The sequence below is a fragment of the Pinus tabuliformis genome, chromosome 4_2 (assembly GCF_031772625.1).
Source record: "Pinus tabuliformis cultivar Carrire ecotype Pingquan chromosome 4_2, CPIR1, whole genome shotgun sequence".
In the NCBI taxonomy this organism is placed as follows: Eukaryota; Viridiplantae; Streptophyta; class Pinopsida; order Pinales; family Pinaceae; genus Pinus; species Pinus tabuliformis.
In genome coordinates this window covers 905,739,439-905,883,617 of record NC_142304.1, presented here as the reverse complement: position 1 = coordinate 905,883,617, position 144,179 = coordinate 905,739,439, and the positions used below count along the sequence as shown (strand labels likewise).

The 144,179-nt window shown below is 41.0% G+C and overlaps 1 protein-coding gene across 1 annotated transcript; it reads right to left on the bottom strand.

Annotated features, from left to right (window-relative positions):
- Window positions 1-122,758: 122,758 nt before the first annotated feature.
- LOC149172616 (uncharacterized) lies at window positions 122,759-123,775 on the bottom strand. Its single transcript, XM_089427750.1, has 3 exons — window positions 123,562-123,775; window positions 123,376-123,468; window positions 122,759-123,203 (listed from the first exon to the last, which is right to left on the bottom strand). Exons 1-3 carry the CDS (start codon window positions 123,688-123,690, stop codon window positions 123,006-123,008), a joined length of 420 nt encoding a protein of 139 aa, XP_089283876.1. The 5' UTR covers window positions 123,691-123,775; the 3' UTR covers window positions 122,759-123,005.
- Between the last annotated feature and the right edge of the window lie 20,404 nt (window positions 123,776-144,179).

Below are 144,179 nucleotides of genomic sequence, written 5' to 3'. Positions count from 1 at the left end.
CTTAGTTTATACTCAGTCGGGTACGTTACACGAAAAGATCCCAGATCTTCCAAAGTCAAATCAAATCGTTGCTGCTCCTTCAGGATCTCATGCTACTGATGGCATGATTGGTACGGTGAATACTAAAAGCAAGAAGAAGTCTTCAACAAATTCCTCACCCATTATAACCTTACCAGACTCCCCGACAGGAGAATCTTTTGCTGAAGTTTCCGCTGATATTCACGTTGTAGAGTCATCTACGGCTAAATCAAAAAACGATGGGAAAAAGAAAGGCAAGAAGAAGAATAAAGCAGACAAAACTCCAAAGGAGAAAACAGAAAAGTCGGAAACCAATGACGAAAAGCGCAAGCCCCGTTATCCTTGTCTTATTTGCGAAGAAGATCATTTTACAAGAGATTGCCCTCATCAGGACGAGGTTGCAAAAATCGTCAAGGGTTCCCAAATTCCTGCTGTCTTGAAGGACCCATTTCCGAAAGATAGCAAAATAATAGGTTCTTCCTTGAGTGCTGCTGAAGAACCCATATTGATGATGTCTCATGTAAGGATTGTGACTCGGTCACACGATTATGGTAGTAAAAGTCCTGTTGATGGATCGAAAGAAGCAGAATCTTCTCAGTCAAATCCATCAACCTCAGCTCCCGGTTCTGATCCACTACAGATGGAGAAACCTAACCCTGACTTAGTAATTAAACCGCCTGCCAAGGGTGTACTTCGAAGGTTTGTTTTCAATCCACATGCGAGAGCAGCCCAGAATTACAATATTGTTGAGGATTTAGCTGTTTCACCCTCAGCAATGTCGGCTTTAGAAGTGCTGCAATCATGCCCCGCACAACGAAAATTACTTTTGTCGGCTATAGGAGTTGTTGATGTTCAGGACCCAAACCTAATAATCTTTGATCTAGAAAATAGTACACCGTGTTTACCTCATCACATGGCTTTCCAGATCCCAGTGATAGTAAAAAACAGGCCTATTCATCGGACTGTAATTGATGAGGGAGCTTCCACGTGTATTATGTCGATATAGTGTTGGAGATCTCTTGGTTCTCCTTCACTAAATCAATCCCCGACAATTCTTAAGGCCTTTTATGGCTGTGGGTTCCATCCGTTTTGCATTCTACAAGATTTTCCTATAAGGGTTGAAGGAAAAACCGTTAGTCTGGATGTGGAGGTGGTTGATGCCCCTCTAGACTACAACCTTCTCTTGGGTCGAAGTTGGTCTTACGCTATGACAGCGGTCGTCTCATCGGTCTTCAGAGTAATAAAATTTCCACATAATGGCAAGATCATGACCATAGACCAGCTGGCTTACTTTTCATCCGACCCAGCCTCTTCAGAGAGTATCCAGCATGTCGGTAAAACGACTATCCCTTATAAGGATGTTGGTGTAGGATTAGTTAAAGATGCCGGTTTACTGGGAACTTTTCCTTTTCCTCCAATCAACGCCGCGTCTTCGTTCGCATCCATTCATATGATTACATCAGATACCATTGTTTACGACGATCCTTGGATCGTTCCTTCTGAATCTGATATAGGCTCATTTGGTGATACTATGCCTTTGAGTCCATATGAAATTGCTTACGAAGCCGTGCAGTCTTTTACCGACCTGCGTTCAACCAAAATCGATCAAATGAATGTGGTCTGTGAGGAATCACTTTTCACTTCAACCTCGGAGTTAATAGCATTTCCCGAAGTTGTGTCATCTGACGAACAACTTTGTGAAGTCCTGTGTGTAGATGATTTACCATGGGAAGATCTCCATCATAGATCTTCATTTTTACCTGAGGATGATCGCTTTGAAAACGATTTCTCATCAGTTTTTACAGCTGAATATGTCAAGGAAGCTCAGAGTCCAATGAAACATCCTGATTGAGAGCTGAATTTGGGAAACATCTCTCGCACTGTTCCCATTGACATTTCAGTCAAGCCCGGAATTGTTGAGCACATTCATATAGGTGCCTTGTGTTCAAATGACGAAATTCAGATATACAAGGCTTTTATTTCAAGAATTCCGCGACGTGTTTGCCTGGTCCTATGAGGAAATGCCAGGAATTGATCCCGCAATTTTTGTCCATGAGATTAAGACTTACCCGGACGCTAAACCCGTCCGGCAACGTTTGCGTCAGATTCACCCACGAAAAGCGGCTGCAATTAAAGCAGAAGTTGGGAAGCTGTTGAAAGCAGGTTTCATTTATCCGATCCCGTTAACGGATTGGGTATCGAATATTGTTCCGGTTAACAAAAAACAGGGAACAATAAGAATATGTATCGACTATAGGGATACCAATCGTGCTTGTCCCAAGGACAACTATCCAACACCCTATATCGATCAAATAATTGATGATTGTGCCGGCAGTGAAATATTTTCCTTCATGGACGGTTTTTCCGGTCACAATCAAATCAATATTCTACCTACCGATCAACCAAAAATGGCTTTCATTTGTCCATGGGGGACATTTGCTTATTGCAAATTACCTTTTGGCCTTAAGAATTCTGGAGCCACTTTTCAAAGGGCGATGCCTTATGCGTTTCATGACATCAAACACATTGTGCAACCGTATCTCGATGATTTTGCTGCTCATTCATTACATCGAGCTGATCACCTTGTCCATTTATGAGCAATCTTTATGAGGTGTAGACATTATCATATACGGTTGAACCCACACAAATGTGTCTTCTGTATAGAAGTGGGACGATTGCTGGGATTTGTAGTTTCAAAAGCCGGCATTCGCGTCGATCAAGGTAGAAGCTATCATCAAATTGCCTCCTCCTTCGAGTCTTCGCCAACTCCAAAGTTTGCAGGGGAAAGCAAACTTTTTACGCTGATTCATTCCTAACTACGCCGAGGTTACAAAAGGTTTCACACGGTTGTTGAAACAGAACGCTCAATTATCTTGGGATGAGATAGCTCAGCAATCTTTTGATGCACTTAAACACACATTGACCCATGCACTGTTGTTGCATCCTCCCAACTATATCCAAGATTACTTTTTGTACCTCGCCGCCTCTCATTCCACTATTGGAATGGTGTTATTTGAGGAAGACGAATTCGCAATGGAACATGTGATATATTATCTTAGTAGGACATTAAATCCCACTGAGCTCAAATATTCGCATGTGGAGAAATTGGCCCTGGAAGCCGTTCAGGCTGTCCAACGTTTTCGTCATTACATTCTTCTCCATAAAACTACAGTCATTTCGGATTGCAACCCTATTATCTACATTTTGACTAAACAATTGCTAGGGGGCAAGTATTCTAAATGGATCGTTATCCTACAAGAGTTTGACTTGGAATTTGAAAAATCTAAGTCTAAGAAATCTTTAGTTTTTGCAGAGTTGATGTGTGATTTCCCGCGTGCTGACACGAAAACTGTGGCAGAGGAACCCATTGCGGATGAATCTTTGTTTCTCATCAGCACTTTAGATCCGTGGTATGGGGATATAATCATCTATCTCCAAACCTAATCATTTCGGGCCGAAGCTTCAAAGTCAGAACGTCGGAAAATTCGATTCCAGTCCCAACAGTTCAAAATTATTGGAGATACTCTTTATCGCCGTGGGGCAGACTTGGTTTTCCGACGTTGCTTAACTCACGAAGAGGCAGAAATGGTTTTGAATGACTATCACTCTGGGGCGTGTGGTGCTCATATGTCTGGGTATGCCACAGCTCACAAGGTGTTGCATGCTGGCTACTTCTGGCCGTCCATGTTTAAAGACTGTATTATTGCGGTCCAAAAATGCCACAATTGTCAAGTGTTTGATCATAAGATGCGCGCACCACCTGCTCCTCTCCTCCCTATAATTGTCGTTGGTCCTTTTTCCAAATGGGGTATCGACTTTATTACATGTAACCCTCACTCGGCCGGGGGGCATGCGTATATCATCCTTGTGGTTGATTATTTTACTAGTCGGCCGAGGTGATGCCTACATTTGAGGCAGATGGCAAGACAGCTGCGATTTTCGTATTCAATCACATTATTGCTAGGTTTGGTGTCCCAAAAGCGATAATCACTGACCATGGGTGCCATTTTCGAAACATTATGATGACAGAACTTACAGGCCAGCTTGGTTTGCGTCACGATAGCTCAACTCCTTATTATCCACAAGCCAATGGTCTGGTTGAGTCCATCAACAAAGTTTTAGTTATCATGATCCGACGAATCATTGGGATTCATCGGTCGAATTGGCACAACATGTTATTTTCCACGCTTTGGGCATATCGAACTTCAGTGAAAACATCAACAGGGTTCACTCCTTTCCAACTAGTTTATGGTTTGGAAGCTATGCTGCCCATTGAATGTGAAATCCCGTCACATCAAATGGCTGTCGAATTACTTCCAGCTAATTCCGAAGAGGAGAAGCGTTTATTATAGTTAGCTCAATTAGATGAGACTCGACGCGATGCTGCACTGGCAATCGAGACTCATGCAAAATGAATGAAAGCTCAGTATGATCGAAATGTGACCCCTCGAAATTTTTCGGAAGGAGACCTAGTGCTATTGTATGATCAAGCTAACGATAAATTAGGTGCTGGAAAATTCGTTCCTATGTGGCATGGGCCCTACATTGTTAAGTGAAAGCTAGCAAAAGGGGCCTATGAGCTGGTTGACTTTGACGGGGACTCTTTGGGTAAACCCAGAAATGGGCTTTACGTAAAGAGGTATTATGCTTAAATGATGGGTGTGGAGATTTTAGTTAGGTTATTTAGGTTAATTTTTCTTTCTAGCTAGTGTGTTTGTTAGTTTAGACAGTGTGCTTAGCTTAGAAAGTGTGTTTTTCGTCGTTCTTCTGCTTATCTTGGTTTTACCCTTGATGTTTGCAAATGTCGATGCCTCTCCAAACGTACATTGGACTCGCTGATGGTGCTTGTCATAATACACGGAATATCTCTTCCGCAGATTCGGTTATTTATTCGCCCTCTGACGAGTTAGTTTCTATGCATGGGGTGAGCCTCAGTCAAACAACAAACAACATTGCAGAATACAGTGCAGTGATTGAGTTATTGTCTGAATCTATTTCATTTGGGATTCGTAGTTTGATAGTGAGGTTAGATTCTGAACTCGTTGTATTACAGCTTAATAGAGTTTATGCCATTAGAAATCCAGTGTTATTAAGGTTATTTTTGAGAGTGCGTCTCTTGGAACGTGAGTTTGATTACATTGAATATCAACATATTCCAAGGTCTTTAAATACATTAGCAGATGCAATTGCTTCTCGAATGTTAGACAGACATTTGCGATAATCATACATGTAAATTTAAAAACATTTAATCACACATGTTTAACAAGATAAGCCGGTAATAATGATATATATAGATAGGAGTGTGTCAAAAATACATCGTCTTCGATCATAGGTTGCAAAACACCTTATGATCGACAAAAATGATAAGTACAAAAAACCAAAATGTCACATGTGTCTACAAAAATGATCATCCAATCACTGGTGATGATCTCTATACGACACCACTGCACGGGCTACCCTGCACAAGAACCTCCTAAAAGGTCCTGGAACTCCGACTACGTAGCTCTGAAGCCTGATAGGAATATCATCTATAGTAGTCTCTGGTATATCTGCCGTCAGACGCTCTAGGTCTTGTTCCAACTCAGCTAAGGTCTCTGTAGCCTCGTTCTGTGGGACCGGTGCCGGTGCAACTGGTTGTCTCCTCTCGAAGGGCCGGAGATTGGCTGGACGCCGTGGACCTACATCTGCATTTTGAAAATTGTCACTGTCAGTTTTGAGACGATATAAAAACAAAAAAAGTAGATAAGTTAAAAAACTTGTGAAAAATAAAGTACCTGTGTCATCCCACTGTTCTCCCGGAGGAAGAATCATGTCCGGATCGCCACGAAAATCGACTCCGGCATAAGGAAAATCCTGTATCGAGAAGACCTGGTCCTCCAACCAGTGAAATTACTCCGGTCTAAATTGGACAACCTTAGTGCCCTCGTCAGGATGACGGGCCATCACCGCAACCCATCGCATCAACTTAGGCTCTCGGGGAAGCCCAGCCTCAACAGTGAGCTGCTGCGGGATCAACATCGGAACCCTCTCTAGAGCAAAACTCGCAACTAAAGGATCATAACCAAAAGTCTTCACTTGCCCGTTTTTTGCCCTAGTCAGTTGGCCCTTTAAATTGGCCAACACAGCATCGCACCAGTTGAAAATGGTGCCCTGATAGCAGTCAATCGCCATCCGCATTTGGGACCCGGTGGCAATGTGCAAAGCGGCAGCGTCGCAAAGTCTAGTAACTGTAAAGGCAATTACCATAAGTTTAGGTCAGGATATCTTTTTAATTTCTATCCCCCTCTCCTGGTTTTGATTATTGCACCACTCTAGATGGAGACTAGCGATGGACTGGCCACCCGGCCTAGTCCCAGACAGAGTCAATTGTTCGCCCCTCTTGGGAAAAGCAGTGAGAAAGTAAATGTCTGAGGGCTCTATCTTGAACTGGTGCCCTCCAATGTAAAAGCACTGATCCTGGATGTTCCACCTTTCGACCAGCCACTCTATAAATCTTACCTGGGCCCTCATGCCAGGTATGGCCCAGTATTTGTAAAGACCACATTCCTTTAAAGCATCAATGGAAGGTTGATGATTAATCGCGGCCAAATCAACATCTTCGTGTTCTCTTTCGTGCCAATCAAGCATGGTGGGCAATCTACACACCATAAAACATCTGTTAGAGTCCATAAAATTGAAAGTTTTTGGTTCATTTTGGAGAAATTGGAGTTTAAAAACCCACTCCGCGGTGTACGCAGCCCGCCTTTAGAGACAGAGCGTGTGTACGCAGGCTCTCTTAAGGCAAGCTGTGTACGCCCGGCATTTTCCCAACTGAGAAAATGTCGGGGTACGCAGGTCACCTTTGGAGCACCTGCGTACCCCGAAAAGCGGCCTTTGAAACCCCAAGGCCTCCAAAAAATGAAACTAAAACTTAAAAACAAATTCTAAATGGATGGAAATGCAAGGGAGGATGTTGTAGAATACCTGATGAGACGGCGTTCGGTTTCGACGGTCGGATTCTCCGCAACGACCACGGGAAGTTTCTTGCCAAAAGCCCTTTTTCTCTCCTCAACAGTAAAATGGTAAAAATGAAATGGTAAAACCCCTTTTTATAGGTTTTTTGAGTAAATGAATGTTAAATTTGTTTATTTTCCACCATGAAAAGGTATTTTTCAAAGTATTTTTATCTATATTAAACAGGTATGAGTAATGTGTTGGTTTTTGTGCAGGATAAAGGATTTTCAGGGAAATTATCATTTTTCGCAAACAAAAACATCAGAGTCATATTTTAAGCCCTTTTCTAACTCCTAAAAACATGAAAAGATCGCCGAGCGTTTCTTTTACACTCGTTAAAACGGAATTAAAAGATGGTCCTCTTATAGCCCTTTTCTGACCATAAAAACAGGAAAAGATTGCTGGGTTTTTGTCGTTTCAAACTCGATACTGGAAATAAAATGACGTGTCCTTGATTGCTTTTTACTTTTCAGGTCAAAGACACTAACTATGAAAGTACTCCTTAGTCGTAAAAAACCAAGCGGTTCTCCCAAGTATTATTTTATACTTTTTCGGGCTTGGGAGACACAAATTTACGAAAAAGTTCAACCCTGGAGTCTTCTTAAGTTTTTCAGACTTTCTAAAATTGAAAAACGCCGAGTTTTTCCTATACTGGACTCGTTAAAATTTCACAGTAAAGGACCTGTTCGATTACAAACAGGAACGGACCACTCCTTCTTAGGGTTCGAATCTAAACTAAGTTGGACTCATCCGAAGGATGAGCTTATAGTCAAGCATATGTTATCCTCCTCAAGCTTGTAAAAAATAAAGAGGTACTTGCCAGAAATGGTGGGGGAAAAGAGAGAAAAATGAGCCTATTTGTTATCCTTTGTCTCAGAAGAAACCTTATCACCACTCTTGAACACGACACTTTTCATTCACCTGGGTTGGGAAATCCTTTGCCTCACAGTTGATTGAACCACATTGAAAGTCTTCAGCCGGGTATTAAATTTGGGTCAAATATTACCAAGCCATCTGTTGTGTCGTTATGTGTTCAAGAGGTCGCTGCAAATAATCCATTCATCTACAAAATACCTGTCATCCATCTTGACCATCCCTGAGTCAGTCCTTACAGCTACATTTCTTCAACTTGATTTATGATTTCGTGTTGTGGGCTTGCCTATGACGGATCACTTTCTATCGACATCAGCACATTATCTAGAAAAATGATCTAGAAATCGTCAGTACCTTAAGATCTGCATGCATCAATGGCAGATTTCTCGCCTTCGATGACAGTTTACATCATTGACTTTTGATCGAAGGATTTCGTGACATGTTCGACATCAACACATTCATTCACATCTCATGGATTGTACTGGGTACTTTGAGAACCATTGACATCACTGGTGGTTTCTCTCATGCTTGTTAACAGTTTACATCATTGACTGGTAATCAAGTGGTTTCTACCATGCTCAACATCGACTCATTTATTCGCATGGATAGAATCGTACTATTTCGGGAAGTAGAAATGAAGACCCTGGATCTAGTTTCCACAATCCAGGCTGTGAGGAGTTTTGTATTCATTGTATAAGTAGACTAACTATAAACAGATGGTTGCGTCCATACTGTGTCTACATGAGTCTATGATTATGGCGTACTGCGAAATCATTCCTGTATCAGAGCAGTGGTTAGTTTGCTAGTTAAAGTTTTTGATCTGAGTATGGGAATGCCTACCTCAGCGATGATATGATCTCATACATGTATTTTGTGTTGAGTACTTGTAGGTTCCAACCGGGCTCTCCACAAGATAATCCTTGAAATGATAAATTACTTCACCCTTCCTAGATGATATGAAACCCTAAATCTACTACAGGCTTTGCACTTTAGGGGGAAATCTGTTACACTAAAATTTGTCACCATGACTATCTACTGTTAGTATGGCTCTATCAACTATCATATTATCCTCCTTGGCATACCTCTGCTCCTCATGTCAAACTCCAAGAAAGAGAGAAAGTCCTTTAAAAGTCAATTAACTCTGGTTACGCAGTTTCTCTTAGCCTTACCTGCGTGTACGCACTTCCAGTTCATAAAACCTGCGTACATGTACGCTCCGTATGTAAAGGGCTGGGTCCGTACTCCTGTAAAGGTCAAAAGGCGCAAGTTTCACTTCAAAAAAGTTACTTGTGGTCATTTCTAGAGCATTCTAGAAGATGGTTTGACATGGATTGAGCGCCTCCAGATGGTTCATGCATCCCAATGGAAGAGGAACTTATCCCATGAAGAGGGGAGCTATCCCATTGAAAGAGGGGCTTATCCCATTCATGGTGGACCCGATTAACTTCCTCCAAAACACTATAAATACAGGCATTGGGCCAGAGGGAGGGGACGATGAAAGCTGAACATTCCTAAGGGTAGATGCTGCTGAGATTAGGACTCCCTTATAGAGCTTGAGAGGAGAGATTCCCATCCTTTCTTAGCTTCATTTGGAAGTGGGTGAGCTGATCAAAGTAAAGGAAAACTCTTGCTGGACCCTGGGAGGGACCTGCACAACACCAAGGCTCAAGTTGTAATGGTTTCTTTTGTTTCCACTTAATGCAAATAAACTCATTTTTCTCAACAAGTTGTTATACATGATTTGTTTCATATACTCCTTGGTCTGTATGATGAATATGTGTTATTTTATAAGTTATTCAGGTGCTATGTAATCTTTTGGCTTGTTAGTGAATGCAGGTTTCGAAGAGAAGGAGGAGCTCATCCAGATCGGTGAGGTTGGACTACTACAAAGTGTTGGACTAAAGGTATGTTATAAACACCTGATTACTTGTATTCTAAATGCATATTTAGAGAAAGGTAGTGTTTACTTGTCTTGTTTGTCACTAGAAAGCCTTAGCTTCTAGAGAGGTCAGTTTTGCCCGCAAAATTGACTCTTTCCGTATGACAAAATGGCGACTCCACTGGGGATCTCCATTGATGTGAATGATTTTTCCTTTGTCTGAAACTTTGATTTGAGATAAGTCGTTTTCTTTCTGGTTTTTGGTTGTCTGACTGTGTATTTTGGTGGCTTAGCTTAGGGTTAAATTAGATTTTAGTTTTTCTTGGTTTTGCTAGAAGTACGCAGCCTCTGCGTTAAGCACAGTGCGTACTTGTACGCACTGCATCTTTGTGCACAGAGCGTACACGCACCTGTGTAAACAGGTTGCCTGCGTACCCTGTCAAAATTGAGAAAATTTCAATTTTCTCCTTTTTGCCTCTTAGATTTTGTTTCTAAGTTGTTTTTACCACCCAAATCCACTGGTTACCTGCCAGAGATCTTCATCTGAACTTGTTTCATCAATATCAAGAGTTTTAGTGTAATTCATAGAGGTTCTAGCCTCAGGGTTTGATTTTTGCATTGGTCCTGTAGTGACTTTGGCTTTAGAAGTCGTAAAACCTTGGATATCCCTGGTCTTTGCAATCTTCTTAGGATTCAGACCTTTCATAGAATCCACCCTTGTGAGACACCTACCTTTGTTTTGTCTCTTTTCTAAATCTCGAAAAAGTTTGTTGATTGAACTGTGAATTTCATTTTAAGAAAAAGAACAAAAGATTTTGATGTTTGTTTTTGGCTAGTTTTTGATTCTGCATTAACTAGTCCTTAGTTAAATCATGACAGAGTAAAACATCCTGGGATCATACTTTGTAGGTTTTGGCCTCATTAGATTTGCTTATTAGGTGAATTTCTTTTTGATTTGCTTTTGAGTAGCTTTGATTTGATTTTCACAGGTTTTTTAAAGATTTGATTTTTGATTTTTTAAATGCTTTGCTAAGTAGGAAAAAATCCAAAAATCTCTTTTGAAGGAAAGTTTGCTTTAGGTGGCATTTGAGTCTTTGAACAGAAAATGAATTTTCGTAGAGTAATTAGTGGTCATGTGTTGTATGCTTTGTAAAAGATAAAGAAATTGTTTCTTTGATTTTCATTGCCAAGAAAGTTGTCTTTATATCAATTTTGCATTCTCCAACTCTCTTAGCTAGGGAATTCATTGAAAAAGAAAATTAGTATAAATCATCCTAAGTGCATCTTTTTAGTGGATTTGAGTCGAGTCTACACACCATCAGTTTCATCTCCGCTACCTTTTTGTCTTAAAGAAAAGCCATAAAAATTAACGCTTAAAGTAAAATCAACTTAGTAACTTTTATTTACTAGGGCTCTGAAACACCAATATAGATCAGGCTAGTGTCTTGGAGTAGGAGAGTAATTAACTCTCAAAGACAGTAAAACCAAACAAGTAGCTTATCTTGTGGTAGGATAAATCCAACTGTTTCATTTGTACTTTGGGAAAGCTCCTCTTAAAGGAGAAGCACGAGACAGTGTCTGAACCAGTGAGGGGATCAATCCTCCTTCATTGGGAAAGTCGCTAGATACGCACGTACTACAAACGGTAAACCTCGGATTATTGTCGAGGAGCTTGGGGTCACTTGTCGGTAAACCTTGGATTATTGTCAAGGAGCTGGCAAGGGGATTGAGCTTATTACTCTGCCCTTGCGTGATATCGGGTCGTAGACTGTTCCCCCAGGTATATTTGTGCTGTTGGTAACCTTAGTGACCATTATCTTTAGGATTCTACTCGAGGTGACGGTGGAGGGAAGATCCCACTGTACCTGGAGCAGACGTCGGCTAGACTCACTTGGATTTTCCGGGGGGTTCACTTCACTCGAGACGGTTAAAGTGGAGGAACTTGTGCCAGTCTATTCATTAAGTAGGTTGCCGGGGTAACTGGTCCACCCACCACTTCTGTACTGAATTCGGCGATGTTGGGCTTCATCACCAACTAGTGTTTTCGGTCCGGAAGGCTACTGTTTGTGCATGGTTTGACACCCTAGATTCTTTAGGCGTGTGATTCGAATTTGTTTGGTTCTTTAGAGACTTTAGGCGGTTGGCTTTGAGATTTTACTTTGTTTACGTGTGCAGTAGTTAAAAGTTTTAACTGTGGCGGAATTACCGAGATAGTCCCGTAGACTTCGGGGCCAGTCTCCTGAGATTTTTACCGTGGCCGATTTGTTGAGGAAGTCCCGTAGACTTCGGGGCGAACCTCCTGAAGATGTCCCGGGTCATTACGAAGGTTTGAAAGTCCTTGTAACTCCTCCTAGTGGCAGTAAAGTAGGTTCACCTGAAGAAGGAGAGTCTTCGTTGGTAGTCCATCCCGATTACCAAATTCTAGAAACAGGTTATAATCCTGAAGCTGTTGCAGTTTCGAAGCTTGCTGGTAGTTTTTCATCTACTAGTGATATAGGTGAAGAACCTGAAATATCTGAACCTGTTACTCCAACTTCTAGTGTTCCCTATTCACCTAGGGTAGAAAGTGCCATCACCGAAAATCTTCCTTTTGGTTTGATAGCTATTGAAGAACTTGCTCCAGAAGGAGAAGTAGGCGTCCCTATCCCTGAAGATCAACCTACCATTGATCTAAGGGAGCGTGAATCCACTTTTTATAGTCCACCTAGAAGTACCACTTGGTATCTTTCGTTAACTAATTACTTAGACAACTCAGGGATAAGTTTTTCTCCACCTCGTACCCCTTATCCACCCGGAGGTATTTATACTCCTGTAAATATGTCTAGTCAGTCGTCCGTGTTTACTCAATCTCCTGAATCTTTCTTGTACGGTGGTCCTTTTGTTCCTGCTGGGTATCAGTCACTTTCTGCTACTTTTGCAGGAGCATCTCCTCAACCCATTGGACATGGGTCATTAACTGGAAATGATGGTAATAAACCGTTGGGCGTAGGAGACATTTACATGATGTCAGGTTCAATTCCCAGTTCTCAACCTCAAGGTGGCCAGTTACAGCCTGGGGGGCAGCCTCAATTAACGCCTGGGGGGCAACCTCAAGGTACACAACTTGCGTCTGGGGGGCAACCTCAAGGACAGTATGTACCCATGGTACAGTACATTCCTCAAGGTCAACCCCAGCCTCAATATGTACCCCAGGGTCAACCTCAGTATCAATTTATGCCTCAAGGTCAACCCCAATATCAGTACTTACCTCAAGGGTATCTACCCCAAGGTCAGTACTCGAGTCAAGGTTATCAACCACCCTGTTGGAGAGGTAAATCCCCTCTACGGATAGAGGCGATCCCTACTAGCCCAGAATGGGTCTAGCAACAATCAGTCAATGCTACTATGCAAGTTCCTAATTGCAATTAATAGGTAGGTAATGAACACCTACTTGGATTCCAACGCTATTGTTTGATGAAGAGATGCCGCTCTCGCTCCTTCGCTCTAGCCGGTCATGATCCTCCATGATCTCCACGAATAGATACCTGCACACACGAAGAGAAAGACAAACACAAGCGTGAAATCTAATAAAAGCAATTATACATCAGTCAGAAAGGATGTAATTCACATTAACCATTACAGAGACAAATGAGAATGCAACAATAATAGTAGTCATCTATTATTAATCAATAACAGAGAAGAGTACAACCAAATGTTCTGACGTCGATATCCTTCTCAAGAGGGTCCAGCCAGCAAGTCTCTCAAGCATTCACCCTTAGAGATAGATCTCCCAAGACAAGAGCTCTCTCTCTCACACAAGCAACACTCCACAACCTCCCTTAAGCTATCTAGCAATTCCACACTTATCACACCAACTACCTACAGTAGCAGCAATCTGAGCACTATAAACTCCACACAATCAAAAACTAGCTGCTCATGGCAATGGTAGAGGTTTAAATAGGAGAAGGAGTCTCCTTGAATGGTGGAAGGATGAGCTTATCTTCAAGGGAGGTGGTTTCAAATGACGAACAGACATGCCATAGAAGGGAGGCGATACTCACAAGGCCAACAACCAAGTCTGGAGTTATCTGGAAGGCTGGCTGTTGGAACAAATTCGCCCAAACTGGATCAGCGCGGGTGCATAACTGGACTGGAGCGCTGACATCGCAAAGTAATAATAGACAGGGCCATGTCAGCACGACTTAATACAAACAGAGACTGCGCTGGTCATGAAATTCGACCAGCGTGGAAAAGTCGTGTGCTTCCGCGCTGGCAGCGCATGTGGTCTGTTATGAAGCGCCAGTCAGCGCGGTTATTTTAATAACAGTCGCGCTGATGATGAAAACTTTGGAAAAGTGGGTTATTTGGCCAGTTCAGAGAGCATGAACTTGATTATTGTGAATTCCTGACACAGTAGGGTGAGTGACAGGGAGACAGTGAGAAATTACTGTGTAACAGATGCCCCCTAAAGCATGAAGACCGAGAGAGTGGGAGGGGTGAAATGCATTACAAAACTCGCCGAACTGGAACACCACCAGGAAGGACCGAATATCTCTGATAATCAAGTACATGCAGTCTAGGCATGGGCGCAGCCATCCAAAAGACATGCGAAGAAGGTCTGTGGAATGGACGCAGCCACCCAGTGAAAGAGACCATAGTAATGATAAGGTATGGTCGTAGCCATCCATGAAGATTCAGGTATGGGCGTAGCCATCCATCAATGAGTCATGTAATGATCATCCACAATATCGCAGCCTGGATCATAACAAACAGAGATCCAGGGTCTTGCGCTCCGTCCCGACTCGAGCAAAGTACAAGTCCAAGCATGTGAATGCATAAGCTGAAGTCGAACATGCGTGAACATCGTCTGATTACCAGTCAATGATGAAAACTGTTAACAGACACGAGAGGTACCACCAATAATGACAATGGTCCTCAAGGTACTATAGGTACAATCCGCGGCGTGTGAATCAATGAGCTGGTGTCGAACACCCGCAGAATCATTCGATCGGAGGCCAATGATGAAAACCTCACGTCGAACACGAAGAACCTGCCATTGAGGCATGCAGGCTCCAAGGCACCTGAAGGGAGTCTCTAAGTCACCTTCCTGGATAATGAGCTGAAGTCGACAGGAAGTGACCTTGACCGAAGGTGGGCCATAATGTTTCCCACATCATCGACATGAGACAGAGGTAAAATTTTTTGTGTGAGACATCAGAGGAGGTTGCACTGTTGCAGAGGTCAACTTCTCTTGAACATATCGGCGGCACGACAGTGGATTTGGCAGTATCTGACATCAAATGGACAGAGGGCATGATGACAAGGCCATGAGCAAATAAGAGGTCAAATAGGATAACCCGAACCCACGGAGGCTAGTGTGAAACAAGATGAGAAATCCCCACCCGACACGAATGCAGACCAGTGCCATGTTCAAGAGCAACATACTGCCGACACGACAATTATTACAGTTCCATTTTCCCCACCATTTCTGGCAGGTACCCCGATTATTTTTGGATGACAAGCTTGACGGGGATAGCATATGCTTGGAGAGTGTCATTTCGACAATGCCCGATGTCATGAAGTTTTAACGAGCCTGACAAAGGAAAAACTCGGCGTCTTTTCTTGTTTAGAGAGCTTGAAAAGACAGCGGAAAAGAAAACTCCAGGGGGCTCCTTTTTCGTAGAGTTGTGTCTCTCGAGCCCGAAAAAGTATAAAACCATACTCGAAAGAACCGCCCGATCAATATGATCGAGGAGTACTTTTCATAAATAGTAACTTCGACCCGAAAAAGTAAAAAGCGGTCGGAAGCACGTCGTTTTGGGGCCAGTAACGAGTGCGAAATGACAAACACCCGGCAATCTTTTTAAGTTAAACGGTCAAAGAAAGAGCTTTAAAAGCGACCGCCCCTCATTCGTTTTAACGAGTCGAGAGGGAACCCGGCAATATTTTCTTGATTTATGTCGGAAAAGAGCATGAAGACGACATTGCGAGATCAAGTGTGAACAGGGCTATTATAACTCCACCGAGACGGAAATCTGCACAAGAACACTACCCACGTAAAACCTGTTCGACATGTTAAAAATATCGTAAAACATGTAGAAAATCATAGTACAGCGACATAAGCATGAAATATATGGCAAAAATTGAACAAAAACCCACATTTATGAGTTACCATAGTCAAATATAGATTTTTTACCATAAATAGGGGGTAAATGAACTATTTTTACCATTGTTACCATTTGAGCTGTGGAGAACGTTGAGAAGCTGCAAAGTTGACGGAGCAAATTCCATCCCGTTCGGGCACCGTTCATCCTGCAACTTGTTCCAGGTAGGTTCCCCTCTCCCTACGCTCCATTTTGATTCCTTTCTTCAGCATTTTAACGATGGGATTTGGCCATTTGGGCGAATTTTTGGAGCGTTGGTGTGCTCTCGGTCAGCGCGGAAATCCCTATCGGGTCCGCGTTGATCGATAAATTATTACACAGACCACCTCCGGGTCAGCGCGGAAAACACGTGTGCTTCCACGCTGACCTCGTGGAAAAAACACAGGTTCACCATGGTCAGTGCGACTGTTTTAAAAACAGTCGCGTTGATGCCGCAAAGAATTATTTTTTCAATTTTGAACGTATGAATTTTTGTAGGCAAGCTTCTAATGTTTTTTAATGGCCATGCAGGACAAAATGGCGTTTGTGTGGCAAGAGAGAGCCCACGATAACGAGGATATTGCCGCGTATGCCGATGCTGGGAGCCGCAATGCCATGCGGGCATGCAGATTTCTCAAATTCTTCCTGACTCTGTGTCTACGGGTGCAACCTGATCTTCTGGAGTTCCTAATTAGAGCCTAGAACCTAGTTGATGGCAAGTTCACAATCCAAGGCCGTGATATCGAGTTCGATTCCACAGACATTTACTTCTTGACTGGATTATCCCGCCGGGGTGAGATGCCCATTCTGGAGGGGCAGCGACCTAGCGGTGAGACCTTGGATCTATTGATGGCTCGGGTGTGCCCACGGGCACGCAAGACACGGAGTGGAAAGGTGTCCATTCCGTCAGTGGACGACATCATCCTACGGAGCATACTGTTCATGGTGACCCGGGCAGCGGGCTCTTTGGCCAATCATGAGGCCTCAAAGACCCATCTACTACTGGCTCTCGAGTGTCTGCAACCCACCATATTCAACTGGGCGGCAGCGGTAACCGCGAGCATGAAGAGACAATTGAGCAACTGCCGATGCGGGGAGTCGAAGCAGTTTGGTTATGGGTCCATTCTAGTCCCGCTCATGCTGGAGCGGGTGCCAGCGTTACAGCTGCATGACATGGCCCTTGATCCACCCAGGGGTCCCCGAGAGACGAGGGCCAGTCGGTGGGGACACATCATGCCGCGAGGAGGTGGCGGCCGCCCAGTGGCATGGGGGCATTATTTTCGAGAGTGGCTGGATCGCCAGGTGATTTTTGTAGAGGACTGGTCATATGCCAGGATTGATTTCAGAGGTGACCCAGACATGCCACTACCTATGGGGGAACAGTGGGACGATGGTGGTAAGCCACTCGATCTCTTTTTAATTTTTTATGTTTTGTAATGTTTTTTTTTATTTTTCATGTACATGCCTTGACAATAAATGCTATGATATGCAGATGTAGGACCAGTGAGACCCCTTGGTTTGGCTCCAGAGACGAGGAGAGAGGCACAGGGCGATGGAGTCTTGGCCCTGGCTCCTCCAGGAGTCAACACGCCCGAGATCATAGTGCAGAACCTCAAGGGCTTACTGGAGGGAGTCCCAGATTACCAGGGGATCGAAGAGGTCCCCATAGCATCCCAAATTCACACAGTGGGAGTAGAGCCCAGGATGCACCGCCTTTTGGTGGTAGTATGCTATAGGGAGCATAACCTACCACAGTAGTCACCTAGGATTTATTTCCACTGCTGTTTTTGAGAGACTCGTGTCTCAGATGTACTGAGGACATCGGCCTTATTTTTGACATATACACTTATTTTTGAGCGCCTTAGTGCGCCACACGATATTTATATATACATACCGATTTTGGATGGATCTTGTTACATATGATGATGTTTTTTATATGCTATGCAAATGTTCAATACAAATGTAATCTTATGTATCAGTTGCATAACACACGACCCACATATTTTAATTTTTTAAATGCAAGCTTAAAAGCACACACAACACGCATGCAAACTATGCTTGGAAAAATATTTTATTTACATATGCTTTACTCTATGGTCTTATTATGCTTTCTATGTCTTCTTGTATGATGTTTATCTATTTCGCAAATGCCTGTCCAACACATGATTTTCCAATGCATCAGTCAACGTGTTTAATCGTCTCGGAATATGTTGATATGTGATATAATCAAAATTTCTTTCTAACAATCTGACACGTAGATACAACCTTAGAATGCATTGGTCCCTGACGGAATATCGCCCATTGAGTTGATGGACGACGAGCTGAGAGTCCAGGTTTACCACCATTGCACGAATGCCGAGATCAACTGCTTCAGCTAGTAACTCAATTACGGCACTGTATTCGGCAACATTGTTAGTGGTACGACCAAGGCAGACTCCTTGAAGGTCTAGCAACTCTCCGTGAGGATCATAGATTGCCCATGCCGCAGAAGACAAATTGCAAGTACTACGGCAGGCGCCATCAGCGAAACCAACATAAGGTGCACTAGACATCTGCACAAGAAGCAGAGAACACAATAAGAGGCAAACACACCTTCACACCAAAGCAAAACGTGAAATCATGCACACATAACACACTAAAACACGCGTATGTACAAGCTAGGTGCACGAAATCATGCATAATATTTCTTCAAATAAAGCCCGTTGCGGGGCTTGTCAAGAGGATTTCCTTCATAGTCAATCAGCTCATATGCCCCTTTCTGTAAAACTGTCTTCACGATATAGGGGCCTAGCCACATGGATTCGAGTTTTCCTGCCCCCAGCTTATCCTTAGCTTGATCATAGAGCAGTACTAGATCTCCCTCAACGAAGGAACGAGGTTGAATATTATGGTCAAAGTGAGCCTTAACTCTCTTCTTTTGCACTTCGATAGCCAGAGAGGCTAAACGACGGGTCTTGTCTAACCATTCTAGGTAAAGAAGTCGTTCCTCCACCGGAGTGGTGTTGGGAAGCAACTCGACAGCTAATTTCAACGAAGGAATCTCACACTCAACAGGAAGGGTGGCCTCTAGTCCATAAACCAACTGAAAGGGAGTGAAACTGGTGGCGTCCTTCACAGAGGTCCGGTTGGCCCACAAGGCAGGGAACAACATCAGATGCTAGTTAGACTTGTGTGTATTGACGGTACGTTGAAGGATGGTGATCAAAACTTTGTTCACAGCCTCAACTTGACCGTTGGATTGGGGATAGTACGGTGTCGAACTATCTTGACGCAAGCCTAGTTGGGTCGTTAGTTCTGTCTTCATGTGATTACGGAAATGTTTTCCGTGATCCGTGACGATCGCCTGAGGGACTCCGAAATGAGTAATGACATGATTAAACAAAAACTGTGCCGCTATGTAACCGTCTTCGTTCAGTGTAGGCATCGCTTCGGCCCACTTGGTGAAATAATCCACGGCAACGATGATATACCCATGCCCCCCGGCCGAACGAGGGTTACAGGACGTATAATCGATGCCCCATTTGGCAAATGGACCTACGGTAACAACATTGTGCAGTGGTGCAGGAGGTGCACACATTTTCCGGTGGTAGACCTGGCATTCATGGCATGCACGAACGGCAAGAATGCAATCTTTGAAGATAGAAGGCCAGAAGTAACCAGCATGGAGAATTTTCTGGGCGGTAGCATATCCGGCATGTGGCCGCCACAAGCACTGAAGTGGCAGTCATTCAACATCCGCTCAGCCTCCTCGAGAGTCAAACATCGGCGGAGAACAGAATCAACGCCGAGGCGGTATAGGGTATCGCCAAGAATGCGATAGGGTTGAGATTGGTGACGAATTCGCCATCGAGCATCTTTCGACACATCGGGATGGAAGGAAGACATCTGCAAATATACTATAATGTCCCCATACCATGGGTCGAGGGTGCTGATGAGAAACAATGTCTCATCCGGGATATGCTCCTCCGAACAAGAGGGTGCAGAATGAGAGGGCAAGGAACAGAGCAGTTCAGCAAAGACCAGAGACTTCTTAGACTTGGCCACAGTAAATTCCAAGTCAAACTATTGAAGGATTACGATCCATTTCGAGTATTTTCCCCCCAGCAGTTGACGCGACAAAATGTAGGTCATGGGGTTGCAGTCAGAAATCACGGTCGTGGTGCGCAACAGGATATAATGCCGGAATCGTTGGATGGTGCAGATAGCTGCCAATGCCAACTTCTTGACATATGCATAGCGAGTTTCCGTATCCAGAGGGTTGTGACTAAGGTAATAGATAACGTGCTCGGTGCCGTCATCATCATCCTGCACTAGAACCATGCCGATGGTGGTGTCAGTGGCAGCTAGATAGAGAGTATAATCACGGTGGTAGTTCGGAGGTCTTAAGAGCGGAGCCGAGACAAGCAGGTCTTTGAGTCACTCGAAAGATTCCTAGGCGATCGCATCCCACCGAAAGGGTGTGTCTCGCTTTAATAACTGTGTGAAACCCTTAGCCACCTTGGCATAATTCGGAATGAATCGTCTAAGGAAATTAGCTTTGCCTTGCAAGCTCTACAATTGCTGCAAAGAGGCAGGGGGAGGAAGGTTCAAGATGGCCTCGACTTTGAGGGGATCCAGACGGATGCCTTCTCGGGAGACGATGAACCCGAGTAGTCGGCCAGATTCTACGCAGAAGACACACTTGTACGGATTGAGCCGAATACAGTAGTGTTGACAGCGGAGAAAAATTTCGCGAAGATGAGAGGGATGGTCTTGACGCTTAGCTGAATGAGCTGGCAGGTCATCCAGGTAAGGCTGTACGATGTGTCGAATATCATGAAAAGCATATGACATCGCACGCTGGAAGGTGGCACCGGCATTTTTGAGACCGAAAGGGAGCTTCTTATAGGCAAAGGTGCCCCAAGGACAAATGAAAGCTGTCTTATGCTGGTCTGCAGGAGCTATGTTGATCTGGTTATAGCCAAAGAAGCCATCCATAAACGAATAAATCTCACTTCCTGCGCAGTCATCAATAAGCTGATCGATGAAAGGCGTAGGAAAGTTATCTTTCGGACAGGCATGATTGATATCGCAGTAGTCAACACAGACCCGGATAGTGCCCTACTTTTTATTCACAGGGACTATATTAGACACCCAATCCGTAAGGGGAATGGCGTAAATTAAACCAGCTCTAAGAAGCTTTTCGACTTCGGCCTTGATGGTTGCAGCCTTTCGAGGGTGCACTGGGCATAAGCGCTGACGAACAGGCTTAGCACCTGGATATGTAGGTATTTTGTGCACCACGATACTAGGGTCGATGCTGGGCATTTCCTCGTAGGACCATGCGAAGACATCACGGAATTCGCGAAATAAGGTAGTATAGAGTTGAACCTCCTCAGGAGTACACGTGACTCCAATGTAAATGTTCTCGACGACTCCTGGTTTGACAGAGATGTCGATGGGTTGGGTTTGCGTGATGTTGCCCATATTGCCCTCAGAAGACACTTGATACAGCTGAACAGGTGTTTGGAGGGGCGGGGATGGGACACATGAAGCAAACCGCTCGAGACATGTGGCCATTTCCGAATGTGGAGGGAGAAACGAAGAGCGATGGTGGTGATCTGACCAAGGGAGCTCTTCGAGAGACATGGTCTCTATGATGGCCTCATTGGAGGGAAATGTTTCCTTCAGTGGATCCAAAGTGGCCTCATCACCCAGCCAAGGGAAATGATCATATGAATCAGGAACACTGCTTGGAAAAGCAGGTTCAGAAGGGGGAGCCGATGCAGCGACAATCTCGACGTAGTTGAGCTCGGCAGGACTCAACGGCATCATATCACCCCAAGAGTCTTCCTGATTCGGGGGAGGAAGAACCCATGGATCAGAACGTACTGAGATCATGTTGATAAGGGCGAGATTCGGAGGTGGGAGGGGAAAGACTCCCATTAAAGCGGGATCTTTGAAAAGTCTGGCACCCACGCTCACTAATGACTTGGAGGTATGCTCCACAAATGGCACATTACCCTCAGAAGAAGAAGAGAAAAAGGAGAGTTGGTCCACCGTGACAATTTTCCCTTGGTGAGGGAAACGAACGACACGGAACAGGGAGGAAGCCATGGCTTGCATGGCGTATGTCCAGCTCCGTCCAAGGAGGAGGTTGTAGGTGAGATTACTGTCAACAACTTCGACCTCCACCTCTACGGTCTTCCCTTCTAAAGAAATGGGCAACCGTTGGAGGATACCATAGGGGTGAGATTCTCTTCCATCGAAGGCTTCCAGGGTCGTAGGAGACTGGCTCAAAGTAGGAGAACCAATAGCCTTCCAGCAAGCAACAGACATGATGCAAGTTGAGGCACCTTCATCAATAACTGTACGGTGGATCGTTTTGCCATCCTGTATAAGGAAGGCCACTTGGTGAGGTAGTCTCTGTGTAAAACCCTCGAGATCAAAAGAAATCAAATCTAAATCTGCCGGGTCGATGCCACCAATAGCTGATAGCAAGGACTTCCTCTGGGAGGGGCAGCTCTGGAGGAATTTTAACGTGGACATAGCAGACGGAGCCTGAGCTAAGTCCTCAACAATGCTATAATGCTGGGCAACACGAGCATTAGGGTTATAAGATGACTTCTTGAGTACACCTTTGGGAGGGGGTCGGAGGATCGTCTCAGTGCTGGGCCATTCGATGTGAAGGGGACCAGAACTGGACGGAGGAGCGCTGGAGGGAGCCTCTGGCTCTTTCCCGGCATGAGATGGATAATCTTTTGCTCGAGTTGAAACATGGATGGGAATCGTCCCAGCCATGAACACTTGAGGACCGAACGAGGAAGAGGATTGAGACGGGTCAGCCACCATTTGAGTCTGCTGGGAAGGGAAAGGCTCTTTAAGCAGAGCAGGAGGCCTAGGAGCACCTTTCAAAAGTCGACTAACTTCGGACCGCCTTGGGCAGTCCTTAGTGTAGTGATCCTCATCGCAGATGAGACAAGGATACTTAGGTTTTCGTTTTTCTCCTTCCTCGGAGGGAGGCTTAGGGGGATCCTGCTTGGGCTGTCCAGACTTATCTTTAGCTTTCCCTTTCTTTTTCCCTTTTGAGGGTTTATCCGCCGCGGTGGACTGAACGACGTTTACCTCGGAGGTACTCCCAGAATTAGATTGGCCCTGAGAATCATTTTCGTTAGAAGCGTTCTGTTTCTGCTTCCCAGGGTTCGCGGCCGATTTCTTTGATGACGAGTTTACAGAGCCAATGACTCCATCAACAGATGGTTTCGACGGAGCCTTGGACTGTCCAGGCCTCGGGGCATCTGGCAAATAATCATATAAAGTACCCGACTGAGAGTACACTAAGTCGAGGTACTGAGCACACGCGATCGCTTGCTCTTTAGTTAAACAAGCTCCCATTGCGATGTCTTTTGCAATTTTAGGGACAAAGGAAGTCGTGAACCAATCGGTCAGGAGTTGATCAGGAATCCAAAATTTGATCAAGCGACGACGCCTTCTCCATTCATGTATATGATCAGATATGTGCGTAGCCGTATCCTGTTTGAGAGACGTGAGGAGATGTGTCCCTGTCTCGTACCGAATGGGTAACTGAAAATGAGTCAAGAACGCCATACCCAACGAGTTGAAATATTGAAACATGCTGCGATTCCGCTCAATATACCACTTAGCGGCTGAACCAGTGAGAGTTCTCTGAAAGAGGCGGAGCCGGATAGAGTCATCAAGCCATGAGTTCGATGAACACGAAAGGTGATAGGTCATGACATGGGCGTGAGGATCTTCACCAGCTTTGCCATCAAATTTTGGACAATCACCTGGTATTTTGGTTGGAACTGGTGGCCAATACGGATTATGCAAAATAGGATCATTTGTCAACTTGGACACATCAGGAAGTTCCAACGTCGCTAAGAACGGCAACTGAGGGTTAAAGGACATTTGTGGCTGCGGATTCGAGGCAGTATTAGGGTTCCAACCAGATGGTGGTTGCCCCCACGGGCTTTGTCCAGATGGACCCGGCCCAAAAGGACCTGGTGCATAGGGACCTTGCCCATAGGAGTTCTGTCCATACGGATTCTGGCCATATGCGGACAGTTGTCCCTGAGTCTGCCCCCCAGCTCCCCATGTATTAGCAACTTGCCCTGCAGGTGCAGCATACTGATAATTTTGGTAAGGAGTGACCTGCATCTGTTCATAATTTTGATAAGGACTAAACTGAGTTTGCCCCTGGGGTTGATGGTAGCCATACATTTGCTGGGCTCCATACTGAGCCTGATAAGGAGACTTCGTTTGGTAGGAAGGTTGAGGCTGTGGCCCACCTTGCATTTGATAACCCATTTGAGTTTGGGGCCCAGAATAATGTCCTTGAACCGGTTGGGCTTGGATCATCTGGCTGGATGGTTGACTTGGTTGGGTTTGGGATGGACCTACCTGCCTAGAAGGACGAATTTGCTGGGTGCCAGGTTGTCCGTGAACCACCAAGGGTTGCCCTTGCGGAACAGATGGCTGAGCCGGCTGGACGGCTGGTTGACCCTGAGGTTGGCCAGCCTATCCAGATGGATGATTAGGGCGGACAGCGGGTTGACCTTGCTGTATAGAAGGTTGGCCTACCTGCCCGGAGGGGTGCACAGGCTGAGCAGTGGGTTGGCCTTGCTGTATAGAAGGCTACCCCCCTTGCCCAGGAGGATGCATGGATTGAGCAGTGGGTTGGCCCTGCTGTACGTAGGGTTGCCCCCCTTGCCCAGAAAGATGACTAGACTGAGCAGTAGGTTGGCCATGCTGTATGTAGGGTTGCCCCCCCTGCCCAAGAGGATACCCCTACTGGACTGCTGGTTGACCTTGAGGAGTATAAGCTTGCCCAACTTGTCCAGATGGGTAACCCTGCTGGAGACCAGGTTGGCCTTGTTGGATGTAAGGCTGCCCTAGTTGTCCAGTTGGGTAACCTTGTTGGGTACCAGGTTGCCCTGGGTAACCAGAAGGTTGACTCTGATAAGAAAACGACGAACCACCAACGGCCGAAGGTTGTCCCGGGTAGGGTTGTCCTTGCGGGCCCCTAGATTGTCCTGGGTAAGGCGGGCCATAAAGTGGTTGCCCTTGAGGGGTTTGCACATAAGGTGGCTGGCCTTGATTTGGCGGTCCTTGAGGCTGCCCAGGGATTACCTGGCGCCCACGAAAAGTATGAGTACTGGCATCGTAAGAGATGGATAACGGTACCGAGACTTCAACGAAATGTTGAAGAGGCGCGGATTGAGCAAACTGGAGGTACTGACCAGTAGAGTCATAATAAAAGAGGGGACCTTGGTAATTCGGGTCCACAATGGGTTGCCCCTGGGCATCATACGACCCCCCTCCTGGAGCAGGACCAGAAGAGGGTTGAGCACTTTGTGCGGGATCAACAACTCCAGATGAAAGTTCCAGCTAGCCATTGCTCACCTGACTGTGAGAAGGACCAGCACCATTGTTCGTAGATGAGGACGCTGTCACGGCACTAACGACCGGAGTCGAGTGTGCTACACAAACAGTTGGATTGGTAGGAACCGAGGTAACAGGCGTATTAAGGGGTTGTGAAACAAAGGGTCCTGTGGTGGCAATAAGACTAGGATCCCATATAGTCGTAGAAGGAGTCCTAGCAGCTATCCTATCCCTCATCGATTGATATCGTGGAGGGAGTGGAGAAGTAGCTGGAATGGGAGTTTCAATATTTGACACCACGGGTGTCTCACCTGTGCTGGGAGATGTCTCATCCATGTGGGAAGTGGACATCGGAGACGACATACCGGGAGGGGTAAGAGGAATATCGTCTTCGTCAGGCTCCCAGATAGGATTCCAATCTTCTTCGTAATCCTCGTCGCCCGGGGCACGTACGTTGATAGGCTGGATACTTGGGATAACAGGAAGAGTATCACTTACAACTGGTACCTCAGGAGCAACAGAAGATGGAGAACCTTGATCACTTGGACCGGGAGTTGACGGGTCAGCCAGGATGACAAGACCCCACAGAAAACCTAAAGGAAACTAACGATAAAGACCCTACTCAAACTAGCGCACACAAAATCTAACCAGGTAATGTTATCGTGGCCGAATAAATTTTTAAGACACAGGAACCAAACTTGACCATTTCATGTTTCAAGAGTCGAGAAAAGGACGAAAAGATGACTCCAGACTCCTTCGAATGTTTAATGAGCACGAAGTGACAAGACGCTCACTGGCACCTTTTCTTTTAGGGAGTCTGAAAAGGATCAAAAGTGACTACTCTGGAGACTCTATGTAAAGGGTTTACCAAGCAATCCGTAAAACTGCTTATACACCTTGGCAATTGTATGAGAACCAAGGACTTTCCGTACTGCAGTCAATCTTCCCGAATGCTGTGTTCGGTGCGTTACGGTTCACAAGGCGGCAGACTCGGCTTCCTATGGATCAAGGATAAAAGCCTAGTGGGGTCTCCCTATATACGCGACGGTACGTGGGAGCACAGTCCGTGTTAGACCACTATCGAGTCACAGAAGGAGGAATCACCCAACCGTAATGTGAAACAATAGTGACTATGTTTAAAGACGCCGGAACATGTCTCTAACCTAGACCTCTAGATGTTTGCGTTAAGTTCCAATGCGTTTTTAGGTTTATTCAGTTTATTTTATGGTTGATCTTGAATTTAAGTTTCGGTTTCAGGCCTTATCGTGTGATCTCTCACAATTACCTAGATGCAAGCTATATGCCAAAGAACACCATTTCGTTCGATGAATTCTAACTATGAGAGGGTTAAGAGTTTTCAATCAAACAAAACGAACTCAAACAATCAAACCATCTAATGCAGCTAATGGCGAAGAAATGAGACTTTTCTTTTGAGAATGCAAATCAATAAAATGCTCTTCTTTTCATTAACTATTGAATGAAAAAGATATTAGTTCGCTTTCTTTTTCAATGGCACAATGCACTTACAATGAATTTTGAGAGACAACAACACCGAGTAAAGGGAAACAAAATCACTCAATGAAAAACACAACAAGCGTGAAAAGAGCTGGTTGAACCCAAGCAATTGTGATCTATGTCTGGGTGGCGAGAAGTAATCGAAACAACCGAAGGACTGGTTCGAGGAAAATCACCTAAACAACCAAGCTAAGAAAGAAAAAGAGGAAGGTTTTCGCAAAAGAAAAGGCAAGTAGCAATGAATCTTTGTGAACGAGTGATAAAACAAAATCAATCCAGCGAAAACGGGACGATAAGACTAGGTCACCAGACACAAAACAAAATCCGCCCGACAAGACTTCGCAAGAAAGTGTCTCACAATTCAAACAATGAAAAAAAAGTCATAAACCAAGTGGAAAGAGTAAGGGACAGTCAAACCAATAGGCTCAGGAGGCAAATTTGAAACAAATTGAATTTTACAGGATCAGCGCGGGTAGAACTCAGCAACAATGCGCTGACCAGAGGTCACGCGTAGCAACAATGCGCTGTCAGCGCGGAAGGACACGGGTTATCCACGCTAGTTCGATTTCAGAACCGTCGCGACTGTTCAATGAGAAAGCGCGATGACCGCGAGACTCAAGAAACATGCAAGCGATGTCAGCGCGCCTGTTTCAATTAAAAACGCGTTGAGGCAAAAAAACAAGCAGAACCAAACAAAAAGCTCCCAAACCAAGGCAAGGGTTCTTCAAACAATTAAAGCACTTCCCAGACTGAACCAGGAAATCCAAAAGTAAAAGACTAACCCCTAATCTTCAAAGAGAGAGCAATCAAGCAAACTCAAAACAAGAATGAATGAAAAGGGACGAAGGCCAGTTCCCCAGCGGAGTCGCCAAATTGTTGGAGAGGTAAATCCTCTCTACGGATAGAGGCGATCCCTACTAGCCCAGAATTGGTCTAGCAATAATCAGTCAATGCTACTATGCAAGTTCCTAATTGCAATTAAAAGGTAGGCAATGAACACCTACTTGGATTCCAACGCTATTGTTTGATGAAGAGATGCCGCTCTCACTCCTTCGCTCTGGCCGGTCACGATCCTCCACGATCTCCACGAATAGATACCTGCACACACGAAGAGAAAGACAAACACAAGCATGAAATCTAATAAAAGAAATTATACATCAGTTAGAAAGGATGTAATTCACATTAACCATTACAGAGACAAACGAGAATGGAACAATAATAGTAGTCATCTATTATTAATCAATAACAGAGAAGAGTACAACCAAATGTTTTGACGTCGATACCCTTCTCAAGAGGGTCCAGCCAGCAAGTCTCTCAAGCATTCACCCTTAGAGATAGATCTCCCAAGACAAGAGCTCTCTCTCTCACACAAGCAACACAACCTCCCTTAAGCTATCTAGCAATTCCACACTTATCACACCAACTACCTATAGTAGCAGCAATCTGAGCACTATAAACTCCACACAATCAAAAACTAGCTGCTCATGGCAATGGTAGAGGTTTAAATAGGAGAAGGAGTCTCCTTGAATGGTGGAAGGATGAGCTTATCTTCAAGGGAGGTGGTTTCAAATGACGAACAGACATGCCATAGAAGGGAGGCGATACTCACAAGGCCAACAACCAAGTCTGGAGTTATCTGGAAGGCTGGCTGTTGGAACAAATTCGCCCAAACTGGATCAGCGCGGGTGCATAACTGGACTGGAGCGCTGACATCGCAAAGTAATAATAGACAGGGCCATGTCAGCGCGACTTAATACAAACAGAGACTGCGCTGGTCATGAAATTCGACCAGCGCGGAAAAGTCGTGTGCTTCCGTGCTGGCAGCGCATGTGGTCTGTTATGAAGCGCCAGTGAGCGCGGTTATTTTAATAACAGTCGCGCTGATGATGAAAAATTTGGAAAAGTGGGTTATTTGGCCAGTTCAGAGAGCATGAACTTGATTATTGTGAATTCCTGACACAGTAGGGTGACTGACAGGGAGACAGTGAGAAATTACTGTGTAACACACCCCAAGGTCAATCTTATGTTCAATGTATGGGAAATGTACCTTTCAATTATCAATCCTACCCTCAATCCGGTTATGGATCTCAATATCCTCAACCTGTCATGGGTCAATACCCTGGAATGAACATAGTGTGGGATCCATCGCAAGTTCAACAAGTGTTGCAGCCAAGCGTACAGTTGTCATCTCAAACTGGACAACCTGTGGTTTCTGGTCCACCCCAGCAATCAGTCCAGTCTACTGTTCAAACTTCTGTACCTTCGGTAGTTACTCAGTCGCCCATTGCACCTAATACTCCATATAAAACGACTGCTGCAACTCCCGTAACATCTGTTCCATCCACCACACTTACTTCTGGAGTATCGACAGCTCCAATTTCTACTGTCTCTGCCACTACTCTGCAGACATCTTTACCATTGTCTGGATCCATGATTCAAACTACTGTTCAGATGCCTGTGGGGCAGCCTGGTTTAAGTACGGTTGTCACTACTCAACCACAATTTGTTTATCAACCATACCAGGGACAGTACCAATACGGGCCTGCTGTCCAACAATCGGTTTACCAGTATCAACTATATCCTGGGTACACTTATCAACAACCACAGCAACCCCAGTATGGTCCGGTTAATCCTGGTTTTCCGGGAGGATACAATATCCCAAATGTGATTCCTATTCCAAGTTATCCTGGATATCCTCCTCCTGGGACTGGTCTTGTGACCCAGATTTTTAGGGATCCTAATCGGCAATTCTCGTTTATCGCAACTTTGGATTTACCAGACTTGACGCGCCTAACGAACGATCCAATAAATTATCTTCCGTTCTGTCCGCCAATGCCAAATAAGTTGCCCAGTGACATACCCAAGTTCGAAGGTAAGTCTGGAGAGGATCCGTCAAATCATGTGATGACTTACCACCTCTGGTGTGCCTCAAATTCCATCTCGGATGATTCGATCCATTTACGTCTTTTTCAGCGTACGCTCATTGGTCTCGCGGCCAAGTGGTACATTGAGTTACCACGGGCCTATTTTTATAATTTTAGATAGTTAGCTACCTCGTTCTTAACACATTTTCAGTTGCCGGTCAGATATGATAATGGCACCAAGTTACTAACTTCATTAAAACAGTTGACATCTACTTATATTTCCGACCATATTCATGAATGGAGACGTCGAAGGCGATTAGTGAAAGTTTTTATCCCGGACCAAATCCTAGCTGAATGGTTTGTTAAATCATTATTACCGAAGATTACTGAAGACGTAGCTAAGGCCGGAGTAGTTACTGAGGAGCAAGTGATTGCTCAAGCGCAGTACCTTGTCTTATTTTATACTCAGTCGGGTACGTTACACGAAAAGATCCCAGATCTTCCAAAGTCAAATCAAATCGCTGCTGCACCTTCAGGATCTCATGCTGCTGATGGCATGATTGGTATAGTGAATACTAAAAGCAAGAAGAAGTCTTCAACGAATTCCTCGCCCATTATAACCTTACCAGACTCCCCGACAGGAGAATCTTCTGCTGAAGTTTCCGCTGATATTCATACTGTAGAGTCATCTACGGCTAAATCAAAAAACAGTGGGAAAAAGAAAGGCAAGAAGAAGAATAAAGCAGACAAAACTCCAAAGGAGAAAACAGAAAAGTTGGAAACCAATGACGAAAAGCGCAAGCCCCGTTATCCTTGTCTTATTTGCGAAGAAGATCATTTTACAAGAGATTGCCCTCATCGGGACGAGGTTGCGAAAATCGTCAAGGGTTCTCAAATTCCTGTTGTCTTGAAGGACCCATTTCCGAAAGATAGCAAAATGATAGGTTCTTCCTCAAGTGCCACTGAAGAACCCATATTGATGATGTCTCATGTAAGGATTGCGACTCGGTCACACGATTATGGTAGTAAAAGTCCTGTTGATGGATCGAAAGAAGCAGAATCTTCTCAGTCAAATCCATCAACCTCAGCTCCCGGTTCTGATCCACTACAGATCGAGAAACCTAACCCTGACTTAGTAATTAAACCGCCCGCCAAGGGTGTACTTCGAAGGTCTGCTTTCAATCCACATGCGAGAGCGGCCCAGAATTACAATATTGTTGAGGATTTAGCTGTTTCACCCTCAGCAATGTCGACTTTAGAAGTGCTGCAATCATGCCCCGCACAACGAAAATTACTTTTGTTGGCTATAGGAGTTGTTGATGTTCAGGACCCAAACCTAATAATATTTGATCTAGAAAATAGTACACCACGTTTACCTCAACAGATGGCTTTCCAGATCCCAGTGATAGTCAAAAACATGCCTATTCATCGAACTGTAATTGATGAGGGAGCTTCCACGTGTATTATGTCGATACAGTGTTGGAGATTGCTTGGTTCTCCTTCACTAAATCAATCCCCGACAATTCTTAAGGCCTTTGATGGCCGTGGGTTCCATCCATTTGGCATTCTACAGGATTTTCCTATAGGGGTTGAAGGAAAAACCGTTAGTCTGGATGTGGAGGTGGTTGATGCCCCTCTAGACTATAACCTTCTCTTGGGTCGAAGTTGGTCTTACGCTATGACAGCGTTCATCTCATCGGTCTTCAGAGTAATAAAATTTCCACATAATGGCAAGATCATGACCATAGACCAGCTGGCTTACTTTTCATCTGACCCAGCCTCTTCAAAGAGTATCCAGCATGTCGGTAAAACGACTATCCCTTATAAGGATGTTGGTGTAGGATTAGTTAAAGATGCCGGTTTACTGGGAACTTTTCCTTTTCCTCCAATCAACGCCGCGTCTTCGTTCGCATCCATTCATATGATTACATCAGATACCATTTTTTACGACGATCCTTGGATTGTTCCTTCTGAATCTGATATAGGCTCATTTGGTGATACTATGCCTTTGAGTCCATATGAAATTGCTTACGAAGTCGTGCAGTCTTTTACCAACCTGCGTTCAACCAAAATCGACCAAATGAATGTGGTCCATGAGGAATCACCTTTCACTTCAACCTCGGAGTTAATAGCGTTTCCCAAAGTTGTGTCATTTGACGAACAACTTTGTGAAGTCTTGTGTGTAGACGATTTACCATGGGAAGATCTCCATCATAGATCTTCGTTTTTACCTGAGGATGATCGCTTTGAAAAAGATTTCTCATCAGTTTTTACAACTGAATATGTCAAGGAAGCTCAGAGTCCAATGAAACATCTTGATTCAAAGCTGAATTTGGGAAACATCTCTCACACTGTTCCCATTGACATTTCAGTCAAGCCCAGAATTGTTGAGCACATTCATATAGGTGCCTCGTGTTCAAATGATGAAATTCAGATATACAAGGCCCTATTTCAAGAATTCCGCAACGTGTTTGCCTGGTCCTATGAGGAAATGCCAGGAATTGATCCCGCAATTGTTGTCCATGAGATTAAGACTTACCCAGACGCTAAACCCGTCCGACAACGTTTGCGTCAGATTCACCCACGAAAAGAGGCTGCAATTAAAGCAGAAGTTGAGAAGCTGTTGAAAGCAGGTTTCATTTATCTGATCCCGTTAACGGATTGGGTATTGAATATTGTTCCGGTTAACAAAAAACAGGGAACAATAAGAATATGTATCGACTATAGGGATATCAATCATGCTTGTCCCGATGACAACTATCCAACACCCTATATCGATCAAATAATTGATGATTGTGCCGGCAGTGAAATATTTTCCTTCATGGACGGTTTTTCATGTTACAATCAAATCAATATTCTAGCTGCCGATCAACCAAAATCGGCTTTCATTTGTCCATGGGGGACATTTGCTTATTGCAAATTACCTTTTGGCCTTAAGAATGCTGGAGCCACTTTTCAAAGGGCGATGTCTTATGCATTTCATGACATCAAACACATTGTGTAACCGTATCTCGATGATTTGCCCGCTCATTCATTACATCGAGCTGATCACCTTGTCCATTTACGAGCAATCTTTATGAGGTGTAGGCATTATCGTATACGGTTGAACCCACACAAATGTGTCTCTTTATAGAATTGGGACGATTGCTGGGATTTGTAGTTTCAAAAGCCGACATTCGCGTCGATCCCTCGAAGGTAGAAGCTATCATCAAATTGCCTCCTCCTTCGAGTCTTCGCCAACTCCAAAGTTTGCAGGGGAAAGAAAAAATTTTACGCCGATTCATTCCTAACTATGCCGAGGTTACAAAAGGTTTCACACGGTTGTTGAAACAGAACGCTCAATTCTCCTGGGATGAGATAGCTCAGCGATATTTTGATGCACTTAAACACTCGTTGACCCATGCACCGTTGTTGCATCCTCCCAACTATAACCAAGATTACTTTTTGTACCTCGCCTCCTCTCATTCCACTATTGGAATGGTGTTAGTTCAGGAAGACAAATTCGCAACGGAACATGTGATATATTATCTTAGTAGGACGTTAAATCCTACTGAGCTCAAATATTCGCATGTGGAGAAATTGGCCCTGGCAGCCGTTCAGGTTGTCCAACGTTTTCGTCATTACATTCTTCTCCGTAAAACTACAGTCATTTCGGATTGCAACGCTATGATCTACATTTTGACTAAACAATTTCTAGGGGGCAAGTACTCTAAATGGATCGTTATCCTGCAAGAGTTCGACTTGGAATTTGAAAAATATAAGTCTAAGAAATCTTTAGTTTTTGCAGAGTTGATGTGTGATTTCCCGCGTGCTGACATGGAAACTGTGGCAGAGGAACCCATTGTGGATGAATCTTTGTTTCTCATCAGCACTTTAGATCCGTGGTATGGGGATATAATCATCTATCTCCAAACCCAATCCTTTCAGCCCGAAGCTTCAAAGTCGGAACGTCGGAAAATTCGAATCCAATCCCAACAGTACAAAATTATTTGAGATACTCTTTATCGCTGTGGGGCAGACTTGGTTTTCCGACATTGCTTAACTCACGAAGAGGTAGAAAGGGTTTTGAATGACTGTCACTCTGAGGCGTGTGGTGGTCATATGTCTGGGTATGCCACAGCTCAGAAGGTGTTGCGTGCTGGCTACTTCTGGCCGTCCATGTTTAAAGACTGTATTATTGCGGTCCGAAAATGCCACAATTGTCAAGTGTTTGATTGTAAGATGAGCGCACCACCTGCTCCTCTCCACCCTATAATTTCCGTTGGTCCTTTTGCCAAATGGGGTATCGACTTTATTACATGTAACCCTCACTCGGCCGGGGGGCATGCGTATATCATCCTTGCAGTTGATTATTTTACTAGTGGGCCGAGGCGATGCCTACATTCGTGGCAGACAGCAAGACAGCTGCGATTTTCGTATTCAATCACATTATTGCTAGGTTTGGTGTCCCACAAGCAATAATCACTAACCATGGGCGCCATTTGCGAAACATTATGATGACAGAACTTACAGGCGAGCTTGGTTTGCATCACGATAGCTCAACTCCTTATTATCCACAAGCCAACGGTCTGGTTGAGTCCATCAACAAAGTTTTAGTTATCATGATCCGAAAAATCATTGGGATTCATTGGTCGAATTGGCACAACATGTTATTTTCCGCGCTTTGGGCATACCGAACTTCAGTGAAAACATCAACAGGGTTCACTCCTTTCCAACTAGTTTATGGTTTGGAAGCTATGCTGCCCATTGAATGCGAAATCCCATCACTTCAAATGGCTGTCGAATTACTTCCAGCTACTTCCGAAGAGGAGAAGCATTTATTATACTCAGCTCAATTAGATGAGACTCAACGCAATGCTGCATTGGCAATCGAGACTCATGCAAAACGAATGAAAGCTCAGTACGATCGAAATGTGACCCCTCGAAATTTTCGGAAGGAGAACTAGTGCTATTGTATGATCAAGCTAACGATAAATTAGGTGCTGGAAAATTCGTTCCTATGTGGCATAGGCCCTACATTGTTAAGCGAAAGCTAGCAAATAGGGCCTATGAGCTGGTTGACTTTGACGGGGACTCTTTGGGTAAACCCAGAAATGGGCTTTACCTAAAGAGGTATTATGCTTAAATGATGGGTGTGGAGATTTTAGTTAGGTTAGTTAGGTTAATTTTTCTTTCTAGATAGTGTGTTTATTAGTTTAGACAGTGTGCTTAGCTTAGAAAGTGTGTTTTTCGTCGTTATTCTGCTTATCTTGGTTTTACCCTTGATGTTTGCAGATGTCGATGCCTCTCCAAACGTACATTGGATTCGCTGATGGTGCTTGTCATAATACACGGAATATCTCTTCCACAGCTTGGGTTATTTATTCGCCCTCTGACGAGTTAGTTTCTATGCATGGGGTGAGCCTCGGTCAAACAACAAACAACATTGCAGAATACAGTGCAGTGATTGAGTTATTGTCTGAATCTATTTCATTTGGGATTCAGAGTTTGATAGTGAGGTTAGATTTTGAACTCGTTGTATTACAGCTTAATAGAGTTTATGCCATTAGAAATCCAGTGTTATTAAGGTTATTTTTGAGAGTGCGTCTCTTGGAACGTGAGTTTGATTACATTGAATATCAACATATTCCAAGGTCTTTAAATACATTAGCAGATGCAATTACTTCTCGAATGTTAGACAGACATTTGCGATAATCATACGTGTAAATTTAAAAACATTTAATCACACATGTTTAACAAGATAAGCCGGTAATAATGATATATATAGATAGGAGTGTGTCAAAAATACATCGTCTTCGATCATAGGTTGCAAAACACCTTATGATCGGCAAAAATGATAAGTACAACAAACCAAAATGTCACATGTGTCTACAAAAACGATCATCCAATCACTGGTGATGATCTCTATACGACACCACTGCACGGGCTACCCTGCACAAGAACCTCCTAAAAGGTCCTGGAACTCCGACTACATAGCGCTGAAGACTGATAGGAATATCATCTATAGTAGTCTCTGGTATATCTGCCGTCAGACGCTCTAGGTCTTGTTCCAACTCAGCTAAGGTCTCTGTAGCCTCGTTCTGTGGGACCGGTGCCGGTGCAACTGGTTGTCTCCTCTCGAAAGGCCGTAGATTGGCTGGACATCGTGGGCCTACATCTGCATTTTGAAAATTGTCACTGTCAGTTTTGAGACGATATAAAAACAAAAAAAGTAGATAAGTTAAAAAACTTGTGAAAAATAAAGTACCTGTGTCATTCCACTGTTCTCCCGGAGGAAGAATCATGTCCGGATCGCCACGAAAATCGACTCCGGCATAAGGAAAATCCTTTATCGAGAAGACCTGGTCCTCCAACCAGTGAAAGTACTTCGGTCTAAATCGGACAACCTCCGTGCCCTCGTCAGGATGACAGGCCATCACCGCAACCCATCGCATCAACTTAGGCTCTCGAGGAAGCCCAACCTCAACAGTGAGCTGCTACGGGATCAACATCGGAACCCTCTCTAGAGCAAAAATCACAACTAAAGGCCCATAACCAAAAGTCTTCAGTTGCCCGTTTTTTGCCCTAGTCAGTTGGCCCTTTAAATTGGCCAACACAGCATCGCACCAGTTGAAAATGGTGCCCTGATAGCAGTCAATCGCCATCTGCATTTGGGACCCGGTGGCAATGTGCAAAGCGGCAGCACCACAAAGTCTGGTAACTGTAAAGGCAATTACCATAAGTTCAGGTTGGGATATCTTTTTAATTTCTATCCCCCTCTCCTAGTTTTGATTATTGCACCACTCTAGACGGAGACTAGTGATGGACTGGCCACCCGGCCTAGTCCCGGACAGAGTCAATTGTTCGCCCCTCTTGGGCAAACCAGTGAGAAAGTAAATGTCTGAGGGCTCTATCTCGAGCTGGTGCCCTCCAATGTAAAAGTACTGATCCTGGACGTTCCACCTTTCGACCAGCCACTCTAGAAATCTTACCTGGGCCCTCATGCCAGGTATGGCCCAGTATTTGTAAAGACCGCATGCCTTTAAAGCATCAATGGAAGGTTGATGATTAATCGCGGCCAAATCAACATCTTCGTGTTCTCTTTCGCACCAATCAAGCATGGTGGGCAATCTACACACCATAAAACATCTGTTAGAGTACATAAAATTGAAAGTTTTTGGTTCATTTTGGAGAAATTGGAGTTTAAAAACCCACTCCGCAGTGTACGCAGCCCGCCTTTAGAGACAGAGCGTGTGTACGCAGGCTCTCTTAAGGCAAGCTGCATACGCCCGACATTTTCCCAACTCAGAAAATGTCAGGGTACGCAGGTCACCTTTGGAGCACCTGCGTACCTCGAAAAGCGGCCTTTGAAACCCCAAGGCCTCCAAAAAATGAAACTAAAACTTAAAAACAAATTCTAAACGGATGGAAATGAAAGGGAGGATGTTGTAGAATACCTGATGAGACGGCATTCGGTTTCGACGGTCGGATTCTCCGCAACGACCACGGGAAGTTTCTTGCCAAAAGCCCTTTTTCTCTCCTCAACAGTAAAATGGTAAAAATGAAATGGTAAAACCCCTTTTTATAGGTTTTTTGAGTAAATGAATGTTAAATTTGTTTATTTTCCACCATGAAAAGGTATTTTTCAAAGTATTTTTATCTATATTAAACATGTATGAGTAATGTGTTGGTTTTTGTGCAGGATAAAGGATTTTCAGGGAAATTGTCATTTTTCGCAAACAAAAACATCAGTGTCATCTTTTAAGCCCTTTTCTGACTCCTAAAAACATGAAAAGATCGCCGAACATTTCTTTTACACTCGTTAAAATGGAATTAAAAGACGGTCCTCTTATAGCCCTTTTCTGACCGTAAAAACAAGAAAATATTGCCAGGTTTTTGTCGTTTCAAACTCGATACTGGAAATAAAACGACGTGTCCTTGATCGCTTTTTACTTTTCAGGTCAAAGACGCTAACTATGAAAGTACTCATTGGTCGTAAAAAACCAAGCGGTTCTCCCAAGTATTATTTTATACTTTTTCGGGCTTGGGAGACACAAATTTACGAAAAAGTTCAACCCTGGAGTCTTCTTAAGTTTTTCAGACTCTCTAAAATTGAAAAACGCTGAGTTTCTCCTATACTGGACTCGTTAAAATTTCACAGTAAAGGACCTATTCGATTACAAATAGGAACGGACCACTCCTTCTTAGGGTTCGAATCTAAACTAAGTTGGACTCATCCGAAGGATGAGCTTATAGTCAAGCATATGTTATCCTCCTCAAGCTTGTAAAAAATAAAGAGGTACTTGCCAGAAATGGTGGGGGAAAAGAGAGAAAAATGAGCCTATTTGTTATCCTTTGTCTCAGAAGAAACCTTATCACCACTCTTGAACACGACACTTTTCATTCACCTGGGTTTGGAAATCCTTTGCCTCAAAGTTGATTGAACCACATTGAAAGTCTTCAGCCAGGTATTAACTTTGGGACAAATATTACCAAGCCATCTGTTGTGTCATTATGTGTTCAAGAGGTCGCTGCAAATAAGCCATTCATCTACAAAATACCTGTCATCCATCTTGACCATCCCTGAGTCAGTCCTTACAGCTACATTTCTTCAACTTGATTTATGATTTCGTGTTGTGGGCTTGCCTACGATGGATCGCTTTCTATCGACATCAGCACATTATCTAGAAAGATGATCTAGAAATCGTCAGTACCTTGAGATCCACATGCATCGATGGCAGATTTCTTGCCTTTGACGACAGTTTACATCATTGACTTTCGATCGAAGGATTCCGTGACATGTTCGACATCAACACATTCATTCACATCTCATGGATTGTACTGGGTACTTTGAGAACCATTGAAATCACTGGTGGTTTCTCTCACGCTTGTTAACAGTTTACATCATTGACTGGTAATCAAGTGGTTTCTACCATGCTCGACATCGACTCATTTATTTGCATGGATAGAATCGTACTATTTCGGGAAGTAGAAATGAAGACCCTAGATCTAGTTTCCACCATCCAGGCTGCGAGGAGTTTTGTATTCATTGTATAAGTAGACTAACTATAAACAGATGGTTGCGTCCATACTGTGTCTACATGAGTCTATGATTATGATGTACTGCAAAATCATACCTGTATCAGAGCAGTGGTTAGTTTGATAGTTAAAGTTTTTGATCTGAGTATGGGAATGCCTACATCAGCGATGATATGATCTCATACATGTATTTTGTGTTGAGTACTTGCAGGTTCCAACCAGGCTCTCCACAAGATAATCCTTGAAATGATAAAGTACTTCACCCTTCCTAGATGATATGAAACCCTAAATCTACTACAGGCTTCGCACTTTAGGGGGCAATCTGTTACACTAAAATTTGTCACCATGACTATCTACAGTTAGTATGGCTCTATCAACTGTCATATTATCCTCCTTGGCAAGTCTCATATCTCTTCTCTTCATGTCAAACTCCAAGAAAGAGAGAAATTCCTTTAAAAGTCAATTAACTCTGGCTACGCAGTTTCTCTTAGCCTTACCTGCGTGTATGCACTTCCAGTTCATAAAATCTGCATACATGTACGCTCTGTATGTAAGGGGCTGGGTGTGTACTCCTGTAAAGGTCAAAAGGCGCAAGTTTCACTTCAAAAAAGTTACTTGTGGTCATTTCTAGAGCATTCTAGAAGATGGTTTGACGTGGATTGAGCGCCTCCAGATGGTTCATGCTTCCCAATGAAAGAGGAACTTATCCCATGAAGAGGGGAGCTATCCCATTGAAAGAGGGGCTTATCCCATTCATGGTGGACCTGATTAACTTCCTCCAAAGCACTATAAATACAGGAATTGGGCCAGAGGGAGGGGAGGTTGAAAGCTAAACATTCCTAAGGGTAGATGCTGCTGAGATTAGGACTCCCTTGTAGAGCCTGAGAGGAGAGATTCCCATCCTTTCTTAGCTTCATTTGGAAGTGGGTGAGCTGATGAAAGTAAAGGAAAACTCTTGCTGGACCCTGGGAGGGACTTGCACAACACCAAGGCTCAGGTTGTAATGGTTTCTTTTGTTTCCACTTAATGCAAATAAACTCATTTTTCTCAACAAGTTGTTATACATGATTTGTTTCATATACTCCTTGGTCTGTATGATGAATATGTGTTATTTTATAAGTTATTCAGGTGCTATGTAATCTTTTGGCTTGTTAGTGAATGCAGGTTTCGAAGAGAAGGAGAAGCTCATCCGGATCGGTGAGGCTGGACTACTACAAAGCGTTGGACTAAAGGTATGTTATAAACACCTGATTACTTGTACTCTAAATGCATATTTAGAGAAAGGTAGTGTTTACTTGTCTTGTTTGTCACTAGAAAGCCTTAGCTTCTAGGGAGGTCGGTTTTGTCCGAAAAATTGACTCTTTCCGCATGACACACAGCTAATCCAACACAAGCGTTTCTAACCTTACAACCTAGGGATCTGATACCAATTGATCTGGTATTCACCCTATGAGTGACATCAGTTAAGATTTTTTAAACAAAAGGTATTACAGACTCATGTGCTGGTGTGTGTTCTGTGTTACTGAAACAACGGATCGATCAGATTGCCAAAACATAGAAAGTAAGTGGAAAGACAACAGAGAAATACATTAAGCAACACAAAGACACAAACAGTTTTAATAAGGAGTTCACCCTAATCTCCAGGGCTACATCTCCTGTCCAGCTTTAGTGGTGGCCTTGTTTTATTGTGTCTTCAAGCAGAGAAATTACAAGACATGGACTCAATATAAGTTCTCCTGAAGCAGGTTTTCTTGGTAAGGTGGTCCTTGGATTCCCCAAGCCACTCAGAGTACACAGACTCTTGTTCTTCCTACCAGCTCTGTGACCCTCAGTCTACAGTGGAAAGAGCCAACTGTGATGCTCAATCTGGACAGATTCCTCTATGCGAAGGCTTGAATCTTCAAGCTCTCTGGTGCTCGATGCTGCCTATGGTCAACTCAGCCCTCTGTCACCTCTGCTTGGCTTTACTGCTCTCTGTGCTCAATCCTCCTCTCAGGGTTCACTGTTCACTGTATTTTTCTGTCTCTTCTATTCTCCTCCTCCCTGTTCAATTGTCCCTGTTCATGGCTTTAGCCATTCGATCTCCATGCCTATTCGGTTCCTCTCCTTCCTGCGTCGATTCTCCTCCCACCTGTGTGCTTCGAGTTCCTTGTTTAGTGTCAGCATAAATGCTTGAGAAGTAGCCACGCGTCCCCATCAGAATAGTGCCAGCCTGTTTGTCGATTCGTTTCTTTCTCCACTGTGGTGGTCAATGGATTCCAAATCCCCTTTAATTGCGGCTTAATTCCCTGTCAATTCCACTCTGTCTATCGGACATAATCTCAGTCGTCTGATCTGGGCTCCTCCAGATCCAACGTCATACGGACGTCAAGCGCGGTTGACTTGCTCGACCGATAACGCACGATCATGGCAGTTTTTTCTCTCACCTCCGTTGCCACGCGTTGATGGCTGAGTGTGATCGCTCTGCTTTCTCCAAAACCACTTACCGGTCAAGGGCACCCCGATCAAACCACCGGTTTCTAGCTTATGGGTCCCACCTTCATATGATGGCGCTTTTTGTTTCTCCGCCCATGGTCCTCTGGCTCCAACGTGACTGAGTGCTTAAGGCTCTACCATTTCAGCCCTGTTTGCCTAGCGATGCGCATTAGCACTAAGCGCTAACGCGCAATTGAAATCACCCCATTTTCCCATTCTGGGCCTCCCAGGTGCTACATCGACCTCCTGCATAGTCTCCATGGGCCTCGGTCAGTGCACTTTGACTGAGGTCCTCATCGTTCCATGCCAGCTACCATGGCCACTGTTCAGGGTGTTTTCGATTGTTGTTTTGGATCCTTCAAGGATTTGTTTCATCCCAATATAGTCATGGTTCTATGACAGTCGTTTATGGATCCGATTTGGATCAGAAAGACTGCTTTCATGACCCCTTGGGGAACCTTCATGTACACATGCATTCTGTTCAAGTTAATAAATGAAGGGGCCACATTTAAGCTACAAATGGACATAACATTCATGGGCAACCAAGATAAACTTCTAGTAATCTACTTAGACGACATCACAATATTTTCTAAGAATGATGAAGAGCACATCCTCCATTTAAAACTCACTTCTGAGAAGTGCATAAGGTATGGACTCTCTCTAAATCTAAGGAAATCTTAGTTCGCCTTGATTTACGGGAAGCTACTTGGACACATAGTATAGCAGGAATGATTAAAGATTGATCTTGAACAAGTCAAAGAGATCAACCTTATTCCCCTGCCTGGAGACAAGAAAGAAGTCCAAGCCTTTTTTGGGAGCATAAATTTCTTAAGGTGATTCATACCCAACTATGCTGAGATAGTTAAAGGTATCACATATATGCTTAAGAAGGAAATTGAAGTTAAGTGGAGCTCCAAACAACATGATTCTTTCACAAGGATCAAAGAAGCTTTGGCTCAGGCCCTAGTCCTAGTCAGCCCTAATTATTTAGTTCCCTTCTCCATATTTTCTCCCACCTCTCCACATACCATTGTTTTTGTGCTATTACAAAAAAATAAATAAGGTTACGAGCAACCCATTGCCTTTCTTAGCCAAGTCATAAGGGACATTGAGATGAAGTACAATATATTGGAGAAAGAGGCTTATGCACTTGACAAGGGGTTGAAGCCATTCCATATGTGTGTACTGCAATTGGAAATCACAATGTTTTTCACAACAACTGTAGTCAAAGACATTCCGGTTCAGCGATACAGCGAAGGAAATAGGGGCAGATGTATACCTAAAATACAACAATATGAGGTGGAAATCAAGCCTACCAAGCTCATGAAAGGCTAGGGGTTGGCAAAGATTTTTTCTGAATCCAACTGCCAAGCTCTATGGATAAGGTTGATCATAGAGGAGGGCAGTCGAGAGGATGAATAGAGCAGAATTAAAATGGTTGAACAGAGCATCTATGCCAACTATGAGGGATCACCTAGGTATAAGAACATTGTTCATTACCTTTTGTTTCTAAGATTCCTATTGGGACTAGATATATCAAAATACCATTGTTTGAGATTACAGGAATATAAATACATTATATCCAATAGAGTTCTCTATAGGAAGGATCCAATGAGGGTATTACTATTGTGTTTGGTTAAGGGAGAAACCCATGAAGTGATGGAGTATTTCCATGGGGGAGTCTGTCAAGGACACTACAGTGGGAAGGAAACATCACACAAAATCCTCAAGGCATGATTTTATTGGCCCATGGTGTTTGGAGATGTTTCTTCTGAGGACAAGTAATGCCAAAGATACTAGCTGTTTTCTGAAAGACAAAAGTTTGCTCCTCTCTCCCTGATTCCTGTGCATGTACAAGAGCCCTTTAGGCAGCGGGGATTGGAATTCATCGGAAAGATCCACCCACCTTCTAGTGGCCAACATAAATAGATTTTAACAACCACTGACTATTTCAACAACTGGGTAGAGGCTATCCCATATATGAATGCCACTGATTCAGTGGTGATAAAATTGATGGAGAAGAACATATTGTCCTGCTTTGGCGATCCTTTTAAAATCATTACTGATAATGCACAAGTCTTCAAATCTGCCAATTTCACCAACTTCTGCCACAAATTCAACATCATCGTTGGACACTCCACTACATACTACGCTCAAGGTAATGTCTTGGCTGAGTCTTCTAATAAAACTTTGGTGAGAGTTCTAAAGAAGACCATCACTGAAAATCAAAGGAACTGGGGCTCTCAACTAAAGTTTTTTTTGTGGGATAATCATGTAACACCCAAAAGATCTGCTGAAAAATCTCCTTTTGAGCTAGTATATGGCAATTCTATTGTCTTTGCTGTCCAATTAGCAATTCTAGTATCTAAGTTGATGCAAGGAGCCGAGGAAGAGTCTAGCGCCTTGACTAGAAGAATAAATAAATTGGTGGAGCTTAACATGAATAGAGAGTAGATGGGGACCAAACTATTAAACTACCAACAAAGGATGTAATCTTTTTTTGATAAGAAGGCTAAGAAGAGACCTCTTCAGTTAGGAGATTTAGTTCTCAAGTGGGATGCCAAATGAGAAAAAAAGGAAAACATGGGAAGTTTGATCTGCTATGGTTCGACCCTTTCAAGATTACAAAAGAGAGGGGAAACACCACTTACATGCTTGAAAAATTGGATGGTGAACTGATGGAACTGCCTGTAAATGGTCAGTTTCTAAAATTTCATTTTAAAAATTAGAGATATCTATCTCTTGCTCATTGTAAATATCCAATGTGTATGTTGAAATTGTTATTCAAATTTTTCAGTTTATTTTGAGAAAAGTCCTTTTGACATAATTATATTTTGTTTAAGAATAACTACATGCCCAATGGTAGCACATACTACTAGTCTATAGGTCCTCAGCACCTTGCCAACAAGGTGCTATCCCAAGTTGAAGCCAATGTTGTCACTCATGCAATTGTGGGTTTCAAATGGTCAAAGTTTCCCAAGACTAGTGAAGTTTGGAGCCAATTTTCTAGGGCACAGTAGATCTTAGACCTAAATCAGATCATCCCCATTGCATAGCTCTCAGATAGAGCTTTCCAACAATATATGGAAGTCCAAAAATGGACTCCTGGAGCAGAAGATAAAGCATTTTGAAGTTCTACCTTGGAAAATCCCACCAAACCCAAAATGGGTAAGTATAGAGGGAAAATAAAAATCGGCGATCCACTATCGGCAGATTCTCGGGGCTCACACTTAATGATTATCGGTGTTTCTTGGTGCTAAGGGTCGATATTGTAATCCTACAAATTGGTTGTCAGAGCAAGGACGTAGTCACTACATACGCGAAGAACTTGCGTGGGACGATCTACAATATAATGTTGTATTGTTGGGGAAGGACTAAAACCATTTAACACAGGAGAGGAAGACAAAATAGCGATGGGAAACACCATTTTTGTCTCCTATACATGGCATTGGCGATTGATGGATCAGCAGGGATTCAACTTAAAAAGACTTTCAAACCGTCGATATCGCGATAAAGTGGTACATCGACGAGGAGCCGAGAAAACCAAATACAAAGGAAAAGTATGAAAAAAGAGGCCCAAGCAAGCCTTTTTCTCTCTCCTCCAGGGGGCCACGTGGTGACCTTTGATTGGTCCTCAGAGAAGACATGGCATTTGATGTTACCAATGACGTGGGAATACGAATGACAAGTGGAAGTATAGAGGAAATGTTCAATACGGATGATCACGTCGATGGTGGACACGTGCCACTGGGTATCGGTGTTTTCAGGGGGCCTATGAGGCCATTTCCTGGTGACATGTGTCACCACTAACAAGGTGAGATGTGTCAAATATGAAGTTGTCCCATGTATCAGTGATCATAAATTCTTAGCATAAAAACTTAAGGGAAAGTGTATTCAGCGTCGGATGAAGGTTTGGGATTCGGATAAGAAAAAGTGGCCCCTAGATGCGATGTTCCATAGGTTGTGTTTCAGATTTCGGCCAATGTGGTGTAACTGGTTATTAAAGGTCTTTCAAGTAACAAAGGAAGAGGCCCTTGTGCGACAATTGAAAGCCTTAGCACCAAAAGGACTAGGTGCTCGTTTCAATCCCTCGATCACATAAAAGGAGAAGAGGAAGGGGGTTGCATTCTGAATGGCGTAAAGGGTAGTCAGGCTTGCCAGTTTCATGGTGTTCGTGTGTTAAAAGGCCAACATTTGAAAGGCTCCTGGGTACTCCATGAAACACAACATGTGACTTTTCAGGGGACCGATATTATCTAACAAAAAGTTGAAAATGCATGTGAGTTGGCAGTTGTTTCAAAGGTTGTTAAAGACTGAGAGTGACCCAGAACTGGCCGAGAGAGGCTTAACCAAGACTTAGCAGGAACATGCCAGGACCGAAGGCTAACAAAGAAGAATGGCATAAATATATTTCCATAAATCATCATTGCAATTGTGATGGATTTATTTCGTTTTGTTGTTTTGATCACTGTATTTTTATTCTGTTTTTATTTCAAGAAAGGAATCTCTCTATTGTAATAGTTAGAGGATTTACGCTGAGATGACAACTCATATAGACAGCTGTAAATTTCCACCAGAAGATATTTCTGTAACTAATTTTCTTACCCACCCTCTCATTATAAAAGGAGGAAGAAACATTGAAGAAAGGTTTTGAATTATAGGAAAATTTTTGTGTGCTTGTCAAGTAGTATGGATTCCAGATCTACATATTTCCTAATATGAATGAAAAGGTGGTGATTTCCATGATCGATTATTACAATATGTTGTTTGTTGTTAAACTTTCAATATGTCTGTACTTCCTCTCTGATTTCAAGAAATTGTAGTTGCCAGAAATATCTCTTATATTCTTACAGATTCATTAGTGTTAACTAGTTAATACATATACTTGTATGCAAGTATGAGATTATGTATTTAAATGTGCACTTCCTAAAATCATAGCATTCACTCTTATTACATCCACCTATCTATCTTAAGCTCAAATAAGTATAGAACTCTTGATGTTTCAAGATCTATGTGATGAGTTATTATTTTGTTTCTCTTCTTTCATTATTCTGAAAATTCTGATTAAATTGTAAGTCCTTGATTACTTGGTATCCATTTGTTTTTGCCTTATTCTTCTAAGTTGTATATGTGAAAGGATACCAAGAATACATGGCTTATATCCCTAAATGAAGGAATCAACCCATGTTGTTATGTGTATATTTGTATATTTGTAATTACTATGTCTAGAGGATGCATACGATGCCTTCGGTTTCTTGAGGATTATATGAGATACATAGAATTTAGATTTTCGCAGGCATTGTTCTTGCAAGCAATCCAAGGCTAACTCTAGGAGATACAATAGATAGGAAGAGTACATGTGGATATTATTTTAGTCTTGGATCTACCATAATATCTTGGATGAGAAAGAAATAAAAGTTTGTAGTATTCAGTACCACTGACGCAGATTATATTGTCGCTGGCATGGATAGCTATGAAGAAATTTGGTTGACAAAGTTCTTTGGAGTGTTATTTGAGGAGGTCCTAGAAAATACGTTGATATATTACAAAAACAAAAGTCGAATATGCATGGTAGAAAATATTGTATTTCATGACGAGTGTAAGCACATATAAATCCCATATCACTTCATTCAATACATCATGCAAAGAGGAGCCCTTAGACTCCATCACATATAGACAAATCAGGAAAAAGCAAATATTATCCCCAAGGCTTTACTGAAATGTAAGTTATTAGTCTTCAGAGAATAGCTTGGACTGATGGATGTGACCCCTCCTCATAAGGGGTATCACTGATCAAGGACATTGAGCTAGCTCTTCGCCCTATTGAGCTCCCAAGGTGAGGAATTGAGATAGAGGGCTCATGGGATTGAGGGATCTCTGGACAATAGGGTATTAAGCATATCTATTAACCATGGGGTTGGATATGTTGCTCCCCTATATTCCCATAGGGTGTGAGATGCTTCTCCCCTATCTAGTTTATGTAGGGTATACCCTAGTTGGCATCTTACCAAGAATTAAAACCTGTCAAGAATACCACTCCCTGTTTGGCCAATGGGTTGAGAGTGTACTTGGGGTGTACAAAACAAGTTTATTATGATGTAGGTGTTCTAACTTATGACTCTTAATGCTTATTGATAGGAATATTGAAAAAAAATAGGATTGGGTTGAGATTTTGTCCCCTTTATGGTTCCTAGTTGAGAATGAGCTCCCCGATGTGGTTCTAGGGTTGATATTTTCTCCCCTATGTGTTTAGATATCCTATATCTCTATATGGGGTTGAGATATGTGACTCCCCCATGAGATAGAGAGTGGAAGCTAATTCTCCCAGATTCTTTTTCTTTTAGATTCGACGATGTTTTAACATATAGAGTTGATTAGAGATGGACATGTCACAATGATAGCATGACAGGATGATATTATGATAAATGAACATATATTGGTAGGTGGAATTCTTCCTAGTTGAGAGGGGGTAATTTATAAATTTATGGTAAAACTCCACCTTGGACAACTCATATGATGGAGATGATGATTGCAATGAATTCCTATTTTCTATAGGACCAAAATAGACCTAAATATCACATCATTTGGACAAGCAGAAGTTGGAATTTGAATTTATGTACCCACACATGTACATTTGGACAGGTTGACCTCAACATCAAATGAACCCCAATGGAAGACTATAGATACAAAAAATCTTAATCTCATTTGGACATCATAATCAATCAGCTTCTTCTCTTCTTCTATTGTTCGGTTTGCACAAGCCTAATGGAGGAAGCTCATGCAACATCCAAAGTTATAGGTATAAGGCTTACACGTGTTTGGGGTTTTTGTTTTTTGGTCGCACACTTGTTGCAAGTTAGATTTGACCGTAACCACATGCTTTTAGTGCTTTAGAAAGTGACTAGAAAGCCACAGTCACTCACATAACAACTTGAAGGGTGTAACTGATGCTATGAGATAGTTGAAGGCACATCTGAGAATAGTCACTCGCTTAGAGTGCTTCAGGGAGCTACCAATGTCATAGTCACTTGCTCACAGTGCTTCAGGATGTCACAGTCACTCGCAAGATACCTTGATGAGTGTGACTGAGGTTCTGAGCTAGAGTATGACTCTTGACTATAGTTGAATGATGTTTACTAAATACTTGAAGCTTTGTCTGTCTTGTAGAGTGATTCTAGAAGTCTCTTTTTTATTTGTATTTGATAAATATTTACTGGATGATTATCTACTTGGCTCATTTTACTCTTTTCTTAAGAATTTTATGACAATCTAGTAAGAAAAATATTTTAGAGGGCTTTTCTGCCTAGTGTGGTTTTTTCCCTAGTCTTTGACCAATCTTCTATCTCTTGTGGTTGTGTTATTTTCTACCTGTCATTGCATGAATTGTTTTATCTTCAATTATTGTTTATGATTAGAAAATTTTTTAATAATTGGAAGCATTTATAATTGACGAATTTAATTGGGCTAAAGTAATTGAAATAAAATAGAACAATCTAAAAATTAATGTCTCATGCATTTTAAATATTACATTAAAATAATTTACAAAGTTAAGTATCAAAACATATATAACTACTTAACTATCTGTGACTAAAAAATCTGAGAAATCTAATCACTAGTGGAACATTAATTTTGAGGATTGGTGCCTTCTTCTGCCATTTGAAATTCTCTTTCAATATGAGTAATCAACCTTCCACACTTCCTCCAAATTTCTTCATCTAGGACCTTATACTAGATTGTTTTCTAGAATGCAAAATTTAAATTTGAAAGCATTGTATAACTTGGTTTTGCAACAAAAGTTGTCTTCATCAATGGAGGAAGTTGGAAGTCCCCCTTGAAATAATTCATTATAGTACTTTCCTTTATAATTTCAATCTTTTCATGTGCTATATCTATGAAACTTTTAATATCCACTAGTTCCTTTGGACATATTTCCTATGAAAGTTGTTTTCCTTGGTTATCCCAACAACTAGGTAGACCATATCTAGTACTCTAGTTAAACTTGGAATTAAATAAAGATATTGAATTATGGGTCTCCTTTAATCTGTTCTCAGCATGAATATGAAGTATGTTTTTCTCATTCATTTTAATAATTTCGATAATTACTCCAGCTTTGTCTCTGATACCTAATGTCCTTTGTTCAGTTGAGGATTTCCCATTTAAATATTTGATCATAATTTTAGCATTCAATGGTTCATTCTGTACATTACTCTTGCATGCATCAATCATTAAATCAGTCTCGTTCATCAAAATATTCTGTTGAGAAATTATATGAATACATTCCCATTTAGAATGGATCTCCTGAATGAAATCATCCCAAACAATTTTCCTAGCTTCATTAGAGAGATATTTCCCTTCAATTTGTTTTTTAACTCCTTTATCTCATCTCGTGGTACCTTTTTCTTGGTGGTCAATTGATCATTGTTTTCTTTTGTTGTATTTAGCTACCTCTACTTGATATCAAGTCATTCCTTTACTTGAGTTAGGTTGTCTCGAATTTTCTTTACTTTGACCTCTGAAATTTTGATTTCTTCCATAACATTTGTAAGCTTCTCTAAGGGGTCATTTGACTCATCCAAGTCCATAATAGTGTAAACATGGATGTTGATTTATTTTTGTAAGCACTACAATTGTTTCTGCAAACTCGATTTTTTTCTATCCACTAATAGTCTCATCAAATCTTCCCTCTCTTTCTCAACCTCAGATAGTTGAATTGTTTGAGAATGGTTAGTCCCAAGGATTTCCAATTTCTTCCTTAATGACTAGATCTCAGATTATGCATTTTGCAATAGGTTTTTGATAACTTCCCTGTCTTTTGGATCTATTCCTAATTTGAAAAATAACTTCTTATAGTCCTCATTTTAAATATGGAGTTCTCTAGAATTTCTGTTTCCTTGCTTGAGCTAATTTGAAACTTTCTCCAAAATATTTTTTCTTTAGTTACTATCAAAGAGATTTTACTTAGGTTAATATAGAGTATTTCCTATACTTATCTATGCAAATTGATCTTGTCAGGAAGTGGGACGTAATCTATATTTTTGGATAGATCTAATGTTTTAAAATCAGTTCGTGAAGAAGAGACTAAACAACTAGATGCATGATTGACAATTTTAATTGGTTACTTTCTAAATCCATAGTAGAGACTAGTTACGTTTGATAAGTTGGAGTTGTTTGCATTGCTAGCTATGTTGCCATGCTGCTTCTCACCTTCTGAATTATTTCTTAAATTTGTTCATAATTTCTTTGTAACACTTCTATGGTGGAGGTAGTTTCTTCAATTAGGAATATTGTGAAATGTTGGAAACTAGATCATTACTGAGAGGAGAGTGGGTGAATGAGTAGTGATTCCCTTTATGTCAATTTTAACTTTTTACCAAATTATTAATTTTCCAAAAACATCTGCAATATTATCTTATCAAAATATTAAAACAAAAAAAAACTAAAACCATAATAACCATGGAAAACATCATTATAAGGATGCACACATAAGAACACAAGTATTTATAGTGGAAACCATTTTGCGAGAAAGCTACCCTATTGTTGTGCTGCTCAATTCTTCTGTTAAGCTATTAAACAAGATTTTAAATCAATTGTCTTACACCAATAATTTGAAAGAGATGGCTTCTATTACTGTATGATGACACCTATCAATTAGGAATATTGTTTCTCTCATAGATCTATGAAAATCTATTTGTTGGAAGCACCCACGACCAACAACCCTCGCTCAAAACCCATTGGACTAACCAACACCGATTGGACGGAGAAATATGTTCTTTTTACTGAATATGTCAAATCAATATTTAATATAAATCCTCCATGCCTTCACTTCTTCAATGTGAACTATGTTTCATAAATATTTCATACTAATCTCTCAATCTACTCAACATGAGCAACCCAACAACACCATTGTTTTGCAATATAAAATTTGAATTACAAACATGACCCAAAGGGGGTAAATATCACATAAAATGTATGCACAGTAATAAACCATGATCTTCCAGTCCTTATCCATTTTGAATACTTGCATATGCAACACCAAAACTCTGAAATTATCCTCATATCATTCTCTAAATTATGCATAAACAATTCCGATAAAACATTGCAAAAATATGTGAACATATCTTGCAATCTATACTCACTTTCAATGCCCTCATATTGGCATACTCTCACACTCTCAAAAAGTGCAACCATCAAACAACACTATTTTTTTTACTTTATTTTTACATAAGTAAAAGCCAAATTATCCTCAACAATTCCCGAAATGAATACCATAGGAAAATACCATGGTTATGCCAATACACTGGAGACCTATACCATGGTAATCTCTAAACCAATACAACAAGAAAACACCTTCATTATTTCAATACCAAAGACACATGTACCATGATATTATCCAAACCAATACCATGGGAAAATACCGTGGTTATGTCAATACCAAGGGTAATTGTACCATGGTAATCTCTAAACCAATACCATAGGAATATACCTTGGTTATGTCAATACCAAGGACACTTATACCACGGTAATCTCAAAACCAATACCACAATAAAATACCATAGTTATGTCAATACCAAGAACTCTTGTACCATGGTAATATCCAAAACAACACCGCGATAAAATACCATGGTTATGTCAATACTAAGGACTTATGTACCATGGTAATATCCAAAAATATACCACATACAAATACAAATTTTATGTCAATACCAAGACTATCTACACCAAGGTAATATCACATGCCAACCTACTCCACACACACATACCAATACCATGGTAATGCCAATAAAGGGAATACTCATACCATGGTAATAATATACTCATGAAATATGAAAGATGCACAACTAAACCAATGAGAAATCACCAAAATAGAGTAACTCTCTTCCATACACAACTAATCATCATGCGAGGTACAACATACCACTATCCAACTCTATGAAACAATATGATCACTATTTTACCACGGAAGACAACCTCTGGCTGAAAAGGCTTTAGTGCCCAAGACATTTATCCAAGGCCATGAAATTACCAATTTGTTGTCTTGTTTTTCAAAACCCGAGAAACATTTATTTTATAGAAAATGATTCTAAATATTCTTTAGGAGAAAAACTCTTTCAGAGTGTCCTTCTGATGTTGAATTTAATTTTATGTTGTAGTATAATGAGTAAAATATTTTGGAGAAATCTTCAAACAACAGGCTACTTGAAGCAAAATCTGGTGTCTTAAACTTTAGCAGAAGTATGGAAGTAAGATGAAATGGAATACATAAAGGAGGAGATTATATTAAGTTTTGGTTTATTGGGGCTTGACCCAGGTTCAGAGGTGATTTAGGCAAACAAATCCCAGTACTACTAGCCCTTTCGGTAATAGTCTGTGGAGTGCGGACTAAGGTCTCACCCGAAGTAGTATGGGAGGGTGCTAAAACCAGGTTTCTGCACCCTGGAGATGTCTAATGAGTTCAAGTGGTCCGTGGTTCGACCCTGTGCACACGTCACTACACGCACTTTCTTGTACCTCGCAGCCTGAGATGTTGCCTTCATGCAGCCCTACTCGGGGGCCGAACAATGTTATTACCCAAGTCCTACGAGTATTCCACTTCTTAGGTTATCTTCGCTTATTTGTATGCATTCCGTTATATTCAACAATACAAATCATTCATACATGTGTGCACAGTAAATAGATAGTACATTTGAAATTCATATCAAACATGTAATAACCCAAGAATAGATACACAGAATTATGATAAAACTTCTCTTTATTATCTTCTTCCTCGGTTATAGACTCGACTCCACCCTGCGCACTTAGCTGTAGGGGTTTGCGCACTCAGCTATGGACTACTAGGCCTCTGTGCACTCAGCTGCAAAGCCTTCTCCTACTCTACGACCCATGACACACTTCGCACTTCGACTTAACCACTTAGACTCTTCATGCCCAATTCCTATCCTATTAGATTCCATTCAATGTCACTTTACAACTTAGAGCTGTTAGCACCTAAATCTGCCTTAGGCTAAAGGAAGGAAAAAATTAGGGTAACCACAAACCACGCTCAGTCTGGTAGCTAGCCCTACTAGAGCAGGAGAGGGCTCTCTCCGAGTCACGCTCAGTAAATGGATAGGAAAAATGGTCTGAGATGACTTACAATGCAATATTTACCTTAGGCTAGTAAGTGAAAAGGGATTTCAGAAAAGATTTTATGAAGTGACCAAGCTTCTAGGATGTATATGGGACTGGTGCTCAGCAAAGAATAGAGAATCGAATATGAAATCACAGATTATTCTGTGAGGCAAGGTAGGTGGCAAGTGCCACAATTTTGGCTTAAGGTAATGCGGAATGGAAAGATTGTTGAAGAGAGTGAAAAGGGCATGGTCGCATGATTCCGTTTCAACAGAAGAGTAACATTGCACATGGAATTTTCCCACAGGCAGAGCAGTATAAATTGAATTCTACCTAATCTCACTTAGAAAATTTCACTGAAATGAAGCATGAAATGAAATATTAAAGATAAAAAGATACATATGGAACGTAAGAACACATTTTCTACACTCACAACCACAAGAATCTCATGAAATAGAGTCGCTACCTTTCGTTAACTCTCTGTCAAAAATACACAGTGCAGAAACATAGTTTCTTTCCCACAGTCTCCCAGAAGTTACAAGCCAGTCAACCCTTTGCAAATAACTTGCTTACAATTTATAGAATTTGTGGAGATGAGATAGAATGCCCAGGGGTTGGTAAGTTACTCAAATCATTACGAAAAGGAGATGGAGAGCCAACCATCAGCTACAGGTGTAGCTCTCTCAGGCATGACATTTGGTTGGGGTGACCCTTTGCATTCTTTTGCCACTTGAATAGATGCCCATCTGGAGAGAAAAATATTTAAATGCCACCTTTGGTGCTAGAAAACCGAAGTGTAGATGACCAGGCCCACTTGGAGAAGTCGCGACCCGAAATTTCGCGAAACGGGAGCAAATTGGCGGTTTTTTCCCCTGTGCGCCGCGCCAAATTCTCTATGCATCGCGCCACTTTGGAGCCTATTTTGGGGCACTTGCGAGTGTCCAAAATGTTCCCAAGTGAGTTTTCTAGAAAGTCTATCCTATCTACTTTCTAACCCCACTGGAATTTCTCAATTTGGTTCTCATTTGCCCCTCTAAATCTTCATTCTCCCAAGACTGCTTTCTGTGTGTCAAAAAAGTGGCAGAGAGGCCATTTTTGGGTGTTTTTTGACCTTTAGGAGACCCAGATCTTGTCAAAATTTCTTACCCGGACACCAGCGGACGTAGTTTTTTATGTTGAATCCAAATATGCAAGTGGTTTCTCCATTGGAGCCCTATAATTTTAGCGTCGTGCCAGTGGCGCGGCGCACAGGGAGAAATTTCCTGTTTTTTGTCCAAAAAATCAAAATTTGACCAAAACTTCCCCAAATTTGCCGAAATTTGGGCTAGAGGTTCCTTATGGGGTGCCATGCTGAGTGAAGGAAGCCTCAGCCAAGATTCTAAGTCTATCTTACTCCTTCTCCCATTTTTCCCTTTTGGATGCCTTCCTTAGGTTTTCCTTCAAATTCCTTATTCGTGCCTTATAGTGGTTTTTCATGTTCCTGAGCATGTCCCTGTCCTTGTATGCTTTCATCGATAGCTTCTCTAAGTGGATGTGGATCCTCTCGAGCCAAATCTCTCAACCAGCTTCTATCTCTTGCGGGATAGGTGTCTTCTCATTTAGGCTTCTTTGGGCAGCCTGCTGGTCTTCACGGATGTTTTGTAGCTCCACGACCTCATGCTAGTCCTCAGGCTGCTTGTTTCTCTGCTCCAAATACTTGATGATCCATTTGGCCCTCTCACATCTACATCATCATCCTGAATGAGGATGAAATCGGCCTCCTGTTCACCTGATGGTCCCTCATCATGCATAGGTTTCTTGTCCTTGTCCTGTATTGCTCTGAGGGGAGCATCAGCAAGCAAATCCAACTTAACCTTCTCTTTTTTCCTGATTAGGGTTTCCTGGAGTATTTTCTTCAACTGCTTGATTTTGATTTTGGAGACCTGATTTCTTGTGTAGCAATGAGTAGCCATGCGTCTTTGAAATTTGTTATCTCTTTTGGCCTTCTTAAGAAGATTGTTTAAATGGAAATTTACTTTGTCAAGCCAAAACTCCCTATTTTCATTGACTTCTCATGTGGGCCTGTTCTCCTGAAACTGTGTCACTATGGGTCTCCTCCTCATATTTTGATGAAACCTCGGATGCCATGACTGCTGTTTTAAAAGTTGAATTTGGGCTGCCCTTTGATTTAAATGAAGCTAGAAGTTTCTTTGACAATCTACCACCAAGGGGACAATTTAATAGGGAGCATTAGGATGGGGATAATATAATGGGAATAGGGGTTTATAGGAGAATTTTTTTTAGGGATATACAGGGGTTTTTGGGGTATTTTGATAGGGTAGGGTTTGGGTTTTTAGCGAGGTAGGTTTTTAGGGTTTGTAAGGTAGGGTTTGTGTTTATTGAGCAATAGGAGGAGGGGAAAGGGAGTATGATCTTGGTAATGTTAGGGTAATGATTATGGGGACAATGGCATAGGGGAATAAGGAGCAGGGGTAGGGTAGGAAGAATAACCTTGGTAGAAACAACATTGTAGCAAAAAACCTAGCAGAACAGTCTTTCTTTGATGTCTTCTTGTGTTTGCTTTATGAAACTTTTTGCATTCAATCACAGGCAATAAACCATCATATCTCTATCAAATTTGATGCACAAGTGAGTTTATGGAGCCTATATTGCAATTTGATGGGCTTCAAAAGAAATTTGAGGCAATTTGTCACAATTTCAAACCCTTTTTCCCTGTGCACCGCGCTCTCTGTGTGCGTCGCGCCAGTGTAAATTTTACACTGGAAAATCTATCCCAGTGCCCCGCGCTCCCTCTGTGCGTCGCACTCTTTTCCAGGTGACGTTTGGAGGCCTTCCTGGTGTCCAAATTGGGCACAAGATAGCTTGTTGGAAAGTTCTTTGAGTCTACTTTCCAACTCAACCAGGAGTTTGCAAGTTAGAGTTCATTTTCCCTACCAAAAATCAAATCTTCCAAGACTGGTAAAAATGTGCCCAGTGAGGCTGCCTCAAGGCAGAGTGCTGTTACAGTCAACTTTTGAATGCCTTCCGCAACTCCAAATTGAGCTCATGATAGCTCATTGGAAATATCTTTGTCTATAGTTATCATTTGACTCATAAAGCAAGTCATTTTGCCAACTTAGCTAGGAGAAAACTTGATTTTCCCAAGGTCACTTCAGAGGTGCACCAATTCTCCTGAGGCAATTATATTTTTGACATTTATCTAAAACCATGACACCTGTGTAAAAAGTGAAGGAGATTTTTCTTCCTTGGCTTGTTTTGGACGAAAAAATCTCTCAATTTTCATAAATTCATCTTTTATTGCTCATAAACAGCATTTGAGTGAAACCTACCCCGATGTGTGGAACAAATGATTTTTCGAAATGAAGCAAAATGAAGGGGATAGGGAGCTTCTAAATTCTTCAGGAAATTTTGGGAAGTAGGGAGGGATGTTAGGAAGTAGGGGAAAGTGGAATCTCTAAAATTGAGTGAGGGGAAGGGGTCCAAAAAGGCAAAACACAGGTCCAACCTAGAAAATTGCCAGGTTGTAGCAAGAAACTAGGGTTTGTGCGAAAATGAGGAATTTGGGGGATCTTAGTGATGGGAAGTGTTTGATAAGGTACTTTAAGGATAGGGGAAGGTGTATGAACATCCAGATACAAGTTTTGCCGATGATTTGGCTGTCCAAGAGAAATTGCCTTCAAAACCCTAGGAGAGGGAAATGACCTTACCTAGGCGCAACTGAAGCATGAACAAGGTGTAAAATGACCCAGTGGGACTTGACATGATAATGAAACCTCTATGAATGATGGTACACTTAGCTGAACTATGACATGGACCGACATTTGGACAACTTTGACAAGGGTAAAATCAAACCCTAGACCCAATGCCTAGTGACCAAATTTTGCTTGAAGACTCACTAAAATGACAAAATTTGACCTTGACACCTTAAAATCACTTTGTAAGAGCATGTTTGATCACTGGAGGAAGGTTGCAAAGATTGACACTAACAAGAGCCTCGCTCTATTTATACAATCCCATGGTCCGAGACCATGGGTAGGCCGACATTACATTCAAAACTAAGCTGGAAAACCCTATGACTCTGACATACATTTCACGCCCTCAATTCACGGAGTTTTACAATAATATCAAATAAAAACTTGGGCTGAGCCCCAAAACATGTCATGGGGGCATTCCATGCCCAACAGGCCCCCAACAAAAACATCGTGACTCGTCCTCGAGTCACTCTGTTGGCACGACAATGTTGGCATGGAGTCCCTCCAACTATTCTTGAATGGTAGTGATGTTCGCAGTGCATTGAGCTGCTGCTTGCTAAAACTACTACATCCACTCTTCTGAGACCTCTGTGTCTGGCATGCTTCCCTACATTTACACATGCATCCCCTATATGTGCGCGAGCTTTCCTTCGATATTCACCGTGATTGCGAAGGCCTCATCAATCCATGGCTGAATGCATGCTTTGAGAAGTGCCTCCTCATGTTGCACCACATCCACTTGCTCCTTTAGTGCCTTAGCTTGCTACATCCTCACAAGCCCCTGAGTGAGGACTACTACTTGTGCAGTTCCTCGGACACTGTCATATTGTTGCTGGAGTTTTCGCACCTCTGTTTCTAGGCGTTGAATGTTGGGGTCCTCCTATAAAGTCGTGACGACCTTAAGTGCTTGTTCTAACATGCTGGTAGAGTCTTGCACTACAGTGCCAATTTCTTCCAATCCTCCTGCGATAGCGCTAGTGCACTGTTCTCTGATGTATGGGGCAGTGGAAGGCTACATCTTTAACTGTAGCTCGGCAATATGAAGATTTCGCTCTAGCTAAAGCTTTGTCATTTCTTCCCTGGCCTCGCAGACTCTGGTTACCAATATGTGGATCCGCACCTCTACCAATAGATTTGTTGGGATGGCGAGCTTTGGGAGGCATCATCTACAACTTGTGATTTTGTGACACCAATTCATCGTACTGCAAGGTGAGTTGTTCCATGTTTATCTTCTGTTCACTAAGAACTTGGATCCCATCGCTCTCCCTATCACGTAACTCTGTCATTATCACATCCTATAGTAGATATAGTGTCTCTCGCGGAAGGGCAGCCAAATTAAGGCCAAGGCCTTTCATCATGCTAACCAAAAATCTATCGGTGACAATCGATGCGACTAGGGCCCCTTTTGGCAACACTATCATGCTTTCCATCTGTGCACGCAACATTTGCTCTACTTCCAAAGATCCTGTTGCGAGGTGGGTTGAAAGGGTAACCACCTGAGGGAATGCACTTGTAACTCCTGCAACTGTGCCATGAGGGCCCCCAACACAGTCTGGTGCTCCTGCATAAAATCTGGAAGCGATTCATTTGTGACATCGGGGACCGTCTCGCCAATGTCATGGAAATCTCCTTCAGTTAAGGTGATTGGGTAAATGGGAAACTTCGAGGCCTTGACCTTCTTCCTTGGTCCTCCTTAGTCTATGATGTGTGGGCGCTTCAACTGTGTGGACACAATCCCTGGGTCCACGCTCCCTTTTGTTGTTTCTGTTTCCTCTAATTGTTTCCCTTCCAAGGATGTTGCTTGGCCCTCATCTGCCTTCACGGTTGCTGCCCTTGTCACCTGTGTTGTTGCTGTTGAATCTGCAGCCTTCTTCTGCTCATCATCTTTCTGTGCTGCTTCTCACGCTACCATTACCTCAACTACTGTTGTTTCCTTCTGTATTTTCTTTACCAATTGAGTGATGTGCAACTTGGCATCGTCCTTCTTCTTCTGCACTACCACCTTCTCAAGGTCTGCCAAATCTGGGGCGCACCATTCTGGAGGCCATGTCTCCAAGACAGTAAAAATTGCATCATGAGTGGCTACAAATAGTAGCTTCATCCACTGCTTTTCCGAATCGTTACACGCCCTGATAAAGTTGTTGTGCATATCCGCTTTAAAGTATGCAAAACACTACAGACTGTTGTACACCGTGGGAAATAGGCACGAATTCCAGTTGATCCACATTGGGATCTTCATTTCTAGGAGAACTGAGAAGATTTTGGTGTTGCAAATCCATTTCGCATCCTTTGTGGCCCAGAGCGAAGGGTACTTTGTAGCCTCCAGTAATTCTCTATCAATGCTAGGGAATTGACTATCCTTCGGTAGCTCTCCCGCTATGAGAAATATGGATAGCAACAACCACGCATAGTGGAAGGTCTTACCCTGGTCCTAGGCTTCACGACAATTTTTCAAAAATTCCTCATAGAGGAATTCACACTAATTGAACTGGATCCCCTCCACGCACTGCTTGGCCAGTGCGATCACTAGCATCAGTACATCATCGGCGTGACACTTCCTCATAACATTTCCGACCAAGATTTGGGTTGCTATGCGTACTCCTTTATCGTTGATGCTAGAGATGGCATAGCCCCTCTTTTTCCTCTCTAGCTTTTATTTCTTCTTCACGGCTTCTGCAAGGGACAAATCACTCCCCTTTCCCTCGGTTATGGTTGCAGGGTCCTTTCGTTTATAGGGGAGCTGAGAAATGTGGTGAATTAGGTCTGTTGTGATGGGGATAGGCTCCTCCAGCCATAGATACCCATCATGCACCAGGCAGAGAAGCTTCTTGATGATGAAAATGGTAATTGGCGCACGGTGGAAATGCGGCACCCATAATAAGTTTAGCAACCTGACCTTTTCCACACCACGCAGCCACTTCTGCGGCTCTAGCATTGTCACTACCCCCACAGTATTCTGCTTCATGAGATTCCTGGTCTCTAGATGAGGGAACTTCAGGTGCTTAGATAGGTCCCAATCTTTGAACTTCATGCTAGGCACATGGCCCAGGTGCGTGCCTTCAAACATGATGTCATTTGGGAGGAGCCGGGTCTAGATTAGACTCTTGGTTTTGTTCAAATCCTTCGACACTTTAGTTTTCCCTTTCCACGTAGGGACATATGTGAGTAGTTTTTTTGCAGAGTGTATAGGTCCTCCATGTCTTCTTTTTCTTCCTCTACGATGATCAGGGCCTGCAAATCTTCTTCCTCCTCCTCTGTTTCTATCGTGACAGCTTTCCCCTTTTCTGCGATTGATAGTTTGCTGTGAAGTGTATGCCTAGGGGAAAGGCATACGGGGGCCATTGCTTGTTTATCCTTCTTAGGCCTTGGCATATGCGGTGATTTTGGGATATCTGCTACCACCCCGGAACCTTCGAGAGCATGCTGCATAGCGAGGGCCTACGCGGCCTCGCCGATGGTTACCTCTTCAATTTCTAGACCATCCTTAGTTGTTATCATAAAGTCTCAATTGTAATCTATCACTCGCAAAATTGAGGGTCTCAATTATCGCTTGGCTCTTGTTACAGGGAAAAGTGTCTACTAAGAACTGCTTATCCCACTAAGGTGTGATAGCTACCTTAGAAACAAACAGAGTAAAGCTACTTTCGTTTTTCCTTTATAAAGTATAGATAGAGAGGAACAAAGAAGACCAACCTCTGTCTTGCGCTAATCTCCTGGTTTGATTCCTCTCTTCCTTTATAGTCTTTCGCTACTTGTTCCCTTGCATGCCCAACTTCACAGAGTACCTGTAAGACCACAGTAGCATAGCACTATACAAAGACATGGATCTATAATCATAAACAATTTAGGATCAGATGTAAATTGACCATACAAATGCAGCAAACATAAATGACACAAGAGTATGGAGGAAAACTTGAATAGCTTTTATTGATAAACAAGAAAAAGCCAAGAGGAGTTACAACTAGTTGTTCTGACCCAGCATCAACCTCTCAGCAAGGAATCCCCTCTTCACCTCATACAAATCTTAGATCACCCAACAATCTGATGTTTGTCTCAAGAAACCAACAACCATTCCTTACAATATGCAAAATTCTAGCCTCTGGATCTTTGGGATGGGGGATCCATATGTAGATATCTGTAAGGGAGATGAGTCAACTTGTGATTTGATTAACGTCTTCCCTCTGATAGTTCTTGCTTCTACTTGGAGATTGATGATCTCTTACTCACCCTTGGTCGAATTCAGAGAGACATGTGTCACAGGAGTAGTTTCTAGAAGCTTCCATTGCCTCTCCACCTCGTGGAATGACACTGCCATTTGTCATTTCTCATCCATCGCACCCCATAGAAGGGATTTTTGAAATGCAACGCACCCACACAGTGTACTTAGGTGAGATGCAACGCACTTGGCTTGTGGAGCAGCTGAAATGATCCTATTTTGACCAATTCTGAGCCGTTTTTCATGGAGAACATCTGGGAGAAGCTGTAATCAGTTGACCTTGTTCCTTTAGGGGTTAGAACAACACTTTTAGGGACTTAGGAGCCCTTGGTTTATGGACATTTCATGCTTGGGGTTGCAGTGCCCAAAAATGTCTATAACAGTTGCCCCCTAAAGCATGAGGTCATTAATCTTTTGATGTCGAGTGAAATGCTTTATTATGAGGATCCGAAGTTCTTTCAAGCTGGGAGGATACCTGTAATAAGATACAATACAATACATTATCTTCATAATATTTTCATGATCTAGCTAAGGCAGGCATTCCCATGCTCAGCTTTATAAATTGATTTTCATGTACATAAGACAGACAATCGTCTGAGTGTAGACTGATGATTCTGATAGAGCCATCATCCCTTTGATTGGATGATTATCTATGTAACAATGATGTACATTTGATGTCTTTATTTTCCTGAATATATATCGCAGCTCGGATGGATGAAACTGGATCTGGGGTCTTCAACCTCATTCGATCTTCACTCGAAGTACAAGTCTATCAATGTGAGAGATGTTCTGGAGTCGAACATGGAAAGACATCGCTTGATTACCAGCCAATGATATAAGTTGTTAACAAGTGCGAGAGGAATCACCAATAATGATAATGACCCTCAAGGTACTGCAGTACAATTCACGTGGTGTGAATAAAGGACTTGGCATCAAACACCACGCAAAATCTTTCGGTCGAAGGTCATTGATGTAAACCTGTCGCCGGAAGTGAGAAACTTGCCATTGAGGCATGCAAGCTTCAAAGTACTGAATGGGGTGTTCCTAGATCAACTTCTTGGATAATGAGCTGATGTCGACAAGAAGTGATCCGTCACAGGAGGGCCTTAATGAATCCCACATCAATGACACGGAATGGAGCAAATGATTTTAATGGAGGTGAAAATGATCTGGTGATATAAGGTTCAGGGTGGCGGTCATGAAAGAATGGAGTATAAATGTATTTTAGTGGGTGAGACACAGGTGAATTCTCTGAATGACTTCTCTTGAACATATTGGCGACACTGATGTGATGGATTGGTAGCATTAACCCTAAATGTGGATGGTATGATGGGACCATGGTGATGTGACCGGTGAATGAAACAATCCAACCCAACTTGGATGCGGAGTGAAAGTGTCATGTTCAAGAGTGACTTGCTACCAACAAAGTTTCTTCAAGTTTTCTTCCCAATTTTTCCCCAGTCATTGCTCACCAGTACCTCTTTATTTTTATCAAGCTTGAGGAGGATAACATATGCTTTTTCTATAATTTTCCCTTCGGGCAAACCCATCATTATGTTTTAACGAGCCTAGCGATAGTGAAACTTGTTCTCGTCTATAGACAAGTTTGTTGATATTAAAATTTTAACGAGTTTAACGACAAAGATAACTCGGTCCTTTTCAATTTTAGAGAGTCTGAAAATGAACGTAAAGGAAACTCCAAAATTCCTTTTTCATCATCTAATCCCTTAAGTCTGAAAAAGTATAAAACAATACAGAAGGGATGAATTTTCGATACTTTTAACGAGCCGAACAAAACAAGCGCTTGATCGTCTTGTGTAATAATCCCTCAGGTCCAAAAACATTAAAATTTAGAGGAGGGATAGCACTTCCGATCCCTTTAACGAGCTAGAGAGGCCAATGGCTCGGCAATCATTTCATATTTTACGAGTCAATTGAAAAGAGCTTAAAGGAGACTCGTCTTTTGAGGAACGAGTGATAAAATGGGTAGCAACTGATTCCAGGTAAGGTTTGGAATTTTTCAATCACGGCAGTGTTACAAGGATGGCTAACATGATCACTCTTCACAGCTATTCCTCAAAATGGGTAAACAATCAAATGGAGGTGAATGATCGGCCAATGCAAAAGTGGAAGTGACGGTGAAAACATGAACAAGGCTTTAAAGGCTGAAGTATTACATTCACGATGTTTATTTACCGGAAATTGGTTCATTTTTTAATGAGCTTAAACTATCGAGGAACATGTGCTCATTTCTTATGTTTATTTTTAACGAGCATGAAGTCCGCGCTAAAACTGCTCGATTAAATGGTCTCTTTTTTACTTTACCATAAATAGCTTTGTTCTTTCAAAGATTGTACTCTATTTTCAATTACTTCATCAAACTAGTCAGAAATGAACAATTTATGCTTGAAAAATGAGTTAGAACACTAATATTTTACTTTGAACTACGTAAAAAGTAATGAAAAAGTGCTTTTACCTCTCATTTTACCATTTCATTTGAACTTTGGTTTGTTGGAGCTTTGGAGGTGCTTTCCCCCTTTGATTTTCATCAGCTGATTTCGGGAGATTTTGTGGACGATTCTCGGCGCCTTCTGGACCAGGTAGGAGCTAAACTTGAGCTCTTTGATTTCATGCTTTCCATTTTGCATTCTGAGCTTGATTCCTAGTTTTTCTGAGCCTCTGGGGTTTGAAAAATTTGCTCTGCCTCCAGTGCACCCTCTGTGTATTGAAAAATGCATTGGATGTTGGCCTGTCTATTGGCCATTTGACATGCAACGCACCCAGAGCACTACTGTAGGTGCGATGGGCGCAAAGAAGGAGTTTTTATGCAGTCTAATGATGCTCGTGATAGCAGGTCACAGCCTGTGCGATCATGCGTAAGAGTCGAGTCCATCGTCTTGGCACACCAGTAGTATGCCGCTGCAACCTCAAGGGTAGCTCATCAGTCCTCACATCTGGAATACCAAGAGTGAGGCCCTCAACTTGCTCCTGTAATGCTGTAAGAGTCTCGGCCACATCGAGGTAGCGATGGATAGCCCTTCCAACAGCCTCTCCTGCTGGGGCAGCAGCTGGCACTCTCAAGCGTACTACTGGACGAACGAGACCAACATCTGCATGAAAACATAAGTTTGATTAAGTCTTGACATAATAAAGCACAAGGACATTATAAATGAAAAATGATAAACGAAGATATGGTAAAAGAATTTACCAATGGCGCCCCACTGTTTGCCATCCGACAGTACTAAATCTGGATCACCCCAGAAGTCCATGCCAGAATATGGATACTCTGAATAAACCATCTCCTGACAATCAAAACACCTGAAAAAGGTATCAGAAAATGAAATCTGAGACTGACCAGCATGCCTAGACATATGGTCGACCCATCTCTGCATACGTGGTTCAGTCGGTGAAGGTAAATCGAGTGCAATATACTGCAGCTGCATCAGTGGTATCTTTTCCAAGGAAAAGGCGGGCAAAATAGAACCATACCCAAAGTTCTTCAGCCTCCCACTCTTTACCTTGGTCAACTGTTCTTTCATCACAATAAGTACTGCGTCACACCAGTTGAACACCTTCGGTTGGAGGCATTCCAAGGCATACTACATATAAGATCGATTGGCTACATGAAGAGCCGCACCACCAGCCATCCTAACAAAAGTAAACAGAATAGTCATGAGGGACCTATCAGTGACATCATGGATGATGATCTTTCTGTCTTTACTCGGCTGAGATCCCTCTCTACAATACCGACGAACATAATCTCTCACAGATTCACCTTCTCGGGCTAAACCTAATAAAGAGACGGGGGCACCCTGCCTCAACAAGCCAATCAAGAAATAGATGTCCACTACAGTCAAGGGGATGGATTTTCCCCTGATCTGGAACACCTGGTTGGTAGGATCCCAAGCATTGAGCAAATACTGCAGTAAGTTGATCTGTTGTCTCATGCTAGAGATGCGGAAAAACTTCAGCAAGTCATAGTTTCGCAGTGCGTTTACTGTAATCGGATCATGTAGGGCAAGCATGTCCTCTTCTTCATGCTCACGATCTCGCCATGTAATAGTCATCTTAGTCCAAAGATCTCCGAAAAACAAACAAGAGAAGAGTTAGACCCTGATTTTGGTAAGAAACAGGAAAAATTTCCATAAAAAACTGTGCATAAAAATTCCTTCTTTGCGCCCATCGGACCTACAGTAGTGCTCTGGGTGCGTTGCATGTCAAATGGCCAATAGACAGGCCAACATCCAACGCACTTTTCGATACATAGAGGGTGCGTTGGAGGCAAAGCGAGTTTTTCAAACCCCAGAGGCTCAGAAAAACCAGGAATCAAGCTCAGAATGCAAAATGAAAGCATGAAATGAAAGAGCTCAAGTTTAGCTCCTACCTGGTCCAGACGGCACCAAGAATCGTCCACAGAATCTCTTGAAATCAGTTGATGAAAATCAAAGGGGGAAAGAACCTCCAAAGCTCCAACAAACCGAAGTTCAAATGAAATGGTAAAATGAGAGGTAAAAGCACTTTTTCATTACTTTTTACGTAGTTCAAAGTAAAATATTAGTGTTCTAACTCATTTTTCAAGCATATATTGTTCATTTCTAACTAGTTTGATGAAGCCTTTTGGGCTTACTAAACATTGGTAAGGAATGCAACCAGGTTTACACCTTTCCAATTAGTATATGGCCTTGAAGCAGTCTTACCAATCCAGTGCGAAATCTCGTCCCTCAAACTTGCAATTGATCTCTTATCTGGAACTTCAGAAGAAGAAGCTCGTTTCTTGGAACTAATCCAATTGGATGAAACCCGTTGTGATGCCACTTCGGCTAACGAAGCCCATAAGAAATGAGTCAAAGCACAATTCGACAAAAATGTAAAACCCCGTGTCTTCTAAGAAGGTGACTTGGTCTTGCTTTATGACCAAGAATCCGATAAATTGGGAACAGATACATTGAAGTATTTATGGATGGGCCCCTATATTGTTAAACAAGTGTTAGCAAAAGGAGCCTACAAGTTAATGGATTATGACAGAATTCCACTGGCGCAACCTCGTAACGGGTTGTACCTCAAGCGTTACTATGCGTAATTCAGTATGGTAATCAGTATGATTTTGTTACGTTTTTGTTTTCGCTAAAGTGTTTATTTCGATCAAGTAATCCACTTTTTACATTTATTGTAGATGTCAAACCTATTGGAGTCATGTGTTGGATATGCCGACGGAGCGAGTCGTAGTTCGCGGAACCTATCTTCCATGGCCTGGGCCATTTTTGATCCAAGTGATGAGTTGTGAGTCTAGCCTGACAATCCGTCGGCGTATACCATGTGTGATGGCATCAGAGAGAAGTTCTATCAACGCGCTATATTTAGTGATGTTATTCGTTGATCGACCAATACATACCCCTCTGAAATTTACTAACTCGCCGCTTGGATAAAAAATGGCCTAAGCCGTGGAAGATAGGTTCCGCGAACTACGACTCGCTCCGTCGGCATATCCAACACATGACTCCAATAGGTTTGACATATACAATAAATGTAAAAAGTGGATTACTTGACCAAAATAAACACTTTAGCGAAAACAAAAACATAACAAAAGCATACCGGTTACCATACTGAATTACGCATAGTAACGCTTGAGGTACAACCCATTACGAGGTTGCGCCAGTGGAATTCCGTCATAATCCATTAACTCATAGGCTCCTTTTGCTAACACTCGTTTAACAATATAGGGGCCCATCCATAAAGACTTAAATTTACCTGCTCCCAATTTATCGGATTCTTGGTCATAAAGCAAGACCAAGTCACCTTCTGAGAAGACACGAGGTTTTACATTTTTGTCGAACTGTGCTTTGACTCATTTCTTATGGGCTTCGTTAGCCAAAGCGACATCACGACGGGTTTCATCCAATTGGATTAGTTCCAAGAAACGAGCTTCTTCTTCTCAAGTTCCGAGGAAGAGATTGTTACACTAAAATTTGTCGCCATGACTATTTGCAGTCAGTATGGCTCCATCAATAGTCATACTGTCCTCCTTGGCAAGTCTTATACCTCTGCTCCTCATGTCAAACTCCAAAAAAGAGAGAAAGTCTTTATAAGTCAATATAACTCTAGTTACGCAGTTTCTCTTACCCTTACCTGCGTGTACGCACCTCAAGTTCATAACACCTGCGTACTTGTACGCTTTGTCTGTAAAGGGGTGGGTGCGTACTCCTGTAAAGGTCAAAAGGCACAAATTTTACTTCAAAAAACTTACTTGTGGTCAATTCTAGAGCATTCTAGAAGATGGCTTGACGTGGATTGAGCACCTCCAGATGGTTCATGCATCCCAATGAAAGAGGAACTTATCCCATGAAGAGGGGAGCTATCCCTTTGAAGGAGGAGCTTATCCCTTTGATGGTGGACCTACTAACTTCCTCCAGAGCACTATAAATATAGGCATTGGACCAGAGGCAAAGGAGGTTGAAAGCTGAACATTCCTAAGGGTAGATGTTGCTGAAATTAGGACTCCCTTATAGAGCTTGAGAGGATAGATTCCATTCCTTTCTTAGCTTCATTTGAAAGTGGGTGAGCTGATCAAAGTAAAGGAGAACTCTTGCTGAACCCTCGGAGGGACCTGCACAACACCAAGGCACTGGTTGTAATGGTTTCATTTGTTTCCAATTAATACAATTAAGTTCATTTTTCTCAACAAGTTGTTATATATAATTTGTTTCATAAACTCCTTGGTCTTTATGATGAATATGTTCTATTATATGAGTTATTCAGGTGCTATGTAATCGTTTGCTTGTTAGTGAATGTAGGCTTCAAGGAGAAGGAGCTCATCTGGATCAAAGAGGCTTGGCTGCTGCAAACAAGCGTTGGACCAGAGGTAAGCCTTAAACACCTGGTTGCTTTTATTTTAATGCATATTTAGGGAAAGATAGTGCTTGATTGTTTTGTTTGTCACTAGTAAAGCCTTGCTTTCTAGGGAGGTCGGTTTTGTCCGCAAAATTGACTCTTTCCGCATGACAAAATGGCGACTCCACTGGGGAATCCATGGATTTGATTGATTTCTCTTTTGATTGATACTTTGATTTGAGAAAAGCTGATTTCTTTCTAGTTTTTTACTGATTGACTGTGAATTTGGGTGGAATAGCTTAGGGTTGAGTTAGTTTTTATTTTTCTTGGTTTTGAGAGTAGTACGCACCCTCTGCGTTAAGCACAGTGCGTACCTGTACACACTTTTGCTTTGTGCACAGAGCGTGGCCGCACCTGTGCAAACAGGCTGCTGCGTACCCTGTCAAAAGATTAGAAAATTTCAATTTTTTCCTTTTTTACCTTTTAGATTTTGTTTATAGCTTGTTTTTTCTGCCCAGATCCACTGGTTACCTGTCAAAAGTTTTCATCTAAGCTTGTTTCATTAGCATCAAGGGTTTTAGTGAAGTTCATAGAGATTCTAGCCCTAGGTTTGATTTTTGCATTGATCCTGTAGTGACTTTGGCTTTAGAAGTTGTAAAAACCTTGGATCTCCCTGGTCTTTTCAGTCTTCTTGGGAGTCGGACCTTTCGTAAAATCCACCTTTGTGAGAAACCTACCTTTGTGTTGTCTCTTTGCGGAATTTCGAGAAGGCTTGTTGGTTAAGCTGTGAATTTCATTCTTAAGAAAAAGAACATAAACTTTTTGCTTTTTTGTTTTTGACTAGTTTATGATTCTGCATGAATTAGTCCTTGGTTGAATTGTAACTGAGTAAAACATCCTGGAATTATATTTTGTAGGCTTTTACCTCATTAGATTTGCTTTTAGGTAAATTCCTCTTAGATTTACTTTAGGGTAAATTTCTCTTAGATTTGCTTTTAGATAAATTTCTCTTAGATTTTCATAGACCTTAAAATTGATTTTTTGATAAGTAGTTTTACATGCTTTGTTAAATAGGAAAATACAAAATCTCTTTTGAGGAAAGTTTGTTTTAGTAGCATTTGAAGTCTTTGAAAAGAGAAAGGAAGTTTTCGTGAAATAATTAGTGGTCATGTGTTGTGTGCTTTGGAAAAGATAAAGAGATTGTTTCTTTGATTTTCATTGCCAAGAAAGTTGTCTTTATAAATTTTTCATTCTCCAACTCTCTTAGCTAGGGAATTCATTGAAAGGGAAAGATTGTTTTGTTTCATCCTAGGTGCATCTTTTTAGTGGATTTGAGTCGAGTCTACACGCCATCAGTTTCATCTCCGCTACCTTTTGTCCTAAAGAAAAGCCATAAAAATTAACGCTTAAAGTAAAATTCACTTAGTAACTTTTTATTTACTAGGGCTCTGAAACACCAACATAGATCAGGCTAGTGTCTTGGAGTAGGAGAGTAATTAACTCTCCAAGACAGTTAAACCAAACAAGTAGCTTATCTTGTGGTAGGATAAATCCAACTATTACATTTATGCTCTGGGAAAGCTCCTCTTAAAGGAGAAGCACAAGATCGTGTCCGAACCAGTGAGGGAATCAATCCTCCTTCATTGAGAACGACGCCAGATATGCATGTACTACAAACGGTAAACCTTGAATTAACCATTGTCGAAGAGCCTGGGGTCACTTATTGGTAAACCTTGGATCATTGTCAAGGAGCCAGCAAGGGGATTGAGCTTGTTACTCTGCCCTTGCGTGCTATCGGATCGTAGACTGTTCCCCCAGGTATATTTGTTGCTGTTGGTGACCTTAGTGACTATTATCTCTAGGATTCTTCCTAAGGTGACGGTGGAGGGAAGATCCCATTGTACCTGGAGCAGACGTCGGCTAGACTCACTTGGATTTTCTGGGGGGTTCACTTCACTCGAGATGGTTAAAGTGGAGGAACTTGGTCCAGTCTATTCATTAAGCAGGTTGCCGGGGTAACTGTTCCACCCGCCACTTCTATACTGAATTCGGTGATGTTGGATTTCATCACCAACTAGTGTTTTCGGTCCAGAAGGTTACTGTTTGTGTATGGTTTGATGCCTTAGATTCTTTAGGCATGTGATTCGAATTTTTTTGGTTCTTTAGAGACTTTAGGTGGTTTGCTTTGAGATTTTACTTTATTTGCGTGTGCAGCAGTTAAATTTTTTTAGCTATGGCTGAATTACCAAGACAGTCCCGTAGACTTCGGGGCCAGTCTCCTGAGGTTGTAACCGTGGCTGATTTGTTGAGTAAGTCCCGTAGACTTCGGGGCCAACCTCCTGAGGAAGTCCCGATCCATTACGAAGGTTTGAAAGTCCTCGTAACTCCTAGTGGCAGTAAAGTAGGGTCACCTGAAGAAGGAGAGTCTTCGTTGGTTGTTCATCCGGATTACCAAACTCTAGAAACAGGTTATAATCCTGAAGCTGTTTCAGTTTCTGAACTTGCTGGTAGCTTTTCATCTACTAGTGATATAGGTGAAGAACCCGAGATATCTAAACCTGTTACTCCAACATCGAGGTTAGTCTCTCCAACTTCTAGTGCTCTTGATTCACCTAGGGTAGAAAAAGTAATCACCGAAAATCTTCCTTTTGGTTTGATAGCTATTGAAGAACTTGCTCCAGAAGAGTAAATAGGCATCCCTATCCCTGAAAATCAACCTACTATTGATCTAAGGGAGCGTGAATCAATTTTTTACAGTCCACCAAGGAGTACTACTTGGTATCTTTCTTTAACAAATTATTTGGACAACTCAGGGTTACGTTTTTCACCACCTCGTGTTTATTATCCACCTAGGAGTATTTATACTCCCGTAAATATGTCAGGTCATTCGTCCATGTTTACTCAATTGCCTGAATCTTTTTTGTACGGCGGTCCTTCTGTTCCCTCTGGGTATCAGTCACTTTCTGGTACTTTTTTGGGAGCATCTCCTCAACCCATTGAACAAGGGTTATTCACTGGAAGCAATGGTGCAAAGCCGTTGAACGTAGAAGACGTTCTTATGATGTCAGGTTCTATTCCTGCTTCTCAACCTCAAGGTGGCCAGTTAGCGCCTGGGGGGCAGCCTCAATTAACGCGTGGGGGGCAACCTCAAGGTACACAATTTGCATTTGGGGGGCAACCTCAAGGACAGTATGTGCCTACGGTACATTACGTTCCTCAGGGTCAACCTCAGACTCAATATGTACCCCAAGGTCAACCCCAGTATCAATTTATACCTCAAGGTCAACCCTAGTATCAGTACATGCCTCAAGAGTATCCACCCCAAGGTTAGTACTCGAGTCAAGGTTTCCAACCACCCCAAGGTCAATCTTATGTTCAAAGTACGGGAAATGTGCCTTTCAATTATCAATCCTACCCTCAACCCGGTTTTGGATCTCAATATCCTCAACCTATTATGGGTCAATACCCCGGAATGAATATAGTGTGGGATCCATCGCAAGTTCAACAGGTGTTGCAGCCAAATGTACAGTTGTCATCTCAAACTGGACAACCCTTAGTTTCTGGTTCACCCCAGCAACCAGTCCAGTCTAATATTCAAACTTCTGTACCTTCAGTAGTTTCTCAGTCTTGGCCTATTTCGCCTCATACTCCATCTCAAACGACTGCTGCAACTGCCGCAACATCTGTTCAATCTACCCCACTTACTTCTGGAGTATCAACAGCTCCGGTTTGTACTATTCCTGTATCTACTCCTCAGACATCTTTACCACCATCTAGATCCACGATTCAAACTACGGTTCAAATACTTGTAGGACAACCTGGTTTAAGTACAGTTGTCACAAGTCAACCACAATTCACTTATCAACCGTACCAGGGACAGTTCCAATTCAGTCCTACTGTCCAACAGCCAGTTTACCAGTATCAACCGTATCCTGGGTACACTTATCAACAACCACAAAAACCCCAGTACGGTCCGGTTAATCCTGGTTTTCCAAGAGGATACAATATCCCGAACGCGATTCCTATTCCTAGTTATCCTAGATATCCTCCTCCTGGGGCTGGTCTCATGACCCAGAGTTTTAGGGATCCTAATCGGTAGCTCCCGTTTATCGCAACTTTGGACTTTCCAGACTTATTGCGCCTAACAAATGATCTGATTAATTATCTTCCGTTTTGGCTGCCAATGCCGCATAAGTTGCCCAGTGACATTCCCAAGTTCGAGGGTAAGTCTGGAGAGGACCCGTCGAATCATGTGATGACTTACCACCTCTGGTGTGCCTCTAATTCCATCTCGGATGATTCGATCTGCTTACGTCTTTTCCAGCGCACTCTCATTGGTCTTGCGGCCAAGTGGTATATTGAGTTACCACGGGCCTCTTTTTATAATTTTAGCCAGTTAGCTACCTCGTTTTTAACTCATTTTCAGTTGCTGGTTAGATATGATAATGGCACAGAGTTACTAACTTCGCTAAAGCAATCGATGTCCACTTATATTTCTGATCATATTCATGAATGGAGACGTCAAAGGCAGTTAGTAAAAGTTTTTATCCTGAACCAAATCTTAGCTGAATGGTTTGTTAAATCATTGTTACCAAAGATCACTGAAGACGTAGCTAAGTCCGGAGTAGTTACTGAGGAGCAAGTGATTGCTCAAGCATAGTACCTTGACTTAGTTTATACTCAGTCAGGTACGTTACATGAAAAGATCCCAGATCTTCCTAAGTCAAATCAAATCGCTGCAGCTCCTTCGGGATCTCATGCAGCTGATGGCATGATTGGTATGGTGAACACTAAAAGCAAGAAGAAGTCTTCCAAGAATTCTTCTCCTATTATAACCTTACCAGATTCCCCAACAGGAGATTCTTCCGCTAAACTCTCCGCCGATGTTCATGTTGTAGAGTCATCTACAGCTAAATCAAAATCCGGTGGGAAGAAGAAAGGGAAGAAGAAGAATAAAGCAGACAAAACTCCAAAGAAGAAAACTAAAAAGGTGGAATCCAATGATGAAAAACACAAGCCTCGTTATCCGTGTCTCATTTGTGAAGAGGAACACTTTACAAGAGACTGCCCCCATCGAGCAGAGGGTGTGAAAATCGTCAAAGGTTCCCAAATTCCTGCTGTCTTGAAGGATCCATTTCTGAAAGATAGCAAAATGATAGGTTCTTCCTCGAGTGCCAATGAAGAACCCATTTTGATGATGTCCCATGTAAGGATTGTGACTCGATCGCAAGATTATGGTAGTAAAAGTCTTGTTGATGGCAAAGAAGCAGAATCTTATCATTCTAATCCATCAACCTCAGCTCTTGGTTCCGATCCACTACAGATCGAGAAACCTAACCCAGACTTAGTAATCAAGCCGCTCGCCAAGGGTGTACTTCGAAGGTTTGCTTTCAATCCACATGCGAGAGCGGCCCAGAATTATAACATTGTTGAGGACATAGCTGTTTCACCCTCAGCAATGTCAGCTTTGGAAGTGCTGCAATCGTGCCCAACACAACGCAAATTACTTTTGTTGGCTATAGGAGCTGTTGATTTTCAGGACCCGAACCTAATAATCTTTGATCTAGAAAATAGTACACCGCGTTTACCTCATCAAATGGCTTTCCAGATCCCAGTGATAATCAAAAATAGACCTATTCATCGGACTGTAATTGATGAGGGAGCTTCCAAGTGTATTATGTCGATACAGTGTTGGATATCGCTTGGTTCTCCTTCACTAAATCAATCCTCGACAATTCTTAAGGCCTTTGATGGCCGTGGGTTTCATCCTTTTGGCATTCTACAGGATCTGCCTATAGGGGTTGAAGCAAAAACCATTAGTCTAGATGTGGAGGTGGTTGATGCCCCTCTAGACTACAACCTTCTCTTGGGTCGAAGTTGGACTTACGCTATGACAGCGGTCGTTTCATCGGTCTTCCGAGTAATAAAGTTTCCACATAATGGAAAGATCGTAACTATAGACCAGCTGGCTTACTTTTCATCCGACCCAGCCTCTTCAGAGAATATTCAGCATGTCAGTAAAACGACTATCCCATATAAGGATGTTGGCGTAGGATTAGTTAAAGATGCTGGTTTACTGGGAAATTTTTCTTTTCCTCCACCCAACGCATCATCTTCGTTCGCAACCATTCATATGATTACATCAGACACTATTTATTATGACGATCCTTGGATCGTTCCTTCTGAATCTGAAATAGACTCATTTGGTAATTCTATGCCGTTGAGTCCATATGAAATTGCTTATGAAGCCGTGCAGTCTTTTACCGACCCGTGTTCAACCAAAATCGACCAAATGAATGTGGTCCATGAGGAATCACTTTTCACATCAACCTCAGAGATAATAGTGTTTCCCGAAGTTGTGTCATCTGACGAGCAACTTCGTGAAGTCCTATGTGTAGACGTGTTGTTGGGAAAAGTATCCAATTCGGAATGCCCCTATCCCACTCTAAGGTGTGATAGTGCCTTAGCAACAAACAAGGAAAACTATCTGAGTATTATTCTTTATAAGATGTAAATAGAGAAAGAAGGATGTAACTAACCGGTGTCTTTCGCTAGTTTGTCGATCCAATCACTCTCTCTTTTGTTCGCTTCCCGCTGCCTGCTCTTTCACTGGTCCAGCTTCACCTAGTTCCTGCAAGATCACAAGAGAGGAAAACTACACAAAAGACATAGATTCACATTCATAACTAGTTTAGGATCAGATATAAACTAAATATGCAAATATAACAAAACATCATTGGTATACAAGCATATAGGAGAAACTCAAAGAGCTTTATTGATACGATAATAAAGTTCAAGAGGAGATACAACCAAGTGAGTCCCGATCCAGCATCTACCTCCCAGCAAAGGAATCCCTTCCTCTCCTCCAACAAAGCATAAATCACCCAATGTACTAATCTCAATCTCAAACCAACAACAATTCTCTGCAAAGTACAAAATTCAAGCCTCCTGAACCTCTGGGTGAGAGATCCATATATAGATGTAAGCAGAGAGGATGAGTCAGCTTATGTTTTGAGTTGTGGCTTCTCTCTGTCAGTTCTTACTTCCACTTGGAGGTTGAGAGCCTCTTACTCATCACTAGTCGAATTCATTGAGGCGAGTGTCATTGAGGAAGATTCTGGAAGCTTCCAGGGTCTTTCCACCTCGTTGAATGAGCTTGCCATTTGTCATTTCCTGCTTAGCGCACCCTGGTAGTGCTTCCACCTGCGTTGCAGTGCACCTAGCTAGTGTAGCCTCTGCATTTCAACACAGGTAGCTAGTGGAGCCTCTGAATTGATCCTGAATTGACTGTTTCTGAGTGGTTTTTGGTGGAGAACTTCTGGGAGAAGCTGTCATTGGTTGACCTTGTTCCTTTAGGGGTAGGAACAACTCTTTTAGGGACTTTGGATCCCTTGGATTATGGACATTTCATGCTCAATGTTGTAAGGCACAAAAATGTCTGTAACAGTTGCCCCCTAAAGTATGAGGCCATTTATCGGGTGAAATGCTTTATTAGGAGGATCTGAAGTTCTTCCAATGCTGGGAGGAGACCTGTAATAAGATACAATACAATACATTATTTTTCATACTGCTTTCATGATCTAGCTGAGGTGTGCATTCCCATGCTCAGCTTTATAAATTCATTTTTCTGTACATAGAACAGACAATCGTCTGATGGTAGACTGATGATTTTTGATGAAATCATCATCCTTTTGCTAGGATGATTATGTGTGCTGTAATGCTGTACATGTCAATGTATTTATTTTTCTTGAATATATATCACAGCTCGGATGGATGAAACTAGATCCGGGGTCTTCAATCTCGTCCGATCTTCACTCTAAGTACAAGTCGATCCATGTGAGAAATGTTCTGAAGTCGAACATGGAAAGACATCGCTTGATTACCAGTCAATGATGTAAACTGTTAACAAGCGTGAGAGGAGTCACCGATAATGATAATGACCCTCAAGGTACTGCAGTACAATTCACGTGGTGTGAATAAAGGACTTGGCATCGAACACCACGCAAAAATCTTTCGGTCGAAGGTCATTGATGTATACCTGTCGCCAGAGGTGAGAAACTTGCCATTGAGGCATGCAAGCTTCAAAGTACTGAAGGGGGTGTTCCTAGATCAACTTCTTGGATAATGAGCTGATGTCGACAAGAAGCGATCCGTCAAAGGAGGGCCTTAATGTATCCCACATCAGTGACACGGAATGGAGCAAATGATTTTTATGGAGGTGAAAACGATCTGATGATATATCGTTCAGGGTGGCAGTCATGAAAGGATGAAGGATAATGTATGGTAGTGGATAGGACACGATTGACTTCTCTGGATGACTTCTCTTGAACATATCGGCGACACTTGTGTGATGGATCAGTAGCATTTACCCCAAAGGTGGATGGTATTAGCGAGACCATGGTGATGTGACCGGTGAATGAAACAACCCAACCCGACTCAGGCACGGAGTGGAAGTGTCATGTTCAAGAGCGACTTGCTACCAATAAAAGTTCTTTGAGTTTCTTCCCAATTTTTCCCCAGTCATTTCTGACTAGTACCTCTTTATTTTTGTCAAGCTTGAGGAGGATAACATATGCTTGTTCTATAATTTTCCCTTCGGGCAAACCCATCGCTATGTTTTAACGAGCTTAGCAATAGTGAAACTTGTTCTCGTCTAAAGACAAGTTTGTCGCTATTAATGCTTTTAATGAGTCTAACGACAAAGATAACTCAGTCCTTTTCATTTTTAGAGAGTCTGAAAAGGTACGTAAAGATAACTCCAAAGTTCCTTTTTCGTCATCTAATCCCTTAAGTCCGAAAATGTATAAACAATACAGAAGGGATGAATTTTCGATAGTTTTAACGAGCCGAACAAAACAAGCGCTCGATCTTTTTGTGCAATAATCCCTCAGGTCCAAAAAGATTAAAATATAGAGGAGGGATAGCACTTCCGGTCGCTTTAACGAGCTAGAAGGCCAAAACTCGGCAATCTTTTCATATTTTACGAGTCAGATGAAAAGAGCTTAAAGGAGACTCGTCTTTTGAGGAGCGAGTGATAAAACGGGTTAGCAGCTGATTCTAGGTAAGGTTTGGAATTTTCCAATCACGACAATGTCACAAGGATGGCTAGTGAAATCACTCTTCGCAGCTGTTCCTCAAAATGGGTAAACAATCAAATGGAGGTGAATGATCGGCCAATGGAAAAGTGGAGGTGACGGTGCAAACACGACCAAGGCTTTAATGGCTGATAATGTTACATTCACGGTGGTTATTTACCGGAGGGTAGTTCATTTTCTAACGAGCTTAAACACGGGTTGAAACACTTGCTCGGTCTTATGTTTATTTTTTAACGAGCATGAACTATGTGCTAAAACTGCTCGATCTTATGTTTATTTTTTAACGAGCATGAACTATGTGCTAAAACTTCTCGATTAAGTTTGCATGCCCCCAGCATAATAACGCAAATCGAGGTGCATAAGTTCGCATGCCCCCAACATAATAACGCAAATCAAGGTGCATGCCCCCCAAGCTTCATTGCATTCAATTTAGTGGTTGGAATGAAGGTTTACCTTTTTGATTTGGAAAGGGGGTTTGTTTCATTTTTTAATGAGGTTGATACAGTAAAAGAACTATCCTCATGACTCCTTGTTTCATTTTTTAACGAGGTTGACACGAGATAAGAACCGTCCTCGGAATCCACCGTATTTACAGTATTTGATAGGAATTCAAAAACTGAAGGATGATAAAGGTCATCTTGAGTATCTTCTTCGTAATCCGGAAGAAGGGAACGATGGTGGCAATCATTCCATGGGGCTCCTTCAATCAACATTGATTGTACAATTCCTTCGTCGGTTCCATGCACTCGCGACCAAGGATCTGAAGGGGTACCATATTCTCTAGACCTATCTACCCAAACGCTTGATGAGCGTTGATTTGGGTTTGCCTCCCATGCTAGAAACATTGATTGCTACAATATTTCTATTCGGCTTGGGGGAAAAACCATTGCATGATCCATGTTGATATCGTTTTCTGAGATCTTTGTGGAAGATATCATATTGCAGGTTCGTATCGACGCTACTTCCGCCAAGTTGATTGGAGGTGGAAGAGCGAAAGTTCCCATTAGTATAGGATCTTTTAGTAGGCCTACTCTGATATTCTGAAGCGAATGGGGGCTTCCATGGATCATGGGAATGCTTCCTGTAACTTGTGAACCATTGGGGAGGAAGTTTTGTTGGTCGACGATCGTAATCCCCCCTTGAAAGGGGAATGCGATCTTTCTAAAATAGGTCGACACCACAGCTGCCATGGCATATATCCATGGTCTTCCTAGCAAGATATTGTAATCAAGATTTCCATCGATGACTTCAACATCTATTTCTATTGTTTTTCCCCCTAGTTCAACCTTCAAGTTATTTAGGATACCATATGGGGTATATGTCCTTCCGTCGAATGCTTTTAATGTCGTCGAAGATCGTGACAAGGTTGGAGATCCTAAAGTTTTCCAGAAACTCATCGACATAATACATGTAGATGCCCCCTCATCAATAATTGTTCGGTGAATAGTTTTGTTGAGGGCTTTCACTTGAATAAGGAAAGCTAGTTGAGCTGGTAACTGAGGATCGTATCCTTTGTGGTCAAAGGATACAAGATTGGAATCCCTAGGATCAACCCCACCAATGGCTGATAACAAAGCCTGCCTTTGGGATGGACAATTTTGTAGTACTTCAAGAGTCAACATAGCGGATGGCGATTGGGCCAAATCTTCCACTGTGTTATAATGCTGCGCTACTCTGGCGCGAGGATTAAATGTCGACTTGTGTACTACTCCCTTTGGCGGTTTTATTGTTAATTCAGGAATGATGGGTGGTACAACTTCTGTCGAAGTTGTTGTCGAACTACTTGGTTGATCTTTACCTTTGTCATTCGACAGTTGCGGATTCCCGTAATCTTTGTTCCTTGTCGAAATCAAAGCATCATTTTGTTGCTTGGAAATCGACAACATTAGCACTTGCGACGGGGAAGCATTTCCACTATCAACCAGATTTGTGCCTGGATTTGGAAACGGGTCAGTTAACACAGCTGAGGTTTGCGAACTCTTAAAGAATCTTTTAAGCTCAGCTTTGTATGGACATTCTCTCGTCCAGTGATTCTCATCACATATCTGACACCCGAAGGGGGGTGGTTTCCTATCTCCAGGAGGGTTTGAAGAAGTTTTTTCAGGAGATGACTCTCCTTGTTTCTTCTTCTTCCCTTTGCTTTGTTTCTTCTTGCTTCCTGGTTGTTTGGTTTCTTTGCCCTTATCTGCTGATACGGCATTTACTTCCGAAGCAAGAATTTCGTCTTTTGCATTTTGATCTGAAATCTTACGGGCTTTCTTGGAGGCAGCCTTTGTCGATTTCGCGTTTGTCATGCCAATCACGCCATCACCGGCGTGAGAGTCATTGTTTGATTTAGGGGGAGGAGGAATTGAGAATTCTGGTCTAGGGGCGTCAAGTATTTTGTCATAGAGCGTGCCAGGCTGAGTATAGACCAAGTCTAGATATTGCACCCGAGCGATAACTTGCTCTTCCGTTACGACTTCCCCCTTCGCCACATCTTCCGTTATGGCAGGAAGTAACGACTTGATAAACCATTCAGCCAAAAGCTGATCGGGAACGTACATTTTTACCATCCTACGACGACATCGCCATTCATGTATATGATCAGATATGTGAGTGGTTGTTGTTTGTTTAAAGTTGGTTATTATTTCCGTTCTCGTTTCATACCTTATCGGTAATTGAAAATGGGTTAAGAAAGTCGTGGCTAAGGTGCTGAAATTGTCGAACGAAGCTCTAGGCAATTCAATATACCATTTCGCCGCTAGACCCATTAACGTCCTCCGAAAAAGGCAAAGCCTTATCGAATCATCGTTTAGGGTGTTTGATGAACACCATAGATGAAATGTCATCACGTGATTCGATGGGTCCTCACCTGGATTTCCATTAAATTTAGGAATGTCTGATGGAAGTTTGTGAGGAATCGCTGGCCACCAAGGGGCGTAAGAAATTGGATCATTTGTTAACCGGTGTAAATTGGGTAACTCTAAAGTTGCCACAAACGGTAACTGTTGATTCAGGTTAGGTGAAGCATACCCAGGGTACGATGGAATTGCCTGAGGAGTTGGCCTTTGCATACCAGCATAATGTAGTTGATGCTGGTATGACTGATACGGTTGGTGGACATGACCACCGTAAAGTGGTTGATTTTGACCGTTTTGAATGTACGGTTGTCCACTGTTCGCAAAGATCTGCTGCTCAGAACCTTGGTATACTTGTTGGAATTGTGGTTGTTGGTATTGCACTAGCCACGGTTGTGAAGCCATGCTCTGTTGTGCTATGCTAACCGTCGGACAAAGATGTGGGGTAATTGTACCCGTTTGGACCTGTGTCGCCCCACCAGTTGGCGATTGTGGTTGAGTCACAGGGTCAAGGGGCTGTTGCATTACAACCTGAGAAATCTGAGGTTGACATACAACAGGCATCGTTTGAACTTGTGACACTGTTACAATAGCTGGTGTTGTCGGGATGTTCGACATAGGTACACATTGTTGCATAGAATACACAACTCTTGGTTGTTGGGGTAGTATAGGTACCCAACCACTTGTCGTAACTCCAGTATAACCTGAATACTGTTGAGAACTCTCGTATGGATATCCTCCCGAAGGGGGTAATGAAAGGGCAAACTGCCCCCCATACGGTGGTAATCCGGAACTCAAGGGGATTGTTTGCCCTTGGGGACTGGATGGGCCAAATTGACCTCCAAATGGATCAATTTTTCAAGTCTCAACATAAGAGTTACCGGATATTATTCCGGAGGAACAAACAGGAATGGACCACACTGTCGAAATAGTCCCTGGATGGACTCCTTCTAGCGGTTGTGAGCTAGTCGGGACAGATGGTACGCCGGCAAACATTGTCGGAGTGACAGCAGGGAGTTTTGCTGTCGCTGTGTCATTTGACACAGTCCTAGATGTTGACGTTTGTTCAGACATTTTGAGTCTATCCAAAAGATTACCTAGTGATTCTACAGGAACTTCCACTGGTGGTAGACTAACTTTTGATGTCGAAGGAAATAGAGTGACCCCGACTCCAAAATGTGTTGGAGTACTTGCTTGCGGATCTTCTACAATTTCCTCTATCGCAATCAAACCAAGTGGAAGGGGAAGATCGTCAGGTCCGTAAAATATTTCTGGTGCCAAAGAAGGGGTTGAATCGACAGCGACAGATGTTTGAGGAGCAAGACTCTCTGAACCGGTTGCAGATGGAACTGGTTCAATAACACAAGTGTTTGCTCTCAGACTAGGATCAATATCACTGTCCCTCTGTGGGTGTTGAACTTCTTCTATAGAGGCAGGGTTTCCAGAAATGTTTGGAGTAACCGGAATCTCGGATGTTGTTGGAACATTTGTTCTAAATTTGATAGGAGATTTCGAACTGGTTAAACGAGTTCGCTTTGTCCGTACTGTTTTCGATTCCGGAGACAAAGACGGTTGACTCGTAAGCCTCTGCGAACGACGGGGTTTCAATTGACTTTCTTCCACGATTGCGGATTACTCGATCAACCAAAATACAAAAGGGGAAAGTGTGTTTCCGAATTAAATGAATTTTTAGACGCTTTAGGCACAACTTGCTTTTTCAATTTTAAAGAGTCAAGAAAAAGGTAAAGATGACTCTAGTCTCCTTCGATGTTTTAACGAGCCCGAAGTGACAAATGCTCGGATAGAATTTTTCCGTTATAGAGTCTGAAAAAGGCCAAAAGGAACTGCTCTGGAGTTCTAGGTAGAGGGTGTGCCAAACTTTTCGCAAAACCGCAGAATACTTTTTAAGGTACGGGCGGTCAATCTTCCCGAATGCTGTGTTCAGTGCATTGCGATCAGTAGGGCGGCTGACACGGCTTCCTATGGATAAAGGTTTTATTCCTATAGGGGTCTCCCAATATATACTCGACGGTACGTGGGAGCACAATCCGTACTGGCACTTATCGTCTCTCAGGAGGAATCACCCAACCATCAGTGAGGCGACCAGTGACCAGGTTTTACGACGCCGGAACACGTCTCTAGCCTAGACCTCTATGTTGTGCGTTATGTTACAAAGTGTTGTTAAGTTCATTTAATTTATTTTAGGTTGATCTTTCTTAGAAGTTTTGCTTTTTGGATCACCACGAGATGTATGATACAATTCCTAAATGCAGTCTAAAGATGATAAGCAAGCTTTTATATATTTTCAACAATGAAAATCCTAGCTACAAGGGGAAAAGAAAGACACCATCTTTTCTCAAAGAGCATAGAGAACACTGTAATGCACTTTTCCTAAATCAACATACAAACTGTCAGAATGAAAATGCACATATGCATGTATTTGTTTTCACTTTCTTAATATTGATACCTAAAAAGAAAGCTGTTGTACAAATTTGAATTCGATTTCAAGTGAAAAAGACAAACAAGTTCCTTTTTCGAAATCAAAAAGACGATTACGACACTTTATGATTTACTTGTTTCGACACTAGAAATGCATAAATTCAAACCAAAAGACAAAAGTAAAAGTGTAATCAACTATGAACAGCAAACAAACTCACTCCTAAGATCAAAACGGCACTTACGACAGGTCTAGATCTAACGGCGACAGTATGACTAGTTTACTTTTGTAATGGGAAACTACAAATGATGTAAAAAATACGCAAAGAAAAAATACAGTTTCTTTATACAACCGAGGCGGAATTGAGGCAAAGAAAAGGGGTTTCAGATAGGTACACTGACTGATAACAGGCTACAAGAAAAACAGAGATAAAACTGAGCAAAAGGAAGCAGGGAACCACAGCTGCACAAGGCAAAGACTGATCAGCGCACCCTCAGCACAGAGAAACTGAACTTCAGCACAAGTAGCCTTCACGGGACCTGCGTTGAAATGCAGAACCTCTTCACAGAGTCTGCACTGAAGCAGAAACAAGAGTTGTTTCTGGGTTCTGGGTCACGGTTTGCAGTTTAATCTATAGTTTTTGGCCGGATAAAAGCTATCAATTAGGTACAATTAGAGGGATGATTGAAAGGAGGACTAAGATCTATCACAAAGGGCTGTTAGATCACTTTTGAATCAGCTGTTCAGATCACAAACAGGCCCAGCGAATGGACTAGAGTAGCAGATCTCTACTTTGCATTTGTAAATGGCAAATGCAGTTCGATTCGGCACTCTTGAGTTTATGAAATGAATAGCAATAGAAACACAAATAAACTAACAAGATACTTTCCCCAGCGGAGTCGCCAATTTGTTGTTGGGAAAAGTATCCAATTCGGAATGCCCCTATCCCACTCTAAGGTGTGATAGTGCCTTAGCAACAAATAAGGAAAACTATCTGAGTATTCTTCTTTATGAGATGTAAATAGAGAAAGAAGGATGTAACTAACCGGTGTCTTCCATTAGTTTGTCGATCCAATCACTCTCTCTTTTGTTCGCTTCCCGCTGCCTGCTCTTTCACTGGTCCAGCTTCACCCAGTTCCTACAAGATCACAAGAGAGGAAAACTACACAAAAGACATAGATTCACATTCATAACTAGTTTAGGATCAGATATAAACTAAATATGCAAATATAACAAAACATCATTGGTATACAAGCATATAGGAGAAACTCAAAGAGCTTTATTGATACGATAATAAAGTTCAAGAGGAGATACAACCAAGTGAGTCCCGATCCAGCATCTACCTCCCAGCAAAGGAATCCCTTCCTCTCCTCCAACAAAGCATAAATCACCCAATGTACTAATCTCAATCTCAAACCAACAACAATTCTCTGCAAAGTACAAAATTCTAGACTCCTGAACCTCTGGGTGAGACATCCATATATAGATGTAAGCAGAGAGGATGAGTCAGCTTATGTTTTGACTTGTGGCTCCTCTTTGTCAGTTCTTGCTTCCACTTGGAGGTTGAGAGCCTCTTACTCATCACTAGTCGAATTCATTGAGGCAAGTGTCATTGAGGAAGATTCTGGAAGCTTCCAGGGTCTTTCCACCTCATTGAATGAGCTTGCCATTTGTCATTTCCCTCTCAGCGCACCCTGGAAGTGATTCCACCTGCGTTGCAGTGCACCTAGCCAGTGTAGCCTCTGCATTTCAACGCAGGCAGCTAGTGGAGCCTCTGAATTGATCCTGAATTGACTGTTTCTGAGTGGTTTTTGGTGGAGAACTTCTGGGAGAAGCTGTCATTGGTTGACCTTGTTCCTTTAGGGGCAGGAACAACTCTTTTAGGGACTTTGGATCCCTTGGATTATGGACATTTCATGCTTAATGCTGTAAGGCACAAAAATGTCTATAACAAGACGATTTACCATGGGAGGATCTCCATCATAGATCTTCGTTTTTACCCGAGGATGATCGTTTTGACAATGATTTCTCATCAGTTTTTACAGCTGAATATGTCAAGGAAGCTCAGAACCCCATGAAACATCCTGATTCAGAGCTGAATTTGGGAAACATCTCTCGAACTATTCCCATTGACATTTCGGTTAAGCCTGGAATTATTGAAAACATTCATATAGGTGCCTCGTGTACAGATGACGAAATTCAGACATACAAGGCCCTATTTCAAGAATTTCGCAACGTGTTTGCCTGGTCCTACGAGGAAATGCCAGGAATTGATCCCGCAATTGTTGTTCATGAGATCAAGACTTACCCGAATGCTAAACCCGTTCGGCAACGTTTGCGTCAGATTCACCCACGAAAAGCTGCTGCAATTAAAGCAGAAGTTGACAAACTGTTGAAAGCAGGTTTCATTTAACCGATCCCGTTAACGGATTGGGTATCGAATATTGTTCCGGTTAACAAAAACAGGGAACAATAAGAATATGCATCGATTATAGGGATATTAATCGAGCTTGTCCAAAGGACAACTACCCAACACCCTATATCGATCAAATCATTGATGATTGTGCCGGCAGTGAAATATTTTCCTTTATGGACAATTTTTCCGAATATAATCAAATCAATATTCTACCTGCCGATCAATCGAAAACGACATTCATTTGTCCATGGGGGACATTTTCTTATTGCAAATTGCCTTTTGGGCTAAAAAATGTCAAAGCAACTTTTCAACGGGCGATGTCTTATGCGTTTCATGACATCAAACACATTGTGCAACCGTATCTCGATGATTTTCCTGCTCATTCGTTACATCGAGCTGACCACCTTGTCCATCTACGAGCAATCTTCATGAGGTGTAGGCATTATCATATTCAGTTGAGCCCACACAAATGTGTCTTCTATATAGAAGTGGGACGATTGCTAGGATTTGTAGTTTCGAAAGCCAGCATTCGCGTCGATCCCTCGAAGGTAGAAGCTATCATCAAATTGCCTCCTCCTTCGAGTCTTCGCCAACTCCAAAGTTTGTAGGGGAAAGCAAACTTTTTATGATGATTCATTCCTAACTACGCCGAGGTTACAAAGGGTTTTACACGGTTGTTGAAACAGAACGCTCAATTCTCTTGGGATGAGATAGCTCATAAATCTTTTGATGCACTCAAACACGCGTTGACCCATGCACCGTTGTTGCATCCTCCCAACTACAACCAGGATTACTTTTTGTACTTTGCCACCGCTCATTCCACCATTGAGATGGTCTTAGTTTAGGAAGATGAATTTGGAATGGAACATGTGATATATTACCTTAGTCGGACGTTAAATCCAACTGAGCTAAAATACTCACATGTGGAGAAATTGGCATTGGCAGCCGTGCAAGCTGTCCAACGTTTTTGTCACTACATTTTACTCCGTAAAACTACAGTCATTTCGGATTACAACCCTATGATTTATATTTTGACCAAACAATTGCTAGGGGGCAAGTACTCTAAATGGATTGTTATCCTGCAGGAGTTCAACTTAGAATTTGAGAAATCTAAGTCTAAGAAATCTTTAGTTTTTGCAGAGTTAATGTGTGACTTCCCGCGTGCTGACACAGAAATTGTGGCAGAGGAGCCCATTGCAGATGAATATTTGTTTCTAATCAGCACTTTAGATCTGTGGTATGGAGATATCATCATCTATCTCTAGACCCAATCCTTTCGGCCTGAAGCTTCAATGACGGAACGTCGAAAAATTCACTTCTAGTCCCAACAATACAAAATTATTGGAGATACTCTTTATCGTCGTGGGGCAGACTCTATTTTTCGACGTTGCTTAACTCATGAAGAGGTTGAAAGGGTTCTAAATGACTGTCACTCTGGAGCGTGTGGTGGTCATATGTCTGGGTATGCCACAACCCAAAAGATATTGCGCGTTGGCTACTTCTGGCCGTCCTTGTTTAAAGATTATATTTCTGCGGTCTGAAAATGCCACAACTGTCAAGTGTTTGATTGAAAGATGCACACTCCCCCTGCTCCTCTCCACCCTATAATTTCCATTGGTCCTTTTGCCAAATGGGGTATCGATTTTATTACATGTAATCCTCACTCGGTCAGGGGCATGCGTATATCATCCTTGCGGTAGATTATTTTACTAAGTGGGCCGAGGCGATGCCTACATTCAAGGAAGATGGCAAGACAACTGCAATTTTCGTATTCAATCATATAATTTCTAGGTTTGGTGTCCCACAAGCGATAATCACTGACCATGGGCGCCATTTTCGAAACGTTATGATGACAGAACTTACAGGCCAGCTTGGTTTGCGTCACGATAGTTCAACTCCTTATTATCCACAAGCGAATGGTCTGGTTGAGTCCATCAACAAAGTTTTAGTTATCATGATCCGATGAATCATTGGTATTCATCGGTCGAATTGGCACAACATGTTATTTTCAGCACTTTGGGCGTACCGAACCTCAGTGAAAACATCAACAGGGTTCACTCCTTTCCAACTAGTTTATGGTTTGGAAGCTGTGCTACCCATTGAATGCGAAATCTCGTCACTGCAAATGGCCATCGAGTTACTTCGAGCTACTTCCGAAGAGGAGAAGCGTTTATTATACTTAGCTCAATTAGATGAGAATCGACGTGATGCTGCATTGGCAATCGAGACTCACGCAAAATGAATGAAAGCTCAGTATGATCGAAATGTGACCCCTAGAAATTTTTTGGAAGGAGACCTAGTGTTATTATATGATCAAGCTAATGATAAATTAGGTGCTGGAAAATTCGTTCCTATGTGGCATGAGCCCTATATTGTCATGTGAAAGCTAGCAAAAGGGGCCTATGAGCTGGTAGACTTTGACGGGGACTCTTTGGGTAAACCGAGAAATGGACTTTACCTAAAGAGGTATTGTTTGGTCAATTTAGTGTTGTCTAAATTGCAACTTTTAAATGTCAACCCGGGGCTCGTAAGCTGATGAAGTGATGTGTACCGTATGTACTTAGGCAACTATTTCTTAAGTTTTGTTGTTTTTAACTTTTTAAGTTTGTTTTCAAATCTATTTCTCCTATAGTGATGTGATGGAAATGAAGTAAAGTGAGTGAGGTGTGTGTAATTGTGATGAGTTCTAGATGATTTCTTAAAACTTAAAAGTAATCTACAAGAAAGCTTTGAACAACAACTGAAATGAAATTAACTTTTAAAAGAAAAATGAAGGCATCAAATAAAAGACCAATGGAATTGGCCCAGTACCTATACTGCTGATAAAAATTAGATTGAAAATGACATCTACATTAACTCAAAAACAAAAGCAACTACTTTAACTCTTCAATGAAATCTCAAGCAATGTACAATCTAAGTGACAAATCACACTACTTAATTTTCCCTTAACCTTTCTGCCTTCAGCTGGATTGATAATATAAGAAAGAGTTATGAGCAAGTTAGCAATGTGAGTCTTAAACAAAATAACCAAGCTGCACTTTAAGTGATGTTCTAGCTCCTTGAAAAGTTAGTAGATGATGATAAAAAGAGCCATTAAAAGATAAACAACTTGATAAGCTATGAGCAGAAAATAAAGTGCAAACTAAAGCAGTGATGCTAATGGAAATCAAAAACAAAGATCAGTAGTTTAGATAAGACGATCACAAGTGCCACTGGCTGTAAAAAGAGTAAAAAGAAAACTGTCCCGGACACCTAAGAAATCTGCAAAAACACACTGATCAGTCATGGAAAAGTGCAGAAATATAAATGAGCAGAATTCAAAGTTATATACAGCTATTGTACATGATCAAAGCATATCAATCAAAAGCATTCTGTACAACTATTATACATAAACTGATAAGAAGAAATGCATGAAATGAAAAGCACTGTACAGGCCTTAAGTAAACAGGGGCCCTCTGCCTACTCCAGCCAGCTCAAAGATCAATTACACGCTCAAATGAAGAACAGTCTTCTCATATATTACGTAGCAAAATGGAAAGTACAGTGGGGTTCAAAATTACATATCAACAACTAGCTAATCAGCGTTCAGAGACGCTTTATTTATAGCAGAAAAACCAAACTAACTTAATCACAAACTACGCTATTCTAACAGCTGTGTGAAAAACACGTAATCTAGCACAGTCCACGGATTTAGGCAACGGTCGAGGTGGGCATTAAATCTCCTGTTGGATTCATGTTCCCCATCATCTACGTGGCTGAGGAAGAGGCCAGTTGTGCTTCACATGCTCTAAAACCGAACACGCAGAGCCGTGCCACCGCCAATGACCTTTGTTGACCGAAGTTGCCCCCTCGTTGACCATGGGTGTTTACGACTGTTATGGCTGAGCTAGAAGGACACACACCATGTCCTTGGTTCCACGCACTTGCCCATGTGGCTCTTCTGACCGGAGGACACCTGGATCATGCCGTTTAAGAAAACAGCTGCGGAAACTGGGATCAGCTGCGGAAACTGGGATCAGCTGCGGAAAGTGCAGGTTTTGAACCAAAATTCTAATCCAACAACACAGTCATTAGCATAATTAATAAACCATGTAAAAGTCCTATAATACAATAATTTAAGCAAATTGATGGAGGAAATGAGTGATAAAGGAATGAAATGAATGGAAAAGGAGGCTGAGAGGATGTGAAAAGAAGTGCAGGTCTGAGGCTCAACATACCCCCACTGTGAGGATGTTGCATGTCCTCATGCAACCAAAACTTTGTCAGTGTTTTTCAGTCCATGTGCTCAGATGCTTCTGCCAAAACATCCAGCCTTCTTCTCTTTCTCCTTGTTGCCAAAATTGTCCTTGGTTTTCTGACTAAACACTTGAATTTCAAATTGATTAAGGCCCTGCTCAGTTTCTTGCATTTTCTCTTCAATTTTCTGTTCTTCTTCTGCCAAAGCCCTAGGTGAAGCATGGTGTTGTCATGGACAATCTTGTCCACCTTGCTTTGTTCTTTCAATGCTTCGTTTTCCTGTTTAATATGCTAGTTCAGGACTTCTAGCTCAAACACCTCTTGTTTTAGAGATTGGACTTATTCCTCAAGAGGCAATATAGTGCTTGGACCTGCAACAGATTGCTCCAAGGTCTCCAAATAATTGTATGCCTCCTGCTGGTCAGGGTCAATGTCAGGTGTTTGTCTTGGCCTAAACTCAAATTCTTGAGGACTGTTTTCTCTTTCTTGCTGGAAGGGACTTTCCTCTCATGGAGGACTTGGCTCAATATCTAGCTGGATTGGAGTCTTTTCAGGTGTGCCCAAATCAATGAAATGTGATTGTTTTTCTTTAGTGACACTCTTCTTTTCTATAAGTCTACTGCTTCTTCTCACTTGTACACTAGTACTCTTTTGCTGACTGCTTTGTTTTTCTTTTTGTTTCTTCTTTGAGAGGGCAGTAGCTTGGAGTTGTACTAGTCTATCAGCCAAGGTTTGATAGTCCTCTTCTATTGAAGGTTCAGGGGATGAATATGATTCTTGGACAACTGTTTTCCCTTTATCCTTTTTCTGTTTCTTGGTTTTATCTCTCTCCACTTCTTCTTCTTGAATAGTCTCCTGAGTTTCTATAATGGGAGGATCTTGGGCTGCAACATCCCTTTTCATTCTCCTACTTCTTTTTGGGACTCTAGGAGAGCTGCTAGCGGAAGCTTCAGTTACCTCTTGAAAATGATTCCTGACTAAAAACTTTTCCCATGTATCATTGTTATTTTTCAATTGGTCCTCTATAAGAATTCTAATGAGGCCATGATGATACAAGTGAGGTTCAATATTGCCTATATTCTTTTGGACAATAGAACTCATTTTTGTTAGGCTTCTTATCAGAAAATAGGGTAAATTGATGGCATGGCCCTCCATGAAGTTCATCATAATTCTAGCATGGTACATATACATAGTGCCAAAGCGGCCTTCACATGTTATAAACTTTTGAACTAATAACAACAATGCAGTCCATTCTTCTTTAATAACATGTACAGGAATCCCTTTGGTGAATATTGAAGTGTCCATACCTGGATTCTTAAGCATATTCTTCCATTCCTGATCTTCAACCCCTCTGTTCTTGAACCATCGATCTCCCACCATAGGTAGATTAGTTGCTGTTGCTATGGAGTTTTCTGTGATTGTGAATTTCAGATCTCCTACTTCCACAGTATGTCCATTGAATGAACGAGCAAACGTTTTTGTTACCTCCTTATCATATCCTTTGAATTTTTGAATGAACTTCAACCATTTTGCCTTCTTTAACGCTTCTTTTGTCTGTGGGTATCCTTCTAGATACTTTGAACCTTCAGGTTCAGCTCGAAGAAGTTTCCCCATCTCAACTTTGGCTGAAGCTTTGACTGTGTATGGATACTCAAGGAGGATGCTCACGGGAAAGATGGATGGACTACGGCTGTAAGTGGAATAGCCGCAGTGTTATGCAAGGTAATACGGGTTTGAAACAGAACTGTGGAGCTTGAAACAAAGTTGCGGGGTTGGAAATGAAGCCGTGGAGTTTAAAACAGTGCTGTGAGGTTTACAGCAAAAACGAGAGTGGAAATGGTGTAAGTGTGAAGAAGTGGAAGACAAGCACGAGAATGAGTTCAAATGCGTGTGGAAATGGAGTGATAAGGGAATGAAATAACGGCCAAATCCCTTGGAGTCGGACGGCTTTCATACACGTTTCGGTTTTGGCTGCGGAGATCGTGGTGGAGAAGAGACGTAGTACGATAGGTCTCTTCTTCCTCGTACGGCTAATTAATGAAAGCGCAGTCTCGAATTGAGTTTAAACTAAGGGTGATTATGAGATCATTATGAGGATATGAGGTGGATGAAGGATTATCATGGCGGAGAAATGGGATGATCTTTGCTTAATCATTGCATTTAGTGGCTTTGTCCACGATTAATAATTATGCACAACATGACATTTAAATGGTTGTTTGGAAAAAAAAATTGATCATACCTTTATGGGTTTACCATTTGTTGATTAAGGTTGTTGATCCATGATTGCCTTTTGATCCTGCAGGTGCCTTCCATCCTTGTTGCCCTCTGATTGTGATTTTTGAAAACAGAGTACTACTGCTGTAGAGACAAAGTGTGCTAGCTGCGGAATCTGGTGCGAGCTGCGAAAACTGGTGCGAGCTGCGGAAATAGTTCTCAGCTGCAGAAACTGAAACAACACCCTTCTGTCTATACAAAAAGTAGTTAGAGAAGACTTACTAAATGAAATAGTCCTGAGAGGGACTTTTATTGATGAAATGGAGTGAGATGAATGAAATGAAGTGGAAATGGAAATGAAGATGAAAATGAGATGAGATGAAAATAAAAATGGAATGGAGATGAAGTGGAATGAAATGGCGAATGAGATGGGAAGAGAGAGAGATTTTTTTTTTATTTGGAAAATATAAAGTGTCAGGTGGTCCTGATTTTCACCTTATATTTTCTGCATAAGACCGCCAATCCAAGATTGGTTTTCAGGCTTATACAAGAGACCTTTTTTTTTTTTCTTTTTTTTTTTTCAACTGAAAGAAACAAAGACTAGGTTGATGGAGGAGAAGAATTCTTCTCCACCAGCCTCATTGCAGAATCTTCTTGGAACATTTTAACAAATTCCTCCTTTGAGAGTGGCTTGTGGTAGACTTTCAATCGGTGGCCATTCACAATGAGAGGAGTCTGAAGCTCATCAATAGTCTTTACTCGAACTGCTCCATTATTAAAGACTTCATCAATCTCATATGGTCCAAGCCAATGAGTTTGAAATTTTCCTTTGAAGTCCTTAAACTTGGAATCAAACAATAGTGCCCAATCTCCCTTCTGAAACTTTCTCTCTTTGATGTGTCGATCATGCCACTTAGTTCTTTGGTGCCGAACTAGATCAGTCCTTAAAATTGCATCTTGTCTTATCTCATCTAGCTCATTCAGCTACTCCATTCTATGCTTTTGGGCTTCTGATAGGTTCATCCCCAATTGAACTGCCATCTTGAAGGTCTTGACTTGGAACTCAATGGGGAGCAGGACTTCTTTCCCATAAACAAGTTCATAGGGAGAATGTCCTGTTGTGTTCCTCCATGTAGTTCTATAGGCCCATAAGGCTTCAGGAAGCCTTTTTGCCCAATCTCTTCTGTGGAGATGAATAGTTTTGGTGATGATGCTTTCAAGAACTTTGTTTGTAGATTCCACTTGACCATTTGCTTGCGGATGGTATGGAGTAGATGTTCTGTGCTTGATTTTGTATTCTTCCATCAGCTTCTCCATCAAGTTAGATGTAATTTAACTTCCCTGATCTGTCACAATTTCTCTTGGGACACCAAAACGAGTAAAAATATCCTCAAAAAGAAATTGAACAACTGAATTTTCAGTGGCAGAAGGCAATGCCTTTGCTTCTACCCATTTAGTAACATAATCAATACAAACCAATATATACTTCTTTTGCTTAGATGGTGGATTAATGGGTCCAATGAAATCTAAAGCCCATTTTTCAAAGGGTTCGATGCATACCTGTGGTTGTAATGGCATTTCATTTGAAAGAGTTGGTCTCCCAACTCTTTGGCAGCTGTCACACCTTTTGACATATTGTTTTGCATCTTTGAAGAGAGAAGGCCAATAATATCCTAAAGAAAGGATTTTATAGGCCGTCCTCTTGTCAGCAAAGTGTCCGCCGCACAGTTCATCATGACATGCTTTAAGGATGTCAGGAATTTCATCTTCCCGAACACATCTTCTGATCACACAATCTGGCCCTGTTTTGAACAATTCATTAGAAATCCATGAATAATGTGAACTCTCCTGAATGATTTTCCTTTTCTCATTAGGAAATAAGTGTGGAGGTAGCTTCCCTGTAACTAAATAATTAGCAATATCTGCATACCAAGGAGTTTTAGTAGTTACTGCAAACAAGTATTCATCTGGAAACTTATCCTCTATAGGAGAATCTTCGTTAGTATTTTGGATGCTAGACAAGAAATCAGCTACTGTGTTTTGTTTCCCTGGTCTATCTAACACAGTAATATTGAATTCTTGTAAAAGTAAAAGCCATCTTGTAACTCTGCCATTAGTAACAGGTTTGTTCATAAGATATCTAATTCCAGAATGATTAGTATGGACAAAAGTTTCATAGCCGGTTATATAATGTCTAAACTTGTTGATTGCATGAACACCGGCTAAGAACTCTTTTTCAGTCATAGTATAATTTAACTCAGTGGGAGTCAAATTTTTACCGGTGTAGTAAATGGCATAAGGGATCAAATCCTTTTGTCCCAAGACAGCTCCTAGAGCTGTATCTGAAGCATCTGTAGAAATGTGGAAAGGGAGTTTCCAATTTGGCCCTCTCTGGAGAAAGAAGGAAAGGATCTCTCTCTAATTCAGACGCGATGGGAGGTATGGGAGAGTCGACTCCTGCTTCTTGAATTCTGGGAATCCTAGGGCTAGGAGTATCCGTTGGAGATGAGGGAGGTGTCTCTTGTCTATTCCTTGAAGTAGATGGACTTGTAAAAATCGAACTCTTAGCTCTAGCTAAAAACCTTCCCCTAGAATCTCTTGCTCTATGCATGTCATTTTTTTATTTTATCTTCAAGTCAGGGTAATAATTCTCTTTCTGATCTTCCAGGTCACTCTAGGTGCAAGAAGAGAGCATACTCAAGAAACTATTAAACCAATAACTTTCTCTTTTCTGATCCTCCAGATCACCCTAGGTGCAAGAGGAGAGCATACTTTGAGATGTTATCAATTTTTCTTCCTTGAAATTTTTCTTAATTTTTTTTTAAGAATTGGCTACCTAATTCACTTCCCCGGCAACGGCGCCAAAATGTTTGGTCAATTTAGTGTTGTCTAAATTGCAACTTTTAAATGTCAACCCGGGGCTCGTAAGCTGATGAAGTGATGTGTACCGTATGTACTTAGGCAACTATTTCTTAAGTTTTTGTCGTTTTTAACTTTTTAAGTTTGTTTTCAAATCTATTTCTCCTACAGTGATGTGATGGAAATGAAGTAAAGTGAGTGAGGTGTGTGTAATTGTGATGAGTTCTAGATGATTTCTTAAAACTTAAAAGTAATCTACAAGAAAGCTTTGAACAACAACTGAAATGAAATTAACTTTTAAAGGAAAAATGAAGGCATCAAATAAAAGACCAATGGCATTGGCCCAGTACCTATACTGCTGATAAAAATGAGATTGAAAATGACATCTACATTAACTCAAAAACAAAAGCAACTACTTTAACTCTTCAATGAAATCTCAAGCAATGTACAATCTAAGTGACAAATCACACTACTTAATTTTCCCTTAACCTTTCTGCCTTCAGCTGGATTGATCATATAAGAAAGAGTTATGAGCAAGTTAGCAATGTGAGTCTTAAACAAAATAACCAAGCTGCACTTTAAGTGATGTTCTGGCTCCTTGAAAAGTTAGTTGATTATGATAAAAAGAGCCATTAAAAGATAAACAACTTGATAAGCTATGAGCAGAAAATAAAGTGCAAACTAAAGCAGTGATGCTAATGGAAATCAAAAACAAAGATCAGCAGTTTAGATAAGACGATCACAAGTGCCATTGGCTGTAAAAAGAGTAAAAAGAAAACTGTCCCGGACACCTAAGAAATCTACAAAAGCACACTGATCAGTCATGGAAAAGTGCAGAAATATAAATGAGCAGAATTCAAAGTTATATACAGCTATTGTACATGATCAAATCATATCAATCAAAAGCATTCTGTACAACTATTATACATAAACTGATAAGAAGAAATGCATGAAATGAAAAGCACTGTACAGGCCTTAAGTAAACAGGGGACCTCTGCTTACTCCAGCCAGCTCAAAGATCAATTACACGCTCAAATGAAGAACAGTCTTCTCATATATTACGTAGCAAAATGGAAAGTACAGTGGGGTTCAAAATTACATATCAACAGCTAGCTAATCAGCGTTCAGAGACGCTTTATTTATAGCAGAAAAACCAAACTAACTTAATCACAAACTACGCTATTCTAACAGCTGTGTGAAAAACACGTAATCTAGCACAGTCCACAGATTTAGGCAACGATTGAGGTGGGCATTAAATCTCCTGTTGGATTCGTGTTCCCCATCATCTGTGTGGCTGAAGAAGAGGCCAGCTGTGCTTCACGTGCTCTAAAACTGAACACGCAGAGCCGTGCCACCGCCAATGACCTTTGTTGACTAAAGTTGCCCCCTCGTTGACCATGGGTGTTTACGACTGTTATGGCTGAGCTGGAAGGACACACACCATGTCCTTGGTTCCATGCACTTGCCCATGTGGCTCTTCTGAGCGGATGACACCTGGATCATGCCGTTTAAGAAAACAGCTGCGGAAACTAGGATCAGCTGCGGAAAGTGCAGGTTTTGAACCAAAATTCTAATCCAACAACACAGTCATTAGCATAATTAATAAACCATGTAAAAGTCCTATAATACAATGATTTAAGCAAATTGATGGAGGAAATGAGTGATAAAGGAAGGAAATGAATGGAAAAGGAGGCTGAGAGGATGTGAAAGAAGTGCAGGTCTGAGGCTCAACAGGTATTATGCTTAAAAGATGGGTATGGAGATTGTTAGTTAGGTTAGTTTTTCTTTCTAGCTAGTGTGTTTGTTAGTTTAGAGAGTGTGCTTAGCCTAGAGAGTGTGTTTTTCGTCGTTATTCTAGCTCATCTTGGTTTTACTTTTGATGATGTAGATGTCGATGCCTCTCCAAACATACATTGGTTTCGCTGATGGTGCTTGTCGTAGTACACGGAATATCTCTTCCGTAGCCTGGGTTATCTATTCGCCCTCTGACGAGTTAGTTTCTATGCATGGGGTGAGCCTCGGTCAAACAACAAACAACATTTCCGAATACAGTGCAGTGATTGAGTTATTGTCTGAATCTATTTCATTTGGGATTCAAAGTTTGATAGTGAGGTTATATTCTGAACTCGTTGTATTATAGCTTAATAGAGTTTATGCCATTAGAAATCCAGTGTTATTAAGGTTATTTTTGAGAGTGCGTCTCTTGGAACGTGAGTTTGATTACATTGAATATCAACATATTCCAAGGTCTTTAAATACATTAGCAGATGCAATTGCTTCTCGAATGTTAAATAGAAATTTGCAATAATCATACATGTAAATTTAAAACCATTCCATAACATGATTTACAAGATAAGCCGGTAATAATGATATATATAGATAGGAGTGTGTCAAAAAATACATCGTCTTCGACCATAGGTTGAAAAACACCTTATGATCGGCAAAAATGATAAGTACAAAAAACCAAAATGTCACATGTGTCTACAAAAACGACCACCCAATCACTGGTGATGATCTCTATATGACACCACTGCACGAGCCACCCTACACAAGAACCTCCTAAAAGGTCCTGGGTGTTATAGACAATTTTGTGCCTTACAGCAACAAGCATGAATTGTCAATAATCCAAGGGATCCAAAGTTCCCTAAACATGATGTTCCTACCCCTAGAGGAACAAGGTCAGCAAACCAACAGCTCTCAGATCAGTTCTCCACCTGAAAACACTCAAAAACAAGCAATCTTGAAATCAAAGCAGGTGCTCCACTAGGCTTCTGCGCTGAAACACAACTCCTCCATGGTGTACCTGCGTTGCAAAGCAGGTAGAACAAAGGCCACCTGCGTTGAGCGAGTTTGGACATGTGGCGCACTGAGTCATTGCTCTGGAATCTTCCAAAAATGACACTTGGATCAGGGATTTCGCCTTGTGATGAGTCAGAGGCTTTGTTTCTCCAAGTGGAAGCAAGGTTCACCAAGTGGACTCAAGAACTGAAGATCAACTAAAGATTAACTGAAGAGAGAGAGGACACAAGGCAGCTACACATCAGTTGCAAGCTGACTCATCCTTTCTCAATTCATCTATATATTGAGCTCTCTCCTATGAGCTCAGGAGGCAGGAATTTTGTGCAAAGTAATGATATGCTGTTGGTTTCACCATAGAACTATTGGGTGATTGTTTGAGAGAGGTGAAGAAGATCAATTCTTTCTGCTGAGAGGTGTTGCTGGGTTGGAGCCTTCAATGGTTGTAATACTCTCAGAACCTTTATTTCTTCATTAATAAAAGCTATTGAGGTTCTTCTATGTGCTCTTGTTTCAATGATATATTGTGATGATTGCATGTTTGGTTTACACTAATCCATGAACCAGTTATGATTGTGTGCCTCTTGTAGTTTCCTTCTTTGTTATTTTGCAGGATCTCATTATAACTGGGAGAGCAAAAGAACAAGGAGCTAGGAGCAAGCGGCCAAAGAGAAGAGTTTGGATTCGACATTAAGCGCAAGGCAACGGTTAGTGCATTTCTCCATTCTCTTTTGCTTTCATAAAGAAGTAAACCTTAAGTAGTTTGTTTTACAGTTGTTGCTAAGGAACTGTCACCCTTAGAGTGGGATAGGGTCATCCGAGTCGGATACTTTTCCCTACAACAAACTGGCGACTCCGCTGGGGATCGTATCCATTTGATTGTGTTTGTAGTATCTTGCTATTCATTTCCTGAACAAAAGAGTACCAAATCGAAAAGCTTTTGACTATATCAAAAGCGAAGTAGAGGGCAGCTACTCTAGCTCATTTCTGAGCAAGTTCATGATTTGAAAAGCTGATCTACAAGGATCCTTGTAAGCTCTTAGTGATAGCTTTGCACCTTCTTAATCACCCCTTTGAGTGTGCTTGACTGATTGCTTCTGATTTGAGCAAAAACTGAGCATTTTTGAGAAAATTATGACCCGGAAACTGTGAAAACGCAATTCTCGTTTTCCAAAGCAGGTAGTACACAGGCTACCTGCTTTGCAACGCAGGTCCCGAAGGGGCTACCTGCACTGAGAGCCAGTTTGGCTGTGCAGAGCCTGCGTTGGCCCAAATTTGCCTAGTGCATTTGGGGTTTCCTCCTTTCTCTTGCCTGTTTTCACTTAGTTTTGCTGCTAGGTGTCAGTCTTGTACCTGTTTTGAAACCAATATTACTTGCCATCATTCTGCCTCTGTTATATAATGAAATTGTACTTGTTCTTTGTATTTCTTATTCATTTACAATTTCCCATAACGAAGAGTAAACTAGTCATGCTTTTGGCCTCTTAGATTTGAACCTGTGTTAGGCATTTTGCTGGTCTAAAGAGTTAGCTTGTTTGTTGTCCATAGCTGATTAGCCATTTTACTTTCGTCATTATGGTTTGATTTCATGCATTTCCAGTGATTAAGCAAGTGAATCTTAAGGTGTCCTTTGATTTTGGACAAACTTGTTTACTTTCACTTTAAATCGAAATCAAAGTTATATAACCACTTTCTTTTTGTAACCCATCCACATTAAGAAAGGGAAAAGAAAATACATGCATTGTGCATTTTGCATTTGACTGTTTGCTTGACGATTTAGGAAAAATTTGCATTTAGTGTGTGCTCTATGATCTGTGTGAAAAGATTTGCCTTTCTTTTCCCTCAGTAGTTAAGGTTTTCAAAGTTGAAAGATTGAAAAGTTTGCTTCTCATCTTAGACTGCATTCAGGAATTTGTTACATACATCTCGTGGTGATCCTTAAAGGCAAACTGCTAAGCAAGATCAACATTAAAATAAATTCAATTTACATAACAACGCTTTGTAACATAACGCAAACAAATAGAGGTCTAGGTAGAGACGTGTTCCGGCGTCGTTAAACATAGTGACTGTCGATCTCTACGAAGGTGGGTGATTCCTCCTGAGAGTCGGTAGCACTAATACGGACTTGTGCTCCCACGTACCGTCGCGTATATATTGGGAGACCCTATAGGCAATTATCCTTTATCCATAGGAAGCCGTGTCGGCCGCCCTACTGATCGCGATGCAGTGAACACAGCATTCACGAAGATCGACCACCCGTACCGTAAAACGTATTCTGTGGTTTCGCGAAAAGTTTGGCACACCCTCTGCCTAGAACTCCAGAGCAGTTTCTTTTGGCCTTTTTCAAACTCTATAACTAAAAAAGTCCATCCGAGCATTTGTCACTTCGGGCTCGTTAAAACATCGAAGGGGACTAGAGTCATCTTTAGCTTTTTCTCGACTCTTAAAACATGAAAAAGCAAGTTTGTGTCTAAAAGCGTCGTTAATAAAATTTATTTTAAACGGAACATAATCACCTCTTATTCCCGCGTTGATCTTTCAGTTGAAAAAGTATGGAGCCCACCAACCAAGGAAGTAACCTTGGCGGAAGTCCAAATCCCTTCTCCTCTTGGGGAGATGTTGGTGCGCCTCATATGGCCACATTGTCACTTCCAGGATTGACAATTGGCCTACCTGTATGGCTCTTTTCAACTAATGTAGTTCAAATCGCCACTAATCCTGAGCAGTCGAATCAACAGTCAGACCAGTCTAGAACTACCCACCAGCCTTCCACTTCTTACATTTCTTCCTCTGATCCTTCATCTTCACAAGGTAGAGCCGGCAAAAGTCAGCCTCCCATAGAGAAGAAGGAAAAGAAGAAGAAAGAAAAGAAGCAGAAGGGGCCTATGGCGAAGGCGACTGGGGGCAAGCAAAAGACATCTGACAAAAATCCACACACTGCACCGACTGGGCCTAAATCACCATGTGTCATTTGCAAAGGGACCCACTTCCATTGTGATTGTCCTTGTATTCCCCGGATACTAAGGGACTGGTCCCCCAGGTTGCACAATCCGGTAGCATCAACCTCTGGTAGTCATGTTGATTGCAGTCCGTCAACTAGCGAGAGAAAAGGACGAAAAGGGAGACCAAGATCACCCTGTATGTTGTGTGAAGGCGATCCCGCCATCCACCGATGTCCATTCTTAGATGAGGCGAAAAGAGTTTTGGAAGATCGTCCGGTATCACCGTTACGACTTCCTCCTGGATACCAAAAACTCGTGCCTAATCCCTCGATAGTTGAAAATTCGGCTGGCCCGCTCAAGTGGTCAGCTGAAGTGTCGGTCATTGAGAATGAACCAACTGAATCCAGACCAGACGAAAGTCTAAAGGTCGAAACGGCAGTTGACCCGGTTCTTCCTTCAGAGGTTTCATCCTCAAATGACACCGTCCTTGAAGATTCATCTTCAAATGACACCCCCACTGAAGAGAATAAGGATGACACCGTCCAGATTCTTTTCATCAACACAGACTCTGATGAGCATTAGGGCAATGCGCCCATTCCTTTATCGCAGGAAGGAGCATCGTCAGGGTCGTATCTGGCCGTGTATTCAGTCCCACCACCAAGCAACCTGGTTGTATCCTTTGATTGGAACCAACTAGGCAGACCCTGGTTACCAGCCAGTATACCATTCAGAATCATTGTCCAAATCTATAGAATGGTAATGGCTGGAACCATCATTGATGAAGGGGCATCTGTGAGTATCCTTTCCTCTATTGCTTGGAAAGCACTGGGTTCCCCGGCGCTTTTACCTGAGATGAGAAATCTATCAGGTTTTGATAAAGGAACCAGTCGCCCGTTAGGGATTCTCCCCAATGTTCCCGTTACATTGAAGGGGAAGACAGTTCATATGAACGTCATGGTCGTCCAGGGACCCTTGGTTTATAACTTACTCCTTGGACGAGACTATATATATTGCATGGAGGCAATAGTGTCCTCGCTCTTTAGAGTCATGTGTTTTCCGCACGAAGGAAGAATGGTCAAGCTCGTAGACCAACTTTCATTTCCAGAATCACGCATCGCAAATAGTCAAATACCATCACTAAACGGCTTATTCACTCAAGAAATGCCTCCACCCCCGATTCTACTTCCCGATGAATGCGAGTGATTCGGAAAGATATAACTGGGACCCAGGGGGCATGCACCCTGGCCTGCCTTGGGCAGAGAAAATCTTGGGTATAAAGTTAATTTCCGCAGAAGAATAGACTAGTCCGTACCCCGTCCGAAAAAGGAAGAGAGGGTTGTTCTAGAATAAGATTCTTTTGTCAAAGTTATATGAGCGAAAAGATCGTCTCCCTTTGTCTAAAAAAGTAGGCTCTCCTAAGGAGGAGATCCATTTGTGGCAGCAAGTAGCCACCATCTTTGAATGTCAAGCCTCACCCATTAAAACAATATGTTTTGAAGGATAAGTAGGGGCAGTCTTCAAAGAAAGAGATGAAATTGCTGCAACAAGTAGTCACCATCCTTAGCAACCTAATGATAGACACCGCCGAAAAGAGAGTTTAGTTTGCGGCAGCAAACAAAACCATTTTTCGGATAATAAGTAAGAGGAAGAGCCTAGAAATTATACTTTATACCTGGGGGCATGCAAACCTTTTGGAGTGCAAGCATGGGACGACTATTTATTTTTTTAAATTTTTAGGTCCTCCCTTTAAACCTGTAGGTCTAACCCGTTAAACTCGTAGGATTAGCCGTTTCCAGCTTGCATAAAGAAAGGATGTGGGGCGAAAGTTAAAACTTGCCAAATTGGAGTAACTAGTGAGGAATAGCTCCTTAAATATGACTACCTCACCTGAGGCGTTTCTTGTATTATGACTGGTATGTTCGAGCAGTTTTAGCACATAGTTCATGCTCGTTAAAAAATAAACGCAAGATCCGAGCAGTTTTAGCGCATAGTTCATGCTCGTTAAAAAATAAACATAAGTTGTGAGCAATCTTCCCCTAGTGTTCAAGCTCACCCAGAAAAAATGAACCGGTAAATAACCTTGGTGAATGTAACCTTTGACAGCCATATTAAAGCCCTTGGTCGTGTTCTTGCAGTCTCACCTCCATCCATTCATTTGGCCAATCGTTCATCTCCATATGTTTGTTTACCCATTTTGACGAACAGCTGCGAAGAGTGATTTCACTTAGCCATCCTTGTGACACTGCCGTGATTGGAATATTCCAACTTGTACCTAGAATCTGCTGCTATCCCTGTTTATCACTCGTTCCTCAAAAGACGAGTCTTCTTTGAGCTCTTTTCACTGACTCGTAAAATATGAAAAGTTTGCTGAGTTTTGGCCTTCCAGCTCGTTAAAGCGACCGGAAGAGCTATCCGTCCTCTAGATTTTAATCTTTTTGGACCTGAGGGATTATTGCACAAAAAGATCGAGCGCTTGTTTTGTTTGGCTCGTTAAAGCAATCGAAAATTCATCCCTTCTGTATTGTTTTATACTTTTTCGGACTTAAGGGATTAGAAGACGAAAAAGGAATTTTGGAGTTGACTTTATGTACCTTTTCAGACTCTCTAAAAATGAAAAGGACCGAGTTATCCTTGTCGTTAGACTCGTTAAATTCATTAAATAGCGACAAACTTGTCTTTAGACGAGAACGAGTTTCCCTATCGCTAGGCTCGTTAAAACATAGCGATGGGCTTGCCCGAAGGGCAGGTTATAGAACAAGCATATGTTATCCTCCTCAAGCTTGACAAAAATAAAGAGGTACTGGTCAGCAATGACTGGGGAAAAATTGGGAGAACCTCACAGCATTAATGGTAGCAAGTCACTCTTGAACATGACACTTTGTCCTCCGTATCACATCAGGTTGGGTTGTTTCATTCACCGGTCTCATAACCATGGTCCTCGCCACACCACCCACAATTGGGGTAATGCTACCGATCCATCACATCAGTGTCGTTATATGTTCAAGAGATGTGGTTCTGCAAAGAGTCAACCGTGTCCCACCCACTGTCATACATTATCCTTCATCCACTTCATGACCGCCACCCTGAATCATACATCACAGTTTGTTTTCACCTCATCACAATCACTAGCTCCGTTCCGTGTCACTGATGTGGGATTCATTAAGGCCCTCCTTTGACGGATTGCTCCTTGTCGACATCAGCTCATTATCCAAGGACTTGATCTAGGAACAACCCCTTCAGTACTTTGAAGCTTGCATGCCTTAATGGCAAGTTTCTCACTTCCGACGACAGGTATACATCAATGACCTTCGACCAGAGGATTTTGCATGGTGGTCGACGCCAAGTCCTTCATTCCCACCATGTGAATTGTACTGCTGTACCTTGAGGGTCATCATCCTTATCGGTGATTCCTCTCGCGCTTGTTAATGGTTTACATCATTGGCCGGTAATCAAGCGATGTCTTTCCATGTTCGACTTCAAGAAATTCTCACATGGATCGACTTGTACATCGAGTGAAGATCGGAAGAGATTTAAGACCCCAGATCTAGTTTCATCCATCCGGGCTGCGATATATATTCAGGATATAAAGACATTTGATATGTACATCATTGCAGCAGATGATCATCCTTCTCAAAGGATGATAATTTCAGTAGAGAATTATCAGTCTACAATCAGACGATCGTCTGTTCTATGTACCAAAATGTATTTATAAAGCTGAGCATGGGAATGCCCGCCTCAGCTAGATCATGAAAATGTATGAAAAATAATGTATCGTATTGTATCTTATTACAGGACACTTCTCAGCAGATTGAATGAACTTCGGATCCTCTCAATAAAGCATTTCACCCGATAAACGACCTCATACTTTAGGGGGCATCTGTTATAGACAATTTTGTGCCTTACAGCAACAAGCATGAATTGTCAATAATCCAAGGGATCCAAAGTTCCCTAAACATGATGTTCCTACCCCTAGAGGAACAAGGTCAGCAAACCAACAGCTCTCAGATCAGTTCTCCACCTGAAAACACTAAAAAACAAGCAATCTTGAAATCAAAGCAGGTGCTCCACTAGGCTTCTGCGCTGAAACACAACTCCTCCATGGTGTACCTGCGTTGCAAAGCAGGTAGAACAAAGGCCACCTGCGTTGAGCGAGTTTGGACATGTGGCGCACTGAGTCATTGCTCTGGAATCTTCCAAAAATGACACTTGGATCAGGGATTTCGCCTTGTGATGAGTCAGAGGCTTTGTTTCTCCAAGTGGAAGCAAGGTTCACCAAGTGGACTCAAGAACTGAAGATCAACTAAAGATTAACTGAAGAGAGAGAGGACACAAGGTAGCTACACATCAGTTGCAAGTTGACTCATCCTTTCTCAATTCATCTATATATTGAGCTCTCTCCTATGAGCTCAGGAGGCAGGAATTTTGTGCAAATTAATGATATGCTGTTGGTTTCACCATAGAACTATTGGGTGATTGTTTGAGAGAGGTGAAGAAGAGCAATTCTTTCTGCTGGGAGGTGTTGCTGGGTTGGAGCCTTCAATGGTTGTAATACTCTCAGAACCTTTATTTCTTCATTAATAAAAGCTATTGAGGTTCTTCTATGTGCTCTTGTTTCAATGATATATTGTGATGATTGCATGTTTGGTTTACACTAATCCATGAACCAGTTATGATTGCATGCCTCTTGTAGTTTCCTTCTTTGTTATTTTGCAGGATCTCATTATAACTGGGAGAGCAAAAGAACAAGGAGCTAGGAGCAAGCGGCCAAAGAGAAGAGTTTGGATTCGACATTAAGCGCAAGGCAACAGTTAGTGCATTTCTCCATTCTCTTTTGCTTTCATTAAGAAGTAAACCTTAAGTAGTTTGTTTTACAGTTGTTGCTAAGGAACTGTCACCCTTAGAGTGGGATAGGGTCATCCGAGTCGGATACTTTTCCCTACAACACTAGGACCCTGACTACATAGCGCTGAAGTTTGATAGGAATATAATCTATGGTAGTCTTCGGTATATCTGCTGTAAGACGCTCTATGTCACTTTCCAACTCAGCTAAAGTCTCTGTGGCCTCGTCCTGTTGAGCCAGTGCCACTGCAACTGGTAGTCTCCTCTCGAAAGGCCGGAGATTGGCTGGATGTCGTGGGCCTACATCTGCATTTTGAAAATTATTATTGTCAGTTTTGAGATGATATAAAACAAACAAAAAATAGATAGTTTAAAAAACTTGTGGAAAATGAAGTTACCTGTATCATCCCATTGTTCTCCCAGTGGAAGAATCATGTCCGGATCTCCACGAAAATCAACCCCGGCATAAGGAAAATCCTGTATAGAAAAGACCTGGTTTTCTAACCAGTGAAAGTACTCCGGAGTAAATCGAACAACCTCCGTTCCGTCATCAGGATGACGGGCCATAACCGCAACCCATCGCATCAATTTGGGCTCTCGAGGAAGCCCAACACCAATAGTAAGTTGCTGTGGGATCAACATCGGAACCCTCTCTAAGCCAAAACTCACAACTAAAGGCCCATAACCAAAAGTATTTAGCTGATCGTTTTTGGCTTTTTATATTGGCCAACACAGCATCACACTAGTTAAAAATGGTACCTCGATAGCAATCAATCACCATCCGCATCTGGGATCCAGTGGCAATGTGTAAAGCGGCAGCCCCGCAAAGTCTAGTAACTGTAAAAGCAATCACCTTAAGTTCAGGTCGGGATATAGTTTTGATCTCTATCCCCTTCTCCTGAGTCTGAGTGTTACACCACTCTAGTCGGAGACTAGCGATGGACTGGCCACCCGGCCTAGTCCCGAACAGAGTCAAGTGTTCGCCTCTCTTGGGCAAACCAGTGAGAAAATAGATATATGTGGGCTCCATCTCGAGCTGGTGCCCTCCAATATCAAAACCCTGGTCCTGAACGTTCCATCTTTCTACCAGCCACTCTAGAAAGCTCACTTGGGCCCTCATGCCAGGTATGGCCCGGTATTTATAAAGGCCGCATGCCTTCAAAGCATCAATTGACGGTTGGTGATTAATGGCGGCCAAATCAACATCTTCGTGCTCTCTCTCGTGCCAATCAAGCATGGTGAACAATCTACACACCAGAAAACATCCATTAGATTCCATGAAATCAAAAAGAATTTGGTCCAATTTGGAGAAATTGGGGTTTAAAAACTTGTTGCGCGGGGTACGCACCCCACCTTTAGGGACAGAGTGTGGGTACACAGGTTCCCTCAAGGCAAGGTACGTACACCCGGTATTTTCCCAACTAAGAAAATATCGGGGTACGCGGGTCCCTAGTGTGGCACCTGCGTACCCCGAGAGGCGGTTCTTGAAACCCCAAAACCTCCAAAAAATGAAATTAGGGGCCTAAAAAAGAATTCTAAACAGATGAAAATGAAGAGGAGGATGTTGTAGAATACCTGAAAGAGACAGTGTTTGATTTCGTCGGTCGGATTCTCCGCAATGTCCACGGGAAATTTCTTGCCAAAAGCCCTTTTTCTCTCCTCAACAGTAAAATGGTAAAAATGAATTAGTAAAAACCCTTTTTATAGGTTTTTGGGTAAATAAATGGTAAATTTGTTTATTTTTCACCATGAAAAGGTATTTTTCAGATTATTTTTATCTATCTTCAACAGGTATGAGTAAGATGTTGGTTTTTCTGCAGGATAAAGGATTTTCAAGGAAAATTGTCATTTTTTACAAACAAAAACATCAGAGTCATCTTTTAAGCCCTTTTCTGACTCCTAAAACATGAAAAGATTGCCGAGCGTTTCTTTTACACTCGTTAAAACGGAATTAAGAGACGGTCCTCTTACAGCCCTTTTCTGACCATAAAAACATGAAAAGATTGTCGGATTTTTGTCGTTTCAAATTCGATATTGGAAATAAAACAACGTGTCCTTGGTCGCTTTTTACTTTTCAGATCAGAGACACTAATCATGAAGTACTCCTTGGTTGTAAAGATCAAGCAGTTCTCTCAAGTACTATTTTATACTTTTTTGGGCTTGGGAGACACAAATTTACGAAAAAGGTCAACCCTGGAGTCTTCTTAAGTTTTTCAGACTCTCTAAAATTGAAAAACGTCGAGTTTCTCCTATACTGGACTCGTTAAAATTTCACAGTAAAGGACCTGTTCTATTACAAACAGGAACGGATCACTCCTTCTTAAGGTTCGAATCTAAACTAAGTTGGACTCATCCGAAGGATGAGCTTATAATCAAGCAAATGTTATCCTCCTCAAGCCTGTAAAAAATAAAGAGGCACTTGCCAGAAATGGTGGGGGAAAAGAGAGAAAAATGAGCCTATTTGTAATCCTTCGTCTCAGAAAAACCTTATCACCACTCTTGAACATGACACTTTTCATTCACCTGGGTTGGGAAATCCTTTGCCTAACAGTTAGTCAAACCACATTGAAAGTCTTCAGTCGATTTCTGGGCATTAACTTTGGGTCAATTATCACCAAGCCATCTGCTATGTCGTTATGTGTTCAAGAGGTCACTGCAAATAAATATTCATCTGCAAAATATCTGTCATCCATCTTGACCATCCCTGAGTCAGTCCTTACAGCTACATTTCTTCAACTTGATCTATGATTTCGTGTTGTGGGCTTTCCTATGATGGATCGCTTTCTATCGACATCAACACATTATCTAGAAAGATGATCTAGAAATCGTCAGTACCTTGAAATCTGCATGCATCAATGGCAGGTTTCTCGCCTTTGACGACAGTTTACATCATTGACTTTCGATCGAAGGATTCCGTGACATGTTCGACATCAACACATTCATTCACATCTCATGGATTGTACTGGGTACTTCGAGAACCATTGACATCACTGGTGGTCTCTCTCACACTTGTTAACAGTTTACATCATTGACTGGTAATCAAGTGGTTTCTACCATGTTCGACATCAACTCATTTATTCGCATGGATAGAATCGTACTATTTTGGGAAGTAGAACTGAAGACCCTGGATCTAGTTTCTGCCATCCAGGCTGTGAGGAGTTTTGTATTCATTATATAGTAGACTAATTATAAACAGATGGCTGCGTCCATACTGTGTCTACACGAGTCTATGACTATGATGTACTGCGAAATCATTCCTGTATCAGAGCAGTAGTTAGTTTATTAGTTAAATTTTTTGATCTGAGTATGGGAATTCCTACCTCAGTGATGATATGATCTCATATATATATTTTGTGTTGAATATTTGCAGGTTCCGACTGGGCTCTCCACAAGATAATCCTTGAAATGATAAAGTTCTTCACCCTTCCTAGATGATATAAAAACCCTAATCTACTACAGGCTTCGCACTTTAGGGGGCAATCTGTTACACTAAAATTTGTCGCCATGACTATTTGCAGTCAGTATGGCTCCATCAATAGTCATACTATCCTCCTTGGTAAGTCTTATACCTCTGCTCCTCATGTCAAACTCCAGAAAAGAGAGAAAGTCTTTATAAGTCAATATAACTCTGGTTATGCAGTTTATCTTACCCTTACCTGCGTGTACGCACCTCAAGTTCATAACACCTGCATACTTGTACGCTCTTTCTGTAAAGGGGTGGGTGCGTACTCCTGTAAAGGTCTAAAGGCGCAAGTTTTACTTCAAAAAACTTACTTGTGGTCAATTCTAGAGCATTCTAGAAGATGGTTTGATGTGGATTGAGTGCCTCCAGATGGTTCATGCATCCCAATGAAAGAGGAACTTATCCCATGAAGAGGGGAGCTATCCCTTTGAAGAAGGAGCTTATCCCTTTGATGGTGGACCTACTAACTTCCTCCAGAGCACTATAAATATAGGCATTGGACCAGAGGCAAAGGAGGTTGAAAGCTAAACATTCCTAAGGGTAGATGCTGCTGAAATTAGGACTCCCTTATAGAGCTTGAGAGGATAGATTCCATTCCTTTCTTAGCTTCATTTTGAAGTGGGTGAGATGATCAAAGTAAATGAGAACTCTTGCTGGACCCTGGGAGGGACCTGCACAACACCAAGGCACTGGTTGTAATGGTTTCTTTTGTTTCCAATTAATACAATTAAGTTCATTTTTCTCAACAAGTTGTTATATATAATTTGTTTCATAAACTCCTTAGTCTTTATGATGAATATGTTCTATTATATGAGTTATTCAGGTGCTATGTAATCATTTGCTTGTTAGTGAATGCAGGCTTCAAGGAGAAGGAGCTCATCTGGATCGAAGAGGCTTGGCTACTGCAAACAAGCGTTGGACTAGAGGTAAGCCTTAAACACCTGGTTGCTTTTATTTTAATGCATATTTAGGGAAAGATAGTGCTTGATTGTTTTGTTTGTCACTAGTAAAGCCTTGCTTTCTAGGGAGTTCGGTTTTGTCCGCAAAATTGACTCTTTCCACATGACAAAGATCAATTGCAAGTTTGAGGGATGAGATTTCACACTGGATTGGTAAGACTGCTTCTAGGCCATATACCAGTTGGAAAGGTGTAAACCCAGTTGCATTCCTTACCGATGTTCGGTAAGCCCACAAGGCTGTGTACAGGATTAGGTGCCACCTTCTTTTGTGAACTCCAATCATCCTTTGCAGCATACGCTTCAGGACCTTGTTGATTGCTTCAACTTGTCCGTTGGCTTGCGGGTAATATGGAGTAGAGTTGTCATGAGACAACCCTAGTTTGGCAGCTAATTCGACCATCATGTGATTGCGAAAATGTGATCCATGATCTGTGACTATAGCTTGTGGGACAATAAATCTAGCGACTACATGATTGAAAAAGAAGAGGGCAGCTGTTTCACCAGTATTATCCAATGTAGGCATCGCCTCGGCCCATTTGGTAAAATAGTCAACTACGACTAGGATATAACCATGCCCCCCTGTCGAGGTGGGGTTACATGTCATGAAATCGATGCCCCATTTGGCGAATGGCCCGAGAGCAACTATTGGTTGCAGAGGTGCGGGTGGTCTTTTGGTTTTGCTATTGAAAATTTGATAAGCATGGCAACTTCTGACTGCATTTATGCAATCTTTAAACATTGTTGGCCAGAATTATCCTGCTCGTAGGATTTTTTGCATTGTAGCATAACCGGATTGATGCCCCCCACACGCGCCTGAATGGCAATCATTCAAGACTTTTTCGGCCTCCTCATGCGTGAGGCACCTTCTTAGAATTGTATCGATACCGCGACGGTAAAGTGTATCACCGATGATCATGTAGTCTTTTGCTTGGTATTGAATACATTTTTGTTCAGAGCGAGAGGTATTTGGCCTATATTTTTGGGTTTGGAGATAAATTATTATATCCCCATACCACTAATTGCTTGAAGATATCAGAAACAAGCTTTCGTCCACGATCGTTTCTTCGGATGTTTCATCGTTGGAAGACGATGGGAGATCGCATAATAATTCTGCGAAAGCCAGAGCTTTCTTTGACTTGGACTTTACAAATTCCAGATCAAACTCTTGTAGGATTGCTATCCATTTCGAATATTTTCCCCCCAGCAATTGTCACGACAATATATAAGTCATGGTGTTGCAATCTGACAGAATGGTAGTTTTTCGAAAGAGGACATAGTGTCGAAATCTCTGTATCGCTTGAACAGCTGCGAGCGCTAGCTTTTCAACATAAGAATATTTTCTTTCTGTATCATTTAAGTTACTTAAATAATATATAGGATGTTCGATTCCGTCGTCTTCTTGAACTAAAACCATTGCGATGGTCGTATCTGTTGCAGCCAGATACAGGTTAAAATCTTTTTGATAATCAGGAGCATACATTAATGATGATTTCATTAGGGATTCTTTTAAAGCATCAAAGGAAGCTTGCGCAACCTGATCCCACACAAAGGGTACTTCTTTTTTCAAAAGATGCGTATAACCTTTAGCAATTTCAGTGTAATTTTGGAATGAACCTCCTTAGAAAGTTTGCTTTCCCTTGGATTTTCTGAATCTGAAGCAAATTTGAAGGTGGAGGTAAATTTATGATTGCCTGAACCTTACATGGGTCAAGACGAATCCCATCCTTTGAGACTACAAAGCCAAGTAAACGACCAGAACTGACGCAAAATACACATTTGTGTGGATTGAGTCGTATCTTGTAGTGTCGGCAACGTAGAAATATCGCTCTTAAATGCTGTGGACGATCAGTCCGCTTTCACAAATGAGCCGGAAGGTCGTCGAGGTATGATTGAACGATGTTTTTGATGTCATGGAAGGCATAATTCATTGCCCTCCGAAATGTTGCCCCTGCATTCTTTAAACCAAAGGGTAATTTTCGATATGCGAATGTGCCCCATGGACAAATAAATGTTGTCTTTGACTGGCCCTGTGGGCGGATATTTATTTGATTATACCCAAAGAATCCATCCATAAATGAAAATGTTTCGCATCCGGCACATTCATCAATTATCTGGTCGATGAAGGGTGTAGGGTAGTTGTCTTTTGGACAAGCTTGATTTACATCCCTATAATCAATGCACACTCTAATTGTTCCTTGTTTTTTCATAACAGGGACAATATTCGATACCCAATCGGTTAGAGGAATTGGGTAAATGAAACCAGCATGGAGAAGTTTCTCAACTTCTACCTTAATGACAACGGCTTTCTTGGGGTGCACCTGCCGTAGCTGTTGTCGTACTGGTTTGACATCTAGATACATCTTAATTTCATGTTCAACGATGCTCGAGTCAATGCCTGGCATTTCACTATATGACCAAGCAAAGACATCTCTGAATTCGCGAAAAAGAGTGTTATATATTTCCAGTTCTGAAGGAGAACAACATTTGCCAACATATATATTCTGTACAACATATGTTTTGGTCGAGATATTTATGGCGATAGTCTCTTCAATGTTGGATAAGTTTCGCTTGGAAGCCACCGTGTTTACAGTATTTGATAGAAAATCAAAAATTGAAGGATGATAAAGGTCATCAGGAGTAAGAAGGAAACGATGGTGGTAATCATCCCATGGTGCCCCTTCAATTACCATTGATTGAACAATTCCTTTGTCGATGTCATGCACTCTTGACCAAGGATCTGAAGGGGTGCCATATTCCTTAGACCTATCTATCCGAACACTCAATGAACGTTGATTTGGGTTTGCCACCCACGCTAGGAACATTGATTGCTACAATATTTCCATTGGGCTTGGAGGCAAAACCATCGCATGATCCATGCCGATATCATTTTCCGAGATCTTTTTAGAAGATATCATGTTGCAGGTTCCTACCGACGCTACTTCCGCCAAATTGATTGGAGGTGGAAGGGCAAAATTTCCCATTAATATAGGGTATTTTAGTAGGCCTACTCCGATATTTTGAAGTGAATGGGGGCTTCCATGGATCATAGGAATGCTTCCTGTAACTTGAGAACCATTGGGGAGGAAGTTTTGTTGATCGATGATTGTAATCCCTCCTTGAAAGGGAAATGCAATCTTTCTAAAATAGGTCCACACCACAATAGCCATGGCATATATCCATGGCCTTCCTAGTAGGATGTTGTAATCGAGATTTCCGTCGATTACCTCAACATCTATTTCTATTGTTTTCCCTCCTAGTTCAATCTTCAAGTTACTTAGAATACCATATGGGGTATATGTTCTTCCGTCGAATGCTTTTAATGTCGTCGAAGATCGCGACAAGGTTGGAGATCCTAAAGTTTTCCAACAACTCATCGAAATAATGCATGTAGATGCCCCCTCATCAATAATTGTTCGATGAATAGTTTTGTTGAGGGCTTTCACTTGAACAAGGAAAGCTAGTTGAGCTGGTAATTGAGGATCGTATCCTTTATGATCAAAGGATACAAGATTGGAATCCTTTGGGTCTATCCCACCAATCGCTGATAATAAAGCCTGCTTTTGGGATGGGCAATTTTGTAGTACTTCAAGAGTCGACATAGCGGATGGCAATTGGGCCAAATCTTCCACTATATTATAATGCTCTGCTACTCTAGCACGAGGATTAAATGTCGATTTGTGTACTACTCCCTTTGGCGGTTTTATTTTCAGTTCAGGAATGATGGGCGGCGCAACTTCTGTCGAAGTTGTTGTCGAACTACTAGGTTGATCTTTATCCTTGTTGTTCAACAGCTGTGTGTTAGCCTCCTGTTGCAAAAGGGTTTCATCTTTCATGATTGACATTTTTACATGCCAAATATGTCATACTTTGCAAGCTACAATGTTCCATATTTCTAGAAGAGACCAAAGAAGAAAGCCATGAAGTGTGCTAGTCCAAATGCCACTGCTGATTCCAATTTTGATGAGTTGTTCCAGTTTTGAAGAGTTCTCATTTAAGGGAGGTCCAAACAGTCTAATATTGGTCTCCCTAGGTTTCACTTTCCTGTTTTAGAATATATAGAATTCATCTGACCAAACAGTTTAATCTTGGCAGATTTGTAGATAGGTAGAGAATCAAAGGGACCCAACTGTTTAATCTGGGCCCTGGCAGAAATAAGTGTAGAGCTAGATAGGAAACATTAAAAAGAAAAATTGTAAATCTGGGTCTGCAAGTCTAAGTGCACCCAAACCAAAAAAAGAAGAAAAAATGTTAGGAGAGTAGGCTGGGTAGGTAGCTGAGAGGTTGCAGAAAGATGACTTATGATCAATTTTGTGTTACTAAGTGTATATTTCTCTGGATCATAGTGCAGGCAGTTTTCATTCAAAGGAGCTCAAAGGGGGACATCACTAACTCCCCTTTCTTCTAATTCCCTAAGTCACTTACTAACTTCCCAAAGAGGTAAAGATCTGCTTGATTCCTCTTAGTTTCATCATCATCCATATCAGTTGCCTTGGTGAAGATCTGCTTCACTCAAGGATTTTATTTCTTTCCAAATTCTTTTCCCCAAAATTAGCCTAAGGTCCCTGACCTTAGTGCTTGTTTATCATCACCATATTAACCACTAACTCTACTATATAACTCCCTATCAGTCTTCCCCTTTCCCCTACTAAAAGAATGTATATAAAAATCCCCTATGTAAATATCCCCTCCCTCGCAATATAGCCATATTTTTTATAAGTCCGGGAAAAAGTTGTCCATCCGGGGTTGTTTTTAGCCCATCCGAGTCATAATAGGGGTTAGATGACACCTGGTCATGCTAACAGCCTCTTCCCTAGCCCTAAAACCCTCAAAAACCCACTTTTTGCCCCCTTATCCTAAGTTTCGGGCATAAATTGTTAAACCCGCGCGCAAAAGACCCATGTTCTACCCCTTTTCCCTACGCCCTAACTATAAATATCATAACCCACCCATTTTAAACCCCATAACCCACTTTCCCTAAGTTTAAACCACCTGCACGCATTATTAAATTTGGAATATTCTGCGCATATTCCCGGCCCATATACCCCCGCCGCCTCACCATCGCCGCCAGCCGTCTAATCGCCCTGTGCCCAAATCGACGGTTGGTGGGCTGTCCCATCTCCGAACCGCCCAAAGGTTAGCGTCCGGGAGATGGGCGGTATTGCTGCCGTACTCCCGCCACGCGTCACCTCCTGGGCTATGGCGGAGCCCCTTCTGAAAAAGCCGCTCATGCCCAAAGGCGGTGCGCCGCAAAACCAGAAACTGCCCCCTGCCTGGTGATGTCACCTGCCTGCGTCACCCCCCTGCCCAGTCACCATGACACGTCATCTGCCTGCGGGGCCCTCCTACCACTATACCGCCGAGTCACCTACCACGTGTCTTGCCACATCTTCAGAGCCTCCATATTGCCACGTCACCTCTATACGTGATGATGTCATCATGCTGATGTCATCCTGCCACGTCATCATGCTGACGTCACCAGCCATACGAGGTCCCATCGTTGATGTCATGCTGACATCATGCTGATGTCATGCTGACGTCATCATCACTTTTTTGGCGCGAAGGGCACAAATCGCACTCCGAAGCCTCGGAATCAGTTTCTGAGGCAGTTTTTGATGAGTGATTTGCGCCTAGCACAAATTGCTCATCGCTGGATAAATTAGGCCTGAATGGGGAGTCTTTAGGGAATCTTTTCATTTTGCAGGCCCCAGCAAGCCAGAAAGGCGCCGAATGACCCATTTTTCTTCGCGAAGCTTGCCGAAAGGAGCAGAAGTCAGTTCTAGAGGAAACAGAGGCTGAACAACAGCCATTAATTTGTGATTAGACCCACTGCAAAGGAAAACAACGCCCCAATTTATTGTCAAAGAGTATCAGAGGAGGAAGAAGAGCCAAAGAGTATCAGTCAAGATTTTTTAGGGGCTTGAAGCACCTGAACATTGATGAGCCCCCCAGAAAGTCAAATCAAGAGGCGTAAGCCCATCCTTGCCCTCAAATCACAGTTAAAGCTTTAAATGCAGACAGAAAGCAAAGAAGCAGAAACCCATACACATTTATTGCAGAAAAAACTACACCAAGCCGCCAAGGACTACATCATTTACTCAGTTTTGATACAGCAGCCCTCAGCGCAGCCCGAGATATTTTTTTGCATTTATTTCTGGATAGGATTAGGTTAAGTAATCATCTTTCTTTCAGACCTGTTTAGGTCAAGTTGTAATAAAAGCACTTGTAGAAGAGTTTTCCCTATATATACCACCCTCTGCACTGTTTTAAGGGTTGGTCAATTGAGAATTTTCACTAGAGACTCGCATTGTATACCTGGGTTTTTTCTATAATCAAAGATTGCTGAAAGCTTGGAGAGCAAACTGTCTGTTGTAAATGAATGTTTTTGGAGATATGAAGATGGAATTCTTGTGCTGCAGTCTGAAGCAATAAGTGCATCTTACCTCTGTTTATTTTTTACCACTATCTACATAGCAGAAAGAAAGAATAGCTTAGAATTTGTTTAAGTATACTCTATGCTCAATTTCTGCTGTTTCTTTATGTTTTCCTCTGAATGAATTGGTTATGAATGTGAATTCCCCCGGGCTCATATTTGCCCCGATTCACCTATGTTTGCCAATTATCTAGGGATTCTTTACTGCCCCTAGGTAGAGCTCTGTTACCCCCATCTGTTAAGCTGATTGAGAGATTCTTAACTGCCTCTCATTACTTAGCATTCTTTCCATCATTTAAACCTGAAATACTATTTCATGCGCAACTATCTTGCTCCATTTTCCCTCTCTTGTGACCAAAGAAATGCACCAGCAGTTCTCCTCCTCGACTCCATGCCCAATGGTTTGAAACTTCCAGACTATGCCTTGCCTCTCTGTATGAAAACATCAATTTTCCCACCAAAAACAAAACAAAAACCCTCTGAACTCAAAACCTAGCCAAAATCCTTTTCAACAAAGCTAAATCTAAAAGAGAGAGCCCTCTCTGATTGTAGGTTGGCTAGAACCTGCAGTCCAAAGTTGGTCTGTGATTACCTTGGTCGTATCATTTTCCGGAGCTTAAGGACAACCTGAGTAATAACATAATGGCGACTCCGCTGGGGAGACTTCCTCAGATAGTTTCACGAAGAAGGTAAGAAAGCTCCGCTGAGACCATAAATCAAACTTTCCAATTGTTGTTTATCTCTTAAAACTACATATGAAGCCTGAATGTCAGCCAAGAAGCCTTTGAAACGGTTTTTTGCTTTGCATTAACAGGAGTAAATAAATACTGCTTCAGTCAATCTTCATGTTAGTTTTAAGTTACAAATAAGCTGTCCCAAATTTTAATTAGTCCCTTGTTGATTACAAAAACGTTCCCAGGAAAATTACACAAAAAACAATTTGGAAGCTGGCTCCCAAGAAAAATCCACGATATACAAGGTCAAATCCAGATCCCAACCCTCCAGCTGTTTTTGAAAACCCTAACATAATCTCGAAAATCCTTAGGAAGCAAGAAAGACAGGAAAATTTTGCTGATTTGAGCCCTGAAACAGCTTACCCTAGCTGTATTCCGACTCCTGTCAAGGTTTTGTTCCGTTCAACCCCTATTTCCCTTAGTTCATCATCTACATCTCGTAGTACTCCTTCCACACCTTCATTCACTGTACATACTAACACTACTATTGTTTCCAGCGTTCTAGTTACTCCTGTGATCCCCGTTACTCCAGTTGTCCCATTTATCCCCATTGTTCCACTTATACCTGCCAATATGGCTAATAGATATGAACCCCTGCAATTACCCGCTAATGCCGGGGCTTTACCGCAAGAGTACAATTCTAAAATCACATATTTTGACAGCACCAGTCCTTTCACAGCCCTTCAGCACACCAAAAAGATGCAAGATTATTTTGAAAACTACAAGATAGATGATGATAGTGTAAGAATGAGAATTTTTGTTCAGAGTTTAACAGGTGATGTAAGAACTTGGTTCAGATCACTTGCTGCAAATTCCATAACCACCCCAGATGAGCTTTACCAATTCTTTACCAACAGATGGGAGAAAAAGAAAGACCCCTTGCACATACTAGCTGAATATGATACGATCAAACGAGGTCCTCAAGAGACTGTTTTGGAGTACTGTGCAAGATTTAATAATGTATATAACGCAATACCACCGAACTTAAGGCCTCCACCTGACCTTGCCTTGTACAAATTTACCGATGGATTCGACCCAGATATGGCATACCAGTTAAAAGAAAGAGCTCCTCAGACCCTTGCGGACATGCAAAATGTTGCTGTCAGCGTAGAAGCCAATTTAATTGCCAAAAGAAACAGAGCTAAAATGGAAAGAAGAACCACCTTTAAAGAAGAACCCTCAGCTTTTGATCAAAATCTTGATGCTATCATCAGTGGCCTGCAAAGGCTGGGAGAAAGAGTAGAAAATGTTGAGAGAAAAGCATCATGGGAAGGACAACAGTCTAATACCATAAGGAACCCAAATTTTAGGAAAGCGCAGAACACAAATGCTGGTAGGCCTAACCAAGACCATGATATAAGACCCCCTTTCAAAGATAATTATGTTGAAGGATCTACTTCTAGTGAACCCATAGAGGACACTCACATGAACTTAATGGATCTAAAGGGCGAGCACCAAACTGTCCTGTCCCAAGAAGACCAAAATGAACCCGATTACAATCAGTTTCAGACTAGGTCTGGCGAGTCTTTTGATTTTAAACAAGGTTATGATACCGCTGTGTATGAAGTACACAAACAATATAAGCTAAGAACTAGGACCATTGAAATTTCCGAACCTAGTAAAACAAAGGAAAGCAAACAACCCAACAAGACTAAAGGCAAGGTTGTCATAACAGAACCAGCTGATATACCTATTCCAAACCCGCATCAAGTGATTGTAGAAGACATAACAGAAATACAGCCTTCCAAAGATCAGCCTTTCCCACCTCCTTCCTCAAAACAAAATTCAAACAACGTTCCAAAAAGCCCTCCGGAAATTGTAGAACCGCAAGCAAAAACTTCCCATAACGCTGAAAAACTAGAGCAAATCGCAAATGTTTCAAATGAAACAGAAAAAACTACCATTATCAACACCAAGACTCCAATGGAAAAGCCATTTAATTTAGAAACAGAAATAGCTAAGTTAAAAATATCCATTCCCCTCTCAGAACTTGCCAAACATGATGTATATAGGCAGCAAATTCAAAGATCACTTCAAATGCCAGAGGTTAAGGATGATGCAAATATTTTAGACGACACCCCAGAGCTGCTGTTTGGCCCAGAAGTTAATGGAAAATCAACACATGGACCGGTCCCACCCTTTTATGCCAGTTTGCATATACATGACAAAGTTTTGCACAACGCTATGTTTGACTCAGGGGCATGGCACAATCTTATGCCCGGAGCAGTTATGGAAAAACTGAATCTTGATGTTATAAGACCTTACAAAGATTTATACTCATTTGACTCAAGTCAAGTGAAATGTCTAGGCCTCATCAAAGACTTGTGTGTCTCCTTAGTCCAATATCCCAACAAGACCATCCTCATGGATGTAGTGGTTGCTGACATTCCACCAAAGTACGATATGCTCCTGTCAAGATCATGGGGAGCAAAGCTCCAAGGATCCCTTAAATTAGACATTTCCTATGCCACCATTTCAGTCTTTGGGCAACCAAAGAGACTGTATAGAGAAATGCTCATGAAATATGTGGTAAGTAGTGAGAGCAAGCCTGAAAATTTTCCCATTTACTCAATCCACTCTGATATGGATTCCTTTATTTTGTTTAATGATGATACAAATTCTCCAATTGATAATGAGCCCTTTACCCTAGAGCAACAAGCACACATCAACGACGAATCAGTGCCACACACTGATGAAACTGTCACAACAGCTAATGCAACCAGCATACCAAAAGAACTTTCCCAAACAGAAGTTTCGAATCCGCCCAATCCTAAGCTGACTGACATTTTAGGCATCAACCACAAGCAGGAAATAACATGGTATTTAGAATTTGATGGCTCTGTTAACAAGTTAGGAGCAGGGGCAGGTGTCTAGATTCACAATACATATAACAACCAAGCAGAAGGTCATGCCTACAGACTGAATTTTAAATACACAAATAACATGGCAGAATATGAGGCTCTGTTGCTAGGCCTTAAACTCCTCAGAGCTCTAGGAGCTGCAAAAGTGTCTATTTTAGGAGACTCTGATTTAATCATACAACAGATGAAAGGCAATTTTCTAACCAATGACAACAAAATGAGAGCCTATAGGACCGCTACTACTAATATACTCCAAGCATTCACTGAATTCAAGCTTGACAAGATTTCAAGAAATCACAACATTCATGCACACAGCCTAGCCACCTTTGCTAGTACATGCAAGCTTCCTTTTGACCCAAACCATCACTTCACAGTTGAAATAAAACATAGGCCCGCTGTCCCAAATAACGTTAAAGATTGGCAAGTATTCGAAAATGATGCCTAGATTAATAATTTCCTCACCCTTGAGCATGAGTTTTCGAATATTAACATCGACATGGATGCTATGAATGGCTCCCAACACCAAACAAATGAAAATCAGCAAGATATAACAGCTACAATAGTCAAGCAAATCTTAAAACCAACTATTTTTGACGAAGAAAACATAGAACAGCTGAAACAAATACACTTGGGAGATATAGCCAAAACAGAGGCAGACATCATTGACTTAAAGGATAACTTTCTGCCTGCTGGCCTAACCCCATTAGAAGACATGTTTGATGCTAATGACGTGCCAAGAAAGCCAAAATTGCAGCCCATAAACACTGATATAGAGGAACACAACATTGGGACAGCAGAAAAGCCAAAAATGATCAAATTGTCCAAAAATTTACCACCTGATCAAAAGCCCGAGTACATTGACTTATTCAAACAATTCCAAGAAGTATTTGCTTGGAGCTATGAGGATTTGAAATCCTATGACACCTCGGTGATCCAACACACCATTCCTTTAAAACCAAACCAGAAACCCTTCAAACAGAAAATTAGAAGAATTAACCCTATGTTTCTTCCCCCGATTGAGAAGGAAGTAAAGAGGATGTTTGAAGCAGGCATCATAGCACCCATTAGATTTTCTGAATGGGTGTCCAATCTTGTTCCTATGAGAAAAAAGACAAGTGAAATTAGACTTTGCGTAGATCTCAGAAATTTAAACCAAGTCTCCCTAAAAGACCATTACCCTTTTCCTAAAATGGACCACATCCTACAAAGGGTAGTGGGATCATCTAGAATCTCCTTGCTAGATGGTTTTTCAGGTTTCAACCAAATACTTGTTCACCTAGACGACCAAGACAAAGCAACTTTTACCACACCCTGGGGAACATTTAAGTACGTAAAGATGCCATTCGGTCTTAAAAACGCTGGTGCTACCTTTCAACGTGCAATGGATATTGCTTTCGCCAAATAAATACATGACTTCCTAGTTGTCTACCTTGATGACTTAACCCCATTTTCCAAATCTGATGAAGAACACCTCAAGCATCTCAGGCAAATTTTCATGACATGTAGGAAATATGGCATTTCCTTGAACCCCAAGAAGTCTCTGTTTGGCCTTGAAGAAGGCAAATTACTTGGCCACATCATATCAAAGGATGGGATCAGAATTGATCCCGAAAGAATACAAGCCATCGTCCAAATCCCATTTCCAAGAAACAATAAAGAGCTACAAGCATTCCTTGGGAAAATCAACTTCTTGAGAAGATTTATTCCAAATCTAGCTGAGCTGATAAGATTGTTAAGAAACATGTTAAAGAAGGATGCCAAGGTAAAATGGTCTCTTGAAACCAAGAAAGCATTTGACAGTATCAAATCAGCCTTAACACAAACCCCTGTCCTAACTACACTACAACAAAACCAGCGATCTGCGCCAGATTTATCGCCAGATTTTAGTGCATTTTTTTTGTAATTGTGATGAGCAACTTGGCGCTAAATCTGGCTCTATTGTACAATTTTTAAAGCGTCCTTTTTTGCACCTGATTTTGCATCCTTTTTCACGCTAGATTTTGCATCATTTTTTACACCAAACTATGCATCATTTTTTGCATCAAATTTTGAACCAAGATTTGCATCTTATTTTATGACAGGTTTTGCTTCTAGTTTTGTGTCATTTTTTGCATCTATTTTTCATTCTCTTTTGCTTCCTATTTTGTGTCATTCTTTGCTTCCATTTTTGCACCATCATTTGCATCAAGTTTACACTGTATTTTGAATCCAATTTAACGTCTTTTTATGCATCCATTTTGTGTCAGTTTTTGCATCTAGTCTTACGCCAGGTTTTGTATCTAGTCTTACACTAGTTTTTGCTTCTATTTTTCAACCAGCTTTGGTGCCTATCTTTGCACCATGTGTTGAATTTGATTTAGCACCAAATTTTGCATCCATTTTTGTGCCCATTTTTGCATCTTTTTTTGGACCATTTTTTACATCCACATTTATGTTTGATTTGTCTCCATTTTTCCCATCTCATTTTGCACCATATTTTGCGTCATTTGTTTCATCCAATTTTGCATCATTTTTAACACCATCTCTTGCATCTAATGTTACATCATTTTGAGCATCCAAATTTGCATTTATATTTGCATCTTATGTTGAGTCATGTGTTGTGTCCACCTTTGCATCTTATTTTGTGTCTAATGGTACATTCAATTTAGAGCCATTTTTTACGTCTACTTTTGTATTTGTTTTTGCACCAAGTTTTGCATCCAATTTTAAGCTATTTTATGCCCCTTTTTGCACCATTTTTTTGTGTCTACTTGTGTCCAATGTTGCACCATTATTTACACCGACTTTTTCATCCAATTTTGCATTTTTTTGGTGTCTAGTTTTACATCATTTTCACCATCCAAACTTGCATCTTTTTTTGCCTCATTTTGTGTCCACATTTGCATATAATTTTGTGTCTGAGTTCGAGCCTAAATTTGCATGTGATTAGGAATCATTTTGTACATCCAATATGACATCCTTGGTTTCACCTTTTTTCAGCCCCATTTTGCATCTTGTTTTATGTCTTTTCTTCCATCTTTTTTTTTTTTCCTTTTTTGCACCCAAGTTTGCATCCCAAATTTACACCATTATTTGCATCATTATTTGGCATATTAATTTGTAACGTGTTTTGCTTCTTTTTAACGCTCAACTTTGCATCTTATTTTACATCTAGTTGTTGTCTTTTTTTGCATCTAATTTGGTGCCCATTTATGTGTCCTTGTTTTCGCCCAATTTGATATCCTTTTGTATGCCATGTTTTGTTCCCTTCTTTGTGTCAACTATTGCACAATTTTTCACTTCTAATTTAAAACACTTTGTATGTCAATTCTTTGCATTTTGTATTAATTCCTAGTTTAACATCCAATTTTACTTTCAATTTTGCATCCATGGTTACATCCGCATTTGACTTCTTATATAGAGTATATTTTTCTTTACATATATGACCCCCTTTATAGATTCATAGTGAAATATATGATAGTTTCTAAATATCATTAAAGCAGATATCACAATTCAAAATCATTTGTAAAGAAATTTAAGAGAAATTGACAACATCCATCCAAAAAAATAACAATGTGTCATTAACAATTTTCAAAACATGTATAAAATAGCAACATAATACTAATAAAATCAGTATTATTTTTAATCAAAACAAGTAAAATTCAAATATGATTAACAAATCAAAATATTTCATGAATATCGTTATTCTACGATAAATTAACAACATACATAAATCAAACTCATCGTATGATTACAAAATCAAAATGTCTCATTGATATAGGGTAGATTCACAACACCCATCTAAACATAACAATGTCATTCTACACAATAATTTCTTCATAAAAAACAATGCATGTGCATGCCTAGCTACCACCACCAAGATCATCCTCATGATCATCTTGACCATCCTCATTACTCTGATCCACATCATCACCAACACCGCAACTATCATCATCATCTCCTCCTTCACCACCACCATCCTCATCCTCATCCTCATCATCTCCTGATATATATTGAACATAATTTGGATCATTGTCTTGGCAATCATTACCTATAGCATTCTGACAAAAAAAATCAATATTACATGTTAGTATTAATTACATAACACAACGCATGTTTCTGTTATACAATGTTAACCATAAAATGAGGTAAGATATAGTATCTAATAGTACTAAAAAATAAAATGAAAATATGGTTTAAAAGTATATTGGAAATCCAACTAAGATTACATACCATAGAGTCCATCCAAACAACAAATTCAACCCATCTGTTTTGCTGCAGCACCTCCTTTTCCAAATGATTTGGAGGTCTTCCATATTTTAGTTCCTATCAATCAGTAAATAGGGAGAAATTAGATAACAATGACTTTCTTCTAGTACAAAATTTATTAAAAAAATATCACATGTTTAATATACTTACAAAGGTTGTTATCAGTGCTTTTAAACCTTTCTGGCCACTGCGATGAGTGACTTTTGTCTTGGTTAACCTCGCCTTGGATGCCTTGTCCTTAAACATAAACCAATTCAATTTATTTTCACACAAATACATGTCTAAGATACTTATAAGTATTAATACATTCTAAATAATGTTTAATGAAAAATTCAATACTTGAATGCTCTCATTGCCGGCTTTTCTTTGTGCATCCAACTTCTCATATGATTTTACAAGTTCTTTCCATACTTTAAAAGGTATGTCAATAGGTCTTTGTTTCAGTCATTGATCTTGAGGCATTTTTTTAATTTTTCTTGTTTGGTTAAAAATTTTGGTTAAAAAAAACCGAACAAGTAATTCACATCAATGGCATGGAGACTCTATGGATATGTGTAAAAAAATGGCTATAAAGAAAACATCCAAAAAACATATGAGCTCTCCCTTTGATGGTCACTTGGGGCATATGGCTGGAAAGGAACAACTCCATTTTCGAAAATCAAGGAAAATCCTTTCTCAAAGTCCTTCCTAATATTTGCTCCAAATGTCTTAAAATGAAAAACAAAATTCAAACGTCATCCTTAAACATCTCCCTTAAATATAACGTTGGACCATAAATTCTTCACTTTTATTGTTATCCGCTCTGGAATGATTTTTCTATATGCAATTATATAATGAAATATGTGTGCACTAATGAAAAAACATTGAGTTTCATTTTTCATAATCACAAACAATGAAAAAAGAATCACACGTAACTAGCATCATTTTGGAAATTTTATATTTATTAAAAATCTTTAACATGTTTTCCTCCCATATCTCATAAAAAGGTGTGAAATTTTTTATATACTCTCCAATAAGCACTACAACAAAACCAACGATTTGGAGGTTTTACACTAAGTTTTTCAACATCGAGCTTACTAGGGCTTGCACCACCGGGGTTATTAGTAAGAATCTCATGAGGTTTGCATAGCCATGATTATTAGAATCAAAATAGTAGGATTTGCACTAAAAAACAGTTCATAGAGCTTTCCTGCTGGGGAGAAAATCACAAGTTCAACTTCTGCAGTGCAGAGCACCGAGAGCTCGTAAGCTTTGTTCAACAATCCACCTACGTTTGGAAAATGTAGCCTGCCTGCTGGTGATGTTCTCAATCTTCTTCCTCTGCATCTTTCCCCTCACTATTCTTGTATGTCCTCTTTCGTTTTTCCCTCCAAACAAACCCTCTCAAATTGAGAAAGCAAAACAACTCACTCGATGAGAATCCGAATCCAATTATCGCTTCTAACAATAACCCAATACGATACCAGAAGTGATTACACAAAACCTCATTGACTCTTCATTTGTTTGGAAAAGAGCCAAGCATATACTTCTGACGAGGGTTTCCATCTCAAGTCTGGCTCGCAGGACGTCGCTTAGTCAATTGCGAGAAAAGTTTTCCACCTGCCTGTCACATACGGTTAGTCACACTATATATTAAAATAAGGTTGATCATACTAACAATAAGGTTGTATAGTTTAAAAGGAGGGATCTCCTGACTGCATTTGGTTGGTTTATAGAAAAGATTGTTGGAATGTGTAATGTGAATGCTCTGCTAACTGTTTTTTAAGCATTTGGAAGTATTAAAACCCCCTAGGATAATTAATGTAAGACCTGTTAATTAATGTGTAAAGATGGCTATTGTCCTTGGGCTACCTTAGCTGTTCGTGTTTAGTGATCTGTGGTATTATGACTCCTCAAGTCACTATTAAACCATGAGAACCATGCCCAGGCAGACTAGTGTGACATTGTGGATGAGAACCAAAACTAGACTCCTATAACCTCCTTTTTCATCCTTTAAATTGAATAATTAACTGACTGTTCTAGTAATCGTTCTTGAGCACCTGAAGATGTGCACCCTAAATAATAAGAATAATACCCTGTAACATATGAATAGTCCATCCTGTGCATGTAGGATATGCACATGAGGTCCAATAAAATCACTAACCAGAATACCAGGTGTTATTAAATCCTCTACAGGTTGATATATACAAATGTTACAGTGTGCAGGAGTATGATTCAATTCCATACGAAAATACAAAACATCTGATAGGATTTCCTTATACCTCATAGGCAAACAACCATTGTCCCTTCTATAGATGAGCAGAATAAGTGCTTGGTTCTCTACACTAAATAAAGACAAAGTATAGTACTTATTGCTGACAAAATAGGATTTAAATCGCGGTTCAATTACTTGACATTCAGCTGGTCACAGAATTGTAGAGTGCATAATCACAAGTGATGTTGCGAGCCTCATTGCTCAAAGTCTAAGGGTCTTGCGAGCCATAATCACAGCCATGTATGGCATATCTTGTGATTACGACATTTTATGAGGTCAATTCTTGTGAAGACATTTCAGTTTATAATAAATTTTGAACTTCAACAGAGTTTTGGCAAGACCTAGCTGAGCTATGACATCAAAAACACAGCTGATATGAGTGACATAATCTAGCCTCAAGAGGGAGCCTCTTTTGTTTCATCACTCTAACAATCTATGAAGTGGTGGAAAGCATAACAACTTCCCCTTGAATATGACACCTAAACTGAGTACAAATCCTAAATGATGCAGCCCTTGGTGCATGTCTCTCAAAGTATCGATATTTCAAATGTTCAAAGCTCTTGTGCCCATTTGATATGCATTCAATTGCAGTTCCCCTGAAGAAAGAATCTTATAAAGGTGAGGCCATGGCCAATATCTTAGCCATATCCATTGGAGTTGCCATTGCTTGACAACTTTAGTGTGATCAGTCCCACCATGATTCACATGGGCTTCTACTCAACACTAGCTGTTGCTATTGTAAGAGTCTTCAAGCTCGTTGAACCCATGGTATTCATAAGTGTATTCTTTGGGTCTCTGGTTTTCAAATTCTGCCTATGTTTTCCTCTCAGTATCATTATTTCAAATGCTGAAAGCTCTAATTCCCATTGTTGTGTATTTGATTGTGGTTTCCTTGAAGAAAGAATCTTATAAAGGTGAGCCCGAGGCCAATATGTTGGCCATATCCATTGGAGTTACTATTTCAGCTTATGGGGAGGCCAAGATGAATGCATGGGAGGTGATTCTCCAGTTAAGTGCAGTTGCATGTGAGACTACCCAATTGGTTCTCATAAAAATTCCATGAACATCAAAAGGGATTAAGTTGAATCCCATCACATCTTTGTTGCTCCTTGTTGCCTTGTTTTTCTCAGACCCCCTAGGCCTTAGTAGAGTACCCATTTCTGATAATCAGGGTCTCTTCCTTTGATTTGGATTACATGACATTTCTGCTTGTGCCTTGGCTCTTAATCTTGCAGTGTTTCTTCTGATAGGAAAGACTTCAGCCTTGACTATGAATGTTGCTGGTCTTGTCAAGGACTGGCTGCTCATAACATAATCTTTGTCTGTAATAAATGAAAAGGTTACAGTCATAAACTTGAGTGGGTGTGGACTAGCTTTTCTGGCTATCTGTTACTATAATCATTTGAAACTTCAAGCTCTCAAGTCCAATGAAAACCAACCAAAGTACCTCAGTAGTGTAGCTGATGCCAATGATGAAGGAGAAGGTTTGATAATGACGAGTGGGAGATTCTCAATCAGAGATTCAGAACCAGTAGAGAAAAATCAAACTCAAGCTTCAGGATTAGGTATTTAGATCATTAATATTGTCTTGTGCTAGAGATTACTGTTCTTGGATTGGCTCCTCTATGCCCAGATCTATTTACAGGGAACAGGCCAGTCATTCACAGTGAAGAAGATAATGACAAGATTAGTGTATAATGATGGACTGGATGGTGCCATGGTGCCAACCTAAATCTCAAGTAAGGAGACATATGTTCATCAATTTGTCAAGAAGCATGGCCTACAATTCAATTGCTCTAAGCCTATCACTTCTTCCACCTGTCAAATAAATTGTTTCCTGTTTGTTTAGTTGACTATGGTTCTAATAAATATACTATTGTTTGATGTAAAAAGACAAAACAAAACAAAAAATATGGAAAGTTGTGACCCCATTTTCTAACTACAAATTGAAATCGGATTACCATAGTGACCACCTCTGCTTATTGGAATCAAAAAGGGGGTGGGTTATGCACAATCCTCCGTATCATTTGCTATTACCAAAGATAATTAAAGCCACCCTAAACTCAAGTCTTAACTATGCTGATAGGTTGTTTTGGGAGAGGGATCCCTTACCAACCCACTATAATCTGCACAAAAGCATCCTAAGAACATATGCAAATCAACCCTTCAATGAAATGATCCAAGAATATAGGTACTCAAACATTGATTTTATCAAAGAAAAATACAAGACAGAAAGAAAAGATCATAACAAGGATTAGAAGAGTCTAAGAACAGTGCTACCTGTCTACAGAGCCAAGACGAATGCAGAAGAGTTCTTCCTTCAGTTCCCCATCTGAGAAATCAGTTGCATGCCAGACCCAAGTTTTATCACTACCTGCGTGCTCCTGAAGTGACATTGGGGAATGAACTGCAAGGCAAAAAAAAAAAAAAAAAAACAATATAATCCAGATAATAAGGATCAACACAAATTCTCGGCACAGAAAGCCTCTTAAAACTTGGACATAAGATAAGCTATTACAATCTCAGGGGGGAAATTACACAAAAAAAAAACAAACAAACAAATTTACATACTTAAATGGTTTGCACATATTTTCAATGTCTTGGATTGCCTCATGACCAGCCGAACCTTTGTAGTATCCTTGTGCTTAAGAAACTTTACTGTTCCTACACCACGCTCCTTCCATTGATTCCCATCCTTGTCAAACCTGTACAGCTTCGCCTTCCTGCAGGGTCAAACATATAAAAAAGAATGGGGATATTAATAAACAATGAAACTGCATTAGGATCATTTTAAGAGCCCATGGCATCCATTAGAAGTAACGTCCGCAATATCCCACCATATCAAATGCATTCAAAGGTAAATTACCAACGACCTATTAAAAACACAGGAGATATTCCTTAACATTACCGAAAAGGATCCCACAAAAAAGCTCAATAATAACATCAAACATGTAAGAATACAAATAATCAACTATTTAATAACAAAAGAATGCTCATCCCATACATCCCCATAAAGTACATAAATGATCAACAGCTTGTTCAAAACATCATAGAAAGTCAACGAAAACAGTTGAAAGAAGACCAAAACAGACATATGCCTGAATCATACCACCTCACAACATAAAAATACAAATCACCCTAATGCCAATAACCAAAAGACAGATTATCAAATATGCCCAATTCAGTATTCAATGGCTAATCCAAAAACCAAAAAATACGAAACCCCGTATGCTTAACAATAACAAATGACCATCACACCCCCCACTAAACCAGAATAACGGAGAAACCATCATAGATTCTTCAAAGACATTGAAAAAAGGATGCCCTATAGTTCAACAAAATATAAAAAGACTCGTCAAAATACAAAACCCCCAATGATAACAGATAAACCATCAAATGCATCCCCAAAAAAATCTTCATCGGCAGCCTATCAACATAGGAAAACAATTATTACAGACCATAATGAGATCAAAAAATGTTGATCAAAATATCAATGGGACATCAAAACAACAAGAAACTCACAAAATACACAGAAAAGCAAAACCCTAATTACCAGAATAGCACTCTCTTGCAGAAAAATACCTTTTCTGAAATCGTTTTGACCACGAAGAAACGCAGATGAACTGTTGGAAGTCATGCAGAGAGAGATCTGGTGGCTCGTGGATCGATTCTGGGGCAATGTTTATGCGATTGCAAACCATGATTGTTCATATGCGAGCTACTGAGCTCGTTGAGAGGGATACGCGCAATGGTGCCAAACTACCAAGAGGATTTGAATTTAAAGGCGGGATAGAATATCTACCGTCCGATCATGTCATCAACGGCCATATATTTGTGTTTCAGTAAAACGGATTTTCAAAGAATTTGAAATATTATACATTTTATAGAATTTGAAATATTATACATTCTATTATTTAAGCTGAATAATAGTTTTACTTTGGAAAAATAATTGGGCACATCAAATAAAATATTGATGCGACGGACATAGAACTCCGAAACAATAATGCACCCTTCTCTTACTCCAAAACAATAATGCACCCTTCTCTAGCTGATGTGTCAATGCTTTCTTTGAAGTGGAACTTAAAGAATTAAGTAATTATTCATTATTAAATTGGGATTTTATATAAATTAATTGATTATTTATTAATGTTAATTTCATTTTATAATTTTATAGTAATTTTTAATAGATTTTTGTTAAAGATAATTATTTGAGCTATTATTGTATCAAGATTTTTGTTGTGTCTTTTATTATTATATTTTAATCCACTTTAGACATGCTCAAAATATGTTTTCATCTTCATTTGTGGAGATTATCTACTTGCATATTCAAAAAGTTTTGAGGTAGTTTTTTCCTTGAAAAATGATTATTGTGATTGTAATGGTGAGAAATTATTCTATAAACAGTGTTAAGTGTTATTTAGAATAAATGAGAAATTCTTTTTGAATATATAAGACTAATCTTTGAGAGAATAGATATATATTCCCTAATTATCACATAAACAAGGGGTTAATCTTTCATTTAGTGCTTTATCTCTATAGAGTTTCGCTAAACAAAGGGAATACCTCCTCTTGCGTGACTTCGATTGTCCCTCCCTCTTACAGGATTGCAAAGCATTAAGAATTGAATCTTCTTTATTTTAAAGATGTAGTCTTGTCGAATATACCAAAAACATAGTAGGATTTTTTCATTATTGACAAAATCAAGCACATGTGCAAGGGAAGTATTCATCTATGGATGGTTAACAAGTTCATTAATAACTACACGCAAACGCTTCAAACTATGTATTTAATGATCTCTAGTCATCATCTAAAGAGTTCAAGAATCAAATCAATTCCAACCTAAGTTCTAAGTATATGGTAAACCTCTACTCTAGAGGTTCTATTATTGTAAAATTTCACAACTATGGAAGTTGTGGCAAGGTCTCAAAGGAGGGACTTTCTTTTTGGGGAAAAACTAACCTTTTTTCAAAAGATAGTTTCTATAATTGAATCCATCTTCAATATCCATTTCTTCAACCCCACTCTGTCGGATTTCAATATTGAATCCCCCCTACTTATTTTGGGATGAGATGATATTTCAAAAGCCAACATAAATATATTGGGGACTTACAACAACATACAAACTAAGCAAGGAACGGTATACACACATGTGTTAGAATTTGAATTGAAGTTGACTTGAGCAAAGGTATAACAATGCATATTTAATTAAATATTGGTGATTTTAACAACCACGTCCATTAGATTAAAATAATGATACTTTATGTGTATCTATATGCAAAGACAAAATACTTGAAAGGCACCTTCCCAACAACAAAGGTCATTATAAGAAAAATGGAAAAATAACAAGTCGATGGGTGATATGATTAAATGAAGAATCAAAGGGTAAGAAAGAAGAGACATCCAAGTTTAGTCCTAATAAAAGATTTTATGGCCCCTTCCAAGGAGTGCGTTATTAAGAGGGACACAAACATGATCATGGAGTCTGTGCTAAAGTCTTATGGGAGAAATAGGAAGCATGTGAATGAGATATTATGGATTTCAAAAGAGAAATCATGTTATTCAATCCAATAGAAGCAAGGGGATTGGTGCTACTTGAGACTCCATAAGCTCTAAATCAATTGGTGAAAGCAAGAAGTCTAAAAGATAAATGCAAAGAAAGGAATATCCATCTATGTACAAATCTACAATAAATAAATTCAAAATTATACAATGTTTCCATATAGACAATGTTAGGTCCCTATAACACTAGTGATTCCCCCATTACTAGTGTCATTGTGGCCCTTACTGTTATTGTTGTGCTCTTATTGTCCCCATATTGTTATTATTGTGCCCCATGGAAGCCCACTATTGTTATTTTTGTGCCCTTATATTATTATTGTTATGTTGACTTTGATTATATTGTGACCCCTTAGACTCCTATATATAGAAATGAGGCTTTGTCATTTGTATCATCCACTAATTGTTCTTTTGTGTAATGTAAATGAGGTTGCCCCCTCGAAGAGGCTGATTTCTAAGTTGTTGATCTATCTTTTCTATCTTTTTGTGAGTTGGTTTCATAACAGACAACCTAGGTTCGAACCCTAAAAAGTGTAGGGTCTTTGTGAGTGTTTGTGAGGGAATGTGTTTGACATCACATAATTGGATTCCCTTCATCATCAAAGAGACATGTGTCCCAAAAGTCAATTTGGTTTAAGTGGATGTTAATATGATACATTGTATATTTTCTGAGGGTAGTAGCACAATTGGAAAAAAGCATGTTGGCAAGCCCTTGTGTATCCAAGTGATCGAAAGTTCAATCCCCCAAACATATCTCACCAATTGAACTTAAAAAAAATATGATACATTGTATATTGAAAAGCCATTAAGTTAAGTAATGACCTTGGCTAACCCAAATATTTAATTAGAATTTAAGCTCAAACACAACATTAGAAATGAAACCTTCACTCTAGATCTAAGGATATAGGGGTCAACATTGGATATTGGATACAAGACAAGGTGATCAAATGTATCTCTTGGACTAGCATTTTTTACAAAGGAATACAAATTTTAATGCTTATATCAACATGTATGTATAGTATAATAATGAAATAGTCACTCTTTACTTCATGGATAAAAGTGTTGGTGTGGAAGGAAATCTCGAGGGATGTGTCACTATAGTCATAAAAATTACATTTATTGTGGCACATGGAGAACTTATTAATTGGGTGTAGCTTTAAAAATGGATAGGAGTGTTATCCTCCCCACCTAACTGCAATTCCTACAAATGACATATTTAGTGATTAATGAGTATATTGTTGTAATAATTTTGAACCCTGTGTTAAGAAATCCCTATGCAATCCAATTTAAATTAGGTACCATCCTCAAAATGAGGAGAAGTCATTTGTGGGTTTCCTTAGAATGTGTATTTCAAGGAAGAATGTGTACTTTGTCGATATGTTGAAAGGTTTTACGGTCTTTGTGTTTTAGTGTACCATGTGATGTTTGGCATTGAGCATTGGGTGTGTTGGAAGCCAACTCTTGGTAAACTCAAATACACTTGTCCTAAGGAGGGAGTTGGGGTTTTAAGGTTCTCTTGTTGTAAAAGCTTTCAAAGTCAATGTTTTTCATCCTCCTCTTGCATATTGCAGCCTCAAGGCCATTCGATGAGTTGGTGGTCATGCTTAAGGTTTTCATCCTATTCTTGCATTGTGCTTAAGGTTGATTGGTACCTTGTTCCATGAATTATGATCAACTTTGGGTCCTCTTTCAGTAGACACCTCCTAGCCACAGTATTAAAGGCAACATATTGGTTTCCTTTACTAATTTTAGCTTGTAATAAATTTAGATGTAATGGTTGTCACACGCGTTCATATACAACTACCTCATAACAAAGCTAACACAGGCACTTCTACCCATGCCTACATCACATCACAGAGGAGGAATCAATCAATATTATTCAATATCCCGCATTCGAGTATCCCTCCTTTGAGGATTCAATCCAACATTTATGGAGATCAGGTCATCCATTTACAATAACTAGCTTTGCCATATAGCATGTTCATATTCCTATTGTCATGGCCGAAAGTACCACCGACATATATCTTATGCAATATGAATAAATAATTAGAACGCCTCAATGGATGCAATTCATCCTATAATGCATAATGCATATATTAGATAACCCGAACCATAGGCTCTACCGTTTCAAAATAAAATCATTTATCATACATAATCAATAATCCGTCTGCCACAGTTGCATGACACGTTAACATGTGTATCTTATGGATTATGCACAATTAATCAGAAGGGCATTGGATGCATAGCACAAATAACTTGTACCATAGTTTATACAGTCGAGCCTTAACCACAGTTAACAAATTTTCATAGCGGCTCAAGCACGACTATTCACTATCTTAACAAAAGACAGGTTAACACCAATTCTACATAAGATCCACATACTGTGACTGTAATTAGAATTTCATTTATGTGCATCCATAAAATCATCTCATTAACGCCACATGCAGTGCATTTAAAACTCAAGCAAATTCTCTCATATGCTAAGGAATTTATAACATAGAGGGTAAGAAACCAACATACAGAATAATCCACGCAAGTGAGTCAAACTATATCAAAAGAGAGAACGACACTTGGAAAACATAGCACCGCTACCCAACCTAGAAATGACTCTTTAGTTCACCACCGAGTCGAGGTTCTTGCCATGGATCAACCGCCTCCAATTGATCTATGCAATGGGTATTTAATACCTTCTTTCATGATATGGTTTCCATTAGCGGTGTCTCACTTTTATGGATCTTTTTATCCATTTGCGTAGGCTTATCTCATAAAAGCTCACCTTTCTCTCCCATGAGGATTTTCCTCATAGAAGATTGCCTTTCTCAACTGCACAACTTTTAAGTTTTTCTCAATGGATATTTATCTCCAATCCATCCAACTTATCTAGAATTAAATCAAGAAGCTTTACCATGAAAGAATTATCCTTTCCCATTCACCAATGTGATTTGGCAAGAATCTCATCTCTTGGTGTCTCGCTTTTCCAAGTGATTAATTTATTAATAATGTATTTACTTTTTATATTACACATCATACCTAGCTTTTCTCAGCTTAGGTTTGCAAAGTTTGACACACAAGGGAGGGGTGTTACATTTTGGATCCCTCTCTTTCCTTAAGATCCCTCCAACTGCAGCTAGAGTTCTTAGATGACTGTAACGAGGAAGCCCCTATTGGAAAGGGACAGACAGTTTGAAGGTGTCTATCTTGTCGGTAATTCCTATATCGAAAAGTTGTATTTTCATAGTCCAGGGGTTGGGAATACGCAATTCCCATCCACTTGAGCTCAATTTTATCTCGCAAAACTTCATTGGGATCTACCTAAACACATATGCAAACATAGGTGAAAATGCCTTTCAAAAGTCTTTCCCTGTCTACTTTGACGAATCTTCCAATAAAATTGCCCACTTTTTCTAAGAGATCTAGATGGGTAAAGTGAATGGGAAAACTGGGAATCTTACCCATACTAGAGTAGTCATCGGCAACATAGTGAGAGGATTGAAGTTGGGAAACCATGGCTTCACTAGAAGACCAACTCATCCCCGAAACCATGGACCTTGGTGAAGGATTTTTTTTTTATCCTCAAGACATTTGAAGATCACCACAAAAAAACATGGGTCTACATCCACCCAAACTGGCGTTCATCCAATCCTATCATAATCGAACAGAAAAACGCTACTTTTTCAATAGAAAATGGGGAATAAAAGTATCACCCAAGGATAATGACCATCGCATCAAGCGCTCAATCATAAGGGAGGAGCAATAATTTGACAATCACACATCCTTGATTTCTATTGATTTAACTCTGAACACTCACATAATATTCTCTTGCTTGGTGAATTAAACACCACTGCATGGAATGGACGAGGATTGAGCCGAACCCTGGATGAATCCCACTTCATTCTCATCTAAATACAAAACTATATATACGTCAAAGCTATTACAATAGATTCTGACTGTCAACACCTCGAGGTTCTGTTTATATGTGGCTACCTTTTATGGTTACTATTGAATGTGTGATTGGCAATAGTAATGGAAACTTAGGGTTGCCAAATTTCCTTTGATTCCCTCACTACATCCTAACGCAAATAATTGTTCAATGCCTTGGTTGTCTTTCAAAACTGGTAGGCAACGTCTTCTTTGATATTTCTCGATGGTTTTAATTCCACTACAATCACAACTTTCATTTACATAAACTTCGTGTTTTCGCACGAGCGACGATTGTTCCAAGGTGAAATGTCATTTGGATGGTTTCAATGTTGTTGACGCATCATAACTAACTAACGGATATGCCCATTACAATTTTATACCACCCCATTATCAATATCAATTATGCATGGGAACCAATTAAAGCAACTTTTAACATTAATTTTATATGAGCATGAGAACATGTGTTAACAAGCAGCCCATAAAGCCTCATTTTGAATGCCATAGTCACTTAGAAGGAATTCCTCTTGTAGTAGCATCCTCCCTACTAAACTTTGCTAGTGCTAACATTAGAACCACCAATACAACAAGATATCTTTCTAGTGTTGACAATACCATTATAGTAAGATACCTCAAGAGAGATAGAAAATTTAAAAAGTATGATAGTAATACGTATCCAGAAGATGGTATTGAAACTAGTAATTGTTCACGAATCCATAAGATTGTAAGGTCATTCTCATTATCATAATCATTGTCATCATCATCACCATCATCCTTGTCATTGTTATTGCCATCATTACATTATCATCATAATCACCATTCATGCCATCATCATCATCATTATGGACATTGTTTGCAATTGTTCATAATTGTAGATGTTGTAAGAAATATCATCAACCCAAAAAGTGTGATAAGCTAGAAAAGGGTTGTTTAGGACACATTGATATACGTAAGAGAAATAACAACTCTATTTTTGATAGATGATCGATGATGATCATCATCACCACCATTATCATCGTCATTGTCATTTTTATCATCCCCATCATCATCATTAATGTAATTTCTATCGACATTGTTGTAATCATGCATCATCATCATTCATGCCATTATTGTTTTTGATGATGACCTAGATGAAAATGATGATCAAGACACCACAGATAATGCTTATGATTATGACAATGACAACATCTAAAATTGGGAAGATTCGCCAACGTCATTAGCATCGTCATCATCATAATCATTGCCATCATCATCATTGTCATTGTAACCACTATCGTCTTTATCATCATAATCACAATTCATGTCATCGCCATCATCTTCATTTTCATCATTGTCAATATTATTGACATTGTCATCAATTGTTCATAATTGTCAATGCCATAAGGAATATCATCAATGCAGAAAATATGATGAGTGTTGGAAAAGGGATGTAAAAGCGAACATAGAAATGGGGGCAACAATAGAAGTAAAATTGGATGAAAGGTGGATACAACATAAGTAGATGCACAACAACATGAAAAACCTGACACAAAAGTGGATGCAAAAGTAGATGCAGTTGTCAATGCAAACTTGGATGCAAACATGAGGGCAAAAGTGGAAGCAAACATGGGTCCAATGGTAGGTGTAAAACTTGGCACAAATTGTGGTGAAACAAATGTGGATGCAACAACGGAAAGAAAAGTATATGCAAAAATGGATGAAACAAAATTGGATGCAATAGGGGATGCAAATGTGGAAGCAAATGTGGTTGCAATGGTAGGCGCAAGATATGGTGCAACAAAAGTGGATGTAACAATAGACAAAAAATATGAAAAATAAGATGCAAAAATGGATGTAAAAGTGGAAGCAAACATTAATGCAACAGGCAAAACAAAATTGGATGCAAAAAATGGATATAATGTAAGTAGATGCAAAATTAGATACAAAACGAGATGCAAAACCCAATGCATAAACCTGACATAAAAGTGGATGCAAAAATAGATGCAATATTTGATGCAAAAGACGATGTGAACATGGATGCAAAATTGGAAGCAAACGTGGATACAACAGTGAGTGCAAAACATGGTGCAAATTGTGGCATAACAAAAGTGGATGTAATGATAGATGCAAAAAAATAATCAAAGTATGATGCAAATGAAGATGTAAAAAGGGATGCAAAAAGTGAAATTTAAAATTGGGTGCAATAGTGGATGCAAAATTGTGTGCAAAAGTGGATGCAATAGAAGTCGATGCAAAAGTAGATGCAAAACGAGACACAAAACCCGATGCAAATCCCGGTCCAAAATTGGATACAAAAAGGGATGCAAAAATAGATGTAGTAGTTGATGAAAACCTAGACGCAAATGAGGATGCAAACGTGGATGCAAAATTATAATCAAAAGTGGGTGCAAAAGGAGGTGCCAAACTAGGCGCTAATTGTGGCACAAAAATATTATATGCAATAGTGGGTACAATAATAGATGCAAAAGAGGATGTAAATATGGATGCCAAACAAGAGGGCAAAGTGGATGCAACAAAAGTAGATGCAAAATTTTATGGAAAACTAGATACAAAACACGATGTAAAACTTGGCGCAAAAGGGATGCACAAATGGATGAAGAAATGGATGCAAAAAATGATTTAAAAAAGGATGCAAAAAAGGATGCAAAAGTCGATGCAAAAGTTTATGCAAGTGTAGGTGCAAAAAGTGGATGAAAATGAGGTTGCAAAAGTATGTCAAACAAAATTAGGTTCCAAACTTGATGCAAAACCTGGAACAAAACCTGGTGTAAAGGATGACACAAAACTTGGCATAAAATTTGGTGCAAAATGTGGTGCAAAACCTATTGCAATACCTGGTGCTAAACTTGGTGTAAGATTTGGTGCAAAACTTGATGCAAATTTTGTGTCAAGTTTTGCACCATATTTGATAAATGGATGCAAATAGCACCAAAAATGGGCTCTAGATGCAAAAAAATAAGTAAAAAGGGACGCTAATCGTTGATTTTGTTGTAGTGCTAGCCAACAATTTGACAAAGATTTTATCATATTTTTGTTTGCATCTCATCACACTATAGCCGCCGTCCTTTTGCAAAAGGATGAACAGGGAGCTGAAAAACCAATCGCTTTTTTCAGTAGAGCCTTAAGAGACGCCCCTTTGAAGTACCCAATAATGGAAAAGTAGGTCTACGCACTTGTTAAGGCCATCAAGGATTTCAGAGTGTACATTTTATATTCACACGTGATTGCCTATGTCCCACACGTTGCTGTAAAAGACATACTGACCCAAGAGGGATTAGAAGGAAAAAGAGGAAAGTGGATTGCAAACATCCTTGAATATGACATAGAAATAAAACCAACCAAGCTGATAAAGGGACAAGGTTTAGCTAAACTGATGTCCGAAACAAATTTTCAAGCCTTAGAGATTAACCAGCTGGACAATGAACCGGAGCTGGCGACTCCACAGATCAGTGAAATCTTTTTACAATCCCCATGGTACGTTGATATATGCTTTGTATTGTTAAACCTGTGTGCTCCCCCAGGATTGTCCAGAACCAAGAAAAGATTTTTGAAAATGAAGGCTTTAAAGTTTTGTGTTATAGATGGTGCATTATTTTGGAGAAATCATGAAGGTATATTGCTTAATTGTTTAACCATGAATGAAACTAACAATGTCATGAAATAATTCCATGCAGGTGACTGTGGAGGACATCTATATTGGAAGTCCACTGCTGATAAAATCATAAGGGCTGGTTTTTATTGGCCCTCTCATTTTGCAGATGTAAAGAAGTTTGCCATGTCATGTCACAAATGCTAGATTTTTGAGGGCAAGAGAAAGCTGTTACCCTTGCCCCTTAAACCCATCTCAACCGAACAACCTTTTCAACAATGGGGTCTTGACTTCATTGGAGAAATCCATCCCTCTTCCTCAGGCCAACACAAATGGATCCTAACAGCCACCGACCATTTCACTAAGTGGGTTGAAGCCATTCCTTGTAGACAAGCCAATGACACCATCATTATCCAATTCCTTGAGTGCAATATCCTTTCTAGATTTGGCTGCCCTGAGAAAATCATCACTGACAATGCCGTCGCCTTTAAGTCCAAAAAGATGAACAATTTTTGCCACAAATTTCATATTACCTTGGGCCACTCGACAGCCTATTACCCTCAAGGTAATGGCTTGGCCGAATCATCTAACAAAAGCCTCATCAACACCATAAGGAAAGTGCTGGAGGAAAATAAGAAGAACTGGCACAAAAAACTGGTAAATGCCCTGGGCAGACAGACTTTCAAGCAAAAGATCAATTGGGATGAGCCCTTATGAGCTAGTATATGGCATGGAGGCTAGATTTCCTTCATCCCTGGGCATTCCTACTATCAAATTGTTACAAGAGATTCAGGCTGAATCAAATGGCATCCAAAGAAGAATCAATCAGACCATCCATCTGCAGCAAACCAGAGAACAAGTTTATGACAGAGCTCAAATTGTGCAAGAAAAGCTCAAAAAGATGTTTGATAAGAGAGCTAAGGCTGAGGATTTCAATGTTGGTGACAAAGTTCTAAGATGGGACTCAATAAGGGAAGACAAGGGAAAACATGCCAAGTTTGATTTTCTATGGAGAGGTCCATTGGTTATTTCTGTTGTTCAGGGAAATAACACTTATTTTCTCAGATCTGTAGAGGATTGTTCTACTGAAGAAGGCCCTGTCAATGGTCGTATGCTGAAACATTACCATGATCCCTTTTAAGGGAAACAATGCAGTTTTATATATATCTTTGTACAGTCTTATTTGTGTATATCACCACTCTGTTTTTATTTTTGTATAAGCAGGCCGATTGTTTAAAGAACAGTAGTAAATTCTGTGAAGACGTAGCTAATGAAAGTGCCCCAGTTCTGAAAACTTTGTCCTTGCACCAATTTCAGCAAAACAGCAAAAGGAAAACTGTCACATTACAGGCAATTCATGGTAGAAAAGAATTATCTGCAATCAAAGGCATGTTCCAGCAGCATTGTACATAATTATCAAGAACGCAGAAGAAAGCAGGCGATGCTGTGCAGTTCACAGTAATTCAGTTGAGGAGGAGGTTGTTCATAGTTCAAAGTTTATATTTTTTTTAGTAGCCAGAACAAATGTTTCCAGTCTACAGCAACCACAAAAGATCAAGGCAGTCTGACCTGCTGTTCTTGGCTTTTCACAAGGAAAATCCATCCCTAAGTGGAGCCACTGTTAGCCTCCTATTGCAACAGGGTTTCATCTTTCATGATTGACATTTTTACATGCCAAATATGTCATACTTTGCAAGCTACAGTGTTCCATATTTCTAGAAGAGGCCAAAGAAGAAATCCATGAAGTGTGCTAGTCCAAATGCCACTGCTGATTCCAATTTTGATGAGTTGTTCCAGTTTTGAAGAGTTTTCATTTAAGGGAGGTCCAAACAGTCTAATCTTGGTCTCCCTAGGTTTCAATTTCCTACTTTAGAATATAGAGAGTGCATCTGACCAAACAGTGTAATCTTGGCAGATTTGTAGATAGGTAGAGAATCAAAGGGACCCAACTGTTTAATCTGGGCCCTGGCAGAAATAAGTATAGAGCTAGATAGGAAACATTAAAAATAAAAATTATAAATCTGGGACTGCAAGTCTAGGTCCACCCAAACCAAAAAAAGAAGAAAAAAATGTTAGGAAAGTAGGCTGGGTAGGTAGCTGAGAGGTTTCAGAAAGATGACTTATGATCAATTTTGTGCTACTAAGTGTATATTTTTCCGGATCATAGTGCAGGCAATTTTCATTCAAAGGAGCTCAAAGGTGGACATCACTAACTCCCCCTTCTTCTAATTCCCTAAGTCACTTACTAACTTCCCAAAGAGGTCAAGATCTGCTTGATTCCTCTTAGTTTCATCATCATCCATATCAGTTGCCTTGGTGAAGATCTGCTTCACTCAAGGATTTTATTTCTTTCCAAATTCTTTTCCCCAAAATTAGCCTAAGGTCCCTGACCTTAGCGCCTATTTATCATCACCATATTAACCACTAACTCTACTATATAACTCCCTATCAGTCTTCCCCTTTCCCCTACTAAAAGAATGTATATAAAACTCCCGAATGTAAATATCCCCTCCCTAGAAATATAGCCATATTTTTTATAAGTCCGGGACAAAATGGTCCATCCGGGGCTATTTTTAGCCCATCCGAGTCATAACAGGGGTTAGATGACACCTGGTCATGCTAACAGCCTCTTCCCTAGCACTAAAACCCTCAAAAACCCACTTTTTGCCCCCTTATCCTAAGTTTCGGGCATAAATTGTTAAACTCGCGCGCAAAAAACCCATGTTCTACCCCTTTTCCCTATGCCCTAACTATAAATATTGTAACCCGCCCATTTTAAATGCCATAACCCACTTTCCCTATGTTTAAACCACCTGCGCGCGTTATTAAATTTGGAATATTCTGCGCATATTCCCCGCTTGTATAGCCCCACCGCCTCACCATCGCCGCTAGCCGTCCGATCACCCTGCGCCCAGATCGACGGTTGGCGGGCCGTCCCATCTCCGAACCGCCCGAAGGTTAGCGTCCGGGAGATGGGCGTATTGCTGCCGTACTCCCGCCACGTGTCACCTCCTAGGCTGTGGCGGGGCCCCTTCTGACAAAACCGCTCATGCCCAAAGGCGGTGCGCCCCAAAACCAGAAACCGCCCCCTGCCTGGTGATGTCACCTGCCTGCGTCACCCCCCTGCCCAGTCACCATGACACGTCATCTGCCTACGGGGCCCTCCTGCCACTGTACCGCCGAGTCACCTGCCACGTGTCCTGCCACATCTTCAGAGCCATCGTACTGCCACATCACCTCCGTATGTGATGACATCATCATGCTGACATCATCCTGCCATGTCATCATGCTGACGTCATCGCTGATGTCACCCACTATACGAGGTCCCATCGCTGACGTCATGCTGATGTCATCATCACTTTTTTGGCGTGAAGGGCGAAAATCACACTCAGGAGCCCCAGAATCAGTTTCTGAGGCAGTTTTTGATCGCTGGATAAATTAGGCCTAAATGGGGAATCTTTAGGGAATATTTTCATTTTGCAGCCCCCAGCAAGCCAGAAAGGCACCGAATGACCCATTTTTCTTCGCGAAGCTTGCCGAAAGGAGCAGAAGATAGTTCTAGAGGAAACAGAGGCCGAACAATGGCCATTAATTTGTGATTAGACCCACATCAAAGGAAAATAGCGGCCCAATTTATTGTCAAAGAGTATCAGAGGAAGAAGAAGAGCCAAAGAGTATCAGTCAAGATTTTTTAGGGGCTCGAAGCACCTAAACATTGATGAGCCCCCTAGAAAGTCAAATCAAGAGGCGTAAGCCCATCCTTGCCCTCAAATCATAGTTAAAGCTTTAAATGCAGATAGACAACAAAGAAGCAGAAACCCATACACATTTATTGTAGAAAACACTGCACCAAGTCACCAAGGACTACATCATTTACTCAATCTTGATACGACAACCCTGAGCGCAGCCCGAGATATTTTTTTGCATTTATTTCTGGATAGGATTAGGTTAAGTAATCATCTTTCTTTCAAACCTGTTTAGGCCAAGTTGTAATAAAAGCACTTGTAGAAGAGTTTTCCCTATATATACCACCCTCTGCACTGTTTTAAGGGTTGGTCAATTGAGAATTTTCACTAGAGACTCGCATTGTATACCTGGGTTTTTTCTATAATCAAAGATTGCTAAAAGCTTGGAGAGAAAACTGTCTGTTGTAAATGAATGTTTTTGGAGATATGAAGATGGAATTCTTGTGCTGCGGTCTGAAGAAATAAGTGCATCTTACCTCTGTTTATTGTTTACCACTATCTAAATAGTAGAAAGAAAGAATAGCTTAGAATTTGTTTAAGTACACTCTATGCTCAATTTCTGCTATTTCTTTATGTTTTCCTCTGAATGAATTGGTTATGAATGTGAATTCCCCCGGGCTCATATTTACCCTGATTCACCTGTGTTTGCCAATTATCTAGGGATTCTTTACTGCCCCTAGGTAGAGCTCTGTTACCCCCATCTGTTAAGCTAATTGAGAGATTCTTAACTGCCTCTCATTGCTTAGCATTCTTTCCATCATTTAAACATAAAATATTGTTTCATGTGCAGCTATCTTGCTCCACTTTCCCTCTCTTGTGACCGAAGAAATGGACCAGCAGTTCTCCTCCTCGACTCCACGCCCAATGGTTTGAAACTTCCAGACTATGCCTTGCCTCTCTGTCTGAAAACATCAATTTTCCCACCAAAAACAAAACAAAAACCCTCTGAACTCAAAACCTAGCCAAAATCCTTTTCAACAAAGCTAAATCTAAAAGAGAGAGCCCTCTCTGATTGCAGGTTGGCTAGAACCTGCAGTCCAAAGTTGGTCTGTGGTTACCTCGGCCGTATCCCTTTTCAGAGCTTAAGGACAACCTGAGTGATAACACTGTGGATTCCCATAATCTTTGTTCCTTGTCGATATCAAAGCATCATTTGCTGTTTTGAAACCGACAACATTAGCACTTGAGACAGGGAAGCATTTCCACTATCAACCAGATTTGTTCCTCGATTTGGAAATGGATTAGTTAACATTGTGGAGGTTTTTGAATTCTTGAAGAATTTTTTAAGCTCAGCTATGTGTGGACAATCTCGTGTCTGATGATCCTCATCGCATATCATGCATGGAAATTTTTGTTTCCTATTTCTAGGAGGGTTTGCAGAAGATTTTTCAGGAGATGATTCTTCCTGTTTCTTCTTCTTCCCTTTGCCTTTCTTCTTTCCCCCTGGTTGTTTGGTTTCTTTGCCTTTATCTGTCGATACAGCATTTACTTCTGAGGCAAGAAGTTCATATTTTTCATTTTGACCTGAAATCTTAACGGCCTTTTTGGATGTAGCCTTTGTCGAATTCATGTCTGTTGCACCAATCACGCCATCGCCAGCATGAGAGTCAGTGTTTGATTTAGGAGGAGGAGGAACTGAGAATTCTGGTCTAGGGGCATCAGGTATTTTAACGTAGAGCGTGCCAGACTGAGTATAAATCAAGTC

What these genes read in the sequence shown, in the direction of transcription:
- LOC149172616 (XM_089427750.1), bottom strand. Translation starts at nt 123,690, where the DNA reads ATGTATTTGTGTGAAAATAAATTGAATTGGTTTATGTTTAAGGACAAG. An exon ending in AAGCACTGATAACAACCTTT is followed by an intron (nt 123,469 to 123,561) that starts GTAAGTATATTA and finishes ACTGATTGATAG; the next exon opens with GAACTAAAATATGGAAGACC. An exon ending in TTGTTTGGATGGACTCTATG is followed by an intron (nt 123,204 to 123,375) that starts GTATGTAATCTT and finishes TTTTTTTGTCAG; the next exon opens with AATGCTATAGGTAATGATTG.